The sequence below is a fragment of the Equus przewalskii genome, chromosome 8, assembly GCF_037783145.1.
Source record: "Equus przewalskii isolate Varuska chromosome 8, EquPr2, whole genome shotgun sequence".
Lineage (NCBI taxonomy): Eukaryota > Metazoa > Chordata > Mammalia > Perissodactyla > Equidae > Equus > Equus przewalskii.
In genome coordinates, this window is record NC_091838.1 from 47,831,640 (window position 1) to 47,975,818 (window position 144,179).

The following is a 144,179-nucleotide window of genomic DNA, read 5'->3' on the forward strand; positions in this document are numbered from 1 at the left end:
TCCCAGTCGGTTTCACTGGGCTAAAATCAAAGTGTAGGCAGCGCTGCATTCCTTCTGGAGGCTCCAGGGAGAATCTGTTTCTTTGCCTTCTCCAGATTCTAAAGGCTGCCCACATTCCTTGGCTCATGGCCCCTTCCTCCATCTTCAAAACTAGCAGGGTAGCATCTTTTCTTCCCTCTGACCTCTGCTTCCATCCTTGCATCTTCTTTCTCTAACTTTCACCTTCCTACTTCCTTATAAGGACACTTGGATTACATTGGGCAAAACTGGATAACCCAGAATAATCTCTTCATCTCAAGGTCTTTAACTTAATCACATCTGCAAAGTCCTTTTTACCATGCAAGGTCACATAGTTACATGTTCTGGGGATTAGGACATGGCCATCTTTGAGGGGATGTTATTCAGCCCGTCCAAGTGCCCTGAACCTTAAACTCCATTTCCTTCAGGTAAATCTGCTCCTCTTTCTCCTTACCAAAATCTACTTGGTCCTGAGTTCTGATTGTGAGAGTTCCAATGGGGAGGAATATGTGTAACTACAACTGGGATAGGTGTTAAGAAAGAAAAGAGGAGAGATGCTATATGAGGGCAAATAATATGGAACCTAATTTAGACGGAAGAGAGCAGTAATGCCTTTGAATAAGTGAGATACAAAGGATGAGGTGTTAATTATATGATGAACAAAAGAAGTGTTCCAGACAGAGGGGACAGTATGTGTGGCCTGGGAATGATGATGTCAGAAGGTCAGTGCAGCCAACCTGTATCCCGACCATTGAATCTAGCACTACCACAATGAATGGCTCATAGCAAGTGTTTAAGAATATTCGTTTAGTAGTCCTCAACCCTGGAAGCACATTACAATCACCACAGGAACTTAAAAATACCCATACTCAGGCCCTAACCAAAACCAAGTCAGAATTGTTTGGAAGTACAACCCAGCATCATATTTTTAAAAGCTGCTGAGGGAATTCTAATGTGCAGCCAGGGTTGAGAATCACCGAATTGGAGACAACTGAGTGAATGAATGGATGGATTACAGAAAACGTTTGTTCAGGGTAGGATTTTCTTTTAGGAAGTTTTCCTCTGTTTAAGGAAAAAAGCTTCGGCTTTACTGATTATATATTCAGTCTTAGAAAATGCAAAGACAACTTTCAAAAACATAATTGAATGCTTATCAGAACAGACTCAAAGTGATCTCGCAACCATCCCCGTGTAACCAGTTGTCCCTGTATAAAACAGACGTGTTGGAATGGGGAGGTGTTTCAAAAACACACCGTGCCTACAAAGAAGGAGGTATTCCTTCTTGTTTTTGAGTGCTACTTCACTTCCAGAAGGCATTTTGGTTTTGTGTAGTATTGCAGAATGACCATCAGAGGGAGACATGCTCCTGGAAAGCGTTGCTTCCACAAGCCTCCCATCTCACATACCAGACTGGCAAGAAGCAGGCGTCTTAACAACACTGCAAGTTCTCAAGATACACTCATTGAATGAGTAAGTCACAGGTATGAGACAAGTAGCATGTATTTATCTACACCAGCGTTAGATTCATTTCAGTTCCCCAACAGTTTAAACATTTAAACCACCAGAAAAAATGAAGTGTGTATGTGTGTGCCAGACATTGTATTTGGAAACTGTTTGAGGAAAAAAGTTGAAGCCTAGGAACATATTTTCCTCCAGCAACCAGCACAACTAGAAATTAAATATTCAAGCAAAACTTTCAGAAACGGATCTCTCTGCCTTTGCTAATTGCAAAGTAAACATCTTATATGTCCTTGAATTTCTGGAGTTACTAACAGCTGGACTCCTGGAAAAAAAGAAAAGAGCTTGGCTCCTTGTTACGACACCCATTTGTTGTTTTTCTTTACACTTACCCACACATTCCAGAGCCACAGAGATTTTCACACATATATTAGACGAAACAATGTATGTGACAGGACATATTTAGTGCCTAGCCCCGATTAACCGTCCCTTCCAAAAGTTAAGTAACTGATCATTGATAAGGGAATACGTGTTGCACAGGTTTAAGCAAATGCATTGCTTTGCAAAGCCTTTAAAGGTGACTAGTGAGAAGCTGTGTTCAGTTAGAGAAGCAGAACTACTGTGTTATAGGATAACGGATTTATTATAGGCATTCTACCTCACACAATTGTGGGAGGAGTCCAGGAAGTGAAGGTTTGGAAGGGGATGTTGGAGGATCAGATGAAAAGTCACAGACTAGTGTGTCTGAGGATTCCGGGAAGGCAGGCACGGCTTGGGTCTCACTGAAGTGGGCCCACTGAGGAGGAGCTCGTGGAGAGATCTATGCAAGCTGTTGCCTCTGTGTAGCTACTGCTTCGGTGAGACCCCCACCAAGCCTCTGGTGGTGGTCCTGGGGCTCTGCTGGTCAGCAAGGCCAGCAGACAAGAAGAGCTGGATAAGGAGTGCAGGGGGCAAGAACAAGCTGCAAACAGCTGAGAAGCTGGCATTTGCAAGTCACTGTATCTGACTGCGAAAAGACCTTTGGAAGGTAACAACCACTCCCTTGTTCTGTCTCCCAGTTCTCATGCCAGGTCCTCCTTGTGCTAATTCTAAATTGGACCCACACAGGAGAGGGGACTCTGGGAAACATAGTCCCTGACTTAACCAAGTTGACCAAAAAAAAAAATCCAGCATACACATATGTTCTTACAATTAATTTTTTTTTTTTTTTAAAGATTTTATTTTTTCCTTTTTCTCCCCAAAGCCCCCCGGTACATAGTTGTGTATTCTTCGTTGTGGGTTCATTCTAGTTGTGGCATGTGGGACGCTGCCTCAGCGTGGTCTGATGAGCAGTGCCATGTCCGCGCCCAGGATTCGAACTAACGAAACACTGGGCCGCCTGCAGCGGAGCACGCGAACTTAACCACTCGGCCACGGGGCCAGCCCCTACAATTAATTTTATAAATGAGAAAAGTAAGGGCCGTATAGTTAGGTAACTTGCCTAAACTCACAACGCTAACTAGAGACAGAAGCCAGCTCAGAATTCAGGTCAGAGGGGTCATTTTCCATTCCACTGTCATGCCTTTCATCCTGTGTGGAACTTAAATGTTCTTAAGTAGAAAATTGTAGAAAAATTTCATGCATCACTTCTGAGTTCCCTTCCTAGGCTGAGTCTCTGAGTAGCCTGTACACCATCACTCTATGTCAATCAGACTATCTTGGTTCCATAATCTCAGGGCACCTGGGTTACAGGGGCTCTTTGCTGAGACGATATGCCTGTGACTGCCTGATCTCAGCATCACTGAGTAATGAGACATGAGCTGTGAGGCCTGTGAAAGTAGTATCTTCCTTGGGGTGTAGGATTAGGTGAGAACTTGGGTTCCAAAGCACCTAAGAAATGATCTCCCAAACAGCACTGCTGCATATCATCGAAAAAGTCAAGAAAAACTCCCCAAAATACATAAGAAAGGATGATGTCCACATATCTGATCATTTATTTTATACTTCAAAACAAGCACCAGAAACTCAGGAAGTCCATAGCTTTATAAATTTTCTCAGAAGTGGGCAAGGCAAGGCAGCAGGAGATAATGTGGGAAAAGCTCCTAGCCCAGGCTAGCCTTGCCTTCTCTCCATTCCTTTCTGGCCCTAAGCTTCCTTTCTAACTCTTTAATATTCCCACTCCTTAGAGACCATCCCAGTCAGGGTTTAAGTCTGGGCAAAGGAGAAGCTAAGGAGGGGCTCATGCTCTCCCAAAAGGCCCTAGGATGTCTGCTTGCCCCAGATAATGAGCAGTTTAGACAACTTTAGCAATCTGGGTTGTTAAAGGGTCTGCTTCACCCATAGAATGGTGCCTAGCTCGCCCCAGGGGCTCAAACTGAACCGAAATTTTAGGCTTAGAGGGATCTTAACTCTCATGTTAGTCTCAAAACACACTCCTGGTGACCATTCAGACTCAAGCAAAGCACATCTCCTTCTTAGTCTTGAAATATACTCCAGGAAGTGAACTTTATCAGAACTTGCCTCAACTCTGCTCTCTTCCTCTCAAAACACTGATCCTGTGGTTTCATTTCCACCTTTACAAAATCGTGATACTAAAGTCAGGACAAAGCCTGAGGCTATTCTACTCTGTTTTCTGCAAACACAGTTGGACCAATACATCTCGTGAACTTACACTCCTGACCAACATGAAAGGAAACTTGTGACAATCTCATGGGGAAAAAAAAGGTGGACAAGTAATGCAAGTTGCTCTTATCCTATGCATGTGTTTAAGGCAAACAGAATGAGAAAAGATTTACAAAAGACTTCTTTTAAAAATCTGAAAAATGTATTTTACATGTCTATCTTCCAAACTCACGGGTACATTAACAAAAACAAATGGAGTTAGTTGCTTTTTATATTTGCTTTTGTTTTGTTAATCATCCAGCAGGTTTTTTTTTTTTTAAAGTCCCAGGTAAGAGAGTTTGCAATAGGGCAGTAAGGTTTCAGGATTTTTCTACAGTGAATTCACTGCCCAAGATCTCAGCTGATTTTCATCGTGATCCCTAGACTGCATGTCGCCCGTCTTAATTTTAAACAAATGAAAAGCGAAAAGAGCTGATGAGGTAAGAAAAAAGGGGAAAAAGAACATCTATGACACAAACAACACATATTTAATTGCAAAAGACTAATATTTACATATATAATTGACATAAATCCAGTTACCTGTAAGAATCTTAGGTTTAACCACTGTGACGTGTACTCAGTCAACCCATGAAAATAAACTCTAATATACAATCTTCCTATTTTCTTCCTTAACTTAGTGCTATACAAGACATGGGGGAGTGGAGCTGCTTTCCTTCTGTGCATAAGTAGGTGTGCTTTTTTGGTCCAGTGCCTCTGGAAAGCCTGATGCTCCACCAGCTATTGTGAAGCACAATCTGGGAATCAACTATACAATTAATTGACTTTTTAATAGAATTTGTCTCCAAGTAGTTGACTTTTGCAACATTTTGCAACTGCCATTTCACGTTTTACTCATCATTTTTATTCTGCTGAAAATCAAATTCTGAACTTCCCTTGATTGGGACCCAGAAGCAGTAGATTTAGACCAACTCTTCCTTTGCGCACTAGACTCCATTACGAAAGATTGGAGCTCCCTACAAATTGTGCAGGACCGATTTCCAGTGAGAATAAGAGCACGCGTGTACACAGCAAAGCCAACTCACACGCACCAGTTTCAGTCTGCGGCCTCAAGCGCCTCCACCCCAGACAACTGCTGCACTGCAGAACCCATCAAATATGCGGACAGATGGAAAAGTCATCAGGAAGTACAGCCAACTCTGTGTTCCCACCTTTCCGGGAGAGAAACGACATTTGGTGCAGGAGCAGTGCAAAATCACTAGGGTCAGTGCCTTTAAATCAACTGAATGTCTAACCTCTTCCAAGATATTAAACAAAGCCCATATAGTTAACTAAAGACTTTGCCCTATAGCAAAGTGCATGGGCTAGAGCTAAACCAAAGAACCAAGGCCGCCGTGTACTTTTTCCATAGCTCTATCTAATTTGTCTTATCTGGAAAACTATTATGCAAATGACTTACTTCTTAAGAATACAACAAATAGCTATTATAAAGCAACTTACAAGCAAAGTACAATTATACCTCAATAAAGTGAGGAAAAAGTGCAATTATAAGGCTTAAAAGCCATCTTCTAAGGGATTATTAGTTAGCCATACTTTTTCTAAGTTAACTCAGAATGTCTTACTTCTGGGTGATAAGAACCAGCAAAATCTACCTTTTACTTGATTTGTTTTCTAGGATCACTGATCACAGGATAGAAAGCTGTGAGAAGAGAAGTACTTTCCACTCCATCTCCCACCATCCTGAGTCCACACGGGCCCCTCCCTCAGCCTGCCTGGTGGACCACTGTCCACACACTGCGGGAGGAAGGATACTAAAAAGTATCTGGAGAAGAGCTGTCTCCATTGCTGAGTTTTCTTTCATGTTGTATTTTAGGATCACTTGGGCTGCTCTTTTCCCACCGAGACTTGGAACCTATTTGGTTTTCCACAAATTAAGATCACTTAGCTCCTCTCAAATTCACTTTGAGGGTGAACTTAAGGTCATTTCTAACTTACATATTTAGCACAAAATTTGCTTCCCAATTGTCCATGTGGGGATGTGTGCAAGCTGTGTGCGCACCACATGCTGCCCTAGACTGAGATCTGGCTTTGGTGAGCACATCAGCTCTTCCACAAAGCCTGCACGTGCTTCCCTCCACCGACCCTCAGGGCCTGACCACAATTCAATCAGCTCTGCCTTTTACTCTATTATTTTTGTGAAATTTTCATACTTAAGTGTTTGCCAGTGGGGCACAATGCTTATGCCAGTTATTTTAGAAGTATGAACAACAGTAGAAACAAATATGCATGTCTAGAAGGGGAGAGAAGTGATGTTGGTGAATGTAGCTGTATTGGGAGAAAATTTGGCTGACTGGGGAAGGTATACAAGGAGTGAATCTATACATTAAAGCATATGCTGGGAATTTCCCAAGCCAGGCCACACTCCTTAGGAGTTACGTGAAGCATATTAACAGTGGCCTACATTTATAAAGGTCATGCGCTGCTGATGTCCTCTCCTGTGCTGGGCGGCTGTGCTGCTGGGAAGGTCCCACCCCAGCAGCACCTCTTGAAGAGTGAGGTCATCACCCCCAGAAGTGATGAGGGATCTTCTCCCAAGGCCTGCAGCAGGGAAGGCCACTCTAGCAGTTGGAGTTCAGATTTTTTACCCAATGATGAAGTGTGTTGATGCAGAAGTAATTCAAACCTCCAAACTCCTTCTAGATCAAGATAGGCTTAGTAATCCCCAAAGGGGCTCATTACCCCTTCTTCTCTAAGGGGTAAGCAGTATGTCATTTTACAAAGTAAGTTTTGAATTTTGTTTTCTACTATCCCAGTTCCTTTGGTATATACTGTGTAATGTACTTCATCACGTGTATTTTTTTTCTCCTATTCTGATATTGATGATAATCTCAATGTCTTGGGAAAAAACTAATAAATACAATGCTTCTGTTTTTGCCATCCTCATATAAAGGACAAACTGCTCTGCTTATATTATAGGGATGCTGCATTTGTATACACATATATACTGATCCCTCTTCCCTCAGCTTTCTCTCCTAACTGCTTCCTTAACCTAAACCTTTGCTAACACAGGGTGGGTGTGCTCATCCTTTCCCAAACACTGTTCCCATTCTCCCATTAGTGTCTATCCTTTCCTTTCAGCTGCCCCCATCTCTGTCCCCACTTGGCTCTACTCTTTCTTCAGAGAGTTCCTCTTTCTTCAAAGTCCCTCTTCCCCTCGGGCCTTCCTGACCGGACCCCCCAACTTCCTCTGACACACAGGTCCACACTACACATTGGACACGTACTACATGCTGTCTGGGACTACTAGCCCTTATGTATCTGGTTGAAATATATCGAACTGACAACATTCAACTATTTTTTACCTAGATGACAGCAACTGCATATGGTTCAACCTAATAATACGCATCTTCTTACCCCAAATACAAAACCTCTTTGCATTCTTGTGTCTACAATAGTCCTTTACACAGTGTAGGTGTTTGCTATTAAAAAGAAATAGACTCGACCATTCTTAAGTTGGGAAAATAGTAGATAAGCTTCCATTTTAATCTGAAAATGCATTCTTAATCCATTAATACACTCACTACAGATGATTTGGGATGCTTATGATTCCCCGCTGCCAAAATTTTCTACTACAGCCTAAAATATAAATTTAAAACTTTATGGCACCAGAAGTTATGGCTAGAGGCATTGCTTTATAAATATTATAGGGCTTTAATAGATTCTACACTTCAAAAAGATTATTCACAGAATTTTCATCAGTAAATTCTGTATTCAGTAGAATATATTTCATATTTATTATATAATTAGTTACACAACCCAGTTAGCAAAGAACATTAGAATATTGCACTTTATCTAATTACATTACATAGATTCTTCTGTCCCTCTCCCTTATGATGCCTTAATTCTCTATATAATTACATTAATTATCATGATAAACTGAAACTGGATAAGGAATAATCTAGTGAAAAAGTATACATATTTTTAAAGCTCAGAGACATAGTGTCTCTGATATCAAGTGCAGGGCCCCTTTGCTTTCCAAAATAAAAATATTCAAAATAGCATGATGGTTATTGAGCTGAATTCAGTATTTTAAAGACAGAATGCAATCAGAAGAGGGGAGAAACAGAATGAGCAGCCTAATTCTTTTAGTACATCCACATTGACAGGCTCCGAATTACACAGGGAAACAAATCAGCAGTTCTTCAGCTTCTTGCTCTGGTGCTGTCGATGGATCAGTGAAGCCCAGATTTCTCTTTCGATGATTTCATTTCTTAGACAGAGCCACATTCTCCTCAGCTGATGAGTCATCAGATCTTCAGAACTTAACCCCAAATGGATTTATAGTGTTTTATACTAAGCCTTTCAGTCATGTAATACTAGAACATATAAAAAAAGTTCATGAAGCTAGGCAAACATCTACTTTAGGAAAATACAAAAGAATGAGCTTCATACTAATTGATTTGGATTTGCCAATTGTCATTTATGAATCACTGAAAACAAACTATGTAACTTTGGTTTGTATTTCTTTTTAATCTTGAGATTAACAGAGTTCTGAAGTAGTCTAGATCGATATGGTCCATCTTAATGTGAAAAAAATGGGAAGAGGTCAAATTTCTTCCACTGATGGTAGGAAGCCCACTTTCAACCCTCAGGCTCTTTCAGTGTAGGGACAGCCTTGGAGGACGCTGACTTTCTCTTCAAAGATCTTCTTCCTTTATGGTCCCAAAAACACAGTCAACTTTCTCTACTTTGATCTTGCTTTTTCTTGGTAGAAAACTAGAACAGTCTTTCTGTTGTGAAGTAAACAGAGGGGTCAGAAATGCATTCAAGAGGAGCTAATTTCCATAATGACAACAACAATAAAAAAGTCAAGGATGTTACTATTAAAAAGGCAACAGAAAGTTATATTTGTTTAAGCAACGATTATTTTAAATGGCCTATCCTGTAGAATCTTCATTTTGGGGGAGGTGTACATCTGTTATGGGGGAGAGCACCCCCTGCTGGTGTGCCGAGGTAGACATGTCCAGAACACTGTTCCAGGTCACACTTGAACTTGGCCACTCTTGTCCTTTTCCTCTCTCTGAAAGCCATGGGACTTTCAATTTTACCCAAAATCTTTAGTGCCCACTCCACACAAATACAAATTTTCAACAAGTATTATAGGTATTCTAAAATATTTTTAATGGTTATGATTGCTACAAACCCTCAGTGAGTGAATAAGTGGCTTTCGGTATTTATGAAATCTCAAAGACAGGCCACGGAGAGTGGGCTTTGGCTCTGGTGAAATAAAGGTGGGGCATCTCAATGGGCAGATCAGCTAAAAAAATTTTTTTACGAGGGATTTGTCTTGATAGAGAGGCCCTATGGCAAAGTGGTTAAAGGAAGAAATGAACTTTGTTAAACAACAAATAAAGACTGCTTGGGTTTAGATACTGGCTCTGTCGTTTACTAGCTGTGTGACCCTGGGCAAGTTAGTTAACCTTTCTGTGTTTTCAGTTCCCTTGGCTGTAAACCAAGGATAATAATAATACCTGGGCTGTTATGAGGATTAAATGAGTTATATATGGAAAGCAATTATAACAGTGCCTGGCTCAGGATAAGCTCTATATAAAGGCTTGCTAAAATAAGTTGGAATTCAATCTAACTGGACACCAGGCCCATTTCGGACAAGCCGGTCCTGCAGAGCATGAGGGAGGTTTGCCTGGTTTTGCCTTGCTGCTCATCCGAGAGGACAGCTGAATTAGCGTCACTGTAGATTGCAGCTGAGCTGTGTCTTGTGTTGTCTGTTGTTCTAGGACAGGGCTCTCAAACTTGGACATGCATCAGACTCATCTGGAGGACTTCCTAAACACAGGTTGCTGGCCCCTACCTCTAGAGTTTCTGAGTTTCTGGTTTGTGGCCTGAGAATTTGAATTTCTATTAAGTTCCCAAGAGATGCTGATGCTGCTGGTCTAGAGACCACACTTTGAGAACCACTGTTCTAGGAAATAGTTCCAGTGCTGGCTGTACATTAGACTACCTGGGGAGTTCTAAAAATTCTGTTGCCAGGCCCCAGCCATCATTAGTTTTCAGCGCTCCCCAGGTGATTCCAACGTGCAGCCAAGGTTGAGAACCACAGCTCTACGCCATCATCATGTTGCTGAAATGGACCCGTCTGAATGGATTGATTACTACCTACATTTTACAGGAAAAGAAATTGAAGCTTGGTGCAGTGTTTGCCATTGGGGTGCTTGTTATAAGTACTGATTCAGGACCTCCAACTCAGATCTACTGGATCAATCTTTTGGGGGTGAGGCCCAGGAATCTGCATTTTTTTGCTGTGGTAGATGTGCCCTAAACTAACATCTGTTGCGAATCTTCCTCTTTTTTTGCTTAAGGAAGATTAGCCCTGAGCTAACATCTGTGCCAATCTTCCTCGATTTTGTATGTGGGTCACTACCACAGCATGGCTGATGAGTGGTATAGGTCTGCACCTGGGATCTGAACCCATGAACTCGGGCAGCCGAAGCGGAGTGCCAAAATTAATCACTCGGCCAGGGGGCCAAGCCCCTAGGAATCTGCATTTTAATAAGCACCCCAGGAGTCCCTTATACACACTTAGTTTTTTGATCTGCCTGAAGACCCAGAGCCATTAAATGGTAGAGTTCTCATCTCCTGTCTCTGATCTAAGCAGCCAGAAATGCCGTTATTATGAAAGATGGAAAGCTTTGCATTTACTCTATTTTTAATTTTTTTTCTGAGCGTATCCACTCAGAAACGCCCTTACATGCTTACATATTTATAAATATTGTATTTATATACCATGGGACATCAGAATTGGTCACCTCAAAATGTGTCTCTTTGCATTGCCTTATTTTTAAGAACAAAAGACTATGAAAGAAACTTTAACCTTTCCCCAAATGCTTAAAAGAAATGTAAAATAAAGGCTTGTTCCCAGGACAGGACATCACCATAGATAACCTGGTATCCTAGATGTGAGGGTCCTTGCTAAGCCCATTCTTATCTACCAAACATTTGCTCTTCCATTTCTAGGTGAATTGCCTTCCTCCTCTTTGAAGTCCCAAACCACCCCCCCAGCACCCTCCTCTGCCTTTAGCTGAAGTTGGTATCCAAGGGAACAGCCTCCGCCATTTTAGCCAGTTACTCAGCTTTCCTGGGTTTCTCCCATGTACACATGTTATAAAGCTTTGTTTTTCTCCTCTTATTCGGTCTCATGTCAATTCAATTCATAGACCAGCCCAAAAGATCTAGAGGATAGAGGATTTGTCTCCCCCCCCCATAATGCTAAGGACCTTTATATACACAGCAGACCCTGTGACAGAAGCTGGACGAATAACAAATTTCATGCAAATGCTACTTAGAGGACACCTTTGTTTCACTCACCTCCACTGGGATTTGGGCCTAGCAAGGAAGAGTTAGCAAAGGTAGTCAAGGGCACGGCTCTGGAGTCAGACTGCCTGCTTCCTTCCACCACTGATGACTGTGCAACCTGGCACATCACTTAACCTCTCTGTGCCCCAGTTTCCTCAACTGCTTCATATGTTTATGGTGAGGGTAAATGTGTTAATCCACATAAAAGTGCTTAGATCAGTGCCTGGCAATACTGAATGTCAATATGCTCTCTATTATGATTTTTACTGTTTTTGTTATCTGCACCTAAATGCTCAACCTAAATGCTCGAAAAAGTATTTCATCAACTTAAAAGTTGTCTTGTACAGAGTTCACTGCAGAAAATCCGTGACACTAAAATAGACAAACCAGAAAGAGGATTTTCCAAAATTGCACAGGGTGTAGAAGAAAATCACTGAAGAATTTTGTGTTCTTGGAAATTTTCTATGTAAAAATTCAGGGGAGCATTTCTCCCAGCCCTATTGGTGCTACAGTTGAAAAAAAAAAATACTACACTTCTCTGATGGTCTTCCAATTGGCCCAACCAACACTGAGGAGCTTCTGAGAAAGAGAATTCTGGCTTATTCTTGAAAGTAGAATGACTTTGGTTACTTAAAGGGGAAAAAAGGAAAGTTTATCAAAATTATAATGTATCAATTACATAATTTTACTCACAGACCTGGCTTTGTTGAATGTGGTACTTTTTACTTTTGGCTTGTTCCGGAACTTCAATCTGCTAAATGGATTAGTAAAATGTCAGTCAGCACAACCCGGAGAAGCAAGCACACAAATAATCTGTTTAACTAGCACATTTCCCTCCCACAATAATCCTCTTAATGGTCCCGAAGGCTGCCAGGCGGCAGGTACACCTGCTTGTCATCTGCACAGTCCCCCTTCATTTGCAAGAGTCTCAGTGTTACAGAAACTGAGTCCCCAAAAGTGAAGGGAAGCTTAATGTTTAACACTGGTGGTTGCCTATGGATTTTGTGATTTAACACAGCTTTGAAAAGGACTTCACACAGAATGAAATGAACTCCTAAATCCTTAAATAATCCACAGAGCTCCAATCCATCTGCTGAATCAAAGCCAAATGGCGCTTTCATTAATGAAAAGGCATCATTAATCAAGTGAAGAATCAAACGGAAGTTCAAGAGACTTGAATGTACCTCACGTACATAAGGTGAACTTTACAACAGTCAGGGTCCCGGCAGAAAACAGATGGCGCACTCCCGGGGTAACTGAGGAGGACTTTTTAAAGGAACTATTTAATGGAAGTGTAGGTAGGATTCAAGTGAATCCATGAATGGATGCTGGAGCCCCAGGGGCTAGCAGTAGGGGCTGGGAGGGGTGGGGGTAATTCTTACCACCTCTAGGCCGCAAGGGACAAGGGTAGCAGCTGGTACTGGAATGAGAGAAGCGGTAGCTGCAGGGAGGAGAGGCCACCTACAGGAGGGTGGCCCTCCATACAGGGCTGTGCCAGCCACAGAGACGCAGTAGGGGCAGAGTTGGAGAAATAAATGCCCCAATCTCACTTTTCTCCCAACCTCCAATTTTGCTGAGTTTCCCCATCAATGAGCCTGGTCAAAGGCTGGAGGTCACAGGGCAAGGTCGCAGCACACAAAAGTCAGTCTCCAGGGCACAGGGCAGGGTACAGGAGAGTGGAGAGTGAATCTGGAGAGGCAAAGAGTGTGTCAGGCACACCCTGTAAAGGTGACCTAGGGAGCATTTGGGAGAAAGGTTCTTAGACTTCTCATAGGAAAATAACGACTATTAACAACCATGCACTATGTGCATGTCTCTTACCACTCAGTAACTGTAAATGTCTCTGCTAATTGCCTTTCTCCTCCAGCAAATAAACCCCTTGATGCTGGAGCCTCAGTTTCTAGCCATTGAATGGTAAATGTAGGCATTGGTAAATGAGAGAATGAAGGGGTGAATTAATTAAGTTGTTTACTATGGCTTATTATTCATGAGAATATACAGTGGGACATTTCAAATAAGAGGGATAAATCATATGACACTGCAACAGAGCATTATCTTTGAACTACGTTTAACGTAATTTTGTTGTAAAATATATTGCTTTAAAGTATGCATAGGACTTCCCTTAGGTTCTTAGGTTAGTATTCTTAATAGAAAAGTTCATATATTTGAGATCTATCTAAATAATTTTAAAAAGTCAGTTAAGTCACGGTAAATGAAAAATTAATGCGCCGATGTCTTACATATTTTGCTATTATTTTAAATAATTGTTTACAGAGAATTATATTTACATATAGTTATTATTATATTGTAATATTATAATACATTATAGTTTATAAGTATTGTGCAATGAAATACAGACATTGGAGGAAAAGTCTTGGAATTTTTCTCTCTCCTAGTCTCCTTTCCCTCCCCCTCCCTATGTCAAAATAAATAAAATAGAACCCACTATAAATGTTAAGCAATTTCTGATACAATCTGTTTGACTTATTTCAATAAGGCTTTAAATATTTTATATACCAGAGGGAATAAAGTTGGAGGAAAAGCTAATCCTTTTTCATAAGGCAGTATTCCTGCACTCTCTCTTTCATCAGTTGAGTAGTTTCTGTTAATAATCTAACCATTTCTTCCTGCACAGTAATTTCCCCCTGGCTCTCTCAAAGTCTGTCCTCCCGCTATGCTCAGGCCATTCTGGTGACGGCTGTAATACGTCTGTACTTCTGTTTTCTGAACTGAACCAGCAACTCAAAGGCTGACGTTCCTGGGACCTTACATAGCACTGCCGCGGTGTGTCCTCTCCTCACCACGTAACAGGAACACACTTCAAAGCTCCCATCTCTGAGCCCAGTGGCCTTTTACATAGTCTAATCTTACCCAAAGTGAAAGAGGAGTGGAGAGAAAAATACAGATGGTGATGGTGGTTGGGGATGGGGGTGAGAGGCATGAGTCAGGTCACAATCAGGAAGCCTTCTTGTTCTTTGCCATTTTTCAGAAAACCAATTTACAGATTCAGACCCAATTTTAAGTAAACCTAAGGAAACAATATACAAACTAATAAAACAATCATACTAGGTATGGAGTTGGGGCCAGCCTTGTGGCCGAGTGGTTAAGTTCACGCACTCCATTTAGGCAGCCCAGGGTTCACCGGTTCAGATCCTGGGCATGGATACGGCAGCACTCATCAGGCCATGCTGAGGCAGTGTCCCACATGCCACAACTAGAAGGACCCACAACTGAAATATGCAACTATGTACTGGGGGGATTTGGGGAGAAAAAGCAGAAAAAAACAAACAACAGAAAACTAGGTATGGAGTATTAAAAATACAAAGTGTTTTTCAATTCAGAAAATTATTCACCAGCATATTCCTGATACTTCTCATGCATTCAGATTATGGTTCAATATACAAAATAATAACAAAATGATACACTTTCAGAAATTCCTTAGGGACACATTTACTACATAAAATACATCTGCTTTCTTTTTTTTGATATCTTTTAGATTTCTTTACATGGCACAGATTGCTGGTAGCCTACTCCATTATCCATTCTGCCCTTCTTAGTAATAATATCCAAATTTATTTGAAGAGATAACATACCCTGCAAAAAGAATATATTTACCGGACTCCCTTGCAGCTAGATGTGGACCTGTTGTGTGATTAACTTTTGGCCAATGAGCTGTAAGCAGAAATTCTATGTGGGACTTCTGAGACCCCTCCTTAAAGAAAAAAGGCGTGATCCCTTCTTCATACTTTGTTCATACTTGCTGCCTAGAATGTGGATGTAACGACTGGAGCTCCAGCAGCCATCTTGGGCATGAGGTAAAAGCCACACAATGAAGATGGCAGAGGTGAAAGATCTCTGGTGACATCATGGAGCCATCATCCCAGCCCTAGACTGCTTACCTCTGGGCTTCTTTTAGATGAGAAAGAAACAAACTTCTATTTTGTCTAAGACACTTATTTTTGTCTTGTTTTGTTTTTGTTATATGCAGCCAAATCTACTCCTAACTAATACACTTTACTAGTTAAAAGTAGCAATTACTAACAAAACTAATTTAGGCTTTTGTGTAGGAGTATAGCTCTAAGTAGAATGTTACACTTTTTTTCCTCTTCCAGTTTGCAGTTAATACTGCCTTTAAAAATTTAACATGATTTTTCTGTTGTGTGTTTACGTTTTCCTTTAGTACACTTGTTTGACTTCAAATTTTAATGATCTCTTCATTAACGGTTTAACTTCTACATTTTTTGTTCTATTAAAGGTATGCTTTTTGGTGAGGAAGACTGGTCCTGAGCCAACATCTGTTGCCAATCTTCCTCTTTTTCCTTCTTCTCCGCAGAGCCCCAGTACATAGTTGTATATCCTAGTTGTAAGTCATTCTAGTTCTTCTATGTGGGACACTGCCACAGCATGGCTTGATGAGTGGTACTAGGTCCGCACCCAGGATCCAAACTGGCAAACTCCAGACCGCCATTGCAGGATACATGAACTTAACCACTCTGCCAGGGGGCCGGCTCCCTAACTCCTACCTTTGAAAGGATTGCCTAAAGCTAACCAAGCTTATTAAGTGAGAGATAAATGTTTTCTTTCACTCCTTCCTTATAACTAGCATAAACCATACTATTTAATCTGCTTCTAGGGGCCATCTGCTTTATTTATGGGGCTCATTTGGTTACAGTTTCCTCACTTTCTCTCCCCCTCCCCAGATTCTTCATGATTATAAAATCTTGAAATCTATTCTGCCTAGCAAAATAGAGACCTCTGTATCTTGGCCCATATAAGCCTATAAGCGACATCAACTCAGCCTTTATGTGTTTACCTAGAAAATGAGTGAAGGTCACAGTCATACATTTACAGGGCACTTTAAGCTCCACAAGATGACTTGTTCTAGTCAACTTTACTTTGTGAGGAGGCCCAGATCTCAGCTGAAGTTCAAACAGCTGGTCTGTCTGTTTTTTACCTTCTAGGGTACCCAGAGGTTTGTAGATGAAATTCCTGACTGAAATGTGACCGTCCCTACAACATCCTCTTGAAAACGGAGTTTTCAAGGGTCTTAACTTGTCTTTTCAAGAACCAAAATAAGTAAAGAAATAAAATAGTTTGTGGAAATAAAACTTGTAATGTGTTTGGATAAAGCAATACAAGTACTGGCTAACATGCTGATTTTGGTACCAGCCACAGGGATAAACTATAGATTTCAATTTGTCTGCAAATATAAGAAATGTAGTTAGTGTGGTTGTTTTTCTTGAAAACTTTAAATAAATCAGCACCTTTGCCTAACACTGAGCAAACCCTTTAGCTATTCATTGTCCAAGCATTTCCTGCATCAAGTAGCTTACATTTTATTCAACACATTTGAGGGCTCTTCTCCCTTTTCATGAGGCTACTTCAGTTAATTACTTTTCTCTTTCTTCTTCTTCTTTTTATACATATAATAATTGGAGCCTAAGGGGCTCCATGCTGCCTAAGAGGTTAGATTTTATTACTCTTTTAAAAAGAGCATCCTTGATTCTTTTATTGCTTTGATTTGGCTACTCTCTAGTACATTTTGAATTGTTGGAACACCAAAGAATTTTCTTTTCCCTGGGAAAATATTTTCAGTTCTAGAAGAAAGAGAAATGCAACTATTTTCTTGGTAAAAAGCTGCAAAATCAAGTAAAAATCAATGTTAGAGATGTCATCTATCCTCTTACAAAGGACTAAATTTAAATGAAAACATTAGAGAAAGTTTCCAAATGTTTTCTCTTGTATTTTTTAAAGATCAGTGTAATATTCTGCATTATGTTTATAAATGTCAACCAGGCATTAGTATTTGTAATCATTTAAAAAAATCAAACTGTACTGTCTCATTTGGGACATGCTGATATCATGATGATGGCAAGTAGAAAAGTTTAAAATCTCAGTAACGGGGGCAAGCCTGGTGGTGCAGTGGTTAAGTGTGCATGTTCTGCTTTGGTGGCCTGGGATTTGCCGGTTTGGATCCTGGGTGCGGACATGGCACCTCTTGGCAAGGCATGCTGTGGTAGGCGTCCCACATATAAAGTAGAGGAAGATGGGCATGGATGTTAGCTCAGGGCCAGTCTTCTTCAGCAAAAAGAGCAGGATTGGCAGCAGTTAGCTCAGGGATAATCTTCCTCAAAAAAAAAAAGAAAAGAAAAAATCTCAGTAACTCTTTTATATAACCTGCCATCAATTCTTTCAATGAGTTACTGGCCTTTACTGAAGATGCAGACTAGAAAAACAAAGTTTAATTTCACATTGAGAAAAACGATAGCCTTGAGACTTTCATTCTTTTTTGGTAAGGAAGACTGGCCCTCAGCTAACACCTGTTGCCAATCTTCCTCTCTTCGTTTGAGGAAGAGTGGCCCTGAGTTAACATCTGTACCCATCTTCCTCTATTTTGTATGTGGGACGCCTGCCACAGCATGGCTTGACGAGCAGTGAAGGTCAACGCCTGGGGTCCAAACTCATGAACCCAGGCTGCCGAAGTAAAGTGTGCAGAACCTAACACTATGCTACCAGGCTGCCCGAGAGCTTCTTTTAATCAATGGCTTCTCCCAATAGCTAAAGGCATTTTAATTTGGCACAGTCGAAGTATCAAGAGGCTGCAAGTTCTTTCTGGAGGCAAAACTGTAAAGCTTATTTAAGATCATTGTTGCTGTGTTAAAGACCTCTCAAGATCCTGACTTTATGACAAATCCAGAAGCTTTTATGGTAAATCCAGAATCCTCCATTGGGGGTAATGCAGAAACACAAGGATACAGAGTAGAGGGTTAGAGAGTGCTCAGCAATCCAAGGACAACTTCCCAGTGGAAAAAGGGCTTGAATTCTAGACTGAGCTCAAGGGCAGAGGAGCTCACTCCTGGGGTAGGCAGGGAGGCAGGATTCCTCACCTGAGGTCCAGACTTGCTGGCCCAGGGAATTCATCAGTGTAGTTTAGTGTCAGCTGCTGGTAGGAATTTTGGGAATTTAAAGTGAAAAACATACATAGATTGCAGCACTTACCATTTCTGGATTCTCTGCAACTAGCTTTACCATCTTTTCTGAGATCATCTTTTTCAAGCAGCTGCTCAGCAAGAAAGCCTAAGAAATCCAGAAATAAAGAACGCTCTCAGCTGAAGAGATCTTCATTATCTTCCTTCCCTCCTTACACCACAAAGCAGATTTTGAGCTCTGCTCTCTCTCCAACAGTACACTGTCAAGTATTTAGATTTCTTCTTTAATTTCCATAAATTTGCATAAGAGTAATTAGCATGTAATCATAAATTTTCTCAATTACAGGAATATATTTATGGTAAATTTTTAAAAGAAAGATGAAAAATGGCCAGGATTTCATTACTAATCTGTTTCCCTCTTAAAACTACCCCCTTGGGGCTGGCCCAGTGGCGTTGTGGTTAAGCTGGTGGGCTCTGCTTCGGCGACCTGGGGTTTGCTGGTTGGGATCCCAGCACGAATCTAGCACCACTTATCAAGACATGCTGTGGCAGGCATCCCACATATGAAATACAGGAAGATGGGCACAGATGTTAGCCCAGGGCCAGTCTTCCTCAGCAAAAAGAGGAGGATTGGCAGTGGATGTTAGCTCAGGGATAATCTTCCTGAAAAAAACCCCAAAACAACAACAAAAAGTCCTCACATTCCATTTTTTTCTATCACTATATAAGCAGCTCATATTTTAAGAGCACAAAATAATAAAAACTGCTTATTGTAACCAAATAAACTGATGATGGTCAATCATATTTAATTGTAAGCATAATTACTGAGAGACCTATCATTAGGCATAAATAGTAATCTGTCTGTTTGAAAGAATATATTAGCACCTTATGACTTCTATGGAACTAAAAAAATTAGTTGTTTTTCTTCACTTTCTTATTTTTCTGGTATCTTTAATCATTCAAGACTGACAGTTGCCCCCAACATCACCTGTGGCTTATTGTTGGCTCATCTTTGTTAGTGCCAAGACACACATAAATGTGTGCTACACAAAAATGGCTTCCTTGTTCCAGGATCTTCATCCCAATTTGCCAAATTTGAGATTCTCTATGATTTCCCATAGGGAAATCTATGGGATTTGCTTCCTCCCCATGAATCCTTTTTCTCTCTTGTCCTGTTCTCAATTCTTGGCTTGCTCTTTCTTCTTCCAGCCCCACTAAGATTGGAGACAACTGAAGCCGAAAACTTGAGGCTATAGGACCTTGGTCTAAGTTTGTGCTCAAGGATGGTCACTGCACTGGGGTGGATGATGGAGAGGAGGAGCGGAGAGACAGAGAGAACCAGACTGGGGTGGCAGCCAAAGTAGAAAACCCTTGGAGGATAGGACAGAGACAGTAGAATTAGACGGAGAGTGGGCTACATCTCAAAGTCCTGCAGGACTGTGAAGCATGATAGGAATTCATTTTATTTAAGGGAAGAGAGAAGAGAGGTGCTGCCCCTAATAAGGAAAAGAGTAATAGATGTGTGGTTTATACACGAAGACGAACTTTGCCTCCCTGGTTTTGCTAAGAACTAACCCTGTTTATCTGTGCATATGGGTAAACTACACAAACCAGGGTCTGAAATAGACAACAAACCCTGAGCTGAGGCAACTCGGAAGGAGGTTTAATGGTATCTCACAAGGTGCAGACTGACTCCATATGCCTATACAACGTACATAGATATGTAGGTTAAGATTCTGCTACAAACCAGGCAAGGTTTATTAAATATAAAGGGACTAAGCTTCTGTTTAAAGAGCCTAGAAAAGATTTAGACCCAAACCCTCATTTGTATTTGCAAGGCACACAAGCCACATTTCTGCCTTTTACAGAAGTACACTTGGGTGCATGTCAATAAACCCACACTCCAAAGGAAATAAGACTTTACTAGGAATCCTTTAAGAGAACATTTATTGCACCTCTCTATAGTGGCTTAAACTCATTTGCTACAGACTAGATTAAAAGACCATAATAAAATTTAACTACTGCACTTAGCATTGAGGGCTAGGGGGTTCAATGCCAAAATCTCTCTGTGTCTCTCCAAGTGACTGCAAATCTTGCTTCAGCAAACCAGCTGACCACTTCCCTAAGGATGTTTCCTATTTAAGGTGAAGCTGAGGAGCCCTTTCTTTAACCTAGGATTTTGGTTTCGTACTTCGTCTTTTTCAGGGGACTCTGATATCTATTATCTCATGATCATAACTGTCCTAGAAGTAGAGATTTGAAAGGGAGCTTTGGTCCCTGAAACCAGAATATCCATGGAACTTAATATGATCACCAGGGACTCAAGTTGAATGTAACATTGATGCAAATATTACTTTGTTATTTTTATTTCATTTTAGAACATTTGTAGTTTTGATTCCAATTTGAAATAGCTTAAGTTAGTTCAGTAAAAAGAATTTTTCAACTGAATTTGGTTTTAGAAAATTAGATTTTTTTAGGATTTTTATTCCAATTTCAGTTGTAAGCCTGTGGCAGCTGTGGATAGTTTGCTACCCAACATCCTTTCCTCCCTCCTAACAGAACCCTGATTTTGTTTGGGATGACAAAGTGCCCAGCTCCAGGCAAAGACTCATGCTCACTCTAAGCTGATCATGAATCCTGATCCTCTTTGCTAAATACTTGATTCCCAGACTCCCTTGCAGATAGGAGTGGTCATGTGACCCAGTTCTGGCCAATGAGACATAATGGAAAGTCTACTGGGAAGCTTCTAGGATAAAGCTTTTCCTTTCCAGATAAAAGAAATAGCTTTTATCTGCTTGGAAAAGATCAAGACAATGATTGGGATGCCAATCATCTCCAATATTCTTACTAAGTGAGATGATAAAAACCTGTATTGCCAAAGGGGTTGGCAAACAAATCTAGCACCTAACCTGTTTTTATAAATAAAGTTTTATTGGAGCACAGCTGTACCCACCTGTTTACGTATTGTCTGTGGCTGCTTTTGTGCTACAATGGAGGTGAGCAGTTGTGACAGAGACCGCGTTGACCTCAAAACCTAAAATATTTTCTATCTGGCCCTTTGAGAAAAAGTTAACCGACCCCTGATCTAGCCCCTGGTCCAAGCCACTGTTAGTTGAGTCTTCTGTTATGTGGTAACTAAATTCATTTCTAACTGATACGAAGGCCATAGTGACTAGTAAAATGAAATGAAACAGAAAACAAAAAAAATAAGAGCTATTATAGGCCAAAAGGAGAGTGCATAGCATACTCAAGTGCCCTGCTCTGCCTGGGTCAGCAGAATGCACTTTGTCCACCCCAGCAGCAAGACAGATTTCAGCACAGAAGGTTTTCATGCTCTGCCCTGAGAACTCACCTGTTTGGTGTAAATAACAAACCACTGCGAGCGACTATCCTTGCTATACTGAACTCTGAGCTCTAAGTTCTGGTTGAGAGTTCGCTGGGGCCCATCCATATCCAGCAGAGTCCCCTATAGAGGAAAAGATATTATTTGATACTCAACAGAAATTCAAGTGGCTATTATGTGCTGGGCAAAATATCAAAACAAGTCAGACTGTCCCTATTCCCAAGAAGCTACCAGTCTATGAGGAGTCATAAAAGTAATCACCAGAGTTTGATATATTAAGTGTTGTAAGGGAAGCAAACACAGGTCTATGGAAGTAAACAGGATGGGCACCTAACCCAGACGAGGAAGGTAAAGGGAGGCTTCCTGGAGCGGGTGCCTGAGCAGAAGAAGAAACTAGCCAAGTTTGTTGTGGTGGTCTTGTGGGGTTTTTTTGGGGGGTTAACTAGGGGGAGGAGGTGACAAGTGGTTCCTGGTAAAAGAAATAACAAGCGCAAAGGCACTGAGGCATGAGGGAACCCGACATGTTGGAGATGTGGCAAGGGATGGAGTGTAGCACAGGCTGCAAGGCACGCGGAGTGGTGAGAGGAGAGGCTTAGAGAAGCAGGGTGGGGCCAGGTCCTGAAAGCCTGGTAGGAACACCTGTGGTTTTGCTAGACAGCACCTATCCCTTGTTCTCCTAGTAATGGAGTCCAAATTCCCTTGGGAAAACCCTCCCTCTTCCACTGTGGCTACCTAGGCAAGACTATCAGGGAACTCTGCCCTGGGGGAGGGTGCAAACCCAAGCTCAGGCCAAGGGGACAAACACTCTCTGTCTCTCTCATGTGATTCCAGAGCAGGGAGACTGAAGGAACAAATCCTGAAAAAGAATTCCTGTTTCCTAGAAACCTTGAGCTCCTTTGGTTCCTGAACTTCCTAAGCCTCTGCTTCAGCTTCTCCTTTAAATAAGTGGGTTATTCCATATCCCTCCAAAAAAATCCCTTTTTTCACTAGAGCCAGAAGTGTTGGTTTCTATTGCTTGCCACCAAAGAGCCCTAACTGTTACAGGTTCTATAAGCTAAGTTAAGGAGTCTAGACTTTATCTTGAGGGAAATAGGCATTCATTAAAAGATTTTAAAAGCTGGATAATAACACAATTAGATTTATATTTTAGAAATACTGGTCTCACAGCATCCATGTAAAAAACAAAAAGGGAAACAGTTGCTTTCAGACATGAAACAGATGATTGTCAGCCCAGAGAGAAGGAAAACAAATGAGGTGAGTCCTACAATTACCCAGCTTACTGCCTGGAGGAGTTTCCAGGATGCTGCATAGAGGGGGGATCCCAAACGGAGCCCAGAGGACTTGCTGAGTTGAGGAGAAAGAGATAAAAGTCTGAAGAAGTTGAGGTTAGAATTTGTGGAGCAGAAGACTAAAGGTGAGGGCTTTATACAGAGAAAGCTTCAGACAGCTCCTTTCAAATCTTTGGCTGAATAACGATCTGTGCATGTGAGGCTGGGGAAAGAACCACTAAAAAGCAGTAGGTTGAACACTTCCAGGAGCTCACAAACCAGGCCGGAAAAAGCCTGTGTTTCTATCAACCAGAGTAGAGAGACCATTATAAACAAGACATTGGGAGAGTCCTAAGAATGGCATCTAATGAGTAAAGGACTAAATTAACACTAAAGACCTGCCTTAAGAAAGCTTAAAAGCAAGCCTAAAGAATTAAAACCAATCCCAAGTAACTTAATTGCACGCCAGAACAAAGTCTACTACTCTTTAAAAGAATAGTATTCAACAATGTAAAATTCACAATGTTCAGCATATCATAAAAAGTTACCTGGTATGCAAAGGAGGAGAAAATCATGCTGTGCAAACAGGAGAAAAATAATCAATAGAAACAGACCCAGAAATGACAGAGATGATGGACCAAAATGGAACTTCTAGAGATGAATAATGCAATACTAGAAATAAAAATACACTGGATGGAAGACACAACATATTAGACACGACAGAAGAAAAGACTGATGAACTTGAAATCATAGCAACAGAAACTACCCAAAATGAAGTACAGAGAGAAAAAATACTGAAATAAATAAAACCACAATGAAATACCACTTCACATCCACTAGGATGGCTGTAATTTTTTTAACAATCAGATAATAAAAAGTACTGGCAAGGATGTGGAGAAATCAGAAACCTCACACACTGCTGATGGAGATGCAAAAAGGAGCAGACACTTTGGAAAATAGCCCAGAAGTTCCTCACAAAGTTGAATAGAGTTACCACTATAGTAGAGTTACCAGAAATTCCACTCCTAGATATTTACCCAAGAGAAATGAAAACCTATGTCCACACAAAAACTTGTATACGAATGTTCACAACAGTATAATTCCTAACAGCTAAAAGGTAGAAACAACCCAAATGTCCATCACTGAATAAATGGATAAACAAATTTTGATATATCCACACAATGGAATATTACTTGACTATGAAAAGGAATAAAGTACTGATACATGCTACAACAAGGATGAACCTTGGAAATACTATGCTAAGTAAAAGAAGCCAGTCACAAAGACCACACAAGATTCCATTAATATGAAATGTTCAGAATAGGCAAATCTATAGAGACAGAAAGCAAATTAGTGGTTTCTTAGAGCTAGTGGGAATGGGAGAATAGAGAGGTGACAGCTAAAGGGCATGGGGCTTCTTTTTGGGTGATGAAAGTATTCTAAAATTGATCATGGTGATGGTTGCATAACTCTGTGAATATAGTAAATGTCATTAAATTGGGCACTTTATATGGGTGAATTGTATGGTATGTGAATTATATCTCCATAAAGCTGTTACAAAGGAAGAAAATGATTGTGTGGTATTGGCAGAGGGACAGATACATAGATCAGTGGAACAGAAGAGAGAATATAGAAATAGATCCATACAAATATGCCCAACTGATATGCCACAAATGTGCAAAAGCAATTCAATTGAGGAAAAAGTGCCTTTTCAACAAATGGTGCTGGAGTAATTGGACTCCACAGCCAAAAAATGGAACCTTGTTCTAAGTTTCACATCATATATGAAAATTAACTCAAAATGCATCAGGGACTTAAATGTATAACATATAACTAGAGACTCTTAGGAAAAAACCCTTAGAAAATTTCTTCAGGATAAAGGTTTGGTAAAGAACGCTTAGACTTAACATTATCGCACATCTATAAAAGGAAAATGGATGAATTAAGACTTCATCAAAATTAAAAACTTTTGCTCTGCAAAAGACCCTGTTAAGAGGATGAAAAACCACAGAGCGAGAGAAAATATTTGCAAACCACATATCCAACAAAGGACTAGTATCTAGAATATATTAAGTATTCTCAAAACTCAACAATAAGAAAGTGATCCATTAGAAAATGGGCAAAAGATATGAAAAGACATTTCACCAAAGAAGATATACAGATGGTAAATAAGCACATGAAAAGATAGTCAACATCATTAGCCACGAGGGAAATGCAAATTAAAATCACCATGAAATACCATTATAGATTTATCAGAATGACTAAAATAAAAAATAGCGACCACACCAAATGCTGACGAGGATGCAGAGAAACTGGGTCACTCACGTGTCATTGGTGAGAATGTAAACTGGTACAGCCACTCTTGAAAACAGTTTGGCAGTTTCTTAATAAACATGCGCTTCCATATGACCCAGCAATGACACTCGTGGGCATTTATCCCAGAGAAATAAGGATTTGTACTAAAAAATCTACATATGAATATTTATAGGAGCTTTATTCATAATAGCTAAAAAACTGGAAACAACCGGAAATCTTTCATTGAGTGAATGGTTACACATATTTTGGCTATTCCATACCGTGGAATACTGCTTAGCAATAAAAAGAAACAAACTACTGATACACACAACAATCTGGATGAATTTCCAAAGAATTATGCTCAGCAAAGAAAAGCCAATTCCAAAAGGTTACATACAGTATGATTCTATTTATGTAACATTTTTTAAGGTAATTAATTCTTTGCTTTTATTTACATTTTTATCTCCTAAATATGGTTGATTCTTATTATTCACAGTAGTCATGGTCTATAAAATCACCATAAACACTGCATTACTGAATATGGAATCATTTCCCCAAGGGAAATACAGGGTTAAGTTCCTTTAAAACTCTAGTCACAACATTTTCATCAACTGATCAATACACAATCTTGTTTTATGTGTGTTTCTGGTTTTTTTAAAAGTTTTATTGAGGCATAATTGATATACAAAAAACTGCACATATTTGATGTATACAATTTGAAGAGTTTGGATACATCCATGAAAGCATCACCACAATAGAGGTAATAAATAGACCCATCACCTCCAAAAGTTTTATATAACATTCCTGAAATGACACAATTGCAGAAACGGCAAACAGATTAGCGGTTGCAAGGAGTTAAGGATGGCTGAGGCAGGAGAAAGTGGGTTTAGCTATAAAAAGCAAGCACAAGGGGTCCTTGTGGTGATGGAAATGTGACTCTTGCTGGTGGTGATATTATATTACAGTTTTTGCAAGATGTAACAATTGGAGAAAGTGGGAAAAGAGTACACAGGATTTCTGTACCATTTTTTACAACTGCAAGTGGATCTGCAATTATATCAAAATAAAAAGTTAGAAAATAATTAACTATTTAAAGTAAAAATAATTATAATGTAACATGAGGCTTATATATATGTAGAAACAAAGTATGGCAACAAATATCACAAAAGACAGAAAGGGCAAATAGAAAAACACTGTTGTAAGGTTTTGACACTTTTTGTGAAGTGGTATAATTTTCTAAAGTAGACTGCAATAAATTAAAGATGTGTATTAAAAACTCTAAAGTAACCATGAATAAATAAAATAGGTATAGCTAAAAACCAAAAAACAATGGTGCAAATGAATGGAATCATAAAATAGTTAATCAAAAGAAGGCAGGAAAAGAGGGGAAAAACTGAGAAAACTCAAAGAAACAGACAAATCCAGTTATATTTGACTGTCATAATGTTCCTCTTCTCTCAATAACTGATAGAACAAAAGAGAGAAAATATATAAGGATATAGGAGATTTGAACACTATCAACTGCTTGATGTAATTGACATTTACAGAATACTCCACTAATAGTGGCAGAATACACATTCTTTACAAGTACACATGGAACATTTACCAAGAGAGACCAAATTTGGGGCCATAAAACAAATTCCCATAAGTTTAAAAGGACTGAAATCATATGATGTATTTTATCCGACCCCAAGGGGCAAAGAGTGGAGCAGGGAGAAGGGTTATGAGGCTACTGGATTTCATCCAGGCAGGTAATGTTGAGACAAGCTGTGAGGGTGAAGACAAAGGGAGAGTTTTGAGAGACAGCAGAGTTCTGGAATGGAGGAGTCCTCCTCAGCAATTAAACACGCAGGGAAAGAGAGAAAAGTCAGAGATAATTTCAAGATTACAGTTTGTCAATTGGGGGGGCGGGGTGGAAGTCCCATTTACCAGGATAGGGATCCCAGGAGGAAGAACCCTAGGATGGGCACGAGAGAGAAAAGATGAGTCTGGTTGGGGGAAAGGTTGAGTTTAAGATGTCTGTGAGTAACCTGGGAAGATGTCCAGAAGGCAGTAAGAGATACTGGACCTTTTGAAAAGGATCTAGGTAATTGATTTCAGAGAATATGTAGAGGAAACACCAGCATTTCAGGAGTGGTCAGAGGGAGAAGCAGCCCACAAAAATAGGGGAGGAAGCAGAGGGAGTTCTGAGAAGGAAGAAATGGTTGACAGCATCAAATGCCAGAGAAGTCTCTTACTAAGCTGGGTAAAACATCCCCATGGATTCCATGGATTTAATGGGGTGTCACAGTTGCTCTCATAGTGTTTGTCCTCTACTAATTAACCTCAGTTTCCCGTGTAAAGGGGATAATCCCAACTTAGCTCACTGAGTTATTCTGAGAATTAAATAATACATATGGCAGTGCCTTGCACAGCACTTGGTGCAAAGTAAGCACTCAATAAATCTGGTCATAAGGGTTTCTCTTAGGAGGAGACAGCAGTTTAGGTATGATGCCAGGGATCCTTAAGTACAGCTCTGCTGTCAGCATCCAGTTTCCAAGGGTGGAGATCTTGTCAGTACAGAGTACACATTAAGTGCTCAATAAATGGTAGCTATTTCTATATGCTGTTTCACTATGGCCACCCTTCAAGCCCTAGAGAAGCCTGTTGTTGGAACGTGGGAACATTGGTGTCTTTACTGCTATGAGTGGAGAACCTGTATCAGATAACAAATAGGTTTTACCACTAGATGATACTTACTGTGGCTCACATGCTAGTCCTCTCAAGGTACTGATTCAAATGGCAGATTTGTCTCTCTACTGCCAGCTTTGTCACCCAAGAACAACGGGATTTTTTTTTTTTTTTTTTAAAGATTTTATTTTTTTTCCTTTTTCTCCCCCTGGCCCCCCGGTACATAGTTGTATATTCTTCGTTGTGGGTCCTTCTAGTTGTGGCATGTGAGATGCTGCCTCAGCGTGGTCTGATGAGCAGTGCCATGTCCGCGCCCAGGATTCGAACCAACGAAACACTGGGCCGCCTGCAGCGGAGCGCGCGAACTTAACCACTCGGCCACGGGGCCAGCCCCAAGAACAACGGGACTTTTAAATCATGGATGGAGACTTTAAATCATGGGTAAGGTAGTGCCAAGATACTCACAAGGAAAGTGATCTGCCAGGACTTCACTCTGTTCATCTGGAAAATGACATCCTGGGTCTGGTTATCAGGCAGGGTTATGCAGCAGCTGATCTCATCATTGCCAACGGAAACAATGGCCCCACAGCCCGGTTCTAGGTAGTCACAGGTACAAGGATCCAGCTGCACATATCCATAGTGCTGTACGTCCCGGGACAGCTCCAAAAACTGCTCCAAAGGAGGAGGCAAAGACCACTTACAGCAGATGACAATCTCATGGCAGAAGTCACTGCCATTCTAGAACACAGGGAATTGAGTTACAGTGAAAGTGGTCACTATGAATGAAGACAACGGCCCTTGTGTTCTCTGACAATAAGGCCTGGGGAAGTTCACGGTGTGTCCTGCCAGGGCAGGGACCATTTCCACCCCATTCACCATTGTGTCCTTGCTCCTGCTACAAGGCTTGGTACATAATGGGAATGAAAATATTTGATGCGTGAATGATGAATGAAGAAAAGAGCAGAGTGAATCAAATGAATGAGTAGATCTGATTCTATCACAACAGATAACAGCAAAATAAAATGTATACACTTAGAATGCTGTCTCTTAAAAAATTAAGCTGAGATCTCCATAAGAGGAAAGTAGTTCATTTTTATAGACTGCTTTATATGATGGTGGTATTAATTGTCAGAGAAAGAGATTTTGGAAATGGCAGTGAAATGAGAGTAAGAGTGAGTCTGCTTTTTAAGTAGAGCCCCAAGACAGTCTCAAAGTGCCAAGGCACACTTTTATGTGATGTTTAAGGTTTAGCTTTTCCCTCTGCTTCTGACGTGACTTAAGAACAGAGGACAGGGGCCGGCCCCGTGGCCAAGTGGTTAAGTTTGCGTGCTCCACTACGGTGTCCCAGGGTTTTGCTGGTTCAGATCCTGGGCGCAGACATGGTACCACTCATCAGGCCACGGTGAGGCGGCGTCCCAGGTAACCACAACTAGAAGGATCCACAACTAAAATATACAACTATATACGGGGGGGCATTTGGGGAGAAAAAGCAGAAAGAAAAAAAAAAAGAAGATTGGCCACAGTTGTTAGCTCAGGTACCAATCTTTAAAAAAGAATAGAGGACAGTTGTTTCACCGTGGTCCTGCCTGATGGTGTGTGAGATGTGTGCGCAGGAAAGGGAGTTCTCACTTTAACACATGGTTAAATCTGAAAGAAGACCACCCAGTGACAACCAGGCTCTTTCTTTCCGGCAGCAAGGTGACTCAGACCTTCCTTTCAGGCACCACATGAAGCGCTCTCTGATAAAGTAAAAAGTGCTGAGACATACGGGATGAGCGACAGCGGATTGTTGGTACATGGTGGCAGAGGTGTTCCAGGTTACTGTCCCTCCCAGCCACATGTTGTACCAGTTCATTGTACTGCGGCCCATACGTTCAACTTAGGAGATGCTTTAATGCCTTCTGTCGGGTCCGTGGGAAACATCAGAAATGACAGGCTGTGAGCAGATGCTACCTGTGTGGGGGTGGGGGCAGGGGCTGAGTAATCTTACCACAGAGTATACAGAGTAGTTTCATGATCTTGCTACAAAAGTTTCTTATTATAATAAATAAGTATATGGTATAAATCTTTAATTGTTTATTTTATTATTTAGTAAAACTTTAAGAAAAGTGTAATAAGTTTGGGCTGCAATGCTCTAAAAGAGATGAAAATATTTGTTTAATTAAAAGTTAAGCTCCATTTCTCAAGAAAGTTGGTGACAAATGTGACGCGCAAAATGCTTGATGGCATTTGTCATTCAACAAGGGGGTGTAGTGACGTTACTGACTACATGAAAACCAGGAGACAGAAATCTGCAAGGATTGTCTATCTGAAAATTAGTTCTTTTAAGAAGACTATAAACAATAATTTAACATGTTTAACTGAAGAAGGCATGTTTATATACTTTCATTTAGATCAGTGGTTAGCAAACTTTTCTGTAAAAGCCATATAGCAAATATTTTCGATTTTGCAGACATATAATCTCTATTAGAATTACTCACTTCTACCGCTCAAGCACAAAAGCTGCCTTAGACAATACATAAATGAATAAGCATGGCTGTGTACCAATAAAACTTTATTTGTAAAAAGAGTGGCCCATGGGTTATAGTTAGCCTATCTCTGATTGAGATCAAATGACTGCTCCTTTAAATTAATTTCACTCATCTCCAATTCCAAGTTTTCTTGGACATGAACGTAAAGTAAAGCAACAGTTGTTAATATGCTGGTTCCAGTAGCAGGAGAAGAACTTCACAAACACTGAAATAATGCTCGTTTTACATCAGAATTCTTAGATGCTTCAAGAGAAAATCAGTTAAATTGAATAATGGTTCAAATTTTTTCATCTAATTCATACACTCAAGACTACTATGACAAATAGTATGATAAAATCAGGTAAAATATTCATCATAGAAAATAAAATTTGTTTTTTGGAAAAAATACAAATTCAAATGTTGGTAGAGCATAGCGCATGGTAATAACAATATTCTTACTAAGTTATTAAATTAAGAAGTTTATAGAGCAGAAATATAGTTGGAATTTGTAATTGTATCTAAAGTACCAGCAATATTCTATCAAAATAGAAGATATAATTATCAAAATTTACAAATATACAGAGAAACTGAGCTCCAAAATTTATGTGACAAAGCTGTGGCAGTGGGGCTGGCCTGAGGGCATAGCAGTTAGGTTTATGTGCTCTGCTTCAGTGGTCTGGGGCTTGTGGGTTCAGATCCCGGGCAAGGACCTACACACCGCTCATCAAGCCATGCTGTGGCAGCATCTCACATACAGAGTGGAGGAAGACTGGCACAGATGTTAGCTCAGCGACAATCATCCTCAAGCAAAAAGAGTAAGATTGGCAACAAATCTTCCTCACCAAAAAAAAAAGCTATGGCAGAATAACCAAGGAGGAAAAATACTAAATCATAGCAGTACATGCTTTTTCCTTTTTCTTTGTTTTTTCTTTTCTTTTGTTGTGGCTCATCAATAAAATTCTCAAAAGATCACAGACTTTGAAGAATTACTTTCTATATCAACCTAAGTATAAACAAGTCCTCTAAATTTTGTTAGCTATTTCCTCAAAATCAATGAGTTAGTGGTGAACACTGGCAAAGTTTAAAGAACAAAAAAAGACAACACAATGAAGCAGAGGCCATTTCTTCCGTTTAAGTATGTCTTGCTTGTCAGACTCACATACACTGCTTAGGGACAGGGTGTGTGTGAGTTGGTACCACCTTTACAGAAGCTTTAAAAATGGGCAATTTAGAAATACCAAATCCTAAAGAACAATAGAACACGTACTCAAAGACAGAAGATATTGGCTGCAGTGTTCAGGGACCTGCAACCAGGAACCGTACCAGGTGTTGGGAACACACAGGGTTTGTATAAATTAGACACAGTCCTGGGCCTCACGGTGCTCGCTGCCAAAGTGATTTATAGCAGCAAAAGCTGGAACAATCTGACCTCCAATAATAGAAAATTGGTTAGCTAAATGACAATCATAAAATAGAATACTCTGTGGTCATTAAAAATAATACTGAGGGTCTATACTAATTGACTTGGCAAAGAACTCACATTACGTTATCTGTATTTTTTTAAATCTTTAAACAATAAGTCGTTATTAATTTTATAACCAGAAAAATCAATGAAGGTATTCTCATTTTTAAAAAGAGCCCCATTTTTAGTGCTTGGTGGGTTTATAAATTATAGAAACAGCTCAATTCCACTATGTTTAACTCCCTCCCAAGGGATTCCTCTTGGTGCAACATTTGACTCACCTGTGTCTGGCTGTCTTCTTTCTGGAGAGCCTCTAATTTCTGCCTCTGCGCAGGTGTGGGTTTGGTCCATCCCTTTTCAATGTCCTGTATTGCCTTAAAACAACATACACTGTAAAATTGACAAACTTAGCAGAAATGAATTAATCTGACAAAAGAACACTTCTGTATGAAAGGCTATACAGACCTACATAGACATACATAAGAATTTAGCACGTTATGAAGGTTACTTTTTAAATTAGTGGGTGTAGAAAGACATTGTTTAATGGTTTGGGGACAACTGGCAGCACTTAGGAAAGAAAATCAAGGTGCTCTTTCCCCATCCCACCCAATCAAATATTTAAAAGTAAAATTTTAAAAAGATTTAAAAGTAAAATGCCATAAAAGAATCAGAAGAAAATATAGATGAATATTTTTATCTGATCTTGAAGTAGGGAATATCTTTTTACAAAGACAAAATGTCACATAAAGGAATATACAATTACATGAAAACATAAAACTTCTGTACATAAAACCACCAAGAAAAAACTAAGAAGCAAATGGCAAAGCAGGGAAAATGAGTGCATCATATGAAACAAAGAATTAATATTTATGTAAAGCAAGAGGAAAACTGTAAACATCACTCATAGGAAAATGGATGAAGGGTATGTATTGGCAACTGACAGAAAGGAATTCCAAATGAAAAATATATGTTGAACCTCACTAGTAGTTAAAAAAAAAATTTTGCCACTCAACTTGGCAAAGACTAAAAAATATATAACATTCAGAGTTGGCAAGGGTTTAGTGGAATGGAAAGTTCCATATTGAACTGATGGGGTTTAAATTGGTACAACTTTATGCAGGTGGTTTGGCAATACAGATCTAAAACAACCCAAAGGAATGATAAACATAGACGTGGGGAAATGTATTGATAAGGCTATTACTACTATTGTTTGTAATATTGAAAAATTTAAACTCTTAATAGTGGCAAAACACAGGTATAGTGCTTACTATGTGTCAGGCAATGTTCTAATTGCTCTAAAACAAAAGTCAATCCTAACAGCTACCCTATGAAATAGGTGCTATTATGAAATGCCCCTAATTAGGTGATTGAGTTTGGGTACAACCAAATAATAGGTTAGGCTATCATTAAAAATTATATAGAATATTTAACATGGGAAAATTTTGTGATGTTTTGATACATAAAAAAAATTTCAAGTTACAAAATAAGGGCATAGTAGTAGACCCAACTTTTGTGAAATAAAAAAACATATAAAACAAAACACAAAAAAATTTTGCATGCATACTTATGAATCAAGGAAGTGGACTGCATAGAAATGAAAAATATAAGAAATAAACACACCAAAAAAGTTAAGCATTTATATGTATGACTGATTTGAGATTTGGGGTAACATTTACTTTTGTTTTTGAGCTCTTCTCTATTTGCAAATTTTCTATAAGATGAAAACAAATATTGCAATTTTTTAAAAAAATTAAGAGTGAATACATTGTTGGGCCTTGTCTGCTCAGGTTTGGGTAACTGCTACCAGCGAGTGGTCCCAAACTCCAAATTCATAATGGGTTTCTCAGTTCGTTTCCTACTCCACACTGCAGGTTTAAGCAGAAAAACACTGGGCTCAGAGGCAGAAATCACCTGAGGACAACTGCCCCCTGGATGGCCCAAGCTCTAAGCTCCTTCTTCTGTGTCTTCCCTTCTCCTCCTGGCACCCTGCCTTCCTTCCCCTTTGTCTGGCCTGGCCCCAGGGGAGGCTCTGGCATTAGCTGTCCATCTCATTAGCTGCATACACTTAGCCTGTGCTACTTCGATTTATCATGCTTTAAACAAGTTTCCCATTGGTCCCTAGTCAGACTGTTAACCCCTCAAACGTTGGCCCTGTGCCCTTCACCTCAGTGCATCTTGTCCAACGTCTTACATACAGCAAATACTCAATAATTCTGCCAATTACCAGGCGCTTATTTACACCTTAGTCTGAATGTAAGTCTATGTGTTACATCCCTCAGTGATATTAGCAGGTTATGCCTTATCTCCAAGAGGAGAATAAATTTTTGACATTGCTGTTTAGATGGGGTGAAAAGGAGATGGGTTTAGAGAGAAGAAAAATAACTAATAGTTGTTGAGAACCTGTTTTAGATAGGTTTTCTCTGACTTTTTCCAAACTATTCTGTGGGATAGGAACATTACCCCCATTTTACGGATGGGTAAATTGAAGCTCAGAGAAGTTATGACTTTCAAGACAACCCAGCAAGTTAGTGTCAAGAGTTGGATTAAAAACTGGATCTGACCACTACACCAAACCCTCCTACCCTCGCCCCAGCCACTGAATTCTTAGCATGTAGGCAGCTACCCACCCCAGACTTTCTCCTGGTCACCAACTGTTCTCAAAATTGAATCTAGATACTATACCAGATAGTGTCTGTCTAGATACCAGAATGGAATCAACATGGACATGAGGAATTAAACACCTTTCTCCTTCCTGAATTCTACGTGATGTTAGAGTCCTGTAAGGACTGTTAGCACAGGGCAACAATATCAAAGAGAAAGCATAGCCAAATAAGGAAGATAAACAGCAATCCTGGCAGTAACTACTAACTAACACATCATTCATCACTAGGACATCCAGGGCTCTCAAACACAGAGATTTAAATGTCCTGCAGCAGAGGTAACATAACTCTTTTTGTTTCACTACTTTTTAAAAGATTTGACCCTGATTGTGGGTTCACAAGTCACCACTCAAATACATTATATACAATATGTTGCTTCAGACCATGAGAGAGTCATGTTTAGACAAACGTCTCTACTCAGTTATATGGTTCCCTGAAGACTAGCTGATGGAGACTTATGCAGAGTCTAATTTTTAAAATGGAGTGAAATCATATAAGCCATGGTTTTCATGAGCTTCAATCACACATACTCTGGCACCCTCTGCAGAGGATACAGCGGTGAGAAATGGAGAGAACTCTTTAAACAAGGCATTGACCACTCAGCTCCAGCCAGCTGAGACACAGCTGAGCAAGGCCAGGCCTGTGTGAGCAGGCTGGGCTCCCTGCATAAGGGCACTGGGGAATGGGGGTATTAGGAGGCTAATGGTCAGCCCAGGCTCCCCTCACCAAGCCACGGGCCCTGACGTGGGGCTACAGCCACCTGGAGGAAGGGTACCTTTTTCTAATTTTCACAAAGTAACCATACAGGCCAGTCATGGCCCAGATGAAATGCAGGCCCAGAAGTGACAGAGCTTCATTATTTTTGAGAAAATCCAGAAATTTATATTTTAACATGAGATCCTCCATTTTGTTAATGTCACTCAAATTTTAAAGAAGAAAGGAAACACACTGTGGGAGTCTACTTGGCTCCTGGGACATCATTGGGCACATGTGCTTTAGAAAAATCAAAAGGGTCTCCCCTAATAGTTAATTATGATGGCACTGTTATTGATCAGAAGAACCCATAAGAACTTTTTGCAATAACTTTATAAAAGGATGACTGCTTCTCACTCACTCATATATCCTAAGCACCAGGACACAGTCTACCTTTGGCTGTTCTGAATATAGTAAGGGAGATGAGTATTTACAATGCTGAGTGAGAAGTGTCATAACAGAGGGTATAAAAAAATACCATGGGAGCAGAGAGGGAGGGAGGCATTTTCTTTTGGGGGAGCCAAGGAAGGCTTCCCAAAGGAAGCAGCAATTGTGGTCCTGACCCTCCTGCTGACCTTGAGCCCCCATTTGACTTCTCGGCACCTCTGCTTGGATTCAGGGAATAATGATGATGCTGATGATGATAGTGGCACAGATTATTATGACATCAAGTACAATTTTTTGAAGACTTTGCCAGGCAAAAAGCTAAGACTTGAATAACAGTTTATAAAGCTGGGAGAAAACTTACAGACTGTCCAACCTCATTGCTTAACAGGGGGACATGTAGTTGTAGTTCCAGGATGAAATGGCTGGCCCGAGTTACACAGAGAGTGAGCCAGTGGCACAGCAAGGGACAGAATGCATTTCTGAAACTGCAATTCAGTGTGCTTTCCATGAAGCCATCTTTTTTCCGGCTATAAGCAGAGGAAATACCATCCATTTTTCTCTGGTTTATAACTCCTTAATGAAGACAGATAGAAATCATATTATGATGCTGGTAGTTCCTACCTCTTAACACACTATAACCTGGAAACCATGCCATAAGACTCTATATCCCACAGGAGCAATATTAGGATTAGGGACGCATTCTCAATCAAGGATATGATATCAAATAAACCAGACACAACTAATAACGTATCATAACAGCAAGGAGACGATTGCAGTGAGCCTTAGCAAATGTGTAAAATGGTATATTATGTTCCAACTCATATAACACAGGGGTAAGTACACTGAACACAATTATACATGGATCAAAGTATGATACGAAATGAACTCAAAACTATATTCTAGCCATAAAGGTAGTGAACACTAAACATTTAAGAAGTGACATTTTGATTTGCCTCCTTGGAATTTAGAAAAGCTTTGTGGACATGATACATTAGATGGTCTTGGTCTCTTTAAGAGTCCCCTAGGGTGGAAACGGCATTAAGGTTGTGACTCCTCATCTGACAATCTGGCTGCTGGAGCCCATTGTGTCTGCTCAGTCATGCATCCAGATTCTCGGCCTTGTGCTGAAAAAGCCAAGGTCCCTTCGTGGGGCTGGTGGTATATGGGGGAGATACATGTATAAATGATGCTCTATTTTGACAAAGTAAAGATATCATTGATTCTAAGACACCATGATTTTGTGTGACACTAAGAAAAAACATTGCTAATTCAATTATGACACAGTGCCTCATGACAGTCCCATACAGTGCATGAACCACTCATGCCAGTGTCTCCCGGCTGGTTATTGCTTTCATTTCTTCTGAGGCATTTGGCGATCTCTCCTGCCTCCAGCTGCACCTTTTGCATATATCTTGGTATAAAATAGAGCAGTTTCCTCTCTCCAGGCACATAAAACACCTGGTTATTGCTTTGCAAGAAAATATGGAACTGTGGTCAGTTCTTCAAAGACGAACATTTGCTTTTCTAATATAAAAGGGAACCCTGCTACTCTGTCTTTGCCTTTCCATGTTACTAACTCCCGCTCCATGCAGAATCATAGTGTACACTTTCTCAAGTCGTTTTAATAATAATTAGACTCAACACACATAATATATTAACAACACACATAATTCAACTAAAGAGAAAACAATAGGAACAGCTATGTATCAGTTTGCTGTGCTGCATAGCAAACCATTCCAAAAACGAAGACTTGCTTAAAACAATACAGTTAAAGCAATGAAATTGCTTAAGACAAAAACAAAAATAAGTAAGCCAAACCATCAAAATCCATCCTTTTTCTTTTCGCTACACCTGCAGTACTACAGTAGGTTCTATTAACGTTTCCTTGGCCCCTTGAAAAGCCCAGTAAAAGCAATGACTGACCCAACACTTCTCCCCTCTCTTCAATTCCTCCCCTCAGTTTACGAAAAGTTACAGAGGGTAGCAGCTTAGAATCACACTCCATTAAAAGCCACCTGTAATAAGTTTTGTTAAATCCCTTTCTACATCTTCTACCTCCAAGCCTACTCGATCCTTTATCAGCAAACTTTCTGTTTCTTCTTAAAAGTGTGCATGGTACCAACTGCCTTACAGAGTTATTATGAAGTTTAAATTAAACAATGCATTTAAAACAATTAGTACAATGTCAAGCCCACCGCGGGACTTAATGCAACATTGTGTCAGGAAGAATTCTAGTTTCTGGGGATACAGCAGCGAACAAACACACACCTGCTTCCACCGAGAAATCATTCTAGTATGGAGAGAGAAAGCAAACAAATTTTTCAAAATACATATACACCCATATACAAACACACATGCGCACGTGCGCACGCACACACACACATAATGTCAAGCAGTGGAAATGTTAAGGAGAAAATAAAGCAAGTGCACCAGGATTTGGGGTTTAGTCTGAGCGAGATGGACAGCCTTGGAAGGGTTTGAACAGGGCAAGGATCGGACCTGCCACTCTGCAGTTGCTTGAGAACAGACTGTGGGATATTCTCAGCAAATTCCTTCAAAGAAGTTTTCTGCCTCCCAGAACTGTCAAGCCAGGCCTGGGAAAGGATCAGGCCTCCGACAAGGCTGGCTTGTGAGGGTAAGCCCTGGCAGGGAGCTGGTGAAGCAGGCAGAACTGAGGTGGGGGTAACTAGAGGTGTATCATGGAGGCGGCATCTGCAGACCACTCCACTGCTTACCAGAATCTTCACCACTGAATAGGGAAAGGAAAAGAGGCCAAACTCTAAATTTACTTTTATGGGGGGTGGGGGCTAGGGCTAGACAGGACCAACTACATGATTTGCAGGGTCAATGCAAAATGAAAACGTGGGGTCCCTTGTTCAAAAATTATTAAAAATTTCAAGATGCAATGGCAGAGCGTTAAATAAGGCTTAGGCCCTTCTGAGCACTGGCCCCAGTGCAGCTGCACAGGCCACTTGCCAGTGACGGTGGCCCTGGGGGCGGGTAGGCTGCTTGTTGGCTCAAGGAAAAAGAAAATTATGCTAAAATGAGATTTAGGGACTAAGTGTGACTTTAAGTTATCAGAGAGATCCTTTCTAGGCTCATGTAAACTAGATGGCTCATGTAAAGCTAGATGATGGAGTGTCAGCTGCAAATATAGAGAGTGATTGTTAAAATGGAGGTAGAATGCTTTATTTTCCTCTAAACTCCTCTACTTTTAAAATTTCTTTTACTGTGGTAAAATATATATAACACTTATCATTTTAACCATTCCTAAGTGTACAATCCAGCAGCAGTAAAAACATTTACAATGTTGTGTAACCATCACCACTATCTATGCCTAAGACTTTTTCGTCACCCCTAGCAAAAATTCTGTACTCATTATACAGAATTCCTCTGCCCTCCTGCCCCTAGTAACCTCTATTCTACTTTCTGTCCCTATCAATGTGCCTCTTCTAGATAAGGAGGTAGAATTCTTAACTATGACCAATTTTTTGAAAGTTTCAAACCCGAATGGCCTATAATATACGGTGTTCCGATAGTCCCTGGTCACCCTCACCTGCATATAGATCAAATCTACAGCTGCTCTGCAGTCCATCAGCATGGAGTCGAGGGACGGATCCATGTACCTGTGTAATTCAGGAGCATTAAGTTAATTCACATGACACAGCTAATGGCACACCTGTGAGCATGTGCTCTCTGAAGTGGGGCCCTCTACGCTATGAATCAAGGCCCCTTTCCTAACAAAGTCACACTCCTCTACTTGCCTAGCCTTCCATTTGTCCCTCCAGCTCTTCTGTTTCCTGTTTTCTTTATACCGTAAGCTCTTGCCTGGTGGGCTCTGAGAGTCAAGATGTAAACAAATAAAGCTTTAGGGGAATGGTCTGCAGCCCTGTTCACTCTCAGCCCCACTCTTGGTCACCAAGCCCTGCATGCCCTTCCCCCACCCCACAATACTTAGCACTTTCATCTGCCCCATACCCAAGTCACCCCCACCTCTTGCCTGAGCTGCTCCAGTAACCTCCTCACCAGGATTTCTGTCTCAGCCGTGTTCCCTCCATCCCACATTCCAATGTTCTAACCAGAGTGGTTTTTCCCGAGTAACCTTTCAGACTCTTGTAGTCCAGGAGTTAGATCACTTTCCCTGCTTACTTCCCAGGCCCTTCATGGGACACCGCTGCTTTCATTTCCAGTTCCATCTCTTACCTCTCTTCCTTCCTCCATACTCTACATTCCAACCATGTTTTATCTCCTCCCCCTCTGCCTGGAAGACCATCTCCTTCCCTGACTTATCCACCTCTCCTGCAAGCCTCATCCTCATGTCCCCTCCTCTGGGCCCTCCTCCCCAAGGCTGTGTTAGCAGCCCATCCTCTCTGCTTCCTAGCACCTGAGTTTATCCTCCCCACTGCTCTGATCGAGTGGACCTTGATACCAGGTGTGAAGACCCCTGAGCCCAGGGGCTGGGTCCCATTCAGAGTTGCCCCTCTGGGCCTTGGCAAAGCGACTTGCAAATAGCAGGGCTCCATATCTGTCTAACAGATCCAGAATAACTAGGAAGAACGGAAATTACAGTTACTATATAAGGACAGTACTATATAAGCTAAGAATTGACAGAAACAGTCAGGAAAGGGAGCCCTATGGTTGTCTCTTACCCATCTGAAGGCAGAGGTACACAGAATCACTACATTCAGAAGTGTAAGGTTAACAGACTGATGGAACTAGCTTAGACTAGGAAAAGGATAAAACTGTAGCTTGAAGTTCAACTTCAGGGGGGGAGGCAACTGATGCATTCCTATTTACATTCCATTTAGCTATTTTATCCATGACCCCAGGGGCCCCTGTATTGCAAAGAATAGCAACTGTTACATCAGAGTTAGACAGCCCCCAGGGCAGGCACCCTCTGGTCTGGAAGGAACCTTATCATCATCAGAGAGATGTACCAGGGAATTCACAGACAGAAAATTCCTAAAACTCCGACTAGGACTCACTGTAAGGCCTCACCTACTGGAAAGCCCACAGCTCTTGACAGTCAAGTTAGCCTCCCCGCTCCCACCCAGTAAGACCTCACTCTGGAAAGAGGACTAGGCACCTGTGGGATCCTATTCCAGGCTCCCCTCTTCTGGTGACCTGATCTTCAGCTCTAGCAATCAAAGTGGGACTTCCTTTCTCCCCAGTTCCCATGAGTGAAGGCAACCTGCCTGGCTCTGAGATGCTGGCTTGTAATGGGGTAGACATTTTATCTTGCACCTATGATCTAGAATTTATCTATTTAATGAAGACATAGGCAAAGCCCAATTTCCAAGTCAAGCTTCAAAATGAGGGACAGAATCCTCATCTCCCCTTTGATCTCAAGTTTTCTGGAGAGCTCATGTGCAAAACAGTCTAAGCCCCAGAGAATTTTTCTGTTGTTACTATTATAATTGATATAACAAGAATAAACATGATCAAAATTTATTGAGCATATGGGATTACTTTATTCAACTCTCACTAATTTTATGAGAGAGACTCTATTATTATTATTCCTACTTTACAGATAAAGAAACTGAGGCTTAGAGAGCTTGAATAACTCAGGTAAGGTTTTTAGCTAAACTCTGAGAGAGGTGGGACTTAGATTTACATACGCTGATCTGGAGAACAACCACACCTAGCCAACTTGTTAGACTAAGCAGCTTCCAGAACAGCTACTCTCTAAACTCTCAGAAAGAACTGCGTCCTCTTCCCTTCTCAGGATTCCAGGCCACAGGTTTTGACCATTTCTCAGAATACTTTTGAATAGCAGTACATGAACTTCTAGGCTTGCTGGGAATATCCTCGCAAAATTCAAAGTTACAGACTGCAGCTCCAACCAGGCATCACCAGGTCAAGATAACGACTATTCCTAGATTTCAAAATGCCTTTTCTTTTAAACTCCTGTGCTCAGATTACAGAATAACTGGGCTGGGAGGCAGTGAACCAAAGAAGCAATCCAACACAGCCATGGTCATAAACACTGGGAACTACAGGCTATAGGATGGGTGGGGTGGGGCGGGGGGCATGTCCTGCTTCTTGTTATTTCCTGTTTGTTTGCTCCCCAAAGGGCCCCTTGTTTCTGGGGGAAAATGCTAGTATGTTCTGCAGAGACCTTGTATCCTATCAATCTAGGAATATGGTGGGCGCTGGTAAACAAGCATTTATTGTTGGAGTCCTTAGGAATGAAGCCAAATACTGAGAATTCAAATTCTCTGCAAATTGGCTGAGTCCACTCTTTGCCTTTAGGGAATACCACAGTTCAACAGATGAATCAGACTTGCTTGTAATCATCAACAAATTTCTTCAATTACTAGATTAGAAATCCATTCCAAAGCAAACCCATGGCCAGTAATTCCTCACCACTACCTGCTTCAATCTCCATCACCAACCCCGACAAAACCTTGTTTTTCAAGCTTTACTTTCATGGTCACCATCCTCATGATAACGTCCCATGAGTATTTACTTGAGACCAGTGAAAGTCATCTTCAACATCCTCTTCTTTAGGACAAATATTCTGGTTCATTCTCCCCCCATCTCTTCTTCATTGCTTTCCTCTTAACCTCCCTGAAGCTCCTGATCTCTCTCTAGCTGTCGGACTGTGTGTCAGACATGGAGAGACTGTCAAGGTCTGATCAGCAACAGTAAGATATCTTCAAATATCTACTGTCACAATAAATGCAACTCACCACTTCCTAAGTCCAACCTTACAGTTTGCCTCTTCAGAACTTCGAAGACTAACATAAGGGAGTTCAAAGTCTGCCAATTTTTTCACAACTAGAGAAAGAGGAAAGTGAGTCTTACTGTTTGAAACAGCACAAATAGCGGTTTGTACAGAGACTTTAAAATGAAAATAAAGCATTACTATTGGAAAGAATAACATCAAAATAATAATATTCACTTGCATTTGTATGTAATTTTTAACTTTCTGAAGTTCATTCAAAAAATAAATAGCATTTGATCCTCATAGAACACCAGCAACTTGAGTAGAGGATATTTTACAGAGTGATACAGATGAAGAAACTGAGGTTCAGAGAGGTCCAGTACCTTCACCAGCATACCACAGTTCCTAATGGCCAAGTCAACACACAAACCCCTTAACTTCCAACTCAAAACCACCTCCCCACAGCTTCTTAAGAACATATGTAAACTACTTTGAGATAATTGATACCATTTCACAACTAAAAAAACTTGTAATACCTAGAAATGCACTGTAGAGAAAAAAAGCTATGTGAAGTGTACTTTCACCTTTCATCTTTCACTATCTCATTATATCTTTTTCTTTTTAAGAATCTAAGAACTTATTTATATCATCCACATTTTATAGCAAACATTCCTTAACAAGGAGACATGATGCTGTAATGGGATGTACTGATGCCTGGAGTCTAGCACTCCATTCACAGGGGGTTGGGCATGGCTGGTGGTCAGCAGCCAGGGCACAAGGTAAAGGGGAGATGGACATCAGGATTGGGACTAGTGCACGCACAAGAGGAAGCACAGTTACTGGAAAGACCTGCTGCCTTGCTCCTGACCATGCCACCTCTCTGGAGCTGCTCGCCCCCAGCTCATCATGAACACAGACGCAACCTACATTCCCCAAACTTTTGATCCAGTTGCTGAGGACAGTAGTAGGGACCGCACACTAGGGAGTTCCCCTGGGGGGTGACCAGCCCCCTAGCTGTGACTCCTGCATTTCCTGGGCTGAGCACCTGCCCATACCTGCCCTCCCCATCTCCTGGCTGCCCTAGATTCTTTCTCTCCTTCTTACCAGAGAACTTGCCTTCCTTGCAAAACTGAATGAGAAATAGGCCGAAGTAGCCCAGGAGCTCCCGACACAGTCCAATTTCGTGTGACACCATCTTTAATCAAAGACAAAAAGGAGGAGTGGGAGTTAGGAGTGTCTACCATGCTTACTGTGACATACAGAATTTGAAATTGCCCATAAACATCAGTAAAAAGTGCTTTAATGGGCTAGTGGACATTAAATGTTTTCCAAATCTAAAAATAGTACATACCCATTTTAGAAAATTTAGAAATTAAAAAAAATTAGAGTGAAAAAAATCAGTCCCAACACGGTGGCTATAAACTGGCCTCAGCTGAGGCTGGTTGTCCCATCTTGGATGCGGACGTGCCTCCCCGATCATTTTGGTCTTTATTGTCCACTGGAGGACAGCAGTCATTCTCCATGGACATCCGTCCTTCTGTAAATCTGCCCCTGGGCCCACATATTCATTTACTTTCCTCTGGGCTGGATTACCAGATATTGGGAAAAGGGACACTCCCCACTGCTTGGCCGGCACATAAAGGTGTACGAGCTACTGTCCGCCTTCCACCTCCCAGGCCTTCTCTAATGTCTCCTAGGACGATCAAGACTAAGTTATTTGGCTTTTGCTCAGGGAAACTTCAGATCCCAAGCGCTGGCTGCCCTCACTTCATGTTCTTCTGTGCACTCTGCACCAAATGGCTTTCATTTCAACACCAATGGTTTTGTTATTACCAATGGGTCATGAGCTTGTAACCTCACAACAGTTGTATCCATTTACCTTTCCTTAGCAGGAACTTCCACCTACCACAGACCCTCTCCCTCTCTACCACCCAGCCCAACCCCTCTTTATGACTGCGCTCCTGAGTGATGTCTTTGCACGCCTGGTCTGAATTCGCTAGATCACCTCTGTTCACACGTGAGGATTCGCCTTTACAGCACTTTAATAACCTCTTCAAGTCTCAAGGTAGCAGTTGTACAAATACCAGGCTCAAAGGAGTACTTTTCTTGTCAGAGAGCTATAAATTACCTCGTGAAACAGTCTCATTAGGTGGATGGTATGGTTGAGCATTCTCAGCATGGCTTTAAAAATAAAGAAGAGCCTGGGAACTTTTCACAACTTTTATTCGATGCTTATCCCCATTCCCATTCTTTCTACCTCACTCTCCTTTCCACGCCCTTGTAAAAAACCCCAAACCAAAACACAGGGCTGTGGGTGTGGGTGAGTGTGTGCTGGTAGGGAACAGATTGTAGAGACATCTTTTCCTAGAGTAAACATCACCTGTGTCCACTCAAATGCAATCTCTCTCTTCTCTGACTCATTCTGTGAAAACAGCAAGCTTACATGCCAAGGCAGAGAGAGGAGGCAGACAAGGGAGGAGAAGCCTTTGTATTTACAAAGACACAAATACAAACACCTTCTTTTGAGAGAAAGACACAATACTATTTCATTCTTAGCAAATGTTAATGATGCTTCAAACACAAACACCACCAATAAAACTACATTAGCACAAATCTATAAAAAACAAAGAAGAGATTTTAGCTTGTTGCTTGTCTTGAAAGAGCCCAGCAGGATGGGGGTAAGGTGGACAAGAGAAGCAAAGTGAGAGCGGTGGTGAGTTGCTTGAGAAGATACAATGATTCTTGATTACAAAATTTAAATTACATTTTTATGCAAGCTAGAGAATTTCCAAGCCCCTGGAAGGGAATTCATGTCTCTGTCTGGCCAAGTGCTCACTTTACCTCTTATGGAAACTCTACCACTTGGAGGGTAGAACCTCCAGGTACACTTAGCTGATGTTAACAATATCAGTGTTGTGGGTTTGAATTCCTCACAAGCCAATGAGGGAAAGAGGGAAAGTACATTTTTCTACGATACAAATGTACCTCATTAAATTTATCCTGTTAGTTACAAGGGGACCTGGACAAAACACATGGTATTGTAGAACCCTAGACTTACCGCCCTACTCAATTCAGCAGTCCCTCTGATATCAATACCAACACCAATAAGGATAAATAACCATAACCACCACTGTTGATGGAACATGAGTTACTTATATAACTACTTAGACATTGTCTTGAAAGGTTAAATAACTTACCCAAACTCACACAGCTATGACGTGGCAATGCTGTCACTTGAATCCAGGACTTGTCCTGAACCCAGCAGAGAGGAGCCCCAAACTTCACCAGCAGCCAACTTCAGCTGCAGAAATGTCTAGCTTGGCCAGTGAGCCAGTGTGTGAAAAATATGTCAATAATGATGTCGTCAGGCAGGCAGGTGCCCTCCAGTTCTTCACAGGCCTAACCATCTCCAAATTACCTAACAGCCAGAAGGTGCAGCCCTGAGTTACTTGCCTGGACCCAGAGATACCCAAGTTGTAGCCCCTCCCTCACTTTTCCTGTCCGTCCCCTCCTTCATTTACCTAACTGTCTCCTATTCTGTAGGTCCCAGGAGGGCAAGTGAGGGAGCCATGTTTTTGTGTTTTGTTTTCGTATAAATCCCCTCAAGCATTAAGCATCAAGGGCATTTGATGCTTTTGAGAAAGATCATTCTGGAAATCAGCACAGGAAGATTGGAAGCAGGCAGACTAGTTTCGGGGCTGCTGTAGAAATCTGGCTGGGAAATGAGGAGGGCTCGAACTAGGGGGATGAGGACGAAGAGGGGGAAATAGGGAGAAGGGGATGATAGGAGAGAGACTTGGGATACAGTGTCTGTAGGACTGGGAGGAGGGGGGAGGAGGAGGAGCCCAGGATAACTTCTCAATGGCCTCAGCAACTAGGTGGCTGCTGATACCATTCAACCAGGTCAGCAGCACAGGAGCCAAGAAAAAGTTAGGGTGGGGTGTGTGCAGTGAGTTCACCAGGAAGAAAGGTCAAAAATAATCATTCTTGGGCAAGGCCAAGACCTAAAGAAGAGGTGTTTCCTAATCCAGGTGCTGCTTCTGAGGCCAGGAGGGCACGTAGGGCTTGAATCTCCAGGGTGAGAAGAGGAGCCAGGACGCAGGGAGGGAGCTCCTCCCCGTGGCCTCAGGTGAAGGCAGGCTCCAGAGCAGGGAGCCCCACAGAGAGCACTTCGTTGGCTTCCAGCTTAGAAGGCGTCAGATATCACCACCCCAGGGAAGGAATTTTCTGTCCTTGAAAAGGTCCTAGAAACTTTCTGACCTCCTCCTGTTTATAACTTTTTATTCTTCCTAGTATGTTTCTCTGGAGGATTAAAACTAAAGCCCTCCAAAGGAAAGGGGCCCGGCAGCTGACCTTCGGGAGCAATGCGTGGGTGTGAGAAGACAGTGTCCCCTCTGCAGCCCAGCTCAGGGGGAGGAAAGGCCTGAGGGGCAGAGCTGATGGCCACATCTGAAAGAGAGGGTGCTTTCTGGGTCTCATCCTTAAAGTCCTCAGAGAACTGACTAAAGCTCAGGTCTGGCCCCTGGACCCAGAATTAGACCGCTGGGGCCTTGGTTTCAGGGGTCTTCCCTGTGTGGAGGAGGGGCGACTCTTTCAGCCTTTGAGAAATCCTCTATCCCTCTCTGCCAGAACCTGTCATTAGCTCCCCTGGGTACTGCTGTTCCAGACTCATCTGGGCCCTTCTTCCTGCTCCCAACTGTGGGGCATCCCATACCAAAGCATTCTGCATATTTCCAGGGCACATCCCGGGCTGAGTCCTAGGGAACTGACAGCTGCCTTAAGAAGGACCTGGAAAGTTGACGCCCAAGGGGGAGTAAAACCAAAGAGGCCCCAAGGATTGGTTGCAGCTCAGATTCCTCCATCAGTCTCCCAGAAAATCCCATCACTTCTACAGATAAGCCATCCAGGGTAAAATGACAGGCAGGAAGCTTCTGGAAGGTAACTGTATCCTAGTCCCTACCTTCAAACAGAATGATTGCTAAATTCAGGTCTGGAGCTGGAGTTTGGACAGTTTACCTCTAAGACTCTTTCGGCAGTGTCTGAGGTTAGAATTTCAACCTGGATACTCCTTCCATCGGGCAGAAACACATCCAGAGAGGATTTCTTGGTAGTGATGCTAAATGTGTCCTGTGGGCAAAAGCAAAGCTCGATAAGCTTCGTGGCCCTTTAGGGGGCACGTCGCAGCAGGTACAGGCAGCAGCTTCCTCTCCCTTGGTGCTGGGGGCATACAGTGCCCACAAGAGACCCAAGTGATTTGGGGGATGAGATTTGGGGGGTAGGGGGGATGGGGGGACAGGGAGGGGTGTGGAGAAGGGCCAAGGCAAAGTAATGACACACAGTTTGAATAATTTCCAAATAAACAACAAGGTACCCACTTTAGGAAAAAAGCTTTTGATAAAATCATCCATTTGACACTTAATTGTTTCAGATTTAACTCTCCCATTTTGAATATTTCTGGGCATTCCTAAAAGTCCATGATATGCAGTAATTCCTGATTCTGCTACAGCAAACATCTGAAGTACGACAACTATGAGGCCTCTATGGAGAAGCCAGTTGCTCTCTGGTGAGTGGGCACCCAGCTGAGGGCCCAAGACGCCAGCTCAGCACAGGTCTGCTCGTGCTCATGCATTTCTCAAGGGGAGGCATGTGCGCCAGAGGCAACTACAGATCTGGGGATCCGTGAAGTTCTGGGAAGTGGTGCTCTAGAATGTCAAGAACACACTAGAGACACTGGAAGGCCATCAGAGTTTAGGAAGGTGTAAGGCTGAGATTGGTGCTCAGTTACCATAGAGAAAGGGACCCCAAGAGGAGGCCTGGCCAGTGACGGCCCAGGCGTGCCTCACAGAGCAGCTGCTCCGGGGGAGGGGGTGGGGCTGTTTTCAGCACCTCCTGAACGGGATCCTGTCAGGCCACAGAGCTGCCTCATCTCTGGGAGGCTGATTTGGGGCATAGCCCTTCTCACCCCAGGTTCTGCAACAGGATTAAACCCTAACGCCCCAGTGGATCCACTGCACGCAATGAATTAACTTCTCTCCTAGGCATTTAGAATGACACTAGTTATGAATCATCCTTGGGAGAACTGAGGAAAGAGTCACTCACATCATTTCCTGTGTTCTGAACCTACTATATAAACTAGAATATTAGTAATACAGCCCAGGTCACCTCCTTCCTGGTATCAGGTTAGGGGAGGGAAGATCTAAACGACCATTCAGAAGGTTGTTGGGAATCATGGAGTTGGGGCCCAGGCAAGCTGACCAACTGAGCCTCATTCCCTTCAACAGGCTATACCTCCCCTTTCTGTAGTCCTCCTGACACACCCCCACCCCCACTCAGCCCCGACATTCAGACACAACAGGTTAGGCATCAAGCTTTGTAGGGAACCAGGGGACCCAACAACTTAGTCGCATTGTCTGGTTACCTCAAAAGGCCAATCACATTAGTGACAGGCTTATTTTTCCTAATTTTGTTATCAAAGGGCAAGCACTGACTTTAAATTTTAACCCCCCACCCCCACATACTTATAATTACTAAGTCTATGATTCTGAACCTAAGCACTTTAGGAGAGAAAATCTGCAGTTTTCCAAATTCAAAGGGTTGGTCCAAAAAACTACATATAGTCACGAATGTATTTATAGCCACAGTTATATAGGCAACACGTTTATATAGCACATCATTTATGAACAAACATAATATCTATATATTTATTACATACAAATATATTGTAAGTTCATGATACTGATAATTGTGCTCTGTGCACCTGTTTCATTTAATTCTCATAACAATTCCTTGAGGCATAGACACTTAGTAAGCCCCCTTTTTCAGATGAAGTAAAAGTTCACGAAGGTTAAATAGCTAAATAACAAGGATACACCTCTAGATGGTGGCAGAGGCAGGATTCAAGGCCAGTTCCACACGGCTCCTGGGCTCTAACTAGGGTGGACATATCTCCCAGCTGGCCCAAGAAGGTTCTAGTATGAACCTGTCATCCAGCCTTGCTATGGACTGAATGTTTGTGTCCCCCTCAAACTCATATGTTGAAGCCCTAACCTCCAACGTGATAGTGTTAGAGATGGGCCTTTGGGAGGTGACTAGAGTTAGTAAGGTCATGTTCCTCATGATAGGATTAGTGCCCTCATAAGAAGAGACCCCAGAGAGCTTCTCTCTCTCCACGTGTGCACGAAGAAGAAATTTATTTCTCACAGATCTAGGAATTTCTGCTTTTTTTTTTTTTTGAGGAAGATTAGCCCTGAGCTAACTACTGCCACTCCTCCTCTTTTTGCCGAGGAAGCCTGGCCCTGAGCTAACATCCATGCCCATCTTCCTCTACTTTATACATGGGACACCTACCACAGCAGGGCATTTGACAAGCAGTGCCATGTCCGCACCCAGGATCCGGGGCGGCGAACGCTGGGGCGGCGAAACCTGGGCCACCGAGAAGCGGAACGTGCGAACTTAACTGATGCCCCACCGGGCCGTCCCCGGAACTTCTGCTTTTTAAGCCACTCAATCTATATTTTTTTTATGGCAGCCCAAGCAGAATAATTACAGCATTCCTTTCACTCTCAAAATTTTCCAAGTTTGGATAAGGTATATGGCTGCCATGTTACCAGCATAACACCAGCATAAAGTTATGCTGCCTCCCCCCACATACAATAGGTTTCTGTCTGCCTGACTTGAATTTGCCACTTATTGATCACCGTGTTTGTCACTTTTCAAACAGTCCTGTGGCTTCCCCAGTCAGTACTGGCCTCAAAATGAGCACAGATTGAACCACCTGTCAGGTTTTCCCTTCAGGCGTCCAGTGCTGGGACAATCCACTTCTCAGCATCCTTTGAGAACCACTCCAAGCCCTTCCCCAGAATGTCAGGGCCACAGGTTTCCCTCCTCCACAAAACAGGCCCTGAGCTCCCCCAAACAATCTCAGGCCACGCTTTCTTCACTTGACCTTTCCAGGGGAGTTTTAGAAGATTTTTCTAGTTCCCCTGCAGTTATGATAATTGATTAAGGTGAACCCCACATTTAGCTGAGATACAGGTTTCAGAGACAATGGGCTCCCCCAGGGCAACTGTTGTGAATAGTTCTTTTCAAGGTACGCCTTTGCCTAGGCCCTGGGTTCTCAAAGGATTTTGGCCCATAATCACAAACATCTCCTACCTGAGGGGAAAAACACTCACAAAATGAATGGAAAGAATGTCACTGCTTTTCGATAAGATTCTAAAGTAAAGCCTAGCATGAATTTATATTACTTCAATGCAACTCCAAACTCAGGCTATCTTGCAGACCAGTAAGATATCTAAATTATATAAACAATTAAAATGATACAAATGCATATCTTTATTAAATTCTTCTGCAAAAGCAAAACGAGGGAGCAGACTAGATTAGTGCAGGGAATCAGATTATAGATGGCCCTGAAATCAGACATTCGAGAATTTTATTAAAAAGGCAAAAAGAACCCTCATACACTGCTGGTGGGAATGCAAACTGGTGCAGCCACTATGGAAAACAGACTGGAGATTCCTCAAAAAATTAAAAATAGAACTACCATATGACCCAGCTACCCCACTACTGGGTATCTATCCAAAGAGCTTGAAGTCAGCGATTCCAAAAGTCCCTTGCACCCCAATGTTCATTGCAGCATTATTTACAATAGCCAAGATGTGGAAGCAACCTAAGTGCCCATCAACAGATGATTAGATAAAGAAGATGTGGTATATATACAATGGAATACTACTCAGCTGTAAAAAAGAACAAAATCATCCTATTTGCAACAACATGAATGGACCTTGAGGGAATTATGTTAAGTGAAATAAGCCAGATAGAGAAGGACAATTTCTGTATGACTCCACTCATATGAGGAATTTAAATATGTGGACAAAGAGCACAGATTAGTGGCTACCAGGGGAAAGGGGGTGTGGGGGTGGGCACAGTGTGAAGGGTTGCACCTACAACATGACTAACAGACAATAATGTACAACTGAAATTTCACAAGATTGTAACCTATTATTAACTCAATAAAAATTTTATTTAAAAAAAAAGGCAAAAAGAAACCGTGGTGGTTCTGGATCAGGGAAATGGAAGAATGGAAATGGAGTTATAGAAAGATTTGTCTGGCAGCGGGGTGAAAACAGACTAGAGGAGAGACTGGAGGATGAGGAAGACTCAAGAGAGGTGGCTGCAGTAACCCCACGCGAGGTATGGAGGGACGGAGGGATGGGCTAGACCATGTGGTTAAGAAAAGCACAATCCACAGAGCAGACTGCTTGGGTTCCAAGCCTAGCTCTGTCACTTACTGCATGTGACCCGTGTAAATCCAGACAGGTTACTTCCCCTCTGTATACCTCATTCCTTCTGCTTTAAAATAAAAGTAATAGTGCCCTCATCATCAGGCTGTGGCAAGGACTCAAGGAGCTAAGACGTGGAACACGGAAGAGCATTCCTTACAAACACTCAAATGGCAGCTTTATTGTTCTGTTATTGTTAGCAATAGGAATGTGGAGGAAGTTTCTATATCTTTATTTTGAGTCAGTGGCAACAGATAAGAAATAAAAGAGTCAAAGGTTTAGGAAGATGTTTGCAATGCTCATATCCAATCTGGTTCTGAGTCCTGTATATTTTACATCTTAAACTATCTCTTGAATCCATCTACCTCTCTTCATCTCCACTGCCAGCACCTTAAACCCAACTGACATCTCTCCCCTACACTTCTGCAACGGCCTCCATACTGGTCTTCTTACTTCCATTCTTTCTCCTCCTACAAAGCACTCTCCACACAGCAGCCAGAGACATTTTTAAAATGTAAACTTAAAAATGTCCCTCTCTTGCTTAAAACCCTCTAATGTCCTTACATTGCTCACGAGACACTAAAAGGAAAAACACTGTTTTTCTCTACTCTACTCACATCAACACCTCTGACACTAACTGCCCGGAGTTAGCACAGACCCCACAGGTCAAGGCCTTGGTCCCACAAGACTGCCCCCCTCCCACTTCAGATGTCAATCACAAGTTGCGCCCTCCCATGCTTCTGACCCACCCACTACAAACCCAGATTCACACAACCCCTTCCCTGAGTTTCATACTTTCCTAGAATGGCTCACAGAACTCAGGACAACTATTTACTATCACCCATTATAAAGGATACAACTCAGTGACAAATAAAATGGCAAGCAATAGGATATATTGGAGTATATGAGGAAGCCATTTGGTATAAACCTAATTCAGCCTGACTTCTTTTTTTTCCTCCAAAAGGGCCTGACTGGCTATTGAGCACGCATTGCATATCTGCTTAGACATTTCCTATGGCCAGAACAAAGGCCCTTGAGATAAAGATGCAACTTCCCCCCAACATTAGCATTTTTCCTTAGGCTAGGAACTGATTGCTGCACTCACCTCCCAGCTCACCTGTGACCACCCAGCTGGAGACAACAGACTGCCACCCTGCTGTGTTCACAGAGACAGAAGACCTACCTGCTATTTCCATCAATCGCTGTGCCGACAGAGTAGTCTCGCGACTATTGTAAAAGGGACATTCCAATCATATGTGAAACATCCTCTTTGAGGGTATATAACGACCCTGTATTCCCCCCACCTCTTTGGAGTGCTGTGTTCCTTTGTGGAAAGACTCTCCCGGGTTATAATCCTCAGATTTAAGCTCAGAATAAACTCACCCAAATTTTCACTTATAGATTGGATATGGATTATTTTCGTCATCAGGAATACCCAAATGGAAGAGATGCACAGGGTAAGGTATGTGGAAAGGTGTACAGAGCCCTCCCAGGTGCACCGCCTACATGTTCACCAACCCCAAAGCTCTCTGAACACCATAGTTTAGGGATTTTTATGGAGGCCTTGCTCTGTAGGCGTGATCAATTAACTTAATCTCCAGCCCTTCTTCCCTCCCCAGAGGCCAGGGGGTGGGGCTGGAAGTTCCAACTCTCTAATCAAGCTGTTGACCAGCTCCCATCTTGAAGCATCTAGGGGCCCCCAGCCACTAGTCATTTGATTAGCAAACAAAAAGACACTCATCCCTCCAGAGATTCCAAGGGTCTCAGAAGCTCTGTGTAAGACAGGCCTATCACCCCATCACTCAGCAAATCACATGGGTTTTTGGAGCTCTGCATCAGGAACCCGGTTCAGAGACAAAACATACATTTCTTATTCTGTCACAGACACCCAACCCTTTGCCAATGGTTGGGATGAGACAAGTCAGTTGACAACTGCCCCTCACTTTCCTTTCTCCTTCTCTCTAGTAATTACCCTATGGGCTCCCCCATCCAATGGAGTTCTGACTTCATTAGCAAGGAGGAGGAAGGAAAGTGAGGGCACTCTCCTCCAGCTGGGGCTGCTAATCTTGAAGCAAATGGCTATTTTTCCCACAGCATGGAGAGAGGCTCTGAGAATGAAGTCAATATACAGAAAAGCAAAGCTTGAAGTAAGGAGTGGGATGAGAGCGCCAGCCAAACTTCCCCAACTTGTCATTTAAATGAATAAATTTCCCATTTATGATTTTGTCCCTTGCAATTGAAAAAGGGCTGACTAATATGGAAGTAGAGTTCCACCCTGCCTACTCTGTTTATTTGTTGAATGTTCTTGGCTTTTTTATACTTAATTTGTTTAAAGCTGGGTTAGATGGTTGCTTAGATGATAAGCTCCTTCAGAGCAGCGATTATGCAGTAAATTTATTTTGAACAGGGCCCTGTATAAATGGGTATTTGAATAATCTTGATGCCATATTTCTCAAAATAATCCAAGTGAGAGGATAAAAAGAACTAAGAGGCATCTAAAATGGAGCACTTAAAAATCGATTGTTTATATACATCTCTCTCTAGCCCTCTACTGCATATTTACCCTACCTATGTTTTAGGAAAGAATATTAAGATTAAAGTCTGCAATGTTCTGTTTGACACAGCAACACTGGTTTCAGTTGAGACAACCTTCTCTCAGTGGGTAAGCTCCACATCAAGGGAGGTAAAAGGTTCAAGGACCACCCAACTCTTTGCCATTGGTGAGAATGGGACACACTGGTTGGCAACTGGCCCTTGACCTCCCTCCTCCTCCCCAGCATGTCCCACTGGTTGCCTCCACCAATGCAGTTCTGACTCGCACTCTGTTTCAACCTTCTCCACTTTCCCCAAGACTCCAACCACATCTGCCTCTTTCCTCATCCCCACCAGTTGACCTCACCTCTTCTAAGCCACAGAGGAAACACGGAGAGGGGACTCACTCTACTTATACTCACAAACCTTGCACCACGCCTGTAGCCTCACCCAGTCTTTCTCCTTGTCTCACATTCAGTTTAAGAGTGATCTTTCCTCCACCCAGTCCCAGCTTGTGTTTAATCCTCCGGCCTCAAGGACTTGGTGCTAGTAACTATCAAGGCCAATCCCACCCACTCCCATATTCAAACTCTCCTTCTCCATTGGCTCCTTCCCACTAGCAGGCAAACTTACTCAAGTCTCTCTCCTCTTAAACAACAGAAAGACAGAGACTCTGGGTAGATCATCTCCAGGAAAAGAATCTGATTGGTTTGACCATAGGGAAAATTCTGTTCTCAGCACTGTGATAGGTACGGAAAAGAGTCATACTTAATGACAACTAAACATATTTTTTTCTTTTAAAAGATGTTATTTTAACTCTAAGAAAAATAAAAGTTGTTCAAGAGAGTAAAGGTAATCTCAAACATGATTTGGCTAAGTAATAAGAAATATTTACATATTATAATAATTAAAATATTGACTAAGGATTTAATTTTTAAAAATTCGGACATAAAATTGGGCAGAAGGGGTGAATGGAGGAAGTGATATAAGCAAGCTGAAATCCTCATCCCCCATAACAGTCAGTCGGTGGATAATGTCTACACATTGAAGAGCAAGAGAAAGTTAGAGATGTAGATCATTACTCTCCAGACTTTTAAATATATGAAGAAAAAGCTAAAAGATTTGAAAGCCATTGCCTCTGCAGAGCAGGAGATGGTTATGTTATAATTCTTTCTAGCACTATTTTATTTTAAAACTATGAGCACATTTAGCTTTGATAAAAAAATAATTTTAGAACAACATGGTAAAGAGAAGAAATAACGGCATCAAAAAACATTTATATTATGGTATAAAAGCAAGTGCACAAGAGGTGAAACATTCTAGGTTTGGAGTGGTGATCAAGGAGGAATTTGGCTCTATTTGTGACATTTGAATTTTACTAGAATGTATATAATTAAGAAAATGTAAGAGCCATACAAAAACACAATTAGAGGGAAAAAAGCCAACTTGGTGGATTTGGATTGTAGAAAAACAAAGCCTTGACTAAGCTGTCATCTTGATCTAGAGTGGATCAGGAATCAAAATGCACAATTCACACTAGAAAATTGAACGCATTTATCTTTAAGAAATCTCAAAACCCTCCAACACCATGGGCTGCCTTAACACTGTGGGGGCCTAGAATTGGCCACCCCAAGATATTTCTCTTTGGCACGAGGATTATTTGGGGCTAGTTACTTTTAATAAACTGCAGACAGGAAAGCAACTGAAAAGTAGAATTTACTTACCCTTTGTTAAGAGACATTTACATTGTAAAGGAAATTTCCATCTGTAAAGTTGTCTCCCTCCTTGTACCACGAAGAAGGGGGGATGACCTTATCTCTAGAAACTCTTAATCAATGCCAAAGGCAAAAACTTAAATCTGCATTTATTTACTGTACTTGCGTGGTAATCTCCCATGATCGACTCCCCCTCCACCCGCAACATCCTCCTTTGTCATTAGCTGAAGATGATATTTAAGGTGGGGGCTTCAGCCATTTTGGCGAGTTGCTCAGCTTGCCTGAGCCTCTCCCGTGTATACATGTTATAAAGCTTTGCTTAATTTTCTCCTGCTATTCTGTCTCATGTGAATTTAATTCGTTCTCCGGCCAGACGAACCCAGAGAGGGTAGAGGAAATGTCTTCCTCCCCTACAACACATTTTAAAATATGTGCTAATTCTTTTCAAATCGAATTTAACAACCTGAGGAATTTTTTAATTTCTCAAAGAAAGATCAATCAACGTGCTTTATGGATATTCTGTTCGGAGGCAGAAATGTCTGATAGCCATGGGTACTTATTCCTGAGGTTTCTTATCCAAGAGAATCCATTCTTGGACTCACCAAGCTCTAAATTTCCATTGCACTTAATGATGGACCCTAACCATTTCACTACAAGGGAAATGGGAAACATTCTTACGAGGAAATGGGGAAAGAGTCACTTCCCAGAACCTCCAAACATAGCCACAGTGGGCAAAACTTCTCCAATACATGAACTGCCCCTAACTTCCCAGCTGCACCAAAGCCACTCCAAATACCTTCTCAGTCTTCTTTTTCTCAAATACATTGTTCACAAGAGGCCATAGAACACTACAGTTTAAGAACCGGGAGCATAAAGAATCTTAGTCTAAAGACTTCAGTTTTGCCTTTTCAAAAGTCCCTTCATCTAAAAGGCTCTCACAGGGCAAAAGCACAGAGCATACTAAGGGGTCTAGACCCACAAAACAAAAAGCACCCAGTGGGGCAGGGCTGGGTGGGCTACCGCTGCCCTAGAAATACCTCAGTGGAGCAGGGCTCTGAATGTAGGCTCCCTGGGCTCGGACCCCAGCTCTGACATTTACAAGATATGTATCCTTGGATAAGTTACTTAGCCTAAAAAAGAGACACCAATAGCACCTCCCTCGACAAGCTGTGAAGGATTAATGAGACACTGCACATAAAGCAGGGCCCAGCCCACATTAAAGGCCCTCTGATTACTGGAGCTTGCCTTTGGCCATCCTCCAGAGAGGCTTTCCACAGAAGGGCTCCTGGGAGGTCGCATGTATTCACGTTTCTAACATGGTGTGTCCTCGCCCAGAGACTGGAAGATCTTCTTGTATTTGCTGAGCCTTGGCGAGCCAGGCCTGTGAGCATAGGATTATCTGGCAATAACCACTTGGAAACTGCAGGCCAAGCACTTATCAGATGCAGTGAAGATATCCAGGTGGGGTCTGTAAACTACTGAGTTGGGGAAAGTGCCTAATCCCTGCTCCCTGGGCTCCCTTCATGGTCTGGAAAATCTACACATCACCACTGCTCATGCCAGTCCTCCGAGCTCCTACCAGCCCTGCAGGAGCAATCTCATTGCAAGCTCAGCCAGCCAGTTGCATTGATTGCATCCATTTCAGCCCATAAGCCACTGGCCCTGGATAGTGATCAGGGAAAGGGTCTACTGGCAGCTGGAACAGACTCCCCATCCCCACCCCCACCCCCATAACAAGTGGCTACTGCTTTCCCTTTCACTAATATCAGTCCTGAGTCTCCCAGACCTCCTGATATTATGTGGTTTGTGGTATTTTCCCCGGCTCAGTGGGGGAAAAAACCTATAGTCATCCCTCCCTGCCCAGAAAACTTCAAATACCAGTTTAGATGTCACTCTCTAGGTCTCCCTGACCAAGGTACCCTCCACATCTCCCAGACACACACTCATCCTGTGGCAGTGCCTCCCAGCCCTCTTCTCACAGGGCACACACAGAGAATGATACTATCTGTACTGCACACTGGGGTATGTGGGCACGGAGCCACTAGAGGTGGCAGGGCCCATCAATGCTGTACCTGGGCTGAGAGAATGGAAATCTTGACATACTCCTAATCCCCTCCTGGGACATGGTGCTGTATCACAGTGCTGTGTCCTATATCCCCGTGCTTGGTCCTGCATCACAGTGCACGATGCACAGTACTGTATCACAGTGCACAATGCATAGTCCTGTATCACAGTGCATGGTTCTGTATCATAGTCTTATTTACAGATCATAATATGCAGTCCCATGTCATGGTACATGGTCCTGTATCATGGTGATCATTACATTTAGTGACTTGCCCAGTGACTTTTCTGTCTCCCCTACAAGACACTAAACTCCATGAGAGGGACTGGGTGTCGTTTGCTGGTATCTCCCCAACTTCCAGAGGAGGGTTGGCTCTGAGCAGTGTTCAATTCATATTCATTCAACGTATGAACAATAAAGGAAAGCAGGACAGGAGCACAAGAAGGTAGAACAACCTTTTTGATTTAAACTCAATTTCCTTTTCAAAACCGTAAAGCAAATCTCCTTTATAAACACCTTCAGGAGTAAAGTACCTCTATCCTGCTCTCCCTCCCTTTTCGAGATGAAGAGAAAACAAAAGAAAAGAAAATCATGTTTGATGAAGTTGAAAATGGTCCCCAGCCTGAACAACTAGGTTTCCAGAAGGCTGCCAAGCACAGTGAAAATCGGACCTGGTCAGGGAGCGGGGAAGCAGAGGTAACAAGGTGCCGGAACTCAAGCTACAAGCAACGCAGAAGCTGTCTTAAAGCAATTCATCTCGAGGGACTCCGCAGTCTGGGAGCACAACTCTGGGTGCATTTGACACCACCTAGTGGGCAGGGAGCCTAAGAAATGTGCAGATGTGCCATCTTTGCTGAAAGCAATCTCTCAGCATGGCTGGAAAGGGAAAACAGGATGGGCATTGATAACAGTAGCGAGTACTTCATAAGTGTTAATGTGCCGGACGACATTTAAGTGGTTTAAAAGCACAGGCTCACTTAATCCTCAAAACACACCTCTGAGACAGGAGCTATTCTCCTCATTTTACAGATGGGGAAACTGAGACACAAAAAGGCTAAGTAAATTGTCCCAGGCCACACAAATCGAAAGCAGGGCAGCCAAAATTTGAACCTTGGCCTGCACTCCTGAGCCTGCACAATTACCCACTAAGCCAGTCCTGAGGCTGCTCAGTCAACACAAGGGTTTAAAATGCTAGATCACGATATGAGGAACTGTGGGTATGACTTCAGTGCTCGACACTCTGCTTGGGTCTTAGGGCAGAGTGAGACAGTGCTCAGAAACAAGAGGCAAGATCCAGCAGTACAGCAGACAGTCAAATGACTCAACTCCAGCTCCTCCCCAACCCTGTGTTGGCAAAGAGGTGGCTCACAGAGCAAAGCCCCTTTCACAGCGGAGTGATGCCTAAGAAGAATCCTGGCAAGGGACCTAGGCAAAAACCCTGCAAGAAGGGAGGAAAGAAATGTGACCAAGTAAGGGTAAAAAATATATACCCCAAAAGTGATGCCACGAAGGAGATGAAAATGGATGTATTAATAAAAATATGGTTTGTCTGAACTAAGACCCCAAAGAAGAATAAAGGCCTCAAAAGAGAGGTAAGACAACAAAAGAATATAAAAGGAAGTTGACAAAGTTCGTGGGAGAAATGGAAAAGAACAACAAAGCCATTACACGAGTGAAAATGTCATCAGAAGAAGCAAGAAGAGACACTACAAACGGAGCTGGGGCATTCAGAGAGGCTTCTGTATAAAGCGATAAAGGTAAGATAAGAAGAGAGCTAACATCAAGCCAAACTCTTTTAAATTGTCAGAAAAAAAAAGACACTCAAAACAAAACTCCAAAACATTGCTACCTCCTGAATGAATTTCAAAAAGTATTAAAAGCAAAAACCACAATACACACAAAAAAAGATGATAGAACCAAGGCTAAACGTACCTCTGTGTACTGACACAGAATGATGTGCAAGCTGTAGATTTTAAAAAACAAGGTTCAGAAAGTGGGTAGAGTATGTGTTTATTTGAAAAGAAAAATTAAAAAACAGGCTATGCATTCATGTGAATGCTTGTATGCATACAGACACATGTGGAAAGAACACAGTTAAACTGCAGACAGCAGCTGTCTCTGAGGAGGGGCACTGGGGGTCTGTGGCGGCTGCAGACGTTACTTTGACCCTATACCCTTTTGTGCTGTTTGAATGTTACCACCACCACCACCTCAATAAAAAACTTTTCAAAGAAAAGGATATATTTTTTTGACCATCAAGTATATGTGAAAATATGAATGACTACACAATGGGGTGCTCTAGGGTCCTTTCTTGGGTTGAGTGGACCAGGAAGTATATCAACACAGTCAAACCACTCAACAAATGCAATGTGCTCCCATTTTTTACAAATCTGATCAAGGCATCACTCTTCCCCTAGCTGGGGATCCAGTTCAATAACATCATATCATTGTACAGCTTCAGTCCTTTCATAGCTTTTCCATTCAGTCAAGAACATACATGCAGGCATAAAAATGTCCCCATATGTACAATTAGAATGAGTGATGTGCTTAATAAATGTGCTTGGCAAAGTTCTAGCCTCTAGGGGACAAGTAGCCAGTGGTTCTTTAGACCTATAAAGGAAAGAGAGTTGCTTTGTGTCATTCTGTTCAGACCGAATTTTCTCCATGATCCATTTACAGTAAAGTTAGGAGCAGAGAATATATAAGAAATAGCTGGCATGGCTATTACTCCTATCCTGATGGCTTCATCGTGGCACACTTGGAAATCCCAGCTACCCAAGCAGGGCCCCAGAATTGTCATGGAGGCCCTTAATGATAAAGCTTCTCTTCTTCAAGGCTAATTTCGAGAGTTACAATGCTACAGAAAAAAGGTATCTTCTTAATTAAAATGAGCTAAAGGCCAAGTGACACACTTAATTTTCCAACTAGAATCTAAATTTCTAAAAGAACAAAATAGGAACCATCTTCTAACGTACTCCAAATGAATGTATTTGACCTGAGTTCAGGCTCTGTGGGGCAGACGGCCAGAAATGCACATGTGGTTAACTAAGAGACATGTTCTGCAGTGAAATAATGACTTTAGTAAAGAAGAGCAATCTTACCAGCTGCACCAGTTTTAAAAAATCAACGAAGACATCACTTCTCAGCATTTTTGGGTCCACAGTTACTGAAAAACATGGACAGCGAGCCAGGTTAGCACAGGGCTTGGTGGAAGTCTCTATTAGACTGCTCTGTCCTCCAGGAAGCCCTCCAGGCCTTGCCAGTGCAGCGCTGCCTGCTTGAAGGCATGCAGCCTGTGACTTCTGAAATACATGAAAATCCACGGTCTGCAACTCCAAGCAGCTGTGACGACAACAAGGACCCACCCCACCAATCTCGGTTGACTCCTTCCGGGGATCTCACTTTCTGCAATGCATACCTGCATCGCTCACTATCCACTTTGCTGCCCTACCAGGATGATGATGAAGCTAATATGAAGAAGTGAAAGATCTCAGAACTTGGACTTAGACTCCACTTTAGCAAGACACTTAGTAATTTGAAAATTTTAAGTCGAGAGCACCTCTTTTAATGATGGGCACTCTCAAGAAGTTACCCAAAAAAAGGGCAATTGTAAGGGTGTTGGAGAGATTTAAAGTCTTTCATTCTTCTATATTTATAAGAGTATTTTCCCCTTAGTTTTAAAACTCCAGATACCAATACCCAGGTGCTGGGGACAGTGCAGACGGGGCAGAGACCCTCCCCTGAGAACTCCATGCTCATGCATGAGGTGCTCCTCAGCCCACCTCTGCATCGCCTGTCTTCCTGCCCACAAGTCCTCTCCTGGACCTGCTCCTTAGCTAGACTTATGTACTTAAGAAATCTGTATTACATATCTTTCTTCTTTCTTTTCTTCCTCTTGTTGTTTTACTGATTTCATCAAATAACTTCTATCAGCATTCAAAACCAGCACTGACTGAGGTCATTTCAGGTTGTACCTTTCTCAAACAAAGCCATGCTTTTCAAAATAAAGTAACTAAGACAGAGTCTCTGTAACACGAGAAACTTTTTATAAAAGGGTATTTCTGAGGGTATAATTTTAGGGGGAAAAAGCCTTTGTCTTATTTTCTGGAAAACATGTGTTATATATGCAAACTAACTTTATAGTCATTGCATGAATTCTCAGAGATGGGGAAAGCTATTGAAAAAAGTGTTCAAGGACCGGCCTGGGGGCATAGTGGTTAAGTTTGCAAACTCTGTTTTGGTGGCCCGGGGTTCACGGATTTGGATCCCAGGCACAGACCTAACACTGCTCATTAGGCCAAGCTGTGGCAGCATCCCACATAAAATAAAGGAAGATTGGCACAGATGTTAGCTCAGCAACACTCTTCCTCAAGCAAAAAGAGGAAGATTGGCAATAGATGTTGGCTCTGGGCCAATCTTCCTCACACCCAAAGAGAGAAAAAAAGAGTGTTCATCCAACTGTACAACTGTTAAGTAGCAGGTACTATGCTAAGCACTTTGTATATTTTAGCTGTTTAATCTTCACAACAAACCCTGAAGTAAATATTATTTCCATCCTACAGATAAAGACATTGAGGCTCAGAGAAGGTTAAGTGTCTGGCCCAAGGTCACACAGCGAAGAGCAAACCTGGAATTTCACTCCAGGTCTCTAGAACTGTGCTCTCCGTCACGACACTAAGCTATGCTGTCTCCTTGCTTTACCTTGCTGAAGAAGATGCACAAGACATCCTGATGATGTCGCGAAAGACCAGGCCTGGAAAAGTGACCCCTTAAGCACCACCATCATTTGTGAAAAGGCCAGTTCATAAAGCAATACTTACTGAGACGTGATAAAACAAACTAAGAGACAATGAAAATTCAAAACATATTACATTTTGAGCTTGAAAAGGCTTATTTAACAAGTCTACAACAGGTATATTCTCGACTACAAAAGACAAATGGGGAATAGATGACTTCTAGAATTTTTACATACTATGTTTTTAAAAAAATGTGCAGCCATGAGAAATAATGAGGTAAATCTACAATTGCTGGCCTAGAATGATATGTAAAAAATATATTTTAAGAGGAAAAAATCGACATACCGAAGTAAAAACTTTTACTCTTTTGCTATGAGGACATCAGTGGGGTAGCTGGTGAAGTTTGAATCAGGTCTCTAAATTAGATAACATTACTGTCTCAATATTAATTGCCTGATTTTGATAACTAGACTGTGGTTATAGAAGAGAATGTCCTTCATCTTAGGAAATACACACAAAGTATTTAAGGGTTAAGTGGCTTGTGTGTGCAACACAAGTACCTCAAAAAATTATATATGTGTACGTATATATGTACATTCATATATAATATGAATGTATATTTACATATATTCATAACACACACAGAAAAGCGAGAGAGAATGCTAAAGCAAATGTAAAATGTTAACATTTGGGAAACCTGGGTGAAGAGGACACAGAAATTCTTTGCATTATCTTTGCAACTTTTCTGTAAATCAGAAATTCATTCAGAATGAATGTTTTTAAAAATCAGGTACAGAAAAGTGTGTAGAGTAAGTTTCAATTTGTGTTTAACAAACACGGATGCACATACACACTAGTAGGCACACAGATAGTTTCTGAGGATACACAAACCGCTTGTACTAGTATTTTCTTCTAGACGCCTAGGGCTCTGGGGTAGAAAGGAATGTACCTTTTATTGTACACTCTTTGGACAAGTTATATTTTTAAAACATTTTGTGTATATACTGTTTCCCCTTTTTAAAACCCTTAAATATTTCAACGCCAAGTTTGCTATTTCTCCCCAACTCCCGCTTTTTGTGAGAGCTCAGTCTTGCTGACCACAGTTTTGCTGTGCACAGCACTTTCAGGACACAGGCAATGGGCCAGGACTGTTGTGCCGCAAGCCTCCTGGGGCCAGAGCAGACCTCCAAGTGTCCCTGGTGCCTTGGCTCAGCTTCCTGGGGAGGACAGAGAGGGAGGTGCCATCCCCGGCACTGCCAGTGCACCTCTCCGATAGCTCCTGAGAGCTCGGGTGTAAACAGTTCATCTTATCCTTTGTTCGGTCTTAATCCACGTAATATCTCTTTGACTTCTACAATCAAAGCCAACAGATAGCACCCAGGGGCAAATATGAACATAAAGCATTTTTAAAACCAAATACAAAGACCACGTATTGTATGATTCCATTCATAGGAAATGTCCAGAATAGGCAAATCTATAGACAGAAATTAGTGTAGTGGGTGACAGGAACTGGTGGGGGGGAGGAATAGGGAGTGACTGATAATAGCTATGAGGTCTCTTTTTGGGGTGATAAAAATGTTCCCAAATTAGATTACAGTTACAGTTGCACAATCCTATAAATATACTAAAAACCAGTGAATTGTAAGCTTTAAATGGGTAAATTTTATAGTATGTAACCTGTATCTCAATAAATCTGTAAAAAAATACAAACACATACCATTTTGCAAGTACTGTTCCAGCTGATCCCTCCTCGCATCAGCCATAGATGTGGTCATCGCCAAGTAGTACTTCGGTGGAAAGGGTGGCAGGCAGTTTCCAAAGACCCGCCTCAGCTGAAAGATCCAGAAAACACACAGTTTAAGACAAAGAGCCTCCAATTCAAGGTTGGTGAGACAGCAAAGCCTCCTCTCAGAGTAGGTCTCAGTCCAGCACTTTATTTAAAATTAACCCTTCCTGTTGGCCAAAAGGAGGAAAAGGGGATACTCTGATTTTCTTAAGGAGGTATTTATTTCAGTATGCGTTTCTAGAGATACTATTAGATGTATCACAGATGGATGACTCCAGTCTGAGTTTGGTAGACTTGGGGTAATTTTAATTTTTCATATGTTTCTATGAGACTTCCCACCACTCACATCATACAATACTTCCTTAACTCATACCCCAGTAGTATCTGTGATACCAATGAGGATGGTTAGAAATTTAATTCCCCCACCCCACCCCCCCTTCACCAAATCCGAACACAACAGCAGGTATTTACAGCTGTGTCAGCTAATGCAGTAGCCACTAGCCACCTGTGCCTAAGGAGCACTGGAAATGTGGCTGGTTGGAATTTTCAATGTGCTATAAGTGGAAAACACACTGCAGACCGTGAAGACTTAGCAAAAAGAAAAGAAAAATATAAAATATCTCACTAATAATTTTTATACTGACTATATGTTGAAATAATTTTAGATATGTTGGATTAAATAAAAAATATTACTAAGATTAATTCTGTTTACTTTTAATGTGGCTATCAGAAAATTTAAAATTATATATGTGGATCACATTACATTTCTATTGGACAGGGCTGGTTTATAGAATTCCTATACGTCTGACATATGATTCTAACAGAAACCCAGTTAAGCCCTTCCCTCCTAACTACGCATGTATGACCCAAGACTACGGCAGTAATTATTTTTATGAAAGCTGATAGTAGATGCATCAAAAATAATTTTTGGTTATTTTAACCAAATAACCAAAAGTGCATCTTCCTTCACTCCAGCCCCAAACTCAGAGTGGTGGCTTAAAGATAAGGCATAGCATCCTTCTCTTTAAAATGGGAGAAAGAAAACCAGTCAGAAACCCAGTCAGGTTTTAACCTGGTACTTCTGGAGCAGTAGGGCTGAAACTCTCACAATTACTGCAGTCAGTGGCTTACAGAAAATGAAAGCAGATCAAAGAGAAATGAGAGTGCAAACAGGTAAGAGTTTTAATTCCGTGACCTTTGTCACTAATATAGTGTGTATTTGACAAATATTTACCTTCCATAAGCCCTAACTTCAAAATACATCAAGAATTTGACCACATCTCTCCACCCTCACTGCCATCACTCTGGTCCAAGCCACTGTTGTCTCTGTTCCAGTTTATCGTAGTAGCTTTACAATAGGTCTTGCTGCGTCTGTCCTTTACCCTCTTCAGTCTATTCCTAATAGAGCATCTAAGGTGATACTTTAAAAATGTCAGTCAGATCTTTCCACTGCCCTGCTCAAAATCCTTCCTGGCTTCCCCTCTCAGTCACGTAAAAGCCAAAATCCTTAAAACGCCCTAGAACTGTGCCATCCAATATGATGCCCATTAGTCACTTGTGACTATTTAAATTTAAACTCAAATTAAAATAAAATAAAATTTAAAATTCAGTTCCTCAGTCATACTACTCACATTTCAAATACTCAATAGCCACTCAAAATGTAGCAAATTGCTACTGAATTGGGCAAAGATATAGAGCATTTCTATTAGCACAGAACGTTCTGTTGGACAGTGTTGGTCTAACACCTAGAAAGGTTATTAACTGCCTGTAAGATACAGCTCCCTGATGTGTTTTGTTTGGTCTGCTAGGTTGTTGTTTGTCTGATATATAGAGAATTTGGATTTGATGCCAACACTTATTTTTGCAATTACAAAATTTTTAAAGTTATGCCTTGGAGGGAATACAAAATAGTATAGCCTCTTTGGAAGATAGTTTGGCAATTTCTTACAAAGCTAAACATAGTTCTGCTATATAATCCAGCAGTCATGCTCCTTGGTACTCACCCAACAGATCTGAAAACTATGTCCACAAAAATGTGCATGCAAATCTTTATAGCTGCTTTATTCATAACTACCAAAAGCTGAAAGCAACCAAGATCCTTCGATATGTGAATAGGTAAGCAAACTGTGGTGCATCCATACAATGGAATATTATCCAGCACTAAAAAGAAATGAGCTAACAAGCCATGAAAAGACATGGAGGAACCTTAAATGCATATTTATAAGTGAAAGAAGCCAGTCTAAAAAAAGCTACATGCTGTATGATTTCAATTATATGACATTGTGGAAAACACAAAATTATAGAGATAGTAAAAATATCAATGGTCACCAGGAGTCTGGGGTAAGGTGGTGCTGAATTGGTAAAGGACTTGGAATTTTTTAGGGCAGTGAAACTACTCTGTATGATTACTGTCACTATGGATATATGACACTATGCATTTGTCAAACCCACTGAACTTTACAACAAAACCTTAATGTATGCAAATATTTAAAAAATCATTTAGGAGGTTGGAGGAATCCCAGGATGGAATGCAAAATATGACAAAACAATCTAACTATATTACAAATGTATGAAACAACTTCATTGAAAGGAGTGAGGGAAAACAGTGTTGACCTAAGTAGCTTTGGAAATGAGTGGAGTCTATAAAACTAAAGGCAAAAGAAACTGTACATAAGCACTGTACTCTATCTGATGAAGTTTTTCCCATGGGGGTACAGGTAAACAATTCTGATACGACATGTGTGTACAAATTTAACAATTAAATAAATGGATGACAGGTGGTGCGAGTTAGGTTTCTCACTGTTGGAGTGGGAATTTTCAGGTGAGTAAGAGGAATAGGCTAGAACAATCCTGTAGTAATGGATTATAGTTGGAGGTATTGGTCTGAACTCATGTCTAGCTTAATATAGATACAGATAGTTACATACAGAACTATTTATAGACACGCATATATACCCACATTAGCATACACACATATTTTCCTTGCTTGGTCAACTGAGAGGACTTAGAAGCAACAACACTTCAATAGCATTGAACACACCTAGTGCCCAGGTCTGGGTTTCCAATATCGTTCTCCAATAAAAGCAACCAGGGCTCCATGGAGAAAGGGTTGATTCTAGGACACAGGCAGGAAATATATGAGTCAGGAGCATATTGTAGCACCAGAAAATAAGGCAGAGCTCAAAACAAAAAAATCAACAATAGGTGTATGTCAGAGACACAGGAGTACACTGAAAGAGCTCCCGTGGGCCAAAGCTGGAACAATTAAAATGACAAAATAAGGCAGTATTGAAGCATAACCCTAAGTATAAATATCCAGGAACCATATAGATATAATTTATTGAATAAATAAGTAGGAGAGAAGAAACAAATCTCCTGTGCAGAAGAATCCCAAATAATTTATGTAGATACTCATCTGCAAGGAGATGGAACATAAACCCCATTCTTTAAGTGTGGGCTGCGTACAATGACTTCCTTCCAAAGAGTACACTATGACTATGGAAAGTAAGGAAAAGGAGCAACTTGACAATGGTGAAACCTGACACAAATGACCTCAGCCAGGTGATCAAGGTCAACATCAAGAGTGATAAGTCATGTTGATAATAGGTACCTTGAAAATATGTGATTAGAATGGCACTTGACTTTTGCGGTCTTCCTCCCAAAAACCCATAACCTCAGTCTGGTCATGTGAAAAACATCAGATTCCAATAGGGGGACATTCCACAAAATAGCTGACCAGTGCTCCTCAAAATGGTCAAAGTCATTAAAAACAAGAAAAGCCTGAGAAACCTTCACAGTTAAAAGGAGCCTAAGGAGACAAAACAACTAAATATAATGTGATATCCTGGATGAGATCATAGGACAGAAACAGGACACTAGGTAAACGTTAAAGAAGTCTAAATGAATTATGCACTATAGTTAATAACAACGTGTCAATACTGGTTCATTAACTGTAACAAATGTACCATACTAATGGAAAACAATGGGGAAACTGGGTGTGGGACATGAGAATTCTCTGCACTATCTGAAAAATTGAAATTTTTTTGTAAATCTAAAACTGGTCTACAAAAATAAAGTTTATTAAAAAAAAACCCTCTGATTTCTGGCTTCTCTTGAAAAATCAGAAAGTCTAGAATCACTGGGTTCACACTCGCCTGGCCACCGTCCTCTTTAGAGGAGACCTGAGCAGTCCCCACCACTCCCCATTGCCTCTTACCTGGCCCATGCCTCTCAGTTAAATTACCTGCCTGACCCCTGCAACCATTTAAGTTTGCAACCTTTCTTCTAAATCTAGTAGTATCAATATTATAGCAATAATTCCGTTTCTTTTAAATTCAAGGAAATTTTCCTGCCATGCCAAACACCATCCAAAGGCACCCCAGCTGGAGCATCATCCCAGGAAGCGCTGCTCAAACAACCAAGGATTTATGGACCCCCATCTCTGCTAATTCCATTAAATAGAAGCAGAAATTTGTCTTCTCTACATGCAATTATTTCTTGATTAAGTGATCTTTTAAGACAATTGTGTTTCTTGGCATGCGTTCATAAATTTCGCAGATGCTTCCAATTTGCTTCAAATCACAACAGCCTTGAGCCACCAGATCTGCCTGGGTTAGCCACCTGCGGGAGAGCATCCTGGGGGAAGCCCCTATGCTAAGGCCAAGAATTGGGGAAAAGTCAACAAGGATTACAGTTCTAATACCCATCACAGCAGCAAAGAAACTCTTCCAGCAGGTTTTACAACCTGAGCTGACTTCTCAAGAATCTTTCCCCTCCTTTTTCTAATACTGGTCTAGGGAGAAGACAAACATATAATAAATCAAGTAAAGTCTGCCAAAAGTCAGTAATCAACTCCACAAGTTCTTCAACCCCGTCAAAATATAACCTTATCTATTGGTCTCAGCACATAGTTTAGCATTAAAATCACTAGCATACTGAGAACTATCTGGTATTAGAGTTTAGACCAATCACTGTTTCAAAAAATTGTTTAAAGAGATCAAAACGAAAACATCTCTCTTCTGTTCTTTTCTTATAAGGTGTTTTTATTTGTTTGGTCTTTTTTGTTTTTAAAGACCATGTTCAGATAACGTATTTTCCTTAACACCAGCACAACCTCCTGCACCGATTTCTCCATTGTGCAGTTCTGCCTTTTCACACGAAGAGATGAAGAGGACTTTACTGGCCAGTTGAAAATACCACCTCCTTCCCGGCCCTATAAGTCATAGCCCCCGGTAGCTATCCCAGAGCGACAACCTGGGTCAGGAGGAATTACAGACACAAACGGTGTCCTTTCTATAGTCTGTTTCTAACGTTGACTCGCTCATCCCACCTCTCCAAGATGCCTCATAATCAAACCTCCAGATTTACCAGGTAAAGGGCCACAGCTCAAAGCAATCTGGGCCGGGCATCTGGTACCAAAGAACATTAGCATGGAGCTTGTGTATTATCCCATTTGCCCCTAAAAATATCCTTGTGAGGCAGATGATCATCATCACCATTGACATTGTCATCCTCCCACCTTGACAATAAGAGTAACCTGAAGCTCAGGATGATGAGGAGACTTAAATAAAGTTCCTACAAGGTAACGAGCAGCAGAATTTGGACACAGTCTTTTCACTACTTTTTCCTTCTCCTCTCCCTCATTTTCCTTCCCTCTTCCTCCTCCTCCTTGTCCCTCACCAAATCTCTACTGAGCATCTATTAAAGTAGGATTCTGTGCTGGGTATGCTATGCCTACAGGCTTCATTCATTCCTTCATTTAAATATTTGTTTTTGCAACTACGTAATCAGAGGAGACAAAATATGCACACAAAAAGAGGAATACGACAAAGTCTAAACACAAAGCGGCACAGGAATCAGAGAAGGCATCTCGTGCAATCAAGGGAGACTTACCAGAGGAGGCAGGGCTTGAGGTGGACCTTGAGAGAGAGAGAGCTGGGCCCTGACCAGTGGGCCAGGAAGCAGGAGGGGGAAATGAGCCAGGCAGAGGCACTGAATCAGCCAGCCTGATACAAAGGGTGTGAGTGGGGAAAGAGGGCAGATCAGGCGAAAAGGGTGAAGGAGCCAGGCTGGGTCAGCACCTGGAAGGGAGGAAGACTGAGCCAGTGTGTATGGGCTCGCACAGCCCTCCTCTCCCACTGAAGGATCCTTTACAAGCTTCCACGGCTTGTCCCCATTGCCGTGTCTGATGCTGGCAGAATGTCTGCAAAGAGGCAAGCATCCTTTTCATAGAGTCCAGTATCACTTACACAGATGGCCTCATCTTTAACACTTGGCCAAAATAAGCCAGCGAAATGTTTCCTTCACAGATTTCTTTAAGTCTATTTGCAGGAGGTGGTGTAGGGAAGGGCAGGGGCATACATCAAACTGGTTTTATTCATCTAAAGGCAAAGAAAAAAGTCAAGTGAGGCAGTTCACACAGCAGAGATAGATGGGCAGCATTCAGCAACAGAGGGGCAAGCTGCCAGACCTCGAGGGAGCCTCAGTGGGGGACGGGGCCGAAGGCCATGACTTGAGTGTGCAGATCACAACCGACCTCTGGGAAACACAACCATCTCTCCGCAGTTCAGTCTTATACACATTAGCCTCCTCAGAGCTTGGCTGAGAAGGAGCAGGGGCCACCTCACCCGCGACAGGTGCTCCTCCTCAGTCGCAGAGTTATCCAATATACAAAGTGGAAACACAATTGTTAAAGCCAACAATGCACTCAAGTCAGGATCTTCACTTAATTTAAAACAGCACATGGCACGTAATAAAAACTTAGTAAATATTTAAGTAAACGAATAAGTCAGTTAATTCTATAACATGAAATGTCTATTCTATTGAGGTGCAGAACTTCCCAGGGAATAAAGTAGAAATTAACTTATACTCAGAAAACACATACACAGATGGGGCCTTTATATTGTTTCCTATTTTATAGTGCTTTGTATAAAATCAGAGTACAAACTCGAGCAATTTCACATCTCCATGGAAGAGAAGAATAAAAACATGCTGAGAAGTGGCTGGGAGAGGTCAGCCAACCTTTCAGTCTCAGACTTAGGTTGCCAGATCAAATACAGGATGCTCAGTTACCTAGGTCCCAAACATTGCATGGGGCATACTTACACTAAAAAAGTGTTAGCTGTTTCTCTGAAATTCACATTTAACTGGGGATCCTGTATTTCTGGTTGCTAAATCTAGCAAACTTACTCAGACTCTTGATTTATAAAATGGGAGTAATAACAACAATTGCACTACTGACCTTAAAGGGCTTGCTGGGCACCTGGAATAAAATCCTGTGCCTGGAACTCTGAGGACAGAAAGCAGACTTTGGTTGTCTGGGGCCAGCGGTAGAGGCAGGGGATCAAGGGCAAAGCGGACAAGGGAACTGTTCTTTATCTTGATTATGGTGGCAGTAATCGTATACACTGACTGAAATTCACCACACTGAACACCTAAAATTGGAGACTTTTATTATGTTATTCCAAAACAAAGTAAAAGCATGTTACTTTAAGACTTAATTAACTGTATTTACTGATACAATTTATTTTGTCAACTTTAGTAAGAAACCACAAAATGTAATGGGTCCGAGCAGGCTCCAACACTTACTAAGCAGCAAGACTTTGGGCAAGGTGCGCCTCAGTTTTCCCATCTGTTAAATGGGGCTAATTATAATCCTAGCTCATAGGACTGTTGTAAAAATTAAAGATGCTATCCTATGCAAAACTCTTGGCACCAACCTTAGCACACAGTAACTGCTTAACTGTTAGTGTTTTAAATTAATAATAAATACCAATAGCCATCTAAGATCTAAATAGTTTCTCTAAAATGAAGTTGTTCCTACAGAAAGGGGAAAAATGATAAGTGCAAGGTGTAAGGTAGTTGGAAACTGCATAAAGAAATCTCCACTTTAGGATTTTGGAAAAACCCGAGACAAATGTGAAGTATTCATTAATATCTATTGCATGTGCCACAGAGGGCACTGGGCTTGGCAGTTCAATGTTTCAGAGTCCACTATAGGGAACAGCCAACGGTTTCTTGTTCCTGGCTTCCAACACAGAAGATCGAGAACAAATGTTTACTGACTTTACGTCTCTGCTTCTGGACCTGCTAGGACTTGACAGGTCTGGGTTTTTCTGGAAAAAAGCATTTTCGTAAGTCTGTTGGTTAAGGAGGGCCAGATTCAGGAATTCCTCCAACCTCTGAGGTAATAAATCTTTCCTGAGTGTGTACTAAGTGCCAGGCTCTGTGAGAAACTGGTCCGTCTTCACAAGTAGCCTGTGAGCTGACATCCATAACCAGCTATTTGCTCATTATTTCTGATGAGAAAATTGAAGGTCAGAGAAGAGGTGAGGTGACCACCCAGGAAGTGGTCAGTCACTTCCACTGATCTCCCTGCTCCCTTCTGCTTCTCACCTTCTGATGGCTACCTCCCCAGGCCCACCTCACATTACAGGCAGACAGAGGAGGGGGAGAGAGAACTCAACTTCCTCCTCCAAATGCCTGGAACACCTGCACTTTCTCTTCCTTCCAGATCCTCATCTGCCCGCCTCTGCACTCCTCCCAACTCCCCAAACATGTCTCGTCACAAGCAGCTTCTCATCTTTCAGAAGTCTGAATCCATGCCCTTCCTCATTCAGTCACCCGACCATCAATCCTGCGGGCCTATTGGGTCACAGGTACTGTCCAGGTGCTAGCAACTCAAAGACCACCACAGAAATTAATTAACAACCACTTTACAACTATTTTCTGTTGACTTCAAAGATAACTTAATTATACCTTGAAAATGGACTTTTCCAATGCACTATGACGTACGAGCAAGAAGGCTCGCTGCAGTCATGTTTTCAGTTGTAGAAAAGTCGAACTGAGCTGGCCATCAACAGAAGATGGTTAAGGAAATGTGGTCCATCTACTCACTCCAAACCAGAGACTGTCAGAAAAGACTGTCCCAGAATTGTTAATAGCTGTTGCCTGGGCAAGTTACTTCCTTTCCTTTGTTTCTTTCCTTTTCTCTGTTTCTTATACTTTAAGTATGTGCTCTTTATAATCAGGATACAAAATCTAAAAAAAATTTTAAAGAACAAACTGTGTGGCGGTGGAGGTAGGTGAAGCTTATTTCCAAACTTCCATTTACTCCTCTCACCCATTTTGAAGACTCACAGCCCTTCCTTATTAGGACAATAAAGCCCATGAGAAGAGGCTAATAAATCAGTCAGCCTGCAGAGAAAATGGCATCAGGACCTCAGAGTGAGAAACCATGTGTGAAATGGCCTCCTGTCTTGATAAGTCATCTGTCTCCTGGGTTCCCAGCCTGCCAGTACTTGAAGCCTATGAATATAGTCATTTGAAAACAAAAATAGGCACCTTTTTAAAGGGGGTAAGCTTAAACTCTGGGAGAAAAGAGATTAAATACTCATGTACAAGTTTCCTCAGACTACACCTTGGTCTAGACTCGGTTTGGTCATTTCGAATGGGGACATTGTCGTGGGGAACAGCTGGCACTGAAACGGAGGGCACCACTGCCCAGCACCGTGCCAGGTGGGGCCGGTGGGAGCACTGCGCCGGAAGGGGTTGGGAGAATCACCTGCGTGTGCCCGGTCCCTCATCTCCCAGCTGCAGATGATTAAGAACGGCACCACGTATTCATTGAGCTCTACGGCAAGCAATTCACAATCCTTACCACGACCCTGTTTGACAGACTAGGAGCCTGAAGCCCTCAAACGGCCCAGTGTTTTGTTAGAGTCACGGGCCCAGAGCCCGCTGGGCGCGCTTTTCCTCACCCGCCTCGGACCCGCTCACCTGTTCGTTCCAACGATGCAGCTGGCTGTAGCGCACCCTGCAGAAGAGGAACCCGTCCAGGTACACGGAGTACAGCTGCAAACAGAGACATCCCGTCCCAGATTAGCCGAGCGAGGTGAGCCCCCCCCAGGTCACCGGCCTCCTCCCTGCCCGCGCGGACCCTGCCCCCGGCGCACCACGTAGCGGCCCCCCAGCGCGTCAGGCCGCTGCTGGGACACCGGGATACAGAAGTGCATCTTCAGGGCTCGGGCGGCGACTCCAGAACAGCGCGGGGAACCTGACCTGCGGCCGCGGAGCGCGGTCTGCGAGTTCAGGCTCGGGCTGCAGCTGGGGAGGCGGACCGTGGCGGCGCAGCCCTCGCCTCGAGCCCCGGGGCTGCGAGCGCAGCGGGGTCGGCCACGCCGCCCGGGGCGGGGCCCTGCTCCCGGCTCCCCGTCGTCCCGGCGTCCGCAGGCGGGGCCAGGGGCCAGGCCGTGCCGCCTCCTGCTCGCCGGCCTGCTCGGGCTGCGCGCCCGGGTCCCCGGACGGTGGGAGGCGGCGAGCGTCTGCGGCCCCAGGCCCAGCGCTGTCGCCGCCTGTAGCCGCCTGCGCCCGCGGCGGGGCTCCCGGGCCGGTGGGGCCTGGACGGAGCTCAGGGAGAGAGCGGCCCTAGGGAGCGCAGAGCCCTCCCTGGGCCCGGGGTTTCACCCGGCGCTCTGGGGACTCCTGGGGGAAACTGCGTGGGTGGGTTGGGTGGCGGAATTCTTCTGGGGAGAAGGTCCAGGCTTTTCGTCAGATTTTCCAACGGGTTCCTTGAATCCGCAAAAATTAAAAATCGTTGCTCTAGGCGCGGAGATGTCCTGTACTCGTGTTAAAGGAGTCATTCGCTTACTGCTCCTCACCTCATCCCAACATGGCGTTGGGCTACTTGCTGGGTGAGGGTAGGGAGTGGGGGTGCACAGCCTACGAGAAACTGGCTCCTCCAGGCGTCCAGACCCTCATCTCTGTGGCTTGCCGAAGGCCCAGTTCCCCTTCCTGTATCAGGAGAGACAGATCGCATTCGGACCCACCCTCAAGCTCAAAATGCTGACATCTCCCCCAAGTAGGGGCCCCGACAGGGTTGAAAAAGTTTGTGCTCCATGACCTGCCGACACTGACTGTGGTATGCTATGAATTAAGATTTTGGGGGGCCGGCTGAGTGGTTAAGTTCGCGAGCTCAGCTTCTGCAGCCCAGGGTTTCGCGGGTTCAGATCCCGGAGCGGACATGGCATGGCTCATCAAGCCATGCTGAGGCAGCGTCCTGCATGCCACAACTAGAAGGACCCACAACTAAGAATATACAACTATGTACCCGAGGACTTTGGGGAGAAAAAGGGGAAAAAATATTTGAATATATATATATTTATAAATCTAGTAACTACCTTATGACTAGCACAATTAGGTTCAGTTTTTTTATGTTAATATTTGTTAAATGTAACACTTAAGATATGCCACAATATTTGTACCCTTACGTTAGTATTTTTTAAATACCAAATATTTTTCCTTTTAAAAAAATACCTTTTTGGGGCCTGGCCAGTGGCAGTAGTGGTTAAGTTCGCCAGCTCTGCTTTGATGGCCGGTGTTCCCTGTTCCAGTTCCAGGGGTGCACCTATACACTGCTCATCAAGCCATGCTGAGGCAGTGTCCCGTGTACAAAGTGGAGGAAGAGTGGCAGGAATGTTAGCTCAGCCACCATCTTGCTCAAGCAAAAACAGGAAGATTGGCAACAGATGTTAGCTCAGAGCCAATCTTCCTCACAAAAAGAAAAGAAAGAAAAAAAAGAAAATAGTGTGAAAGATGAGATTCAAATCAAGGAAAAGTGGCAAAAGTAAAAAAAAAAAAGAAAAAACTCTGTATTTCCCCTTAATATACCAGAAACGTAAGCAATTATTTATTTTTTTTTTTAACATACCGGAAACCTCATCAAATGAAAGCACCTTTGGGCCGCTCTTGATTCCCAAGAAGACCTGGTTTCACAAAGGTGCCAGCACTCAGGTAGCTAGGTTCATATAAACCGTTTGTTCTCTGGACTAACCGTCCCAAGTTCGTTCAACAGTCTCTCATTTTCAGTTGCTGTGGAAAGCAATTCTCCTAATTCTCTTCTTCTAGTTAAATCAGGATAGGGTTCCTCCACCTTGCCACAGTCACTGGGGTGGAGGGAAGCAACAGCGACGTGTGTCTGTCACAAGGCAGGCCCTGGGCTGGCTCATGCTTCCCTCCTGTCCTTGTATCCTCCCATAACCCTTCCAGGTCAAGGTTAAGAGCAACATCCCACCAATGACAGAACAGCCCCAGAGAGTAGGGCAACTTTTTCCAAGGTCACAGATACTTTTTTTTTCATCTTTCTGAGTAGTTTATTCCAATTGGAATCGTTGAAAGCTCTTTAAAATGCAAGTCATCACCAAGTGAGAGCTGGTGCCTGAAATGGGAATCTGAGGCTAGGCAAGGAGAAGCAGCACGTGCGGGACACCCATTACTTCCTGCATGCTTACTGTGCGCCCCGCTCTGACGTACATCATGCCGTTTAATCGCCCCAGTAACTGTGAGCCGGGAATCATTGGTAGCTCTAGTTTTACAGACAAGGGAATTGAGACTTAGGGAAGCAATATAATGTAGTGGCTAAGAGAGTGGTAACAGGAATCCAGATCCCGGCTCAGTGGCATCTAGGCGAGGGTCTTGGGGCAGGTTAGTGTACTCTTAAACTGTGCTTTCCCCCTCCGTGAAGCCATGTGAATAACTGCTCTCATTTCAAGGGGATTTTCAGTTCAGGGTAGATGGGTTTTAGGGTTTTCCCCCTGCCTATGGGCCATCTCTTATCTGGAGGGCCATCTTATACCGAGGCCAGAGGTGTCCCTGACTGTCCCCTGGGGCAGAGACTGATCAAGTAGGCTCTGGGATCTGGCGCAATCTTCAGGGCAGCAAAGCAGAGCATCTGCTCAGCTTATCCTGGGAACTTTCTTCTACCTGTTCGAGCCCTGGCTCAGCCTCATAACCTTATTCAAACAGAGCCATTTCCTTCCTTTCACTAACGCCCCCCCTGAAGCTGAAGTGGAACCAGACCAGCCTCTGGCAAGTCCCTGTCCTCCATCTCTGATGTCTGCTCCTGCCCATCAGCTCTTACTCACTCATTCCGACAATGAACATTATTAATTTTTTCCAGAGTATTTTGGGTTTTTGTCGAAATTTTTTGAGATATAATTGACATATAACATTGTGTAAGTTTAAGGTGTAGAATGTGATGATTTGGTAATTATATATTGTGAAATGATTACCATGAAAAGGTTAGTTAACACATATATCTTCTCACATAGTTACCTTTGTGTGTGTGTGTGTGACCATTTAAGATCTACTCTCTTAGCACTCTCAAGTGTACAACATAGTATTGTTAACTGTAATCACCATGCTTTACCTTAGACCCCAGAACTTATTCATCTCATAATGGAAGTTTGTACTCTTTGACCACTGTCACCCATTCCTCCACACCCAGCCCCTGGTAACCACCAATCTACTCTCTGTTTCTATGAGTTTAGATTTTGCAGATTCCACGTATAAGTAAGAACATATAGTATTTGTCTTTCTCTGACTTATTTCTCTTAGCATAATCCCCTCAAGGTTCAGCCATGTTGTTGAAAAAGACAGGATTTCCTTCTTTTTTATGGGTGAATAACATTCCATTGTACCTATATATATCACATTTTCTTTATTCATTCATCTGTTCATGGACACTTAATTATTTCCATGTCTTGAATATTGTAAATAATGCTGCAATGAACATAGGGGTGCAAATTTCTCTTTGAGATATGATTTCATTTCCTCTGGATACATTCCCAGAAGTAGAATTGCTGAATCATATGGTAGTCCTGTTTTTAACTTTTTGAGAAACCTCCATACTGTTTTCCATAGTGGCTGCACCAATTTACACTCCCACCAACAGTGCACAAGTGTTCCTTTTCTGCACATCCTCACCAACACTTGATATTTGTCTTTTTTTTTTTTAAAGATTTTTTATTTTTCCTTTTTCTCCCCAAAGCCCCCCAGTACACATGACTGGGATCTGAACCTGCAAACCACAGGCCGCCAAAGCAGAGCTCACGAACTTAACCACTAATGCCACCAGGCCGGCCCCTGTTCCTTCTTTTCTGATCGCCTAGTCTTCACGCACCAATAGTCAGAGCCATGGACTGTATGAAGAAAGGTACCTGAGCAATTTTCTGGTTGCTGGGCAGCTTTTTTGAGCAAACACATCAAGGCATAGGAGCCGTAAGATGAGAGGTGTGGAGTTAAATCTTCCCACTCTGTCTTAGCTTTCTTCATTTGTCAGCAACTTCTTTATTCCCTTTGAGGTTCAGACAGTTGTGTCAGAAAGGTAAGTCTGAAGAGCTTGGGCTGTGTGTCTGTCTTTGTTGCAACTCAGCCTGTCCTGGGCTATGTTGAGTCCTTAGGGTCCTTTGGAACTTGAGAGAAGATACAAAATGATAGGAAACATGAGACAGCTGCAAAATTGCACCAGTAATGTATAGTTCTGTATTGTCCGTTGGTTCCTGGGTAGTTTTCTGGTCTGGAACACCTCAACCCAGAGACTGACTATAGTCAGTTGGATAGTGTCCTCCAAAAATTCATGTACACCTGGAATATCAGAATGTAACCTTATTTGGAAACAGGGTCTTTGCAGATGTAATTTAGATAAAGATTGAGATGAAATCCTTCTGGGTTAGAGTGGCTCTAAATCCAGTGAGGGGGTCTAATAAGGCACAGAAGAGGACACACAGACACACACAGAGGAGAAGACCATGTGAAGGTAGAGGCAGAGATAGGAGTTACGCTGCCATAAGTAGAGGAATGCCTGTAGCCACCAGAAACCAGAAAAGGCATGGAAGGATTCTCCCCCTAGAGCCTTCAGAAGGAACATGACCCTGCTGACAACTTGGTTTCAGACTGCTAACCTCCAGCACCATGAGAGGACACATTTCTGATGTTGGAAGCTACCAAGTTTATGGTACTTGGTTATGGCAGCCCCAGGAATCTCATACACTGACGCTGTGCCCACAGTCGGCCTTATGCCAGAGTGTGGAGGGCTGTGCCCTCCAGGCCATGTGTGTGCCTGGGAGGAGATAACACAGAGAGAGCAGCCAACAGGAAAGGAGACCTGTGATTGGAGGCACAATGTCCTGAAAATAGTAAGATCGACAAACTCTTAGACAACGTTCACTGTGGGTGTTGTGGGTGTTTACATAGACAAACCCATTCAGCCATCACAGCAACCAGATGAGCTCAATGCAGCTGTCACCCTTGTTACAGGAGGCACAGCTGAGGGAGTTTAAATACTTGTCCAACATCTCGCAGCTTCTAAGAGGGGAGTAGGGATTCACACGCAGGCAGTCTGGCTCCAGGGCTGTGCTCCTAATCACTTCTCCAAACAAAAATACTTTTCAGTTCATACTTGCTCATGGGAACAACTTAAGAAAATTGAGGGCCCCCAGGTTTGGGCACTGACATCGGGAAGAGATTGCCCTATGGAAGTGAAACTGCTGGGGATCGAGGCATTGCAGGGGTGAGCCCCTCCGAGGACACCTGGAAATGGGCTGCCGAGAAGCTCAGTTCCATCCATGCGGGCAGAGCTATAGGGGTGGGAGTTGAAAGATGGATGGGACTAACTGCCAGGCCTCACTGCCTAGTTGGGGGAGGCAGACAGAGAAACAGCTAATACCAGCATTATGGTGACTTCAAGGACAGAGTGACATCCAATGTGCAACAACAGCACAAAGGAGGGATGTGAGCCCAGCCAGCCTGGAGAGGGGGAGAGGCAGAGAAGGCTTTCTGGAGAAAGTGAGGTTTGACAGGGCTCCTTCAGGATGAGAAGTTAACTAGTAAGAGCATTTCAGGAAGGCAGAACAGGAAAGGCCTAGGATGATTAAAAGAACAAATCAAGCAAGCAAACAAAAACAAAACACAAGGAGTTGGTTGTTATAAGGGAATAAAAGTGAGGCCCAAAGAGGCACATCATGAGGCTGGAGAAGGAGGAGGTGAGATTTTAAGGGCTGTAGCTGCTGGGCCAGGAAGCTCGGAGTTTGCGCTGTAGATGAAGAAGAGTTTGTAAATGGGGGGGTTGTGTGGGCAGGGTGCGTTTTGGGTGAGTCACTCTGGTGACTACATGACTAGAGGCAGTCAGACCTGCAAGGAAGTCTTTTGCCGAAAGAGATTATAGAGCAGAAGTGCTGTAAGGTGCTGCTCAAAAACTAGGTGCCCTGGTCTAAGAGCTCTGGGTGACAGTGGTTTTGACAGTCCCCTCTTGGACATTCACACAGTACTTTAGTGTGTTGAGGGCTCTGAGAAGTCTGCAGCAAGGAAACCTGGAACTCGTGGGTCGAACCTGTTTGCTCTGCAGGGAGCTAGTGTGCTGGGAAGTGCTGTCATTGTGCAACAGAAGACAGGGCAGTGGCGAAAGGGGTAGATTAAAAATATTAAGCAGCATAGCACAAATCATATAATTAGAAATGGCTCCTGTCCTCAAGAAGCCAAGGAACAACCACTTAAGGCACTTTTAACTTTTTATCTGACCCTAAACTGCTTTGTAATCCTTTCACAATGTATTGCAAAGTTTGGCTACTTTACTTGATCCAAATTTTGGAGGAACTTGTAGGTTTTCATTTCCTTTCTCTTAGATCATCTTCATGTGTACTGGTTGCTTTTAACAACTGGTCGCTGATGTGACCCTGCTCTGTCCCGGTCTGGTAGCTAGTGTAAGGAAGAAGTGAACTAGGGATTGAATTTTGAAGAAATAAAGGTGCAAGAACAAACATTCAACAGTTGCTCTCTCACTAATGAAACTCGTGCAGACAAAAGGAAGGCACATCACTGTACGTTGTACCTTACAATATGTAATACTATGTTAAATTGTTAAAAAAAAAAAAAAAAACCTTTAGGAGGGAAAGGTATTCAGGACTTGGATTGATCAGGCATGGGAGGTGAGGAAAAGAAGGTAAGGGAGACCCAAGGCTGCCTCAGGGTTTGGGCTGCAGAGGCCTGATTGACAGTGGGTCTGCCATCTGGGGAAGTAGCGGGTAGGGGACTGGGGAGTCCAAGGTGAGTGTGGGCGAGCTGAGTTGAATGTCCTGGAGGGAGATCCAATCAGAGGCTCAGATATCCAGCCTAGGGTGGAGGGATGAGACTGTGTCTGGGAATCATGGGAATACAGGAGGAAGTCAATGTCGCAGGAGAAGAGGTGGTCACTGGCTAAGGCACAGAAGGTGAGGAGAGAGCTCAAGCAATGGAACCTTGGTAAAAACATGCCAGGTGTGGTCAAGGCAACTAGAAGACTTCCTCTGGAATGAATGAAGTTAGAGCTGTAACCTAGCTAATTTTACTGTACTGCAAGAGTCTGAAAAAGGATGTGGAATCCCAAGGGCCACTGGTTGGTGGAGTGTCTAGGAAACGGCTGCCAACAGGCCTGGTCTCCTCCTCCTGCCCCTCCAAGTTCTGTCCAGGGGAAGAAGCAATTCCTATGTCTCGTAGTTATGGAGATTCTAATTGCTAGAGTTGTGGGGCAGGGAATGTTCATCAGGCCTTTGTATGGCCAGGAGGAGATATCCCTGAAGACCCAATTTCCCGTGCTTTGACTTGACGCTCACCAGCCTTCTGATTAGTACTTTGGGTTTCTGAGGAGGCCAGCTGGGGCGGGGGGTTTGGGGTGGGGGGGGCGGTGCACAGTCTGGAGAGCCCAGGCAGGAATATCCTGTCACCAAGAAGTGCCCTCCCCCGGTAGTTCAATAAATCAGAGCCTGGCCGGTACATCAGTGTCCTGTGAGTCTGGTTCGTATGTCCTCTGTGAGCCTGACCGATTCTAGGTACCCTGGCAGGCCCATGGTGACCGCAGGAGACACTTGCTGTGATGCTGTGTGAGGCCCACAGGGGACAGGCAGCAAGCACCACTTTGGCAACTGTCTCTGAGGGCAGCACAGCTTTTTTTGGGAAAGATAGGTGGTTTTAATGAGAAGGATAAAAAAGAAATGACCTTAGAGAAATGGGATCTAAAGTGGAAGGTCAGATAATGGATCATGTAGATGTCAATCAAGATTATAACATAAACACAGACCTTGAGCATCAGAGATCGAAGGAGCACCCGAAGCATTACCCAAAGGTACAGTGGAAAGGAGTTTGTGCCCTCTCAAAGGTGAGGGGAATATTATTGAGGAAAATTTCATAGGTTGTAGAAGAGTCTAAATAACCATTGCTGCTTAATAATAATATTGACAACAACAATAATAAGTACAACTAACCCTGTAAAGCTTTTCTGAGTACCAAGCGCTGTCTACTTTACAGACACTGTACTAACCCACTTAATCTTCACCATGACCCAGAGGTAGGTACTGTTAGCCCCATGTGACATTTGAAGGAACAGAAGCACAGTGAGGTCGAGGAACTTTTTTAAGGACACACACCTCACGTCCCGCCCTAGTGGCTGCCCCCACGTCTTCAGAGCCCCTCCATGGCTTCCTTCTCTGCTTCATGGCGCCGCTTCCCAGCTCACCTTCAGCTGGTGCTGGAGGGTTGGTTATTTCCCTTCATCAGTTGTCCTCAGTGAGACACTGACTGCCTCGAGGGCAGGACCACTTCAGGGACTGAGGCTCAGGCCTGCTTTTGCCCAGCCCTGCCTGAGGACTCATGCGAGCAGTTCTTATTTAGAGCTGGATGGGATTTATCAAATAGGCAGGAACTGTTCCCTTAAATCCCTGTAAATTACGAGAACACAAGCAGTGCTATTTGGGGATCCCCCAAACCAAGTGTCTTTCAAAAAGGTGAGAGGATATTATGGAGCTTTGACATCGTAAGGGCCCCATTCCTGAGCCTTTTCTGGCCCCAAACTTGGCAGTTTATTAACATCTGCTTATATCTTTAAATATGACCATACATTAGCCACCACCTATGATCCATTACCATTGTGAAAACATTTACAAATCCATGACATTTGGTTAAGGCCTAGACAATGCTTCTCAGTCTTGACTACACATTGGAATCACCTGGGAAGCTTTTAAAGCCATCCTGATGCTGAAGGGTTCCACCTTCAGGGATCCCAGTTTAATTGGTTTGGGGTATAGCCCGGGCATCAGCCTTTTAAAACTGCTCATGTGTGAAAGCTGCTGGAGAGTAAATAAAACCCGTTATGGTCAGAGCCCCCTACAGCTCTTAGAATTCTGAAGGTTGAGATTTTGGCCCCAACTTGCTCTTTAAGAAATGAGATCTAGTCCTGGAAAAATGCCTCTCCAGGAAGCTGCATTCAGAACTTCATCCAAGTAGCTTCCTGGGATAAAACTGAAGTCTGAAACATCGCCTGGGCGTTTGTTCAATGTCTTTTTCATCCCTTTGCAGAATGAAGATTTGTTTTACATGCTGCTGGGAACCTACGGAGGCACAGAGAATGGATGCTCAAAAGCTGAGCAGAGGCGTTGGCCAGTAATAAAAATACTGGCTGACATGTAGTGAGCACTTACTCTGGGCCGGGCACTATCAGAGCTCTGTGCAATATTAATTCAGTTTGTCCTCACAACAACCCTGTGAAATAGATACTATTGTGCCCATTTTAGTGATGAGGAAACTGAGATGTAGAGAAGTTAGGTATCTCACCCAAGGTTGCACAGCTGGTAAATGTCACAGCTGAGATTTGATGTTTGATTGTTTGAGCTCCGCAGTGAAATGTAAGACAATAGGACAGTGGTGGGCATGGCCGGAGTGGGCTTTGTGTGCTTCTGGGGATCACCATACCTTTTTAAAAGGTTGTTTGCAGTGGGGCCAGGTCTCTGTTGAGCAGAGGGGGCCATGACCCAGCAACAGCTGTTTCCTCACTCTTGGTGGGAACTGGTCTGGACCCACTGGCTGATAGGCTTGGGGTACAATATACTTAGTTTCAAGTTTAGTTGTACAGGCAGAAAACATGCTGATTCAAGAAGAATTTGGATTCCTGTATTGGTTACAGAGCAAGATCTAGCGTTAAAGGACATAAGGTGGCTGTCCTTTTCATTTGGGTATCAAGGGGTACCAGACCTTCCTGAAACTTCCCTGTGGCCCAGCTCTCAGAGACAAGCCTGAGCTGGCAGACCATACGTAGGCCTGAGGCATTTTAATTCTCTGTTTATAGTTGATGGTTATCTTTACTGGTTAGAGGGTAACAAGAATGTTTCTTGCTTTTCTGAACAAAGGTAACAATTCCATTCCAGAAATACTTCAAGTTTTTGTGGGTTTTTTTTTTAAGTTTTCTTATTGCAAAAGCGATATCCACTCATTGTAGAAAATTTAGAAAATTCACTAAGCCAAGAGAAGAAAGTAGAAGCTTTCCCAACCACTAGTCTAAAAGTAACCACTGTTAGTGTTTTGATTTGTACCTCTTGGCACACATTTGGTACAATTTTAGTTTGTATGTTTCTATTCTTCTTTACTCTGGGTTTATCAACTCCCTCCCACCCCCAAAATGAGGTCTTTTAACAGATGCTGTTTCCTGCAAACACCCCTGCAGGCTCTCTGGAGTGATAGTAAACGATTGTTTTTACACAGGACATCAAGCCCAGCTATGACACCCAGCACAGGCTTTAACTCATCAAAGGGCGGAGGCCCCCGGCCAGAAGAAAGAAGATTCCATAGGCGGCAGACTTTCCTCTGGAAAGTTCCTGTGCACAGCAATCCCCGCTGACACTAACCAGGCCTCTCCAAGTGGCCTGGCTTGGGTCCCTCAGAATTTGACATCTGTGAATCCCTTCTCTCTACTGCCCTGATGATTAACCATAAAAATGAGCTAACAAAAGTATTCATAGAAAAATCATAAATCCAAATAATATTTGCAACAGACCTGCTTCAGGAGATACCTAGTATCAAGTTCGAGTGCTGGCGAACATCAAATGTTTAGACTCATGCAGCACGCCTCACCCGTCTGTCTGCCTCACTGCACAGTGTTCTGGAGCACTTGGAACAGTTCCACATTTGACCTTCACAACAATCTGGAAAGGCAGGGAGATATTATAATTTCCATATTACTGATGAAAACATTGAGGCTCAGAGAGTTTCAGTGACTTGTCTAAGGTCAGAGGACTAATAAGTTATAGAATCATAAATTCTCATAAGTGAGAGAGAATCAAAAAGTTCGTCTAGGGCCGCCCGGTGGCGCAGCGGTTAAGTTCGCATGTTCCGTTTCTCCGCGGCCCAGGGTTTGCCAGTTCAGATCCTGAGTGCGGACGTGGCACTGCTTGGCATGCCATGCTGTGGTAGGCGTCCCACACTATAAAGTGGAGGAAGATGAGCATGGATGTTAGCTCAGGGCCAGGCTTCCTCAGCAAAAAAAGAGGAGGACTGGCAGTAGTTAGCTCAGGGCTAATCTTCCTCAAAAAAAAAAAAAAAAAAAAATTCGTCTAAACCAGGGATAACCATTAAGATTAGAAGTAAGTGTTGACTCTGATCTAGTAGTGACCACTAGGACACTGTGTTAACAAGGATAGGATTAGTGGGAAATGGTAATGACTGATATTTCTTTTTTTCTCAAACAGTTTTATTGAGAGATAACTGACATACAACTAATCACACATTTAAAGTGTATACTTTGATGAGTTTTGACATACATATACACTCGTGAAACCATCACCACAATCAAGATAGGAAACATATCTATCACCCATGAAAGTCTCCTCCTGCCCCTTCGGAATCCTTGCATCCCCCTCTTCCTGCCTCCCAATTCCCAAATAACCTCTGATGCGCTTTCTGTCACTGTAGATTAGTTTGTCTTTTCAAGAGTTTTATGTAAATAGAATCATATGCTTTTTTGGTCTAGCTTTTTTTGCTCAGCATAGTTATTTGGAGATCCAGGTTGCTGTGTATGTTAATAGCTTTTTCTTTTCATTGCTGAGTAGTATTCCTTTGTATATACCACAATTTATCTATTTGCTCGTTGATGGGCACTCGGGTTATGTATAGTTTTTAGCTTAAAAACTTAGTATTTCTTGAGTACATACTTTGGGCCAAACACTCTTTCAAGTGCTTTATATATATATCTTGAATCATTTAGTCACTCAGCCAATCCCATGATACAAGGTAGGTACGCTTCTTTATCGATGAGCTGACTGAAAGCATGCATGGTCAAGTAAACAGCTCAAGGTCATGCAGCTGTCAGATGGCAGAGTCAGGATTCAAACCCAGCAGTATAATTCTGCAGCCAACTTTCTCAACTGTCGTGTGCAACTGCTGTGATCACTCAGCAATGCCTGTCGTGGGCAGGGCTGGGGAGATGGCTGTCGTACCTTGCATTTGCAGTACCCAAGCTCTTAATAACTGTCATCATTTGTCATCTAAACTGTCCTACTGCCTGTTAAAGTCTTCTTACAACACCCATTCCAGCTGTTCACATGGAAAACATTTCTAGGTATGAATTCTTTCAGCACTAGAAATTTCTGTTCCAACAATAGAGGAACAACACAGTTGGCTTTGTTTTTTTAAAGGAATATTTTTGGCTTGTGAAAATCAGAAACATACGATTGTCACTGAGCAGTATTTTTGTATTTGAGAGTTAAGAAAGAGAAATAGCTCTTTTCTGGGTAGTACAGCTGGAAATGACCCAACCAGCCCTTTTGTGAGTACACAGGGCTTTTGCGGAATGCCTTTTCAGAAAAGTTGTTTTGTTTCTGCTTTTGATTCTTTTCGGCTCCTCTTCCTCAGTTGCAAGGATACCGTGTGAATTACAGTGATGCCCCACAGCTCTGAAACAGAGTGGGGCTCTCCCTGCCGCTTGAAACTCTAATGTTTAAGGGTTCATATAAAAGAAGATTTTGTTTCTTAACAGAAGTGAGAGCCACAGCTCTGTGGCAGGGGATAAAGGAAGGGCATTACCAGCCATGCCAGGATGCACTGTAAATAATAACATGCCTGGGGACGTCCCTCCTGCTGACCCTGTCTTACTATTCAGCTATCACACTTTGATTACATTAAATAAACATGAACTTGAAGACAACTAGATTTTCCGTGTCTAGTCAGGGAGTTGTAGGAGTAAGGTTGAGCTTGTGGTTGCAGCAGTGAGCTGGTCAAGCAAGGTGGACTGGTATTCAGCCAAAATGGGCGAGAATGCTTAGTGGATATCTACTGTGTCTGGCCCTGTGCCTGGGCTGTGGGTACCATAGTGGACATGCCAGATGTCCCTGTGTTCATACAGTCTCATGGGGAAGCCGGACGTCCTTCAAGAAAGAACGCAATTGGAATAGACCCTCAGTGTGATCCAGCCTATGAAGAACAAGCATAGAGCACAGAGCAGGAGCATGCGTGGGGCTGGAGGTGGAGGGAGAAGCCCTGAGTGGGAGGTGTGGGGGACTGGAATTGGCCACCCCAAGATATGTCTCTTTAGCATGAGGATTATTTTGGGCTGGTTACTTTTAAAAACTGCAGACATAAGAGAAACTCTGAAAAGTAGAAGTTACCTTTTGTAAGAGACGTTTACATTTGTAAAGGAAATCTCTATCTGTAAAGATGTCTCCCTCTCTGTACCAGGAACAAGGCGGGATGACCTTACCTCTGGAAACTCTCATCAATGCAGAAGGCAAGCCCTTAAATCTGCATACTAACCTTACTCTTGTTTACTGTGCTTTTCTGGTAATCTCCCATAACTGACTCCCCCCACCACCAACATCCTCCTTTGTCTTTAGCTGAGGATGGTATTTAAGGTGAGAGCTTCCGTCATTTGGGTGAGTTACTCAGTTTTTCTGGGTCTCTCCCATGTATACATGTTATAAAGCTTAGTTTAATTTTCTCCTGTTATTCTGTCTCATGTGAATTTAATTTGTTGTCTGTCCAGAAGGACCCAGAGTGGGTAGAGGAAATGTCTTCCTCCCCTACAGGGGCATAGGGAAGGCTTATCTGGACTAGGGACATTTAACTGAGACCTGAAGTCGGAATTGGGATTAGCCAGATGAAGAGTCTGGGTAGAGGGTTAGAAAGAGGAATGTTTAAGGCAGAAAAACAGGAAGTGTGAGAAAGCCTCAAGTTCTCCTGGAGAAACAGAAATAAGGCCATTGAACTGGAGTGGAGGAGCAGAAGGAAAGCAGGGCCAGGGGACCCCAAATTTCCTAATGAGGAAAATGAGACCCTGAGAAGTGAATTAATGTGCCTAAGCCTTTGTAGCTGGAACTCGCAATCATCACTCATCTCCATACAGCATTTCACCACATCGTCCCTCTTTATTCCTATAAGTCCTTAAAAATGGCCCATTTTAGAGATAAAGAAACTGAGACTCAGAAAAGATTTGCTCAAGATAACGTAGCCAGAAAGTATCAGTGCCAAGACTTAAATGCTGAAGTTCCACCTCCAAAGCTTTCAGTGCCTTGGCAGTGGCTCCTAAACTTGCGTTGAGTGTGAGAAAATACTAAGGAGCTTTAAGGAGAAAAAAAAAAAAAGGCAGGTTCTCTGGCCTCAACCCAGGATTATGTGACTCAGTGGGGCCTTGGGAAAGTCACTGATCTTGAACCACTTCAGCTTCCTGATCTGTGAAATCAGGGAGCAGATCCTCATTTTCTGGAGTGAGAGGTCAATAGATAATGCCTAATCCCCCAGAATAAGCGGTGTTCCAAGCATGGTGTTCGGTGGCATGGAGGTTACCAGCCAGATACAGGGAAAGACGTCCTCTGGTGGCCCGGGGGTTTGGGGGAGGTGATGGATGAGGTCTAGAGACTGCTGTTTGTCTTCATAAACCTTATAGAATTAGTTGACTCTTTAACCTATATGCAACTCTAACCTTGACAAAAATTTTTTTAAATTTAAAATAAATGAGACAGTTGTGGGGTTGGACTAGATAATTTCTAAGACCAAATCCTTCTCCATGATTCTGTGCTTTGTCTGGATTTCTGATTAAAATTCAAATCCAAGAGAAGTATTGCCTATTGTGCTGCTATTCTCAGAACTAGTTAACTGGTTAACAGTTAAGGAAGAGCAAAGCGGCAAAGAGGAAAAGGGAGGGCGTAGGAGAAACAACGTTTACTGAGCCTGGAGGAGAGCCAGAGGCTGTGCTGAGCATACTTCTGTCTTCTTTTGTTTAGCTGTCATTGCATCCCTGGGAGGTAGGTTGTTATTATCCTAAGGGTAAAGATCAGGGAAGTTAAGTAACTTACCCCAAGAGACACAACTGACAAGGGTCAAAGCCTTGATTTGAATATGAAAGCCTGTGGTTGTTTCTTGTGTTGACCTTTGATTAAAGCCAAGGGCAACACATTACCTCCCCACCCCCACTCCCAGCCCCTGGAGGTCGTTCTGCAGGGGATAGCTCACCCCCTTACCCTCAGCACACTGTGTGGCTTCCTGGTGAGCTGGTTTGATGTGAGGAGAGAATTTAGGATACCTATAGGAATAAGGTATTACTTTAGAGGCAAGTAAAGAAACCCACTGGAGACAGAAACAAAAAATGGAAATTTGCTTAAAGATACAGGGCTTCTTGAAGAACCCAAGGCAGGGCAGGATATGGTTGGATCTTGGGAAGGGTTGGGTCTTGGAACTGGAAAATTTCTGAAACTTTGTGCCTCTTTTCTTCTTTCTGAACATCTGCTAATCAGTTGGGGTTTCCCCCCTACCCCTTAAGCACCTGGCAGAATATAGCACCTTATAGCTCTCCTCCTCCCCAAATCTAGCGTTCATGTTACCTTTTTTTTTTTTTTAAGATTTTATTTTTCCTTTTTCTCCCAAAGTCCCCCAGTACACAGTTGTGTCTTTTTAGTTGTGGGTCCTTCTAGTTGTGGCATGTGGGACACCACCTCAGCATGGCTTGATGAGTGGTGCCATGTCTACGCCCAGGATGCCAACTGGCAAAACCCTGGGCTGCCACAGCGGAGTGCACAAGCTTAACCACCTGGCCACAGGCCAGCCCCCTCATGTTAACTTTAACAGCTCCATCCCTAGAGACAGTGATTCAGTCCACTGGGCCCTGGGTTGAAATTCGTGGGAAAGAGAATTTTATTGGTCCATCCCTGGTCCAATCAGCTATGACCAGAAAATGTGCCCATAGTATATGACTATGCCTGCCAGGGCTTACATGTATGTGTGTGGGGGGTGTATGTGTATGTGTGTGTGTGTGTCAGTTTAGATCAGCTCTGTGAGAAAAAGAAAAGGTGGAGTCGTTTGCTCATAGGCTTTACAAGTCTGACCTACTTCGACATAACACCCTGGAGTTCACTTTCCCTTTCTATTCCTACTTTGCAGAAGAAAACAGTAAGTCAGGAGTAATGATAAAGTATCATTGAACAAGTGAAAAAAAAAGGTTAAATTATACCTACAACTGCCTTTTGAACCGTATATTAGACTTAATTTTTCTGGTTGCATGTGTCAGAAACCAAACTCAATGTAACTCGAACAAAAAGGAAATTTAATGCTCATGTAAACTGGGAAATACAGATGTTATCTGATTTCAGGGATACATGGATTCAGGAGCTCAAATAACATCTTCAGGACTCTGCCTTTCTCTCTTGCCGCCTCTCAGCTCTGCCCTCCTCTCCATGTTGGCTTCATTCTTCTCTTCCACAGGTGGCTTCTTCCACCAAGCTGGGAGAGATGGCTGCAAGCAGCTCTAGGTTGGCGCTGCTGATCCCAGAACAGCGCTTCTCAACGTGGGGAGTGGGAGAGCGGCAGCGCCCCCTAGAGAGCATCTTGGAAAGTTGTGGGGACAGTTTGGGCTGTCACAATGATGATGCTAGACATCCTGCAAAGCATGAGACATTGCTACACAAAGAAGAATTGTCTCCTGTTCCACATAAATTTCTAGTATCCCAACAGACATTCATGTAGGTGGAAAGCCTGTTGATAACTAACTGAGCCTAGAGTTAAACTCATATATAAAGTCATTCTTGTACAGTTTTTTTCAATTGAGATATAATTGACATAACATTGTTAGTTTCAGGTGTACAACATAACGATTCAATACTTGTATATATTGTGAAATGATCACCACAATAAGTCTAGTTAACATGCATCACCACACAATTACAATTTTTTTCTTATGATGAAAACTTTCAAAATCTACTCTCTTACCAAATTTCAAATATACAATATAGTATTACTAACTATAGTCACTATGCTGTACATTACATCCCAAGAACTTATAACTGGAAGTTTGTACTTTTTGACCGCCTTCACCCATTTCCCCCACCCCTAACCCCCTACCAATGGCAACCACCATTCTCTTCTCTGTATCTGAGTTCTTTTTTTTTTTTTTTAGATTCCACATATAAGTGAGATGATATGGTATTTGTCTTTCTCTGTCTGACTTATTTCACTTGGTGTAATGCCCTCAAAGTCCATCCATGTTGCTGCAAATGACAAGATTTCCTTCTTTTTTATGGCCAAAATATTCCATTGTATATTCATATCACATTTTCTTTATTCATTCATCCAGCAATGGACACTAAGGTTGCTTCCATGTCTTGGCTATTGTAAATTATGCTGCAGTGAACGGGGCCAGGGCGGGGGGGGGGGGGAGTGGGACAGATATCTTTTCAAGTTAGTGTTTTCATTTCCAATTTTTGGAGGAATCTCCATACTGTTTTCCATAGTGGCTGCACCAATTTACATTCCTACCAACAGTGCACAAGGCTTCCCTTTTCTACACGTATTCGCCAACGCTTATTTCCTGTCTTTTTGAAAATAGCTGTTCTAACAGGGATGAGGTGATAACTCACTGTGGTTTTGATTTGCATTTCCCTGTTGATTGGTGATGTTGAGCATCTTTTCATGTGCCTATTGACCATCTGTATGTCTTCTTTGGAAAAGAAGATCCCCTGCCCATTTTTTATTTGAATTGGTTTTTCTGCTATTGAGTTGTGTGAGTTGTTTATATATTTTGGATATTAATCTCTTATCAGATAAATAATTTGCAAGCATTTTCTCCCATTCAGTAAGTTACCTTTTCATTTTGTTGATGGATTCTTTTGCTGCGCAGAAGCTTTTTAGTTTGATGTAGTCCCACTTGTTTGTTTTTGCTTTTATTGCCTTTGCTTTTTGGTGTCAAATCCAAAGAATCATTGCCAAGACCACATCAAGGAACTCACCACCTATGTTTTCTTCTAGGAGTTTTATGGTTTCAAGACTTACATTCAAGTCTTTAATAATTTTGAATTAATTTGAGGGTATGGTATTGTGTAAGGTAGTGGTCCAGTTTTATTCTTTTGCTTGTTGCTATCCAGTTTTCCTAGCACCATTTATTGAAAAGACTGTCCTTTTCCTATTGTATCTTCTTGGCTTCTTTGTCATTAGTTAATTGGCCCTCTGTGTGTAGGTTTATATCTGGGCTCTCTATTCCGTTCCATTGATCTTTGTCTGGTTTTATGCCAATACTACACTGTTTTGATTACTATAGCTTTGTAAAATAGTTTAAAATCAGGGAGCATGATGCTTCCAGCTTTATTCTTCATTCTCAAGATTGTTTTAGCTATTTGGGGTCTTTTGTGGTTGCATACAAATTTTAGGATTCTTTTTCCTGTCTGTTTCTGCAAAAAATGCCACTGGAATTTTTTTTTAAAGATTGGCAGCCAAGCTAGCAACTGTTGCCAATCTTTTTTTTTTCTCCCTTTTTCTCCCCAAATCTCCCCAGTACATAGTTGTATATTTTAGTTGTGGGTCCCTCTAGTTGTGGCATGTAGGATACCACCTCAACGTGGCCTGATGAGTGGTGCCATGTCCACGCCCAGGATCTGAACTGGCGAAACCTTTGGCCACCGAAGCAGAGCATGCAAACTTAATCACTCGGCCACAGGGTTGGCCCCGCCATTGGAATTTTGATAGGGATTGGATTGAATCTGAAGATTGCTTTGGCTAGAATGGACATTTTAGCAATGTTAATTCTTCCAAACCATGAGTACAGAATATCTTTCCATTTATTTGTGTCTTCTTTAATTTCTTTTAGTTTTCAGGATGTGGTTCTTTCATTTTCTTAGTTAAATTTATTCTTAGACATTTTATTCTTTTTGATGCAATTATAAATGAGATTTTTTTCTTAATTTCTCTTTCTGATAGTTTGTTATTAAACTCTATATAAAAATGCAACAGATTTTTGTATATTGATTTTGTATCCTGCAATTTTACTAATTTGTTAATTCTAACAGTTTTTTGGTGGCGTCTTTAAGGTTTTCTGTGTATAATGTCATCTGCAAAGAGTGACAGTTTTACTTCTTCTTTTCCAGTTTGGAAGCTTTTACTTCTTTTTCTTGCCTGATTGTTCTGCTAGGACTTCCAATATTATGTCAAATAAAAATAGTGAGAGTGGGCATCCTTGTTTTCTCCTGATCTTAGAGGAAAAGCTTTTAACTTTTCACTGGTGAGTATGATATTAGTTCTGGCCTTATCATATATGGCCTTTATTATGTTGAGGTTCATTCCCTCTGTACCCATTTTGTGGAGAGTTTTTGTCATAAATGGATGCGGTAATTTTCAAATATTTTTTCTGCATCTATTGAGATAATCACATGATTTTGATCCTTTATTTTGTTAATGTGGTATCACATTAATTGATTTGTGGATGTTGAACCATTCTTGCATCCCTGGAATAAATCCCACTTAGTCATGATATATGATCTTTTAATGTATATTTGGTTTGCTAATATTTTGTTGAGGATTTTTGCATCTATGTTCATCAGAGATATTGACCAGTAATTTTTTTTTTCTTGTGGTGTCCTTGTCTTATTTTGGTATCAGAGTAATGCTGACCTCATAAAATGAGTTCGGAAGTATTTCATCCTCTTCTGTTTTTGGAAGAGCTTTTAGAAGTCTTGGTATTAATTCTTCTTTAAATCTTTGTTAGAATTCACCATCTGGTCCTGGACTTCTGTTTGTTGGGGAGGTTTTGATTACTGATTTAATATCCTTACTACTAATTGGTCTATTCAGATTTTCTATTTCTTCATGATTCAGTCTTGGTAAGTGATATGTTTCTAGGAATTTATTAATTTCTTCTAGGTTGTCCAATTTGTTGGTGTATAATTGTTCATGATAGTCTCTTATGATCCTTTGTATTTCTGTGGTATTGTAGTAACATCTCTTTTACTTCTGATTTTATTTATGAGTCCTCTTTTTTTTCTTGATGAATCTAGCTAAAGGTTTGTCAGTTTTCTTTATCTTCTCAAAAAAACAGCTCTTAGTTTCATCTTTTCCATTGTCCTTTTAGTTTCTATTTCGTTTATTTCCACTCTGACCCTTGTTATTTCCTTCCTTCTATTAACTTTGGACTTGTTTGTTCTTCATTTTCTAGTTCCCTGCGGTGTAAAGTTAGGTTGTTTATTTTGAGATTTTTCTTGTTTCTTGATGTAGGCATTTATTGCTATGAACTTCCGTCTTAGAACTGCTTTTTCTGCATCCCATCAGTTTTGGTATGTTATATTTCCATTTTCATTTGTCTGAAGGTGTGATTTCTCTTTTGATTTATTCCTTGACCCGTTGGTTGCCCAGTAGCGTGTTGTTTAATCTCCATATACTTGTGAATTTTCATGTTTTCTTCTTGTAACTAATTCCTAGTTTCATACCATTGTGGTCAGAAAAGATGCTTGATATGATTTCAGTCTTCTTAAGTTTGTTAAATCTTATTTTGTGATCTAACATATGATAACATCCTGGAGAATGTTCCATGTGTGCTTTAGAAGAATGTGTACTGTGTTGCTTTTAGATGGAATCTTCTGTATATGTCTGTTAGGTCCACCTGGTCTAATGTATCATTTTTGGCCAGTGTTTCCTTATTGACTTTCTGTCTGGATGATCTATCCATTGACAAAAGTAGGGTATGAAATTTCCCTACTATTATTGTATTGCTATCTATTTCTCCTTTCAGATATGTTAATATTTATTTTATATATTTAGGTTCTCTTTTGCTGGATGCATAAATATTTACAAATGTTATATCCTCTTTTTGAATTGATTACTTTATCATCATGTAATGTCCTTTTTTATCTCTTGTTATAGTGTTTGTCTTAAAGTCTATTTTGTCTGAGATAAGTATAGGTCCTCAGCTTTCTTTTGGTTTCCATTTGCCTGGAATATCTTTTTCCATCCCTTCACTTTCAGTTTGTGAGTGTCCTTACATCTGAAGTGAGTCTCTTGTATGCAGCATATAGAGTCTTGTTTTTGGTTTTTTAAAAAATTGATCCAGCCATTCTGTCTTTTGATTGAAGAGTTTAGTCTGTTTACATATAAAGGAATTATTTATAGGTATGTACTTACTGCCATTTTGTTAATTGTCTTCTGGCTGTTTTATAATTCTTCTGTTCCTTTCTTCTTCTCTTGCAATTTGATGATTTTCTATAGTGGTATGCTCAGATTCCTTTCTCTTTTGTGTGTTTACTATAGGCTTTTACTTTGCAGTTACCATGATGCTTATATAAAACAACTTATAACAGCCTATTTTAAGTTGATGACAATTAAGTTGGAATACATTCTAAAGCTCTACATTTTTGTTTTTTGATTTCACAACTTACATCTTTTTATCTTGTATATCACTGAAAAAATTATTGTACTTATATTTTTTACTATTTTTCATCTTTACCTTCATACTAGCTTTATAAATGATTAACACACCACCTTTGCAGCATTAGATTATTCTGAATTTTACTGTGTATTTACCCTTACCAGTGAGATTTATACTTTCGTATGTTTTCTTGTTACTGATTAGCACTATTTGGTTTTAGCTTAAAGAAGTCCCTCTAACATTTCTTGTAAGGCCAGACTATATTGATGAACTCCTTTAGCTTTTGCCTTTTTGGAGAACCCTTTATCTCTCCTTCAATTCTGAATGACAGTTTTGCCAGAATATTCTTGTTTGGAAGCTTTCATTCATCATTTTGAATATATCCTGCCACTCTCTTCTGGCTTGCAAAGTTTCTGCTGAAAAATCTGCTGATATCTGCTGATAGTCTAATGAAGGTTCGCTTGTATGTAACAAGTTGTTTTTCTCTTGCTACTTTTAAGATTCTCTTCCTGTCTTTAACTTTTGACACTAATTATAAGGTGTCTTAGTGTAGGTTTCTTTGGATTCCTCTTATTTGGGACTTCATGGGCTCCCTGGATCTGGATGTCTGTTTCCTTCCTCAGGTGTGTGAAGTTTTCAGCCATTATTTCTTCAAATAAGTTTTCTGCCCTTTTCTCTCTCTCTTCTCCTTCTGGGAACCTTTATAATGTGAATTCTAGTCTGCTTGATGTTTTCTCATAAGTCTCTTAAGCTTGCTTTATTCTTTTTTATTCATTTTTCTTTTTGCTCTTCTGATTGTGTGAGTTCCACTGTCCTGTCTTCAAGTTCACAGATCCTTTCTTCTGCTTCATCTCATCTGATGTTGAACACCTCTAGTATATCTTTCAATTCAGTTATTGTTTTCTTCAGCTCTGTGACTTCTATTTGGTACTTTCTTATATTTTCTATCTTGTTGTTGGAAATTCTCACTTTATTCATCTATTCTTTCCCAAGCTTGAAGCTCGATGAGCATCTTTATAACTGTCATTTTGTACTCTTTATCAGGTAAATCACTTGTCTCCATCTCATTAAGGTCTTTTTCTGAGGTTTTATCTTGTTTTTTCATTTGAAATTTATTCCTCTGTTCCATTTTCCTTGAATCTCAGAGTTGGTTTCTATGTATTAGATAACATAGCCTGGCTGCCTGTCCCAGTCTTGAAGGAGTGGTCTCATGTTGGAGATGAGCCTTATTGTTCAACCCTGCCCTAACTCTTTGTTGTCTTTCAAACCTCTATGATTGTCCAAGCAGCCAACATTGTTTTGAGTGGCTTCCAGTAGTTGAAGGTGTGCCAAGACATGTCAGTGTTCCAAAGGGGAGAATCTCAGCATCTAGATTCAGGCTGATTGGAAGGCAGACCCTCAGACAGCAGCTTTTAAAGTATGCAAATATATGTCTTTTAGGGGAAGGCTAAGAGATAGGTGTTTCTGTCTGCTCCCTCTGCACTGGGGTGATAGCTAGTTAAGAACTGTTTCTTTCTTTCCTATCATCCCATTGAACTTGTGAACCCAAGCCCTGCTGGCCACCAGAGACAGGCAATCAAGGAGTGTCCCCTGGGTGGCAGCCACAAAACCCAGGGCACCAGATGTAAAAACTGGGGTACCAGTGCATGTACAAGCTCCTCCCTGGGAGATACCAGTGCTCTGGAGCATGGCAAAAGGAGAGTGCAAAGATAACATCCACCCTCTGAGATCTTGGGAGAGGATTACAGATGGCCTTAAATATGTGTTTAATTAGAAGCCTGCCCCTCAGGCTGTAGCTATGAAGATAGCTAATAGGCCTCTTTCACAGAACGACTGAGCTTGTCAGTTTGTTGCCTGTCTGCTGCTCTAGTATCCCTGGGAGTAGTAGTGGTGAGAACTCTTTCTCCATTTGTTACAGTCCTGTGGGACAGCAAGCATAAACCCGCCTGGCCACCAGAGCCAGGCAATCTAGAGGTGTCCTCTGGGTGGCAGCCACAGAAATCGAAGGGACAGATGAATGTACAAACTCTCTTCCAGGAGATACTGGTGACCTGGCACGATGCAGAGGGAGAGTGCAAAGATGGCATTGCCTGGCCCCTGACCCCAGAGAGCACCTCAGTAGACCCCAGATGTATTGTGCACAGTGTCACTATACACTGAATTGTCCATGAATATTACCATGTCAAATGAGGGAAAATTGTACTTTCTTTGTTTGAAATTTTATCAAGGGCTGTTCACTATTTCACTATTTCAGATATCACATCATCAATGGTAATGTCACTAATGGTATTAGAGATATCATACAGCTCACCTGCACGTTTGTCCATTGGTCACTGTCACGCTAATGATGATTCTACATGTTCGGGGCAAGCATCTGATTATCTTATTATGTCTTCCACTGTAGACATACCCCTGTATTTACATATTGATGCATTATCTTATTATAAACTATCTTTATTTTTTGTAAGCTATTTTTATTTCTCTTTTGTATGAGACTTAGGAATCATTGATTTTTTAAAATTATGTATTATCTATGAATTTCTTTTTGATATATTAAAGGAATAACAAATAAACAAAATATTTGTTTTTAAAAAAGTGTTGGTTTTAAGAACCACTGTCCAAGAGGAAAAGGGCAGTCCACTCCCTCTTAAGGAGCATCAATTTGCCAACTCATTGTGAGGACTGTGTATCAGAACCTATCCGTGAAGCTGGGGCTCACTGTGACCAGAGGAAGGAAGTGCACTTCTTGGCTAACCTAGTTAGCTGAGCACTCTTGGGGCAGGGACAAGGACGGGGAGGCAGGGGAGGCAAGATTCCAGGTTACACAGCCCCACCAAGGCCACATGGAGTTGGGGAGGGGGTCCCAAAAGTAAAAATGGGATGCTATTATTACATAAAAACGAAGGGGCAGCTGGATGGGCTAAAGCAACAATTATTCACAAAAACTAATGCACACATGATTTAAAACCTAAGTAATAGAAAAGAGTTGATGGCACATTCCCTACCACAGCCTGCAGTGCTTATAAAACAAACCAGATTACTAAGGATGAAGAGAAACAGAAAGATCATTAAAATGTAAGAAAAACTGCAAGAGAAAGCCATGATCCATTCTAAACAACATCAATGATGCAATAATAAAAAAGCTTTCACCTAAAATTGGCAGGAATTCTGATTATGCTGTGCACATACACAGTGGGAAATGGCAACATCCAAGAGCAGGGTTTGGCAGCCAGGTGCCTCAGCTGAACGTTAAATCAGTCCCTAGGAGACACTAGCAAAGCACTAACTTTGGTAACCCTTGACTGCATGTAAGCAGTTGTACATCATAATGGCACTCCAGGGAATTATATCCACTCACTTGTAAGAACCAAGGAAAAGACTTGCATTGTTCTTATCAACTGGTGGCCCATCTGACATTCCTTCTCATGGGCTGCTGACTATATTTTTGGTAAAATAAAGCCTTAGGAGATCTCCATTAATGTCATGACTCCCAGTTGGGTTTTGCATGGAACTAGGGAGTGAACATTGAGACTAGAATATTGATATGCTAATTTGCTACTGGAGGAGCTATGCATGGTTAATAACTAATTTTTTGCTTTATCCAACAAACATTTATAGAGCACATTCCATGGCCTGGCACAGTACCTAGTGATACAACACTAGAGACTCAGAGTCTAGTGGGAGATCAGTCCTCAAACAGATGTGCTGAGCAACACAATGGGCTATTTTCCCATTCCTTCCATGCATTTCAGCCCTCTGCCTCTTCCTCGACCCACCTAGCAGTCTTCTACCTTAGGACCTTGTTTTTTGCTATTCTCTCATCCCCAGATATTTGATGGTTCTGTCCCTCTCTTCATTCAGGTCTCTGCACAAATGTCACCTCCTTGGAGAGGCCTTTCCTGATCACCTTAGCTACAATAACAATCGTCCCTTTCCCTCCTATGTTTTTATTCTGTCTCACTCTCACATCTTTTATCTCCTAACCCAGTTTGATTTGTCTTCATAATATTATCAGTATCTGATGTTAAAATAATTAATTTTTGTTGAGTATTTTCTACTCATCTGAAATTGGTCTGAGCATTTTACTCTCTTCATTCTCCTAACAACCTTATAAGTAGGTACTGAACTTCCTATCATCATCTGCTTTTTACACATGAGGAAACCGAGGCAAGAGAGGTTAAGTAACTTGCCCAAAGTCACACAAAGTGGGGATTTTAAATTCTAGACGGCTCAAGTCCATACTCTTAACCACTATGCTATATGGCTGCTCTCCACATTATCAGTGATCTGTTTTCTTCTTTGACTGTCACCTATCTCCCTTCTGGAATGTAAGCTTCAACAGGGCAGAGATTTGTCTAAGCCACTGCTGTACTTCCAGGGCCTTGAGGAATGACTTGCACAGAGTAAGCACTCAACAAACACTGAAAGAAGGAATGATGATGCTGAGTATTCTTGCCCTTGTCCCCAAGTACTCCAAGACTTTAAAGAGTTTCTGAATTGTCACAAGACTTAAAAGTATTTGGGAAGTTGTGGCCAATACTTTCATTTGATGAGCATCACACCTTCCAGCAACAGATCTCAACCCTGGCTGCACAGTGCAGTCACCTTGGAGCTGCTAAACTCTGGTGCTTGGGCCTCACCCCACACCAATTAAATCAGGGCTTCTGCATGACATGGCCTCAGTGTTGATAAAGCTCCAGAGTTGATTCCATTGTGCAGCCAAGTTTGAGAACCACACCCATGGTTGAATCTGATCAAGCGGTGAAGCAACAGGAGTGGAGGTTATAAAATATTGTCTTCAAATCTGAGGATAAAGTAGAAGGAAATTACAAAAGAATTAGCAATGAGTAATTTGAGTTTAGGGGATATTGGGCCGTTAGACTCCCACCCCACCACAACCTACTGGGAGGGCAAGGAGTCCTTCTGCACTTGCTCCTCCTTATCATTAAACACACACACACACTTCTCTCTGGATCTCTGCATCTTTAGAACCTATGTCCTGGCTAACACTATCTGATTGATCAGCCCAGTCAAAGAGAAGGTACCCTTCCAGTTCACCAGAGGTGATAACTGTTTCCTTGCTGAGTGTGTGACTCTACGCTGGAAAGTCTTAGATTTAGTTTTAGAGATGATGAGGTTAAATCCACTGTACTAATATTTTTGTGTTAAGTTTAGAAATGGTCTATGTAATATTTATTGATTAGTACTTACAGTGTTTGTAATGTTTAAGAGTATGGCATCATATAGTATTCAGCATATTAAATCACCAAGGTGATTGGTCTAGGGTTAAATTGTACACTTAGAAAAAAGGGCCTTTGTTAAATGCTTTGTGCAGACTTTTAAAGGTGTGATACATTGTCCTGAAGTTTTAGAACATAATCTTTGAATTGCCCATCTTCCTCTACTTTATATGTGGGATGCCTAAGACAGCGTGGCTTTTGCCAAATGGTGCCATGTCTGCACCCAGGATCCAAACCAGTGAACCCCGGGCCACTGAGAAGCTGAACATGCGAACTTAACCAATGAGCCACCAGGTCGGCCCCTCTTACCTGGATTTTTAAAAAAATAGGCTCCGAACTGGTCCCCCTCCTTCTACCCCTATCCTCCCCTGTAAGCCAGCTCATGTCACTCCTACTCCAACCTCCCAGCAGCTCCCTTTCTCCCTCAGGGTACTTACTCCAATCCACTGCTCTTGCTTTTCTGACTCATCTCCTACTGCCCTCTCCTTTGCTCCCTCTGGATTCATGGCTGAGCCAAGTACCCATCCTGCTCTAGGGTCTTTGCACTTGCTGTTCCTCCTGCCAGAAGTTTTCTTTTCCCAGAAGGCCACATGGCCCAGCCCTTGCTTTCTTCTGCTAAAATGTCACCTTCTCAGAGATGTCTTTTTTTTTTTTTTCGCAGGGGGTTGGGGGTGGTGGTGAGGAAGATTGGCCCTGAGCTAACATCTGTGCCAATCTTCCTCCACTCTGTATGTGGGATGCCACCACAGCATGGCTTAATATGTGGTGTGTAGGTCTGCTCCCAGGATCTGAACCTGTGATCCCAGGGCCACTGAAGCAGAGCATATGAACTTAACCACTAGGCTGGCCCCAGAGATGTCATCCCTGACCATCCTATGCAAACCCTCCATGCCCTCCTCCCACCCTTCACTCCATCCCCCTTGCGCTGCTTCATTTTTCTTCATAGCAGTTATCACTGTCAGAAGATTATATACTAAATAGTTCATTGAATATACTTTTTAAATTCTAAGCACAAAAAGTGGCTTCAAAAGCAGCAAGAAACCTCATACTGACATGTCAAAGGGAGGTTATATTTCGTTTAGAATGGTTTCAGTGGTGGCGGAGCAGGAATTCCAGGCCACCTGGCTCCAAGGCCTATGCTCTTAACCACCTTGCTGGAATATTTTATTAAAACCTCCTTTGCTGTGTGGCACAGAGGAAAGGTCTGGGCTTGTCTTTGCCCCAAGGCAAGAGTTACCTTGGACAAGCAGCTCAGTCCCCATCTTATCTGCGCAGTGGCTCCCTTTCAGCTCTGAGTCTTGATTAATTGACATTAGATAACAGAATTTCTGCCTGTGAAGAGTTGCCACAGAGAAATGAATAGGAGGAAATTGGGTTAAAAGACCTGAAGGATGTGGCTCACAGGCCCACTTAGAATCAAGACCTTCTCTCCAGAAAACTTGATGTGTGCATACAATTTGGTAGACAATTTTCAGGTGGCTCATAAAGTCCCTAAGGCCCTGGATCCCAAGTTAAGAACACCTCATATAAATGATAAATCTCAGACCATTCTGAAGAAATGTGGGGCCTCCTTCTTTGAAGGGGTTTTTGAAAATAAGGCTGGGATTTAGAAGTTTGAAATTGTCCAGATGTAGTTCAATCAGAAGGAGGAAGAATGAGGATCCTCAGTGATTCCCAAACCTCCTTGCTGTGCACCTGAGTCACCTTGGGCAGGAGTTCTCAGCGTGAGTACTACTGACATTTTTGAATGGATAATTCTTTCTGGTGGGGGCTGCCCTGTGCATCATAGGATGTTTAGCAGCATCCCTCGCCTCTATCCGCTCGATGCCAAGAGCACACCTCCTCCAGGTGTGACAACCAAAAATGTCTCCCCACATCTCCAAATCACCCCTGATTGAGAACCAGTGACCTAGGGGAACACTTTAAAAATGTCTTGTCCACACAAACACTTACACACGAATGTTCATAGCAGCATTGTTCGTAATAGCCTAACGCTAGAAACAACCCAAAAGTCCATCGATAAGTTGATAAATAAAATGATAAATTGATAAATAAAATGTGATATATCCACACAATGGACTATTACTTGGCTATAAAAAGGAATAGAATATTGATGCATACTATAATATAGATGAACCTTGGAAACACTAAGTGAAAGAAGCTGGTCACAAAAGACCATAAACTATACGATTCCATTTATATGAAATGTCCAGAATAGGTAAATCTATAGAGACAGAAAGTAAATTAATGGTTGCCTAGGGCTGAGTTGATGGGGAGATTGGGGACTGATGACTAATTGGCACAGGGTTTCTTTTGGGGGTCATGAAGAATGTTCTAAAATTGATTATGGGAGTGATGGTATAACTCTGTCAATATACTAAAAACCATTGGATTGTATGCTTTAAAAGGGTGAATTGTATAGTATGTGAATTATGTCTCAATAAAGCTGTTAACAAGAAAAAAGGAGTCTCTGCCACCTCTCGCTCACTTCCTACCCTAGATCTCTTGAATCAGGTTCTCCACGGGGTAGGTGCTGAGAATCAGGCATGAGTCAGACGCTCCCCAGGTGATCCTGATGCAACTGACTGGCTGTCCAGTGTTTGGGAATCTCTACCAACCACTGAGACGTTCTTGTTAAAGTTAGTGTATATTTTTGTTGAGATATAATTGACATATAACATTATATTAGTTTCAGGCATGCAATATGGTGATTCAGTATTTGTATGTATTGTGAAATGATCACCACAATAAGCCAAATTAACATTTGTCTCCATATATAGTTATAAAAACCTTTTTCTTGTGATGAGAACTTGTAAGATCTGCTCTCTTAGCAACTTTCAAATATACAACCCAGGGGGCCAGCCTAGGGGTGCAGTGGTTAAGTTCACACATTCTGCTTCTCGGTGGCCTGGGGTTCACTGGTTTGGATCCGAGGTGCGGACCTGGCACCGCTTGGCGGGCCATGCTGTGGTGGGCATCCCACATATAAGGTAGAGGAAGGTGGGCGTAGATGTTAGCTCAGGGCCAGTCTTCCTCAGCAAAAAGAGGAGGATTGGCAGCAGTCAGTTCAGGGCTAAAATTCCTCAAAAAAATAAAAAAAACCCCCACAGTATTGTTAACTATAGTCACTATGCTGTACATTACATCCCCAGAACTTATAACTGAAGTTTGTACCTTTTGATCACCTTCACCCATTTCCACCACCTCCCATCCCCACCTCTGGCAACCACCAATCTGTTCTCTGTATCCCTGAGTTCAAGTTTTTGTTTTGTTTTGTTTGCTTGGTTTTAGATTCCACATATAAGTGAGATCATAGTTTTTGTCTTTCTCTGCCTGACTTATATCGCTTAGCATAATGCCCTTAAGGTCCATCTGTGTTGTTGCTAATAGCAAGATTTCCTTCTTTTTTATGGCTGAATAATATTGCATTATACACACACACACACACACACACACACACACACCACATTTTCTTTATCCATTCATCTGTTGATGGACTCTTAGCTTGCTTCCATGTCTTGGCTGTTGTAAATAATGCTGCAATGAACGTGGAGGTGGGACAGATGTTTTCAAGTTACTGTTTTTGGGTTTTTTTCAGATAAATACCCAGAAGTGGAATTGCTGAATCATCTGGTAATCCTATTTTTAATTTTTTGAGGAATCTTCGTACTGTTTTCCATAGTGGCTGCACCAATTTACATTCCCACCAACAGTACACGAGGGTTGCCTTTTCTCTGCATCTTCGCCAACACTGGTTATTTGTTGTCTTTTTGATAATAGCCATTCTAACAGGTGTGAGGTGATAACTCATTGTGGTTTTGATTTGCATTTCCCTGGTGATTAGTGATGTTGAGTACCTTTTCACGTACCTGTTGGCCATCTGTATGCCTTCTTTTGAAAAGTGTCTATTCAGATCCTCTGCCTATTTTTTAATTGGATTGTTTGGTTTTTTGCTGTTGAATTTTATGAGTTGTTTATATCTTTTGACTATTAACCCCTTTTCGGATATATTATTTGCAAATATTTCTTCCACTCAGTAAGTGTCTTTTCATTTTGTTGATGGTTTCTTTTGATGTAGTCCCATTTGTTTATTTTTGCTTTGGTTGCCTTTTACTGACCTTTTTTTTTTTTTTTTTAAGGAAGATTAGCCCTGAGGTAACGTCTGCTGCCAATCCTCCTCTTTTTGCTGAGGAAGACTGGCCCTGAGCTAACATCTGTGCCCATCTTCCTCTACTTTATATGTGGGACGCCTACCACAGCATGACTTTGCCAAGCAGTGCCATGTCTGCACCTGGGATCCAAACTGGCGAACCCCAGGCCACCGAAGCTGAACGTGCAAACTTAACTGCTGCGCCACTGGGCCGGCCCCACTGACCTTTTTTTTTTTTTAAAAAATCAACCCTTGTCTTTGAGAAGTCTGAAGTCAGAAGAAGAGTATGAATTAATAAAAATCAAAGAAGATCCCTGTGAGACAATAACAGGGTTGTCATTTGTCTGTGTGCAGGAGTTGTTTGTGAACTTCAGGTGTCTAATGACAGAATGGAAAATTCCACAAATCATGAATTGGCATGCAATGCCCCCCTGTGGACTATTGCAACAAGAAGTCTCAATGTTTACATTGTTTTTAGAACTTTTAATCAAATACCTCAGTTCTTTCCCATCTGCATCATTTTATTGTCAATCCACCTTAGAATATTAAATACAGAGCACATCTTAGGCCTTGAAAAGTACAGGAAGAGAGAATACACCTTAAAAAGTGACATTCGACCAAAGTAACAAAGGACTTCAAAGGCAAGTACAAAAGGCTGCATAGTAGTACACAAAAGTGAACTCCTTTAATGTTAGAAGAACTGATAAAAACAATGCAGGAAATTATTCTGATAAAACAAAAAATCTGCTTTCTAGGCATATTACTTAAAAGGTAAAGAAGCTTTCACAATCTGTTATCAAAAGCAGACCAAGAAAACCTTGTATTTTTAGCAGAAAAGAAAGCCAAATTTCAATTTTGCTTTTTTGATATTAAAACTCATTCATTCCAATCTTATCCAGCTCTGACTGTGCATACAATTCCTTTCCCAAGATTCCTTTTCATAAACCTTCTACAATTTTCTTTTTATGTTCAGATTTTGTCCTATGCTTTCCTCTTTCCCATTCTGAAATAACCACCCTCTCTTTAAGACAAAAGTGCTTTCTTTTCCCTCAACAAAATGCATTTTCATTCCTCATACCTTCTTTAACCAAAACATACATCCTACTTTCCTTGCATATGAAAGTGTTTCCCTTTTAATTTCTGGTAGCTTTAGATACATATATTAGAATTCTTAACCCTTAGAATCCTTAACTTCTGGTGAAAACTAAGAAAAAAGTAATTGTGAACTGGCAAATTTATAAATATATTTTCTAGAAGTATATGCCCTTTTAAATAGTGCAATCTTTCAGTGTGGTACAAGACGTGATTAATAACAGACCCAAATTTATCTTCGGTTTCTTTGCAATAGGAAGCCAAAAGTAGATAAATCTATGTTCAGTAATTAATGTTTTAGTATTTTATCTTGTTAGGAAAGTGATCCAAGTATTCAATAAAATTCCATCATTTAATTTAACTTAGCACAACTCAGGTTATCAAAAAGATTTTGGAAGCTATTTTTCAAGCACACATAGCATAAAATATAATTATTGCACCCAAAAAATCTTCTCATTTTCATCTGTCTAAATAATTTTGTTCCCGACAATTATGTTTAAATTACTCACCAAAACTTCATGTGCTATTAAAGCAATTAGCTATCATCTTATTTTTTCTTGCTGACAAATTTTGCAACAGAGGTAACATGAACTTGATAAACCCAGGTAGAGTGAAAGTTGTGTGTCTGCATTACTGAGTGTTGATGACTCTAAAGACATGCCTGTTTAGATTAAACTAACAACCTTAAGATAGCTTTTATTTACTAAAGATTAATCATAGATCACATAAACTTGAAAAGCATCTGGGTTAATTTCTATTATATTTCTGAGATTTAGGAATACTTAATTTATAAGCACTTAATTTCAAGCCAATTGAGTAGAGCTCTTTTACAAATTAATTTTGGTAAAACCATCCAGACGTTTAAAAAAATCACATAACTATCATACATCCATAGACACATAGACATAAACAGAGCTCTTATAGCTTTTGTTTTAAATTTTTTAACCATGTCTCAGGTACAAAACGCGAAAGAATAGTTGGATCCAAATTGCATTTCTGGCAGATAGATTAAGTTAAGCTTACCTGCCCAGATGGCCAAAGAGTTTGTTGTTGTTTTTTAAACCAAGATTCTTATTTGCGTGCTGTTGAATTCTAGAATTATTTACCCCTTTTGAGAGAAAGAAATCCAGAATGATATTTTCTAAAAAATATCATCCTAATAATGAATAGGACTGGAGTTTCAGAAGAGAAAAATGTATGGTGTCATAGCTGAAGCCTGAGACAAGTCAGGGGAGAGGAACGTGAGGCTTCAGAAGCCGTTTTGACTTCTTTCAATGGTTTGTTCATCTTGGTTGATTTAGAACTGTCATCTGGCAAAGAGGCTATTCTGGAGTCTTGGATATGTTTGGAAGACTCCAGGTACCAATTAAATAGGCGTACCACTCAGTTTGTTTTATTTTAGAGCCATGACTGTCTAATTTAATTCTAAGAAAAGCAAGTTTGGGGAGATCAAAAGTTCCCTATGATGGCCATTGGTGTTCTAAATTTTTTTTGGTTAAATCAGTTCATTTAGTTAAAAATTCACCTGAAGAGGAACCATAGTTTTGTTTTGTTTTGTTTTGTTTTTGAGGAAGATTAGCCCTGAGCTAACTACTGCCAATCCTCCTCTTTTTTCTGAGGAAGACTGGCCCTGAGCTAACATCCATGCCCATCTTCCTCTACTTTATACGTGGGATGCCCACCACAGCATGGCTTTTGCCAAGCGGTGCCATGTCCACACCTGGGATCCGAACCAGCGAACCCCAGGCTGCCAAGAAGCAGAACATGCAAACTTAACCGCTGCGCCACCAGGCTGACCCATAGAGACCATAGTTTTTAAACACAAAACTAGCTGGGGTCCCTGAAGGAGGGCTGCCCTTAAACATTTAGATGACTGGTATCCCATTTCTCACATTTCCCCAAGGACAAAAGAAAATTCCTAGCTAGCCCACTTCCAAAAGGAAACTTACCGAAGTTTCAGCATGCTTCCTAAAGGAAAATAACCAAGCACTCACCAACAACAAAGCCTTGACACCAAGGATGAAGCCCTGAATCAGAAAGGACAAAGCCTCTCATGATTCTGAATAAAGTTGGAGAGTTCAAAAAGCAAGGAATGCTGAGCTCAGAATTCAAGAGGAGACTTACCAAACTGAAGGTAGGTGGTGACTCATGGAAGCAATGAACACAAGGGGCTCAATGGGGGTACTTGCTCAATTTCAGGGATTACCATCTTTTGGGGGGTCACCTCCCTCAGATCCCACTTCTGACACCGTGTAATGTCAACTTTGAAATAAAATAGCCAGTTACCTTACTAGCAAAATGAGTTTATTCAAGAATAGCCAGACAAACTGAAGTTCAGAAAATGGAAACAATGGTGGACCATAGACAAATCCAGAAAACAAAGGAGGGGAGCTTGCTTTTATAGAGAAAATGGGGAGTTGGTAGGGGCTGTTCTAAATGAAACATTGGAGGAGAGTGAGAGTTCAGGGTGGCGATGGCTCCATTGGCTGGGCTTGTTGCTGGGAGGAAAAATTCTTCCTCCTTCTGGGGCAGTAAAGTAGCAGCCAACTTCCTGTGGGAGATGTAAGGTGCATCTCTTCCTGTTTGGAGTAATTGACAATGAGTGGTAGAGCTTGACAGCTTTCTCTACAGGCTTTCCTGATTCCAATTTTATTTGAGGTCTCCTTAATTTTCACAATACCAAGGGACACAGTCCTCTTGCTTCAGGAGGCCTCTGGGTAAGGTTTCCCATTGTCAGGTTTACTGTCATAGGCACACACTGCAGGGGCACTGTTACTCCTCTCACTCACTCCCTGGTCCCTGAGGTGGCCAACTATGTTCTGTTTGGCTCCAGCTTAAATCAGAGGTTAAAAGAGCAGAGGGATTAATTCCAAGTTTCAGCCAAATTGGGAAGTGGCAGCAGGAACTAAAGTAGTGCTGCACAGGAACATTTAGTCCTGGTTTTGCATAACACCTGCAGAGACACTCACACTCACACAATCTTTGGCATTCTTTAAATCTTTCCCTAGCATGTCATGGAGACACAGATCTTGAGAAGAAAAAATGTTCTTTGTTTATCTTAGGTATTTCTTTCAGTGGTACGTGGATGCCGTTGGCAAATATGTTAGAATTATAAACCAGAATGATAAGCCAGTGAAGAGTTAAAATAACAAGAACTGGCCTTTCACAGTCCCCTAAGGTACTCAGGAAAACCGGTTATATTAATGACAAAGTAATAGAAGCCAAATTACCCAGGATGTTGATGAAAATGATTGTCACTTTTTGTGTATCCAGTGACAGATGTGGATTTGCCAGGGTTTACTAAGTCCTTGTAAAGGGACAGTCATGGCTGCAGGCTTTATCATGAAGAGGGTTGTGCAAAGTCAAGTGCTATATCTAGCATGTTGGTTTTTCGGTTTGTTTTTCTTTTTTAAAGTATTGTTTAAAAAGATGTGTTGGAAGTAGTTCAAGTAGTCAAGAAAGGAAACCAAATTCAGGGAAAGAAAAGATATTGTGCCATAAAATAACAAACAGCAAAGTCCTGGGTATTTGTCATAAGGGTGCTAAATAGTAAACAGAACTAGTTGCAGTCTTCTCTAAACTGGTGGGAATATTTACTTGAAGTATTAGGTAAATCAATGGCACATCCAAGTTGGTGGTTTCTGTACTTCCTGTGAAACAGATCTATGGGCCCAAGTTCACCGTCGGGGCTGGCAACCATCTTCAGGGAGGTTATATCTTTGCTCATGGTAGTTCTGCTCAGTAATAATAATGTTCAGGAAGAGGTCACTCTGGGTCAAGTGCTCCAAGAACTTTGCATGGATTATTTCAATTAAATCTTTACAACAGCTTGTGAGGTAGCCCTATACTCATCCTCATTTTGACGTGAAGACATTGAGGCATAGTGTGCAAACTTAACTTGCTGAAAGTCCTACAGCTAGTAAGTGACAGTGCTGGGATTTGAACCTGGAGGGGTCTGCTTCTAGAGTCTTCTCAACCAGCTGAGCCTCTGTGCTAAACTGCGCCTTCCACAGTTTCTCTTCTACCTTGTTGCTCCTTGAATCCTGACCCTCACTCCAGTCTGGCATTGGGCAGAAGGTGGGGTGGGTGGGCATAATGGTAACAGAGTCTGTATGGAAGGCAGAGTTTGTCTTTGTGCTTCATCTCTGGGATGACTATGGTGACCTCCCTGCTGTCCACATATGGGTGATTTGTTGCTGTGCTCATCTTGGCTGCTGCTAACAACAACTTCCCAGCATGCTAAGAGGACATAGAGGGATTACTAAGTAAGGCCAGAGGGGCAGAGTTTCCTATAACCTACCCAATATTCATCATTCCCTTTTATCCTTAGAAACAGAATGCTAATTTTATTCCAGGTGGCAATGAGCTCAATTGAAAGAATAGATTTCCCTGACTCCCTTGTATGCAGCCATGTGACTAGGTTCTAAGCAATGCGATGTTAGCGGAACTGTTATGAGAGTCTTCGGGATTAAAGGATGCTGATTCAACAGGGAGGTGAGTTCTTTTGCCTCCTTTCTCTTTCCTGATGCTTTAGATGCAGCTGTGACAGCTGGTGCTCCAACATCTGGCTTGGATATTAAGGTCATTTACTCTATAGATGGGCAGTGCTTCTCAAACTTTAATGTGCATGTGAATCACCTGGGGATGTTGTTAAAAATGCAACCTTGATTCAGTAGGTCTTGGGCATATTCCCTAGCACTTTTCACTGAGAGAGCTTAGGTGCAACGATCCTCTTAATATATACGAGCACACCTGATGCCCAGATCTTCACTTATAAATGCTATTTTTATTTACACTAAAAGAAACCAGGGCTGCTTGGAGAAATGGCTGATTGTAGGGCTGGAGCAGAAAAAATATAAGAAAAATCTGTAACTTGTTCCAGGAGTAAGACAGTGCTCAAAAAATAATGGGAGCATGTCAAAAAGGACACAGAAGCCAGCTTTGAAGGGACTGCCACTACTCACATCAGAGGCAATTTGAGCACTATAATTAATAGTAGTAACAGATGATAACTCATTGAATAAAGTAGGAAACCATGAATACATATAGATATAAATAAATCAATGCATAAATGGAATGTCAAGGAGGAACTGGATATTTACATAGTTTCAAAATACCTCCCTACAAAATACTTATTAATTACAAGGGGAAAAATAGTAGCTTCACAGTGTCAGATACCAGCTTAATCAAGCATTCAAAATGGACATCATTCGTAATGGGATAAACTGAAATTATGGGCCACATGACAGGATGTGATGAGAAGAAAGCATCAATTCTGTGATATTTCTACCAAAAATATATATAATCTCAATCTTAAAATAGGGAAACATTAGACAAACCAAAATTGTGGGACATTCTACAGAATATCTGGTCTATAATGTTCAAAACTGCCCAGGTCATGACAGTTAAGAATGAACTGAGAAATTGCTCCAAATTAAGGGAGACAAAAAGTCACGTCAACTAAGTATAACACATGCTATTAAACTAGATACTTTTGCTGTAAATAAGATCCTATCCTTATTGAAACAATTGCAGAAACTTAAATGAGATCTGTAGATGGTAGTAGTTTATCTATGATTTGGATGGTGATATTATGGTTATATGGGAAAATGTCCTTGGTTATAGGAAATAAACACTGAAGTGTTCAGGGTGAGGGACATCAGATTGGCAACTTACTCTCAAATGGTCATAAAAAAATTCTTTGTGCTATATTTCCAACTTTTCTATAATTTTGTGATTGTTTCAAAGTAAAAAATTAAATTTGATTTAAAGAATAGCATGCTCAGCAGTGTGGCAGAACACCGATTCAGCTGCTCCATGGACATAGACATAATTATTTTAATTTGGCCATGTCCGAATCTCTTGTTTGAAAATGTAAAAATCATTGTTGTAGGATGTAATGGACATTGCTGAGTTTTGCTTCATAACTCCCCATCCCCAATCCCCCCACTGCCCCAAGTTATGAGGTACTTTTACTTTCTGCTTTATTCTGAATTTGTTTTTAAGAGAAGTCATTACTTTATTTTTTTTTATTTTTTTTGAGGAAGATTAGCCCTGAGCTAACTACTGCCAATCTTCCTCTTTTTGCTGAGGAAGACTGGCCCTGAGCTAACATCCGTGCCCATCTTCCTCTACTTTATATGTGGGACGCCTACCATATCATTGCTTTTGCCAAGCAGTGCCATGTCCACACCCAGGATCCAAACCAGTGAACCCCAGGCCGCCAAGAAGCAGAACGTGCAAACTTAGCTGCTGCACCACCAGGCCTGCCCCGGAGTTTGACAATATTAAGCATAATACCTTTACATTACTGAGTACTGAGAGAGGACCCCAATAGCATGAACCATATAAGAAAAAATTGATATTTTGGACTTTATCAAAATTAAAACTTCTGCTCATCAACAGTTATCATTAAGAGAAGGAATAGGCAAGTCACATACTGGGAGAAAATATTTGAGACACATATATATAACAAAAGACTTGTATTCAGAACATATAAGGAACTTCTACTTCTTAGCAATAAGGAGAAAAAGCCCAATTTTTAAAAAATTGGGCAAAAGATTTGAACAGGTATTTTACAGGATAAGATATACATACAAGTGGCCAATAAGCAAGGAGAAAGTGCCTAGTATCACTAGTGGTGAGTAGTAGAAATCTTTCAATTAAGAGAGGCTTAAGGGACATATCAGAGACATGTCAACCAATACCAGGAAATTGAATTTATTTAAATCCCGATTCAGACAAACAACCTGTAGAAAAAAATTCTAAAATAATTGAAGATATATGAACAATGACTGGATATTTTATGGTATTAATAAATTATTGTTAATTTCTTTTAGCTAGAATGATGGTATTGTGGTTATAGTTTTAAAACAGTCCTTATCTTTTATAGATACCTCCTGAAATAGTTACCAATAAAGTAACATGCTGTTTGAAATTTGCTTCAAAATAGTCTGGGGGGGTGCTGGCCCAGTGGCATAGTGGTTATTAAGTTCATGTGCTCTGCTTCAGCATCCCGGGGTTCGTGGGTTTAGATCCTGGACATGGACATACACACTGCTCATCAAGCCATGCTGTGGTGGAGTCCCACATACAAAATAGAGGAAGATTCACAAGGATGTTAGCCCAGGGACATTCTTCCTCAAGCCAAAAGAGGAAGATTGGCAACAGATGTTAGCTCAGGGCCAATCTTCCTCACCAAAAAAAAAAAAAAAAGTGTGGGGGGCATGTGGATTTGGGGGAGATACATAAAATAGGCCAATAGTTGAAAATGAGTGATGGGAAAATTGGATTTATTACATTATTTTCTCTATTTTTGTATACAGGTGCAAATTTCCAAAATAAAAAAGGAAAAATGCCAAATATGAAAATTGAGAGAAGAGAGAGAAAAGAGGTAGAATAGGATAATTGACCATAGATAGTTAATATGTAGGCATCAAAGGATACTCTTAAAAATTCAGTTAAGGTAATCCATAATATCAACAGGTCAGAGAAGAAAAATCACATGATCATATCAATAGATGTAGAAAAAGCATTTGACAAAATCCAACACCCATTCATAATAAAAACTCTTAGCAAACTAGGAATAGAGGGGAACTTTCTCAAGTCGATAAAGATTATTTACAAAAAAACCCTACAGCTAATATCGTACTTAATAGTGAAAATCTTGAAGCTTTCCCATTAAGAAGATACAAGGCAAGGATGTCCCTTCCCACCACTACTTTTCAACATCATACGGAAATCCTTGCTAATGCAGTAAGGCGAGGAAAGGAAATAAAAAGTATACAGAAGGAAGGAAGGAAGACATAAAACTCTGGTTGCAGATGACATGACCATCTATGTAGGAAAAAAAATTTACAAAAAACCCCTCCTGGACTAATAAGCAATTAAAGCAAGGTTGAGGATACAAGGTTAATATACAAAAGTCAATTGCTTTCCTACATACCAACAATGAACTAGTGGAATTTGAAATTAAAAACATAATACCATTTACATTGGCACCAAAAAAAATGAAATAGACATAAATCTAACAAATAGTGTACAAGATCCATACAAGAAAACTACAAAACTCTGATGAAGGAAATCAAAGAACTAAACAAATGGAAATTCCATGTTCATGGATAGGAAGAGATTGTCAAGTAATTTTGTGGATATCAACAAACCAATTGTAAAGTTTATATGGAAAGCAAAAGACCCAGAATAACCAACTCAATATTGAAGAAGAAGAACAAAGTTGGAGGACCAATGCTACCTGACTTCAAGACTTACTATAAAATGACAGCCATCAAGATAGTGTGGTACTGGTGAAAGAAAAGACAAATTGATCAACAGAACAGAATAGAGAGCCAAGAAATAGACTCCCACAAATATAGTCAACTGATGCTTGACAAAGGAGCAAAGATAATACAATGGAGCAATGATAGTCTCTTCAACAAATGGTGCTGGAACAACTGGACATCTACTTGCAAAAAAAAAAATTTACACACAGAACTTACACCCATCACAAAAATTAACTCAAAATGGATCATAGGCCTAAATGTAAAATGCAAAACTATAATACTCCTAGAAGATAATCCATCCTAGGAGAAAACCTGGATGACTTTGAGTATGAAGATGCCTTTTTAGATACAACACCAAAGACATGATCCATGGAAAATAATTGATAAGCTAGACTTCATTAAAGTTAAAGACAGAATGAGAAGACAAATCACACGCTGGGAGAAAATATTTGCAAAAGACGTATCTGATAAAGAACTGTTACTAAAATATGCAAAGAACTCTTAAAATTCAACAATAAGAAAACAACTTGATTAAAAAATGGGCAAAGATCTTAGCGGACACTTCAAAGAAGATATACAGATGACACGTGAGTATATATGCTCCACATCATATATCATCATAGAAATGCAAATTCAAACAATGAGATATCACTACACACCAATTAGAATTGCCAAAATCCAGAACACCAACACCACCAAATGCTTATGAGGATGTGGAACAACAGGAACTCTCATACCTTGCTGGTGGGAGTGCAAAATGGTACAGCCACTTTGGAAGAGTTTGGAGATTTCTTACAAAACTAAACATACTCTTACCATGTGATTCAGCAGTCGTGCTCCTTTGTATTTACCCAAATGAGCTGAAAATTTATGACCACACTAAAACCTGCACATGGATGTTTATAGCAGCTTTATTTATAATTGCCAAAACTTGGAAGCAACCAAGATGTCCTTCAATAAGTAAATGGAACAGTTACATCCAGACAATCGAGTATTATTCAGTACTAAAAAGAAATGAGCTATCAAGCCTTAAAAAGACATGGAGGAAACTTAAACGCATATTACTAAATGAAAGAAGCCAATATGAGAAGGCCACATCCTGTGTGATTCCAACTATATGACATTCTGGAAAAGGACACTATGGAGACAGTAACAAGATCAGCGGTTGCCAGGGGTGTGTGTTTGGGAGAGAGATGAATTGGCAGAGCACAGGGGATTTTTAGGGCAGTGAAAATATACTGTATGATATTATGATGATGGATATATGTCACTACACGTTTGTCCAAACCCATTGAATATAAACCTAAGAATGTACAATGTGAATACTGAGGTAAATTGCGTACTTTGGGTCATTATAATGTGTCAGTGTAGGTTCTTCCTTGTTTAAAAAAAGTTACCATTCTAATGAATAATGCTGGTGATGAGAGAGGCTATGCATGTGTTGGGGCAGGGAGTTTATGAGAAATCTCCATACCTTCCTCTCAATTTTGTTATAAACCTAAAACTGTTCCAAAACAATAAAGTCTTTTAAAAAAAGAAAATGTTATATTTTGGAGAATATGTGAAAATTCTCAATACTACTCTTGCAACTTTTCTGTAAATTAGGAATTGTTTCAATGAAAGGTAAAAAAAAAAAGCAAAAGTATGTCATCTTTCGAGTAATTAGTTTCTAATTTTAGAAATTCATAACCTGAGAAAAAATATTCAATGTTTGAACTATTCATTCAAAAAATATAACTGAATACCTGCTATGTGCCAAGCACTAAAGCTAGAGAGAATACTCAGTCAGGACCCTACGCTTAAGTGCCTTTGCGGAGAGAGAGGTCTGACTCTATTATCTGCTTTTTCCACTTTGCTGAAGTTACCCTCATCTAGGATCCTAGCATTAGGGGTGGACTTCAGTGCAAATCCCTGAAATGTCATCATTACTTTTGTTGTCATCGTTGTTACTGTAGTCCACTTCTTCAAATAGCAAAAGTCCTTTGTAGCACTTGAGAAAAGGTGAATAAAGAGAAAGGAAATTAAATATTGGTTTGCTTGAATATCATAAGTAATACTATACACTTTAAGACATTTCACTATATTAATACAATAATAGTCCACATTTTAAGACTTGCTCTGATTTACCAAGGTTTTGAAGACATTTTCTGTTTCTTTGGGAATCAATATGAAAATGTCGATTGCACTGCAATTTATCAATGTTACATCATCTCTGGAGTTTTTGTCTTATTCCAATGCACTAAATCAAGTTGTAGTTTGCTGGTGACCTTGGCAGAGCAATTGTAACTACAGCATATAATATCTTACTTGCTACCTTTTCTATGATTCAGAGACCTAGTCACAAGCTTGCTTTTATCGTAACAGCCAAAGACCGACAACCCAAGTTTCTATGAACTATAGAATGGATAAATTGTGATATATTCATATGATGGAATACTATACAGCAACAAAAAGAGAGTACAATATGGATAAATCTCACAGGCATGATATTGGACAAAAGAAGTCAAACACAAGAGTCCCTTTTGTGTGAATTCATTTTTATGACGTTCAAGAACAGCTAACAAATGTATGGTGATAGAGGTAGGAAAAGTGTTTATCTTTGAGAGAGGGAGTGAATATTAACTGAGTGGGGACACAAGGGAGCCTCCTAGAGTGCTGAAAATGTTCTATATCTTAATCTGGGTGGTGATTATAAACATTGGCTAAAAATCATAAAGCTGTACTGTTTAGATTCTTACACCCAGCTGTATATAAATACTTAATTTAAAAAAAATTGAGTAGAGAGGCTGGCTCCGTGGCTGAGTGGTTAGGTTTGCACACTCCACTTGGGTGGCCCAGGGTTTTGCAGGGTCTAATCCTGGGCTGGGACATGGCACTGCTCATCAGACCTGCTGAGGTGGCGTCCCACATGCCACAACTAGAAGGACCCACGACTAAAAATACACAACTATGTACTGGGGGGCTTTGGGGAGAAAAAGGAAAAATAAAATCTTTAAAAAAAATTAAGGAGAATTCATGTAAAACTAAAATCTGGTTGTAGTAAAAACGACAACAACAACAAACTCAAGGCAGAGCGAGGGGTGTGATGTTCCCAAATTGCCAAGTATCAAAGATGTAATTAGAAGCAAATACTCCAAGGAAATACTCTATCAAGCTTGTTGATGGTATGCTAAAAGTCTTCTAGCTGCCTTCACACATGATAAATACACCATCTCTCCACAAGTCCACTGGTTTGCTTCTTCACAGGGAGAGCTGAGATGGAATCTGTGTTTGTACAGGATCTATGTTTACACTCAAATGCCACAAAACAGATCAGTCATCTCTTTTTATGGAAATATGTTTGACATATAACATTGTGTAAATTTAAGATGTACCACATGTTAATTTGATATATTTGCATATGATAATATGATTGCCATTGTAGCAATAATTATCACCTCTATCATGTTGCATAATTATCATTTCTTTTAAGTGGATGGAATAATTAACTTCTAGTCTCTGAGCAAGTCTGATGATTATAACACAATATTGTTGTCTATATTCACTATACTGTGCATTAGATCTCTAGGACTTATTTACTACTAGTTGCAAGTTTGTGCCCTTAAATAATATCTGTCCCATACCCCCAGCCCCTGGTAACCACCATTTTACTCTGTTTTTAAGAGACTGGCTTTTTAAAAAATTATTTATTTTTATATTGAGTATAATTGGCATATAACATATAGTAGTTTTGCATGGACAGCCTAATCATTCAAGATTTGTATACATTGCAAAAAAATCACTATAAGTCGTTTTAACATTGATCACCATACAAACTTACAAAAATTTTTTTCTTGTGATGAGAACTTTTAAGGTCTATTCTCTTAGCAATTTTCAAATGTGTGGTACAGTGTTATTAACTACAGTTACAAGCTGTACATTACATCTGCAGGACTGATTTATTTTATAACCAGAAATTTGTACCTTTTGATCCCCTTCATCCATTTTGCTCACCCCAAACCCTTGACTCTGGCAACCACCAATATATTCTCTGTATCTAGGAGCTTGGGTCTTTTTTTTTTAATTTCACATATAAGTTAGATCATATGGTATTTGTCTTTGTCTGACTTATTTCATTTGGCATAACATGCTGAAGGTCCCTCCATGTTGTTGGCAATTGGCAAGATTTCCTTCTTTTTTATGGCTGAATAATATTCCATTGTGTATATACTACATTTTCTTTATCCATTCATCTATTGATGGACTTAGATTGCTTCCATGTCTTAGCTATTGTAAATAATGCTGCGGTGAACATGGTGGTGCATACATCTTTTTGCGTTAGTATTTCCTTTGGATAAATACCCGGAAGTGGAATTGCTGGATCATATGGTAGTTCTATTTTTAATTTTTTAAGGAACCTCCATACTGTTTTAAATAGTGACTATGCCAATTTATATTCCTACCAATAGTGTATAAGGCTTTGCTTTTCTCCACATTCTTACCAACACTTGCTATTTTTTGTCTTTTTGATAATAGCCATTCCAACAGGTGTGGGATGATAACTTGTGGTTTTGATTTTCATGTCCCTGGTGGTGATATTGAATACCTTTTCATGTACCTGTTGGCTATCTGTATGTTTTCTCTGGAAAAATGTCTATTCAGATCCTCTGCCCATTTATTAATCAGATCAAATTTTTTTGCTATTGAGTTGTATGAGTTCTTTATATATTTTGGATATTAACCCCTTATCAGATATATGATTTATAAATATTTTCTCCTATTCTGTAAGTTGCCTTTTCATTTTGTTGATGGTTTCCTTTGCTGAAAGAAGCTTTTTAGTTGGATGTAATCCCACTTGTTTATTTTTGCTTTTGTTGCTTTTGCTTTTGGTATCATATCCAACAATTCATCACCAAGGCTGATGTCAAGGAGTTTACCACTTATGTTTTCTTCTAGGAGTCTTATGGTTTCAAGCTTTATATTCAAGTCTTTAACCCATTTTGAGTTAATTATTGGGTATGGTGTTAGATAATGGTTCAGTTTCATTCCTTTGCATATGGCTGTCCAGTTTTCTCAACACCATTTATTGAAGAGACTCTCCTTTCCTCATTGTATATTCTTGGCTCCTTTGTCGTAAAAATTAACCATAAATACATGGGTATATTTCTGGGCTCTCTAGTCTGTTCCACTCATCTATGAGTCTAATTTTATGCCAATACTATACTATTTTGATTATAGAGTTTTGTAATATAGTTTGAAATCAAAGAGCATGATGCCTTGAGCTTTGTTCTTCTTTCTCAAGATTGCTTTGGCTTTGTGGGGTCTTTTGTGGTTCCATACAAATTTTAGGATTGTTTTTTCTATTACTGTTAAAAAATGCCATTGGAATTTTGATAGAGATTGCATTGAATCTGTAGATTGCTTTGTGTAATATGGACACTTTAATGATATAAATTCTTCCAATCCATGAGTATGGAATTTCTTTCCATTTATTTATGTCGTCTTCAATTTCTTTCATCAATGTCTTATAGTTTTCAGTATACAGGTCTTTCACTTCCTTAGTTAAATTTATTCCTAGGTATTTTATTCTTTTTGATATAATTGTAAATTGTTTTCTTAATTTCTCTTTCTCATAGTTCATTATTAGTATATAAAAATACAACAGTTTTTGTATATTGATTTTGTATCCTGCAACTTTACTGAATTTATTAGTTCTAACAGTTTTTTGGTAGAGTCTTTAGGGTTTTATATATATCATGTCATCTGCAAATAGTGACAATTTTGCTTCTTGCTTTCCAATTTAGATGCGTTTTATTTCCTTTTCCTGCCTAATTGCTCTGACTTGGATTTCCAATACTATGTTGAATAAAAATGAGGATAGTGGGCATTCTTGTCTTGTTACTGATATTAAAGGGAAACTTTTCAGCTTTTCACTGTTAAGTAGGATATTAGCTGTGGGCTTGTCACAGATGGCCTTTATTATTGAGGTATGTTCCCTTGATACCCACTTTCTTGAGAGCTTTCATTATAAATGGATGTTGAATTTTGTAAATGATTTTCTGCATCTATTGAGATGATCATATGATTTTTATCTTTCATTTTGTTAATGTGATGTATCACATTGATTTTTGCAGATGTTGAACCGTCTTTGCATCCCTGGAATAAATCCCAGTTGATCATGGTGTATTATCCTTTTAATGTATTGTTGAATTTGGTTTATTTGTTGAAGATTTTTGCATTTATGTTCATCAGGGATATTAGACTGTAATTTTCATTTCTGTGGCATCCTTGTCTTGTAATGCTATCAGGGTAATGCTGGCCTCTTAAAATGAGTTTGGGAGTGTTCCCTTCTCTTCTACTTTTTGGAAGAGTTGGAGAAGGATTCGTATTATTTTTTTAAATGTTTGGTAGAATTCACCAGGGAAGCCATCTGGTCTTGGACTTTTGTTTGTTGGGAGGTTTTTGATTATGATTCAATCTCATTATTAGTAATTGATATGTTCAGATTTTTTATTTCTTCATGATTCAGTCTTGATAGGTTGTATGTTTCTCGGAATTTATCCATTTCTTCTAGGCTCTCCAATTTGTTGACATATAGTTGTTCATGTTAGTCTCATGATCCTCTGTATTTCTATGATATTAAATGTAACATCTCCTCTTTCATTTCTGATTTTACTTGACTCCTCTCTTTTTTCTAGGTGAGTCTAGCTAAAAGTTTATCAATTTTGTTTATCTTTTCAAAAAACCAGCTCTTAGTTTCCTTGATCATTTCCATTGCCTTTTTAGTCTCTATTTCTTTTATTTCAATTCTGATCTTTGTTTCCTTCTTTCCACTAACCTTGGGCATTGTTTATTCTTCTGGTTTCTTGATGTGGAAAGTTAGGTTGTTTGAGATTTCTTTTGTTTCTTGAAGCAGTCATTTATTGCTATGAATGTGCCTTTTAGAATTGCTTTTGCCTTATCCCATAAGTTTTGGTATGTCATATTTCCATTTTCATTTGTCTTAAGGTATTTTTTGATTTCTCTATTGATTTCTTTTTTGACCTACTGGTTGTTCAGTAACATGTTGTTTAATCTCTACGTGTTTGTGGATTTTCCAGTTTTCTTCTTTGATTTTTTAGTTTCATAACATTGTAGTCAGAAAAGATGCTTGATATGATTTCAATCTTCTTAAATTTATTAAGACTTGTTTGGTGGCCTAACATATGATCTATCCTGGAGAATGTTTCATGTGCACTTGAGAAGAAAATATTCTGTTGCTTTTAGATGGAATGTTCTGTATATGTCTGTTAAGTCCATCTGGTCTAATGTGTCATTTATGACCAATGTTTCCTTATTGATTTTCTGTCTGGATGATCTATCCTTTGATCAAAGGAGTATTAAAGTCTCTTACTATTATTGTGTTGCTGTTTATTTCTCCCTTCAGGACTGTTAATATTTGCTTTATATATTTAGGTACCTCTATGTTGGGTGCATAAGTATTTACAAATGTTATAGCCTCTTTTTGAGTTGGTTCCTTTATAATTATGTAATGTGCTTCTTTGTCTCTTATTACAATCTTTGTCTTAAAGGCTATTTTGTCTGATGTAAGTATTGCTCCCCAGCTTTCTTTTGGTTTCCATTTGCATAGAATATCTTTTCCCCTCCCTTCACTTTCAGTCTGCATGTGCTCTTACATCTGAAGTGAGTCTCCTGGAGGCAACATATAGATGGGTCTGTTTTGTATCCATTCAGCATCTCTGTGTCGTTTGATTGGAAAATTTAGTCCATCTGTATTTAAAGTAATTATTGATATGTATGTACTTATTTCCATTTTGTTAATTGTTTTCTGGCTGTTTTGTAGTTCCTCTGTTCCTTTCTTCTTCTCTTGTTCTCTTTCTTTGTGATTTGCTGATTTTCTGTAGTGGTATGCTTAGGTTCCTTTCTCTTTATCTTTTGTGTATTTACTATAGGTTTTTGTTTTGTGGTTACTATGAGGCTTACAAATAACATATATATAACAGCCTATTTTAAGTTGATAACAACTTAAGTTTGAAAACTTTCTGAAGCTCTACATTCTTATTCTTCCCTGCTACAGTGTTTTGTGTTTTTGATATCACATTTTACATCTTTTTTCTTGTGTTTCCTTTAATTATCATAGGTGTAGTTATTTTTGTTACTTTTTCCTTTTAATCTTCATACTAGCTTTATAAGTGGTTAATGCACCACCTTTCAACATTAGATTATTCTGAATTTTACTATATATTTACCTTTTCCAGTGAGATTTATTCTTTCATGTATTTTCCTGTTATTAATTAGTGCACTTTCTTTTCATCTTAGAGAAGTCCCTCTAACATTTCTTGTAAGGCCTGCCTAGTGATGATTATTAAAGAAGCTAATTATTTAGCTTTTGCATTTTTGGAGAATTTTAATCTCTCCTTCAATTCTGAGTGACAACTTTTCCAGGTAGAGTATTCTTGGTTGGCATTTCTTTTTCTTTCAGCACTTGACTATATCTGGCCACTCCCTTCTGGCCTGCAAAATTTCTGCTGAAAAAATCTTCTGACAGTCTTATGGGGCCTCCCTTGTACATAATAAGTTGTTTTTCTCTTGTTGCTCTTAGGATTCTCTCATCTTTAACTTTTGACACTTTAATTATAATGTGACTTGGTGTTGGTCTCTTTGGGTTTATCTTTTTTGGAACTCTTGGGGCTTCCTCGACCTGGATGCCTATTTCTTTCCCTAGATGTGGGAAGTTTTCAGCCATTACTTCTTCAAATAAATTTTCTTCCCCTTTCTCTCTCTTTTTCTTCTGAGATTCCTATAATGTGAATGTTGGTCTGCTTGATGTCCTATAAGTCCCTTAAGCTATCTTAACTTTTTTTTCATTCTTTTTTCTTTTTGTGCTCTGATTTGGTAACTTACACTGTCCAACTGTGGGCTGTCTGTGAGTTCACTGATCCTTCCTTCTGATCCATCCAGTCTGTTGTTGAACCTCTTTAGTGTATTTTTCAGTTCATTTATTGTATTCTTCAGCCCTATCACTTATATTTGGTACTTTCTGATATTTTCTATCTCTTTGTTGATGTTTTCACTATGTTTATCCATTCTTCTACTGAATTTGGTGACCATCTTTATGACCATTATTTTGAACTCTTTATCAGGTAAATACTTATATTTGTTTCCTTAAGGACTTCTTTCTGAGGTTTTATCTTGTTCTTTCTTTTTGAACATATCCCTTTGTTTCTTCATTTTCCTTGATTCGCTGTGTTGGTTTCTATGTATTAGATAAAACAGCACCTCTCTCTGTCTTAAAAAAGTGGCCTTGCATAGGAGATGAACCTTCTCATTTCAACCCTGCCCTATCTCTTGGTTGTCTCAGATCTTTCCTGATTGTCCAAGCAGCCTATTTTATTTTTAGCTGCTCCCAGTAGTAGAGAGTGTTCCAAAGGGGAGGATCTCAGTCAGCACCTAGATTCAGGCTGATTGGAAGCTTGACCCTCAAGCAGCAGCTTTTAAGGTATGCAGTATATACAGTCCTGTAGGACTGCAAGCATAAGTCCCACTGGCCACCAGAGCCAGGTGATGTGAAGGTGTCCCCTGGGCAGCAGTCACAAAATCTGACACTCCAGATGAGAGTAGAAGCTCTTTTCTGGGAGATACTGGTGACCTGGAGTGAGGTTGAAGGAGAGTGGAAATATGGCATCCACTGGCCTCCGTCCCCAGATTGTACTTTGGTAGGCTCCTAGATGTGTTCCAAACCAGAATCCTGCCCCTCAGGCTGAAGCGCCACGACAAGCAAATAGGCCTCTTTCATAGAAAATGTGGGGGTGTGTTTCAGTCTGCTGTCTGCACAGTGCCCTGGAGGTGGTAGCTGACTGAGAACTGTATCTCCATTTATTGCAGTCCCATGGGACCCAGGAATGCAAACTCTGCTGGCCACAAGAGCTAGGTGATCAAGTGGTGTCCTCTGGGAGGCAGCCGCAAAAACTGAGCACCAGACACATGTACAAGGTCCTCTCTGGGAGATAATGGCACTCTGGAGTGCAGCAGAGGGAGAGTGCAAAGATAGCACCCACCTTTGGGGTCTCTGGAGAGGATTGCAGTGGACCCTCACATGAATGTTTAATTAGAAGCCTACCCCTTAGGCCACGAATGTGAAGATAAGCTAATAGGCCTCTTTCACAGTAAGACTTGATGCCTCAGTTTGCCTCTTGTTGTGCCCTGGGTGTGGTAGCCAGTTAAGAACACTTTATCTAGGGGCCAGCCCCGTGGCCAAGTGGCTAAGTTCATGCGCTCCACTGCGGCAGCCAAGGGTTTCGCCACTTCGGATCCTGGGCGCAGACATGGCACCACTTGTCAGGCCAAGTTGAGGCGGCATCCCACATGCCACAACTAGAAGGACCTGCAACTAAGATATACAGCTGTGTACCTTGGGGGATTTGGGGGAAATAAAGCAGGAAAAAAAAAAAAAAAAGATTGACGACAGTTGTTAGCTCAGGTGCCAATCTTTAAGAAAGAAAAGAAAAGAAAAGAAAAGAACACTATCCATTGGTTACAGTCCTGTGGGACCCACGAGCATAGCCCTGCCAGCCACCAACTCCTGGTGATCTGGAGGTGTCCACTGGTGGCAGCCGCAAAAATCAGAGCATTAGAGAAGGGTACAAGCTCCTTTCCTGGAGATACTGGTGAGCTGGAGTGAGGCAATGGAGAGTGCAAAGATGGCACCTACCAGCCTCCATCCCTGGAAAGTATCCTGGAAGGGCCCTAGATGTGTGTTAAATTAGATGCCTGCCCCTTAAGCCAATTTTTTAAGATAAGCAAATAAGCCTCTTTCACAGAAAGTCTGGATGCATCTCAGTTGGCTGCCTCTGCCGTAGTCCCTGGGGCGGGTGACTCCAAGCACATGAGCCCTTTAGGAGTCATTTTTCAGTTCGATATATCCTTGTGGTTGTGATCCTCATTGTTTTTCAAAGCTAGATGTTTTATGGGCTTGTCTCTCAGGTGCAGGTCTTAAAAGCTGGGGTGACTGATGTGGGGTTCAAACCCTTTGCTCCTCAGGGAGAAGCTCTGAATTTTGAGCTCCCTCCCAATTCAGTCTCCATGCCAGGGAGGTGGTTTAGGGCAAGATGGTGCCTCAGCCTCTCCCACCTGCTTTGATCTGTTTTTTCTTCTTTGTCCCCTGTGTAGGAGTTGCTCATCTACTTTTGGGTTTTTTTTTTTTTTTTCAGAGGAAATTATTCTGTATGTATATTTGATGTGTCCATGGGAGGAGGTGGGTTCAGGATCTTCCTACATCACCGTCTTGAACTGGAATCCCACGAGTATGGCTTCTGTAGATTCCACATAGAAGTGATATCATACAGTATTTGTCTTTCTCTGTCTTACTTATCTCACTTAGCCTAATGTCCCCAAGGTCCATACATGTTGCAAATGGTGGGATGTCCTTCTTTCTCATGGCTAAACAATCCGTATATATCACATTGTCTTTATCCATTCATCTGTTGATGGGCATCTAGGTTGTTTCCATATTTTAGCTAGTGTGAATAATGCTGGAATAAACATGAAAGTGCCTATACCTTTTCCATATCCTGTTTTCATTTTTCTTAGGTATATACCCAGAAATGGAAATGCTGGATCATATGACAGATCTATTTTAAACTTTTTGAGGAACAACCATATTGTTTTTTATAGTGGTTGCACCAATTTCATGCCGACCAGCAGGGTACAAGGGTTCCCTTTTCTCCATATCCTCACCAACAGTTATTATCTCTTGTCTTCTTTTTTTTTTTTTGAGGAAGATTAGCCTTGAGCTAACATCTGCTGCCAATCCTCCTCTTTTTGCTGAGGAAGCCTGGCCCTGAGCTAACATCCGTGCCCATCTTCCTCTACTTTATATGTGGGACACCTACCACAGCATGGCTTGCCAAGTGCTGCCATGTCCACACCTGGGATCCAAACAGACGAACCCAGGCCACCAAAGCAGAATGCATTAACTTAAGTGCTGTGCCACAGGGCCAGCCCCTCTTGTCTTCTTGATAGTAGCCATTCGAACAAGTGTGAGGTGATATTTCATTGTGGTTTTGATTTGCATTGCTCTGATGATTAGTGATGTTAAGCATCTTTTCATGTACCTGTTGGTCATTTGGATGTCTTCTTTGGGAAAATGTTTATCTGATTCCACCGCCCCCCCCCCTTTTTTTTTTTTTTTGCTGAGGAAGATTCACCCTGAGCTAACATCTGTGCCAATCTTCCTCTATGTTTCAGTATGTGGGCTGCCAGCACAGCATGGCCACTGACAGAGCGGTGTAGGTCCACACCCAGGAACTGAACTCAGGCTACTCAAGCAGAGCATGCTGAACTTAACCACTAGGCCAGCAGGGCTGGACCGCCTATTTTTTAATCAGATTGTTTGTTTGTTATTGAGTTATATGAGTTCTTTACATATTTTGGATATTAACCCCTTATCCAATATATGGTTTGTAAAAATTTTCTCCCATTTGATAGGTTGCCTTTCATTTTGTTGATTATTTCTTTTGCTGTATAGAAGCTTTTAAGTCTGGCATAGTCCTATTTGTTGATTTTTGGTTTTGTTGTTTGCACTTTTGGTGTCATATTTGAAAAATCATTGCCAAGACCAAAGTCAAGGGGCCCTTCCCAATGTTTTCTTCTAGGAGTTTTATGGTATCAGGTCTTATGTTTAAGTCTTTGATCCATTTTGAGTTAATTTTTGTGAGTGGTGCAAGATAGAGTCCAATTTCATTTTTCTGCATGTTTATCCAGTTTTCCCAGTACCATTTATTGAAGAGACTATCCTTTCTCCATTGAGTGTTCTTGGCTCCTTGATTGAATATTAGTTGACTGTTTATGCAAGGGTTTAACTCTGGGCTCTTTATTCCATTCCATTGGGCTATGTGTCTATTTTTATGCCAATACCATCCTGTTTTAATTGCTATAGCTTTGTAGTATAGCTTGAAATCAGGAAGTGTGATACCTCCAGCTTTGTTCTGCTTCCTCAGGATTGCTTTGGCTATTCAGAATCTTTTGTGGTTCCATATGAATTTTAGGATTTCTGTGAAGAATGCTGTTAGAATTTTGTTAGAGATTGAGTTGAATTTGTAGATAACTTTGAGTAGTGTGGACATTTTAACAATATTAATTCTTCCAATCCATGGACACGGGATGTCGATTTGTTTGGTTCTTTTCAATTTCTTTCAAAAGTCTTGTAGTTTTTGTTAGATCTTTCACTTCCTTGGTTAAATTTATTCCTAAGTATTTTATTGTTTTTGGTTATATTGTAAATGGGATACTTTTGTTTCTTTTTCAGATGTTTTACTATGAGTGTATAGAAATGCAACTGACTTTTTAAAAATTGTGATAACATTGGTTTGTATCATTGTGTAAATTCAGGTGTACATCGTTATATTTCATTTTCTGTGTAGATTACATCATGTTCACCACCAAAAGACTAATTATAATCCATCCCCACACACATGTGCCTAATCACCCTTTTCCCTCTCCTCCCTGCCTCCCCCCTTCCCTTCAGGAGACCACCAATCCACTCTCTGTTTCTATGTGTGTATTTGTTGTTTTATCTTCTACTTATGAGTGAGATCATATGGTATTTGACTTTCTCCCTCTCACTTCTTTCACTTAGTGTAATTCCCTCAAGGTCCATCCATGTTGTCACAAATGGCCAGGTTTCATAATTTCTTATGGCTGAGTAGTATTCCATTGTGTATATATACCACATCTTCTTTATCCATTCATCCCTTGATGGGCACCTGGGTTGCTTCCGAGTCTTGGCTATTGTGAATAATGCTGCGATGAACATAGGGGTGCAAGTATATTTATGCATTCATGTTTTCATGTTCTTTGGATAAATACTCATCAGTGTAATAGGCAGATCATATGGTAGATCTATTCTTAATTTTTTTGAGGAATCTCAATACTGTTTTCCATAGTGGCTGTACCAGTTTGCACTCCCACCAGCAGTGTATGAGGCTTCCCTTCTCTCCACATTTTCTCCAAGACTTATTGTTTCCTGTCTTGTTAATTATGGCCATTCTGACAGGAGTAAGGTGATATCTCATTGTAGTTTTGATTTGCATTTCCCTGATAGTTAATGAGGCTGAACATCTTTTTGTGTGCCTATTGGCCATCTGTATATCCTCTTTGGAGAAATGTCTCTTCAGATCGTTTGCCCATTTTTTAATTAGGTTGTTTGTTTTGTTGTTGAAATGTGTGAGTTCTTTGTATATTTTGTATATTAACCCCTTATTAGATATATGGTTTGCAAGTATCTTCTCCCAGTTGTTAGGTTGTCTTTTCATTTTGTTGATGGTTTCCTTTTCTGTGCAGAAGCTTTTTAGTTTGATGTAGTCTCATTTGTTTATTTTTTTCTATTGTTTCCCTTGCCTGGCCAGACGTGGTACTTGAAAATATGCTGCTAAGAATGATGTTGAAGAGTGTACTGCCTATGTTTTCTTCTAGAAATTTAATGGCTCCAGTCTTAAATTAAAGTCTTTAATCCATTTTGAGTTAATGTTTGTATATTGTTTAAGATAATGGTCTACTTTCATTCTTTTGCATGTGGCTGTCCACTTTTCCCAGGACTATTTATTGAAGAGACTTTCCTTTCTCCATTGTACGTTCTTGGCTCCCTTGTTGAAAATTAGCTGTCCATAGATGTGTGGGTTTACTTCTGGGCTCTTGATTCTGTTCCATTGATCTGTGAGTCTGTTTTTATGCCAGTACCATTTTGTTTGGGTTACTATAGCTTTGTAGTATATTTTGAAATCAGGGAGTGTGATTCCTTCAGCTTTATTCTTTTTTCTCAGGACTCCTTTGGCTATTTGGGGTCTTTTGTTGTTCCATATAAATTTTAGGATTCTTTATTTCTGTGAAAAATGTTGTGGGAACTTTGATAGGGATTGTATTGAATCTGTAGATTGCTTTAGGAAGTATGGACATTTTCACTATGTTAATTCTTCCAATCCAAGAGCACAGAATATCTTTCCATTTCTTTGTGTCTTCGATTTCCTTCAACAATGTTTTATAGTTTTCAGTGTACAGATCTTTCACCTCTTTGGTTAAGTTTATTCCTGGGTATTTTATTCTGATTTTGAGATTGTAAATGGGATTGTATTCTTAATTTATCTTTCTGCTACTTTGTTGTTAGTGTATAGAAATGCTGCTGGTTTTCATATGTTGATTTTGTATGCTGCAACTTCACCATATTTATTTATTATTTCTAAAAGTTTTTTAGTAGTTTCTTTAGGGTTTTCTATATATAAAATCATGTCATCTGCAAATAGTGACAGTTTCACTTCTTCCTTTCTAATTTGGATCCCTTTTATTTCTTTTCTTTTTTTTTTTTTTTTTTGCCTGATTGCTCTAAGACTCCAATACTATGTTAAATAAGAGTGGTGAAAGTGGGCATCCTTGTCTTGTTCCTGTTCTTAGAGGGATAGCTTTCTGTTTTTCTCCATTGAGAATGTATTAGCTGTCAGTTTGTCATATATAGCCATTATTATGTTGAGGTACTTTCCTTCTATGCTCATTTTATTCAGAGGGGTTTTTTTTAGCATAAATGGAAGCTGTATCTTGTCAAATTCTTTCTCTGCATCTATTGAGATGATCATGTGATTTTTATGTTTCATTTTGTTAATGTGGTGTATCATGTTGATTGATTTGTGGATGTTGAACCATCCCTGCATTCCTGCAATAAATCCCACTTGATCATGGTGTATGAGCTTTTCAATCTATTGTTGTATTCTATTAGCTGGTATTTTGTTGAGGATTTTGCATTGATGTTCATCAGTGATACTTGTCTGTAACTTTCTTTTTTTGTGTTGTCCTTGTCTGTTTTTGGCATCAGGGTAATGTAGGCTTTGTAGAGTGAGTTTGGAAGCTTCCCCTCCTCTTCAATTTTTTGGAAGAGTTTGAGAAGGATAGGTATTGTCTTCTTTGAATGTTTGGTAGAATTCACCAGGGAAGCCATCTGATCCTGGGCTTTCATTTTTGGGGAGGTTTTTGATTACTGTTTCGATCTCCTTACTGGTGACTGGTCTATTTAAGTTCTCTACTTCTTCTTGATTCAGTTTCGGAAGGTTGTATAATTCTAAGAATTTATCCATTTCTTCTAGATTATCCACTTTGTCGGTGTATAGCTTTCTGTAGAATTCTCTTATAATTTTTTGTATCTGAGGTGTCTGTTCTAATTTCTCTTCTTTCATTTCTGATTTTATTTTTTTGAGTCTTCTCTCTTTTTTTCTTGGTGACTCTAGGTAAGGGTTTCTCAATTTTCCTTAATTTTTCAAAGAACCAGCACTTGGTTTCATTGATTTTTTTTCTATTTTGTGTTTAGTCTCTTTCGTTTATTTCTGCTCTGATTTTTATTATTTCCTTGCTTCTACTGATTTTGGGCTTTGTTTGTCCTTCTTTTCCCAGTTCCTTTAGCTGCCCTGTAAGATTGTTTATTTGGGATTTTTCTTGTTAAGGTAGGCCTGAATTGCTATAAATGTCCCTCTTAGAACTGCTTTTGCTGTATCCCATAGATTCTGGCACGTTGCATTTTAATTTTCATTTGTCTCCACATGTTTTTTGATTTCTCCTTTGACTTCTTCATTGACCCATTCATTGTTCAGTAGCATTTTGTTTAATCTCCACATATTTGAGGCTTTTCTGATTTTCTTCCTGTAGCTGATTTCCGGTTTCATACCTTTGTGATCAGAAAAGATGCTTGGTATTATTTCCATCTTCTTAAATTTATTGAGACTTGTTTTGTGGCCTAAGATGTGATGAATTCTGGAGAATGTTCCAGGTGCATTTGAAAAGAATGTGTATTATGCAATTTTGGATGGAATGGTCTGTATATGTCTACTAAGTCCATTTGGTCTAGTGTATTGTTTAAGGCTAATGGTTCCTTATTGATCTTCTGTTTGGATGATCTATCCATTGTGTAAGCGGAGTGTTAAAGTCCCCTACTATTATTGTGTTACTGTCTATTTCTCCTTTTATGTCAGTTAATAATTGCTTTATATATTTATGTGCTCCTATGTTGGGTGGATAGATATTTACAAGTGTTATATTCTCTTGTTGGATTGTTTCCTTTATCATTATGTAGTGTCCCTCTTTATCTCTTGTTACAGATGTTGTTTTAAAGTCTATTTTGTCTGATATAAGTATTGCTGCCCCAGCTTTGTTTTCTTTGCCATTTGCATGGAGTATCTTTTTCCATCTCTTCACTTTCAGTTTGTGAGTGTCTTTAGGTCTGAAGTGTGTCTCTTGTATGCAAATACATACATCTTGTGTTTTTATCCAATTGGCCACCCTGTGCCTTTTGATTGGAACATTTAGTCCATTGACATTTAAAGTAGCTATTCAGGGCCAGCCCTGTGGCCGAGTGGTTAAGTTCACATGCTCTGCTTCAGGGGCCTAGGGTTTCACCAGTTTGGATCCTGGGCACAGACATGGCACCACTATTGGGCCATGTTGAGGTGACATCACACATGCCACAACTAAAAGGACCCACAACTAGAATATACAACTGTGTACTGGGGAGCTTTGGAGAGAAGAAGAAGAAAAGAAAAACAAAAAGAAGAAGATTGGCAACAGATGTTAGCTCAGGAGCCAATCTTCGGAAAAAAAAAAAAAGTAGCTATTCATAAATATATACTTATTGCCATTTTGTTAATTTTTTCTGGGTGTTTTAGTAGTTCTTCTCTGTTTCTTTCTTCTTCTCTTGCTCTCTTCCCTTGTGTTTGGATGGCTTTCTTTAATATTATGTTTGGGTTCCTTTCTCTTAATTATTTGTGTATTTATTATAGGCTTCTAGTTGGTGATTACCATGAGGTTCATATATAATAATCTACGTTTATAGGAATATACATTGAGTTGATGGTTTCTTTAGTTTGACCTCTTTCTAAAAGCTCTACTCTTTTACTCCCCTTCTCCCACGTTTTATGTTTTTGATGTCATATCTAACCTCTTATTTTTTGTATGTGTATCCATTATCCTGTTATCATTGAAATAGGTAATTTTAGAACTTTTGTCTTTTGACCTTCATATTATCTTCATAGGTGGTTGATATGCTACCGTTACTGTATTTTTGCCTTTACCAGTGATTTTTTTGCCTTTTTTTTAAAAAAAATTTCTTATTCCTATTTGTGGTCTTCTCTTTCACACTTAAATAAGTCTCTTTTGTATTTCTTGTAAAACTGGTTTCTTGGTGATAAACTCCTTTAATTTTTGCTCATCTGGGAAACTCTGTCTCTCCTTCTATTCTGAATGATAACCTTGCTGGGTAGAGTATTCTTGGCTGTAGGTTTTTTCCTTTCAGCACTTTAACTATATTGTGCCACTCCCTTCTAGCCTGTAAGGTTTCTGCTGAGAAGTCAGCTGATAGCCTTATGGGATTTCCTTTGTATGTCACTTGTTGCCTTTCTCTTGCAGCTTTTAGGATTCTCTCTTTATCTTTAATTTTGGACATTTTAATTATGTGTCTTGGTGTGGGCCTCTTGGGGTTTATCTTGTTTGGTGCTCTCTGTGCTTCCTATACCTGGATGTCTGTTTCCCTCCTTAGGTTAGGAAAGTTTTCAGCTATTATTTCTTCAAATAGATTCTCTGCCCCTTTGTCTCTCTCTTCTCCTTCTGGGACACCTATAATAGAAATGTTAGTGCCGTTGATGTTGTCCCAGAGTTCCTTCAGACTGTTCTTGTTCTTTTTAATTCTATTTTATTTTATCTGTTCTGCTTGGGTGATTTCCTCTAGTCTTTCATCCAGCTCGCTGATCCACTCTTCTGTATCATCTACTCATCTATTGAGTCCCTCTAGTGAATTTTTCATTTCCAGTGTTGTATTCCTCATTTTTGATTGGTTCTTTTTTATATTTTCCATTTCTTTGTTGATGTTCTCACTGAGTTCATCCATTCTTCTCTCAAGATCAGTGAGCATCCTTATGACTTTTTGTTTGAACTCTTTGTCAGGTGGATTGCTTATTTCTGGTTCATGTAGTTCTTTTTCTGGTGTTTTGACCTGTTCCCTTGCTTGGAATGTATTCCTTTGCCTCCTCATTTTGTCTGTTTCTCTGTGCTTATATCTATGTATTGGGTGAGTCAGCTATGTCTCCTGAACTTGGAGAAGTAGCCTTATGTAAGAGATCCCTTATGAGGCCCAGCGGTGTGCTTCCCTATCTTCACCAGTTCCAAATGTTCTAGGAGTCAACCCTATGTTGGCTACATGCGTCCTTCTGTTGTGGCAGGGTTGCTCTTGCTGCAGGTGTCCTTGGAGGCTAGGCTGTCCCCCTGGCAGGCTGGTTGTAATGCTCAGCTGCATATGGTTGCTATGGACCCTTCAGTCACTTTGTCAGGTGTGGGGTGTCCCGGCACAGTTGGCTGCAAGGCCTAATAGCACATTCCTGTTGCAGTTTTCCTTTTAAGTGAGTAGACCCCTAATGTGGCTGTTTGCTAGGTTCAGGGGCTTACATTTGCTATAGGCCTCTGGCCTGCAAGGGTCTTGTCAGCTTTCTCAGGATTGCAGCTGAGTGGGGCTGGCCCTAGGCATGGGAGAATCCAGTTGTTTCAGGGTTTGGATGGTGGGGCCAATCCCCATGTGGCTGTTTGAGAAGCACAGGCCTTCTGCCACTGATAAGCCCCATGACCGACAGGTCCATACTTACCATCAACACTGTCCTGGCCCATGCACATGTCCCGACTCCCTGAAGCAGACTCAGTCACCCCACTGCAGAGGCCCCCACACACTCCACCAATGCCCCACATATTCCCCCTGCTCCTCACACACACCCTGCCCTGCAGAGGTGCACCCACTGGCTTGCCTGAAGAGGATCCAGGCACCCAGTCTATGCAGGCTGACAAGTTGCCTAAGGGCTTGCTGTTGGGTGGGGCCTGTCCCTAGGGCAGGCTGCCTGCCCTAGCTGAGCTGGATAAAATCAGTGCTCTAGTGAGTGGGGCAGACCCTGGGCTAACAGGCTGCGGGAAGAACTCCAATGGCGTCTGCCAGTGTCTGTGTCAGCATGCCTGTACTAGGTCACAGTAGCCAATGTCTCAGTCCCTGGAGAGGTCTCACCTTTAACCGAGATGCACCCAGAGCCTATCAGGTGAGTCTCTTTTCACCATAGGACTGTATACCTTTCTTTCTGGTGATTTTAGGTTGATTTCTGAAATGGGTGAATTTGTGCATGGACCCTTTAAGAGCTGGCTTTTTTCCACTTACGTCTGATAGCGTTTTTAGGGGTATTCCCCATTGTAGTTAATAGCCAGCATAGCCATACATTTTCACACTCGTCTAAATTGTGCTGAGTCCGAAGGATGCTTATAGTGGTAATGCTCACCCACACAGGTACCCCGCTCATCCAAGGAAGTCTGTGTACCTTAGGATTGCTCCCAGCCAGCCATGAAGATCCATGGCTCGTGAAAATGGCTTTTTTCTCTCCAGAAGGAATTCCTGCCTCTTCCACCTCAGTCAGAACTGTCCCTTGTTGTGGGGGTTCTTTTTATCCAGTTCTCTCTCAGGGATAGTTGTTCCAAGAATAGTTGCAACTTAGTTGTGTTTGTGGGAGGAGGTGAGTTCAGAGTCCACCTACACCACCATCTTGCTCACTATTTGTAATGGAACTGATTTTTGTAGGTTGATTTTATATCTGCAACTTTACTGCATTCATTGATTAGTGTCACCACTTTTTGGTTGAGTCTTTGGGATTTTCTGTATACGAAATCAAGTCATCTGAAAATAATGACAATTTTACCTCTTCCTTTTCAATCTGGATGCCTTTTATTTCTTTGTCTTGCCTAATTGCTCTAGCTAGGATTTCCAGTATTATATTGAATAAAACTGGTAAGAGTAGACATCTTTGTGTTTTTTCTGATCTTAGAGGAAAAGCTTTCAATTTTTCACCACTGAGTGTGATGTTAGCTGTGGGCTTGTCATATATGGCCTCTATTATGTTGAGGTATGTGCCTTCTATACTTTTATCTCTTGAGGGTTTTTATCATGATGAGATGTTGTATTTTGTCAAGTATTTTTCTGCATCTATTGTTATAACCATGTGATTTTCATCTTTCATTCTATTAACATGATGCATTACGTTTATTGATTTGCCTATGTTGAACCATTTTTGCATCCCAGTGATAAACCGCACTTGCTTGTGTTGTATAATCTTTTCATTGTGCTCTTGAATTTGGTTTGCTAATATTTTGTTGAGAATTTTTGCATTTATATTCATCAGGGGTATTGATCTATAGTTTTCTTTTCTTGTAGTGTCCTTATCTGGCTTTGGTATCAGAGTAATGGTGGCCTCATATAATGAATTTGGAAGTGTCCCCTCCTCTTGAATGTTTTGGAAGAGTTTGAGAAGGATTGGCATTAATTCTTCTTTAAATGTTTGGTTGAATTCACCAGTGAAGCTGTCTGGTACTGGGGTTTTCTTTGTTGGGAGATTTTTTTTTTTAAAGGAAGATTAGCCCTGAGCTAACATCTGCTGCCAAATCCTCCTCTTTTTGCTGAGGAAGATTGGCTCTGAGCTAACATCTGTGCCCACCTTCCTCTACTTTATATGTGGGACGCCTGCTACAGCAAGGCTATATAAGTGGTGTGTAGGTTCACACCCGGGATCCAAACCAGTAAACCCCAGGTTGCTGATGCAGAATGCATGAACTTAACTGCTATACCACTGGGTTGGCCTGTTTGGGGAGATTTTTGATTCTGATTTAATCTCTTTAGTATGTTATTGGTTTGTTCAGATTTTCTATTTATTTCTGATTCAGTCTTGGTAGCTTGTGTTTTTCTAGGAATTGTGTGTTTCTAGGAATTTATTTCTTCTAGGTTATCTAATTTTGGGCATATATTGTTCATAGTAGTCTCTTAAAATCCTATGTATTTCTGTAGTATCAGTTGTAATGTCTCCTCTTTCATTTTAATTTTACTTATTTGAGTCTTCACTCCATGTGGATTTTTGTGTTTTGGTTTTTTTGTCTACATAAAAGTTTGTCAATTTTGTTTATCTTTTTGAAAAATCAGATCTTAGTTTCAGTGATCCTTTTATTGTTTTCTTGTCTCTCTTTCACTTTCCACTCTGATATTTATTATCTCCTTCCTTCTGCTAATTTTGGGCTTAATTTGTTCTTCTTTTTCTAGTTCCTTGAAGTATAAAGTTAGGTTGTTTATTAGAAATCTAATTTCTTAGTATATGCATTTATTGCTTCAAATGTTACATCCCATAGGATTTGATTTGTTGTGTTTCCATTTTCATTTGTTTTGAAATAATTTTTTATGTCCCTTTGATTTCTTTTTTTTTGACCCATTGGTTCAGGAATTTGTTGTTAATTTCCACAGATTTGTTGGTTTTCAGCTTTCTTCTTATTGATTTCTAGTTTTATATCACTGTGGTCTCACAAGATAGCTGGTATGATTTCAATCTTAAATTTTCTAAGCCTTGTTTTGTGTCCTATCATATGATCTATCCTGGAGTATGTTCTATGTACATTTGAGAAGAATGTGTATTCTGCTGCTGTTGGATGCAGTGTTCTCTGTGTCTGTTAAGTCCATTTGGTCTAAAGTATGGCTCAATTCTAATGTTTCTTTGTTTTTTGTCTGGATGATGTATCAGTTGCTAACAGTGGTGTATTGAAGTCCCTACCTTATTATTGTATTGTTTTCTATTTCTCCCTTCAGATCTGTAAGTATTTGCTTAATATATTTAAGTGCTCTGACGGGTGCATATGTATTTACAATTGTTATATCTTCTTGATATATTGACCCCATTTATCATTATATAATGAACTTCCTGGTCTTTTTACCATTTTTGGCTTAAAGTCTATTTTGTCTGATATAAGTATGGTTACCCCCGCTTTCTTTTGGTTTCCATTTACATGGAATGTCTTCTTCCATCCCTTCACTTTGAGCCTATGAGAGTCTTTAGGGCTGAAATGAGTCTCCTTTAGGCAGCATATATTTGGCTCTTGTTTTTTTATCCATCCTGTCACTTATGCCTTTTGATTGCTGAATTCAATCCATTTACATTTTGAGTGAATATTGATATGTAAGGGCTTACTAGTGCCATCTTATTGTTTGACTTCTGGTTGTTTTGTATTTCCAGTGTTTCTTTTTCCATCTGTTTCTGCCTACTTTTGTAAACTGGTGATTTTCCATGGTGGTATGCTTTGTCTCTCCTTTATTTGTTGTTTTGTTTTGCAAATCTACTTTAAATTTTTGCTTTGTGGTTACCTTGAGGCTTACATAAAACATCTCATGGATAAAACAGTCTGTTTTATGCTGATAGCAACTTATCTTCATTCACCTATAAAGTCTCCACACTTTTATTCCTCCCATTTTATATTTTTGATGTCACAATTTACGTCTTTTTATGCTGTGTATTCATTAACAAATTATAATAGCTATATTTATTTTTAATACTCTCTTTCTTTAACCTTTATACTATAGTGAAGTAGTAAACACCATTCTAATACAGAGTTACAGTTTTCTAATTCTATTTTTTACCCTCACTAGAGTGTTGTATACTTTCGTATGTTTTCATGTCTCTGATTAGTGTATTTTCACTTCAGCTTAAAGAACTCCTTTCAGCATTTATTGCAAGGTAGGTCTGATAGGCAGGCTGTGGTGATAAACTCTCTCAGCTTTTGTTTGTCTGCGAAAGTCTTTATTTCTCCTTCATATCTGAAAGATAGCTTTCCCTGATAAAGTATCCTTGGCTGGCATTTTTTATCCTTTAACACTTTGAATATGTTATTTCACTCTCTCCTGGCCTGTAGAGTTTCTGCTGAGAAATCTGCTGCTAGTCTAATGGGAGTTCCTTTGTAGATTACTTTCTTTTTGTCCCTGGATGCCTTTAAGATTCTTTATCATTGATTTTTGACAGTTTCATTAGAATGTGTCTTGGAGAAGATCTTTTTGCATTGAGATAATAGAGTGTTCTATTAGGTTCATGGACATGTATGTCCAAGTCCTTCCCCAGGCTTGGGAAGTTCTCAGCTATTATTTCTTTAAATAATCTTTCAATCTATCTGCCCTCTTCTCCCTCTGGTATACCAGTTATGCTTATATTTGCCTTTCTCATTGAATCTAATAGGTCTCATAGGATTTCTTCACTCTTTTTAGATCTTAGTTCTCTCTCCTCTTCTAACTGAATCCTTCTTTCCTTCTTTCCTTCCTTCCTTCCTCCCTTCCCTTCCCTTCCCTTTCTTTCCTTTCTTTCTTTCTTTTTAACAGGCTTAATTCACTCTGTTTTTCTTGTATAAAACTATATGGTAGCCACAAGCTGGAAGCTGGGTCCTCTACACAGAGACTTTGGTGTGGGTCTTTACAGGAAGGTCAGTGAATTTCTGGTAAAAAGACTTGATGAACATGTTTTCTTTCCAGAGATCGGAGGTGAGATAGTTGTAGATCTTGGAGATGGCATCAAAGCTGGCCTTGGCAAAGTTGCCCATGGTGGCAGTGCAGTCCCTGGCTGGGGTGTAGCAGTCGTCAATACTGGCCATCAGCAGCAGCTTCTTGGCCACAGGGGCTAAGATGATGCCAGTGCCTCTGGAAGCAGGGATGAGGCACACCAGCACAGAGCCACAGTAGAGCCACAGTGGCCAGTCACCTTGCAAGGGGCTAACTGATCTTGTTCCCCCAGTACCCTTGCAGCCTGGGGATGATGAAGAGCTTTGCAAGTATGATGGCCCCACAGATGGCAGTGGCTACCTCCTTAGAGCACTTAACACCCAGACTGATATGTCCATTGTAATCCCCAATGGCAACAAATGCCTTGAACCTTGTCCGCTGGCCAGTATGGGTCTGCTTTTGTATAGGCATGATCTTCAAAACCTCATCCTAGAGGGATGCCCCCAGAAAAAAAGTCAATATTCTCAGATTCCTTGATGGGCAGGGAGAAAAGAGATCTCTTCCAGGGACTTGATCTTCACATCCTTGACCAGGCAGCCCAGCTTGGTGACAAGGATCCACTCCTTGTCCTTGTCCTTGCCTCTGCAAGTTCTGCAGCCTTGGCCCCAACCCAAGCTGCAGCCTCAGCCCTGGACACCACTGCTGAAGCCTCTGCAAGTCACCATGTCCTCCCATTCCAGGGCCTCCAGGCCCTCCCACATCACCCACCGTTTGGTGCCTTCTTGGAGAAGCCTGAATTATTTTTATATTCCTATTCTCCAAGTCACTTATTCTTTCTTCAATCTAGTTTGCCCTGTTGTCAATGCTCTATATTGCCTTCTTCATCTCAATTATCAAATTCTTTAGCCCTACAATTTGTTTGGTTCTTTTTTATAATTTTAATCTCTTTGGTGAAGAACTCCTCTGTTCACTAATTTTATTCCTGAGTTCACTGAATTGTCTGAGTTTTCTTGTAGCTTGTTGAATTTCTTCATAAAAGCTATTTTGAATTCTTTATCACTTAGATTGCAACATTCTATGCTTTTGTGTTTGGTTGCTGGAGAATTATCAGTTTCTTTTTGTGATACTGTATTTCCTTGAAATTTCATTGTGTTGTAGGTATGCAATTCTGCTTTTGTATTTGAAGTAGCAGACACCTTAGCTAAGGTTTTATGTCTTCTTTTGTTCTTACAATTCAATAGGCTGGCTATTGGAAACCTTTCTTTTGTATTCCAGATTGTGGCACTATAGCTTGTTTATGGTTTCTCCCTTGCCCATCAGGCTTGGCTTATTATCTGGGCATTCTGTGTCTTCTGGAGCTGGCACTTGGGATACACTTAGGATTGTGCACAAGGAGCCAGCAGCAGAGTTGGGGGAGGTGTGGATTTGGCACTTGGAGCATTGAGGGTGTCCACAGCCTGGTGGGGGGGGGGGGGATCCTCCAGTAGGATACTCCCAGAGCTTTGTGGGTGGACTTCCTGTTGAAGTCCTGAAGCTGTCAGCAGGAACCATGTCTCTTTAATGCCCTTTGATATTCTTATCTACTTCCTTCCCTTTCTTCTTCCTCCCCCAAATCATGGGGGTGCCTTCTCAGAAATCTGGGTGCTACTGGAGAGAAACGGGTTCCTCCAGCAGACACCGGCACAGCTGTGGTCGCTGGGTATTTACTCACTTTCGCTTTCCACCTCCTCCATGGAAGAGGTCACCGCTTTCCACTTCCTCTGTCATAGAGGTTGCCATTGCTGCCACGAAAAGCCCAGCCCCTTGCAATGTCACCCTGGGGAGGGGGGTCACCCTGGCGAGTTCCTTCCTCTCCTCTGCATCCAAACTTGTCTCTCTCCATCTCTATCCTGCTTTGGTGGCTTGCTGGAATCTCCCCTCAGGCAGGCCAGACTTCCACAAATCCTCTCTGGCTTGTGGGTATCTGCCTGGTTTTGCACTCTCCAGGCTCTTTTTCCTTCCGTCACAGTGAGTGGGTGTGTGACAGGTTCACTAAATCCCTTGGATCTGCAGGTCTTACATAAGACCTGTTTGTTTATTTTTGGGTGCACAGGTGGCTGATGTTTCCCTTGGTGTAATATGCAGCGGCCTTTTTTCTCGGTTGTGGATGTCTAGTTAGTTGTTATAAAAGGGGAGAGAAAAGTGGGATGACTTACACTGCCATGATTCTGATGTCACTTTGGTCATCTTTGAGACCAGATGAATGCTAAGTTTAAATGACAAAAAAAAAAAAAAAAATCTTTTATAAGTTATTATCCATTAATATAATTGGTAAAGAAAATACAAAGAATTCCTGTCTGTTACACTTTTTCAGCATAAAGGATTAGCAAGAGAAACAAAAGCTTAACTAAAACAAAAGTTAAATAGCACAGACTCTGGAGTCAGAGAGCCTGGAGTTCTAGATTTGGTTTTGCCACTAACTAGTAGTATGTTACTTAAATAAAAACATACCTAATCTGTTGGGAATTTCCTCTTTAGCAGCAGCAATTGACATTTTATCTAACATATTTCTTAATAACTGTTGAGAAAATGTTGGCATCTCCCTAATTGGCACAGAAGTGTAATACAGGGTCAGAAGGTTAATTCTACAGGTTTTATAAAAACACGTATGATAATTAAAAGGCTTTTGTTAAGTCCATTTACCAATTCCAAGAGACTAGAATGGGAAGATGAACAAGCTCAGAAAAATGATCACACAGTTGCTAAAGGAAATGTTTGATATTTCCAGGCAGTCCAAGATGCTCAGAAGGAAGGAAAATATTCTATTTTACAATTTTAAGCTCAGCCTGTTTAAAGACGACCTTTTTCTTCTAAATAATGAGTTTCTCTTTCCCTTAGTTTTTTGATTCCCCTAAAATGTGACAACAGAAAAGCATAAAGCAAAGTATCTTTATATTTTGGCTTACTATCATGCGCTTGGATATACCTGTGTCATTCCGCTTCCTGCCCCACCAGCTGAAAGTAGCCCAAGTACTGTGATTTTATGAAACTTTGCTTTCTTGTAGCTTAAGGCAGTTTATACGAAGCTTGAGAGCATGAACTGCAGAGCCTGGAGGTCTGGATTAGAATCCAGCTTCACTACCACTGACTATGTGACTTTGGGCAAGTCACTAAACTTCCTGAAACTTCAGTTTCCTCATCTGTAAAATGGAACTATATTACTGAAGCAATCTCATACGGTGGTTATAAGAATTAAATGAGATAGTGCATGTAAAGAGTTCACTTGATAAACATGTAGTACATTCTCAATATTAGCGGTTACAATTATTGATTCAAAAGCAGGCATTTCATTGTTTTCTTTTCACAATATTTGTTGCGGGCCATAATTACGATGCCACCAAATTATCAGTACATCACAACTGGTATTGAAAATAACAGTGACCAGTATTTGTGATTACTTATAAAAAACTGGATCTATTGAACAAGAACGTGTGTTGAGCATACATTTTAGCATCTGACTCATTTTACTTAACTTTTTATGCTGTTACTTAAGAAATAGTTAAAATGTCTTAGATTGATTTCAGTAGTTTGGGAAATATTAAGATTTGGGGGCTGATAAACGTGCATTTGAATGCCAGGCTAGCACATCTACTTGGCAATTTGAAAATGAGCATAAAATACTCCAAGTACATTTTCTTTACTTGGGGGTGGGTACGTAGAAACAAAACTCCATCACCAACTATAAATCCCTCTACTCATATCTGTTTTGCCTTACTATCACGCACTTTGATAGACCTGTGTCATTGCACCTCCCACCCCCCAGGGTGGAAAATCAACCTAAGACATCTCGGATAACTAAGGGAAAGAGAAAGTCATTATTTAGAAGAAAAAGGAAGTCTTTAAACAGGCTGAGCTTTAAATTGTAAAACAGATTATTTTCCTTCCTTCTGAGCATCTTGGACTGCCTGGAAATAGCAAACATTTCCTTTATTAGCAGTTATTATGTTTTGAGGGGACCTTGCAAAAAATACAAATATTCTTTCTTTGACTTCCAATGTGAAGAACTTTTTCTCTACAGAATGTTAGTTCAGGCTATTGAATATCCCATGTCGTTTCAAGGTTTCTGGGGATACTGTCAGTTAACAAAGTCAGTAAGTAAATTGCATGTTTTTCTACCTTTGTAGATAAGACAATCTTTTTTCCCCCAAATTTGCCAGGACTGTGGACAGATAAAACACCAAGTAAGACGACACGTAAAATTTGAAATTGGGTTACACTCTAATTCTGCCATGTATATACGTAGCACTTGCGAGTAGGTGGGAGACAAGACAGGGCAAGACCTGAGATGTATCAAAGTGTTAACTAAGAACCCTTAAATCTAACCAATTGGATCATCTAACTGAAGATAGGTTATATTTACAGAAGAGAGTCAACAGGAAGCCTAGAAAAAGAAGACAGACATTCATCAGTGTAGCTTTGGCACTGTCCAAAGGTGTGCCTGCCCCAATCAGGAGACTCCAAGATGTCCTCATGACGGTTTGGTCTCCCCGCAGAGAAGTGTGCATCAGACTATCATGGCTTGATGGTACTGGCCAGTGTATCGACCAACTCCACCCATTTTGTTTCCAACTTGAACCAAACTTCTAATTTTACTGTTTCCATGAGAACTGGTCTACAGGGAGAATGCACTCATTAAATGCAAGTATCCAGCTGCTCTTCAAAATCATACACTCACTGCAAGTGAATAATCAATAGGATCACAGATTTACATCAAAAGAATAAGAAAATTTCAAAGTACTCTTCAGAATGTCACTCACTTGTGATGCATTAGTTTGATGGGAAGGAAAGAAGTACAATCCAAGACAGCCTACTGTATTACTTAGCTTATTTTATCCATTCAAGTCTTAGTGTACATGTTGAAATGGAGAAAAGATTCTAGGCTAAAAAAGCTATTTTCAATTAGCTATTACACATCCACTACCCACAGAAATACGTCACCTATCAACTTAGTTTGTTTCAAACCTCCCATAGAAGGGGCCACACACATGCTTTAGAAGGAAAGATACATACGGCAGTACAGTGTCATGTTTTATTCTGCTTCAGCTCAAATCCTGCCTGAAACTAGGTGGTTTAAAATAAACTACTTTAGGTTATGAGCCATATATCTATCAGATACTGGTCAGAGTTCTTGTTAATTATGGCAATTATCAAATACTTAATCATTGCCCCTTGGGAAAATACAGGGTTAGGTACCTGGGAGCCTGTCACGTTTTCGTCAATCACTACATAACCATGTTTTATGTGTGTTTCTGTTCAAAGACACTTTATTTAATACATATTGTTGATTAACATTGAACTCACAGCCAACAGCTC

The 144,179-nt window shown here is 40.9% G+C and overlaps 1 protein-coding gene and 1 pseudogene across 2 annotated transcripts; both read right to left on the minus strand.

Annotated features, from left to right (window-relative positions):
* Window positions 1–7,587: 7,587 nt before the first annotated feature.
* SNX31 (sorting nexin 31) lies at window positions 7,588–74,705 on the minus strand. 2 transcript variants are annotated; one of them, XM_070631871.1, is made up of 14 exons: window positions 74,455–74,705; window positions 74,279–74,353; window positions 64,433–64,547; window positions 61,081–61,145; window positions 47,406–47,516; window positions 43,494–43,584; window positions 42,415–42,502; window positions 39,279–39,348; window positions 32,204–32,296; window positions 28,416–28,619; window positions 21,727–21,840; window positions 18,445–18,522; window positions 12,143–12,199; window positions 7,588–8,864 (listed from the first exon to the last, which is right to left on the minus strand). In XM_070631871.1, exons 1-14 carry the CDS (start codon window positions 74,512–74,514, stop codon window positions 8,772–8,774), a joined length of 1,314 nt encoding a protein of 437 aa, XP_070487972.1. In that variant the 5' UTR covers window positions 74,515–74,705; the 3' UTR covers window positions 7,588–8,771. The 2 variants fall into 2 exon arrangements, with proteins under 2 accessions (XP_070487972.1, XP_070487973.1); XM_070631872.1 differs by lacking the exons at window positions 74,279–74,353; window positions 74,455–74,705 and adding exons at window positions 67,542–67,616; window positions 70,394–70,490 and having other exon boundaries at window positions 28,416–28,688.
* Window positions 74,706–138,712: 64,007 nt separating this feature from the next.
* On the minus strand, window positions 138,713–140,606 carry LOC103555224 (small ribosomal subunit protein uS5 pseudogene; annotated as a pseudogene).
* Window positions 140,607–144,179: the final 3,573 nt, after the last annotated feature.

Excerpts from the sequence above, each read along its gene's own strand:
- SNX31 (XM_070631871.1), bottom strand. The coding sequence starts at position 74,514 with ATGCACTTCTGTATCCCGGTGTCCCAGCAGCGGCCTGACGCGCTGGGG. Across the intron at positions 43,585-47,405 it reads CTGCCGAAAGAGTCTTAGAG|ATGGTGTCACACGAAATTGG; the intron begins GTAAACTGTCCA and ends CTTTGATTAAAG. Across the intron at positions 18,523-21,726 it reads TTGTTATTTACACCAAACAG|GCTTTCTTGCTGAGCAGCTG; the intron begins GTGAGTTCTCAG and ends TGGATTTCTTAG.